Raw genomic sequence first — 144,179 nt, 5'->3', positions numbered from 1 at the left:
CTCTGTCTTCACGAACAAGGTCAGCTCCCAGACTACTGCACTGGGCAGCACAGCATGGGGAGGAGGTGACCAGCCCTCTGTGGAGAAAGAAGTGGTTCGGGACTATTTAGAAAAGCTGGATGTGCACAAGTCCATGGGGCCGGATGCGTTGCATCCGAGAGTGCTAAAGGAGTTGGCTGATGTGATTGCAGAGCCATTGGCCATTATCTTTGAAAACTCATGGCGATTGGGGGAAGTCCCGGACGACTGGAAAAAGGCTAATGTCGTGCCCATCTTTAAAAAAGGGAAGAAGGAGGATCCTGGGAACTACAGGCCTCACCTCAGTCCCTGGAAAAATCATGGAGCAGGTCCCCAAGAAATCAATTCTGAAGCACTTAGAGGAGAAGAAAGTGATCAGGAACAGTCAGCATGGATTCACCAAGGGCAAGTCATGCCTGACTAATCTAATTGCCTTCTATGACGAGATAACTGGTTCTGTGGATGAAGGGAAAGCAGTGGACGTGTTGTTCCTTGACTTTAGCAAAGCTTTTGACACTGTCTGCTATAGTATTCTTGCCAGCAAGTTAAAGAAGTATGGGCTGGATGAATGGACTATAAGGTGGATAGAAAGCTGGCTAGATTGTCAGGCTCAACGGGTAGTGATCAATGGCTCCATGTCTAGTTGGCAGCCGATATGAAGTGGAGTGCCCCAAGGGTCGGTCCTGGGGCCGGTTTTGTTCAATATCTTCATAAATGATCTGGAGGATGGTGTGGATTTCACCCTCAGCAAGTTTGCAGATGACACTAAACTGGGAGGAGAGGCAGATACGCTGGAGGGTAGGGATAGGATACAGAGGGACCTAGACAAATTGGAGGATTGGGCCAAAAGAAATCTGATGAGGTTCAACAAGGACAAGTGCAGAGTCCTGCACTTAGGACGGAAGAATCCAATGCACCGCTACAGACTAGGAACCAAATGGCTCGGCAGTAGTTCTGCAGAAAAGGACCTAGGGGTTACAGTGGACGAGAAGCTGGATATGAGTCAACAGTGTGCCCTTGTTGCCAAGAAAGCCAATGGCATTTTGGGATGTATAAGTAGGGGCATTGCCAGCAGATCGAGGGACGTGACCTCTATTCGACACTGGTGAGGCCTCATCTGGAGTACTGTGTCCAGTTTTGGGCCCCACACTACAAGAAGGACGTGGAAAAATTGGAAAGAGTCAAACGGAGGGCAACAAAAATGATTAAGGGACTGGAACACATGACTTATGAGGAGAGGCTGAGGGAACTGGGGATGTTTAGTCTTCAGAAGAAAAGAATGAGGGGGGATTTGATAGCTGCTTTCAGCTACCTGAAAGGGGGTTCCAAAGAGGATGGCTCTAGACTGTTCTCAGTGGTAGCAGATGACAGAACAAGGAGTAATGGTCTCAAGTTGCAGTGGGGGAGATTTAGGTTGGATATTAGTGTTGCCGGCACTCAGTGCCAGAGGCAAGCAACAGCAGGGGTTCGTTGCCCAATGAGCGTCACCCAATAAACACAATGGGGTGGAGAAGCAGAGAGATTTATTTGGAGCTCCAAATAGGGTGCAGGGAGACTGAGCTGTCTCAAATCCTGCCCCAGTGCAGCAGATTCCAGTATACATTTTATACCTTTTCCTACTTCACTACACAAGCTTATGCAACCAATTACCTGTTGCCCCGTACAATACCATCAGCTAAAGCAGCCAGTTGTGTTTTTCCTCAGTAGCATTGCCCGAGCCTTGCCTTATTTGGTCCTATTTGTTACTAGTTTTTGCTAAACATTTCTGCCTTATCTATCTGTTTCCCAGGACGAAGCTGGCCTTGGCTGGCGAGCCGTGTGCAAACCTGTCTGTTTGTGTGCTAGCTTCCTCAGTGTTATGCAGGATCACAGAGGGTTCAAGAAGCAAAGGGACCTTGGTTTATCCGGGCCTAGAGCAGGAGGGCTTCATCGACACTTGTGGTCTTCCACCCTCCCGAGTTACCTAGTGTAGTGCCCAGTGTCCCCAACATTAGGAAAAACTTTTTCACAGAGAGGGTGGTGAAACACTGGAATGTGTTACCTAGGGAGGTGGTGGAATCTCCTTCCTTAGAAATTTTTAAGGTCAGGCTTGACAAAGCCCTGGCTGGGATGATTTAATTGGGGATCGGCCCTGCTTTGAGCAGGGGGTTGGACTAGATGATCTCCTGAGGTCCCTTCCAACCCTGATATTCTATGATTCTATGATTCCATGTAGCTTTATCAGATGCCTGTCTTATAAAACACCTACGGTTGAGTGGAGTGAGGCACTACCAGCAATAGGGCTGCTATGTGATCAGGACAGAATAGAGAATTTTGAACACAGAGTGGAACATCATAAGACAAACGAATGAAGATTTAACTTCAACTTCTTTATCCTCACTAGTGGTTCGACCCAATCTTTGTGCTATGTTTCCTGGGATGAAAGAAGTAGGAATTAATTTCTTGCTACTCCCAGTCACAACAGCTATAATTGACATTCTTTTTCCTCATTGAGTAGAATTTTGTTTTCTGAAAGAAGTCGCCTTCTCCTCATCATGAGCATATCATGAAGCACTGGAAGTAACGGACACACAAGAAGACGCCAAAGAGTGCAAAATTACAACAAGAAACCAAGAAGAGTGCTTCATAGTAAGCTTGAGTAGCCAACTTTAATTTTTGTGATGATTTTAAAACATGAGTTAAATCTAATAAAATGGTTGTGAAACATTTTTAAGTTTTTACTATGGTGCCATACAGCCCACCTTCACAATCATGGTCTCAACCCTCGTTGGCCCTCACCCCCCCTGTGAACATTCCAACACCCCCCCTAATTTCAATTCCTGAGGAAAACACTGGATGGCTGGCACTGCATGGGTGTACCACAGAAGGTGAGGAGTGAGTAAATAGAGCAATCACTATTGCATGCTTGGAACACTTGGCAGTGTGCCAGTTGAGAGTGGGGGCCCCAACTAAAATCAGGGCACCCGTGTGGACATAATAAGAGACAGCCTCACCCCAGAGAGGTTAGACAATAAATGTACATGTCAGGCAAAGGATGAGAGAAAGGTAGTATTGTTGAACACAATTTACAGCTGGGGAAATGAGGCACAGAGCTATTGAGTAACTTGCCAGATTGCACCAAGAAAATCTGTAGATGAGCCAGGAGTTGAGCTCAGGTCTTCTGCACCCCAGAGGAGTACCTAGCCCACATGACTATTCTTCCTCGCACCTGCTTTCCCTGCAAGGGGTTGAAGTAGTCTCTGCAGAACTAGAAGTACTGGGCTCCATGAAAGCAGTAGGCAGGGGCATGGCCCAGCTCTCCATTCCCTACCGGCTGTCCGACCTAAGTTGGGCAGGGGTGACTAAAGGTATTGCACACTTTCAAAAAGGTATAGCAGTTGCCACCATATGCCTCCCCACTGGTCCTACAGGCATCGTTGGTTGCCTCCACCCTGAGGAGTCCTGAAGCACTCCAGTACATGGGTTTGCTTCTACCCTGTACCACTGTGTCTGGTGCTTGAAAAGTCACCATACAATCTTATTATTAGTGTTTTCCTCAGGACTTGATCCACTACTAATATTGATTAAAGATAATGGGCCAGATTCTGTGGTTACTTAGGCCACTTTATGTCACACAAGGGGTCTTAAAGCAGCCAGAAATATCTATGGGTGCATTCCTCTGGGCATGGGACTTCTGCAGCAGCAGAAAGCCAATGATCTCACCCATAACCATAATAGAATGAAGGTATGGTGGAGAGAAGGAGGGTATGGTGGAGAGTGACCATTTGTGGGACGGGAGGGAAAAGAGGTACAGTGAGGCAAAGCCCCTTGTTTAGTCTTAACTTGCCCAGGGCACAGGTAATGCTGAATCACAGGCCTGCAACCAATCCCTGAATCCCCTCCACCATCCAAGGAGAATCAAAGCCTTTGACTTTGTGAAATAGTATTCTTAACGCTATCGGCACTCAGCATTAACCATATTGTTCCTATTTGGGACACTCCAGTATGTATCCTTTGTGTCACAGTGAGAGAGGGAGATGGGGTTTGCAGGCCTCCTCAGTATTTTTAAACTTTGCATTCAGTTCATGTGGAAAATAAAATCAGAAGATCAGACTTCAGAGTTTCACGCTTATTTAATGCCCGATTAAACATGGAACAAATGCATCTTCATTAAGGAGAAATGTTGCTATTGTTTGATTAAGCAGCACTCATTAACATACGCTGTTGCTATTTGTCAGAGGGGCAAATTTAGGCCAAACCAGCCCCACTATGCCAACCTTCCCACTGAAGCATGTGCTTCTAAACAAGCAGCATTAGTGATTATAATTATATATTTTGGCTGGCAATCCCAGAGCCAGAGAAGCCTAACAACTAGTAGCTATGCGCAGAATATGCCATATGTTTTATTTTGATTAATTAGTTAATGTTGTAAAGCACTTTTTGAAGAAGAAAAGTTCCAAGTATGATCCTTATCAGCACCAGCCCTGCCAGTCTCTGATTTTTTGCCAAAAATGCCTTTAGCTTTTTCAGTGCAAAATTAAGTATAATTGTCATTTTATTAGACTACATGGTTAGGACAGCCAAGTTGTCTTGTTTTTAAGCTCAGGGCTTCTCAGTTTTTTTTCCACAGCAGGCTCCATCATGATAAAGTAGCAGCTCAGTCCCCCCTCACTATAATTTCCTTGCCCCCATGCTCTGCCCCAGTTTTGCCACATTCGTCTTTAATACTATTTTCTGCTCTCTTCCACTTGGACACTGCTTTCACCATTTTAGGGCTGTCTTCACTGCAGTGTAAGCATGAGGTATAGCTCGAGTCTTGTCTCTAATTCAAGTCCTGTTCTCTCTCTCTCGCTCTCTCTCTCACACACACCCAAACTCAAGTTAAGTGGTGCTTTAATCTTGAGCTAGCTGGTCATCAGGGGTACATCTGTTAAAGCTTGTGTAACCCTTCTGCCCATCAGAGTTGGCAGCAACAAGGGCCGGGTTCAATATCTAGGGGATCCATTCCAATAACAAAATGCAAACCGGCTCGAGCCCCCACCCAGTGACCTGGGACAAATATATACCACCCCCGCTGGGCGCCTCCAAGAGGCAATACTTCCCCTCTCGCAAGCACATAGTCTGAGTGTAGCAAAAAGCCTTTTAATAACAGAGAGAAACAATGTGGCATTATGTTGGGGAAACACCACCAACAGGATTCATAACACAACCCATGAGCAAAAAAAACCACCCCAAGCAAATTGGGGCATGCCCCTTTCCCTCGGGTTCTTGAGTCCCAGCACCCAAACGTCTCTTGAGTCCAGCAATCCACAAATCACCCAAAGTCCAAAAAGTCCAGCCCCAGAGTTCAAAAGTTCATCTGCATAGTGTTACTCCCCAGTCTGGCTAAAATGTGCCTGTGTGTGGGGGAAAGGGGTAAGGGGCACCTTACGTGTCCTGAAGCTGACTGCCCCACAGGGCTCTGCTCTGCTACGCTGTCTCACGAACGGCTCTGCTCCACCACGATTGGCTCTGCTCGGCACAGCTCGCTGTCTCACAAACAGCTCTGCTCAGCTCGCTGTCTCACGAACGGCTCCGCTCTGCACAGCTCGCCGTCTCACGAACAGCTCTGCTCAGCTCGCCGTCTCACGAACACGCCGCTGTCTCACGAACGGCTCTGCTCCACCACGACCGGCTCTGCTCTGCACAGCTCGCTGTCTCACGAACGGCTCCGCTCTGCACAGCTTGCCGTCTCACGAACAGCTCTGCTCAGCTCGCCATCTCACGAACACACCGCTGTCTCACGGACTGCTCCGCTCTACCACGATCGGCTCTGCTCGGCACAGCTCGCTGTCTCACAAACAGCTCTGCTCAGCTCGCTGTCTCACGAACGGCTCCGCTCTGCACAGCTCGCCGTCTCACGAACCGCACCACTGCACGCTAGAGCTTCCGGCTCCCCACTACTTGACACAGTGCTCAGTGATTTCAGCTCTTAGTGATTTCAGCTCTCAGTGATTTCAGCTTATAGTAGTGGGGGCCCTAGTGCTGGTGCACCATAAGGCCAATGTGAATGCAGCACAGTACCTGTAGCAAGACTCTTAATAGACCCAAAATTAGCTCTGACATTCCACAGTGGAGAGAGACAGAGGTGCAATTGGTGCTTCAGGCCCTCACAAAGGGGCCCACACCACCAAGTACTAATACCTGTCTCAAGTCTCTCTCAATTCACACAGTTTTGGAACCCATGACCCTTGCCTAGCGAGTGCTACTTAGTTGATGGTGAGTCCCTCCATCATAGCAAAAGGCCAAGTACAGTTCCAAGCACAGTTCCCATAATCAGGGTAATAACAATTTATTCTTCCTGCCCCAATAACAGAGACACTGGGGATCCCACAGCAGCTGAAGTGACCATTTGGGCAGCTATGGCCTCAGTCTAGGCGGGGTGGGTGTGCCTATGCAAATGAGATCGGCCCCTGAAGTTTTTTTTCCACAACTTGCCACACCTCACCACCAGATGTCAGGGTGGAGCTCATCCTGACACTGCTTACACTTGAGTGCTGGATGCTCAAACAAGGACTGCAGTGGGAATGTAGCTATAGTGTGCTGCAAATCCAATCATGATGTTTTGCAATGACACTGCTCTCACTCGACTGAGGCCAACCATAAGAGGTGTTATAACTCAAGCTAATACTGCAGTGAAGACAAGCCCTTACCAAATGACAACAGTAGCAGTGCTAAGTCTCACCCTTTTATAAGGGGTCTCAATGTTTGGTGTTTTTCTTAATACTCCAGCTTCTGGAGTCATGGGATTACATAAAATCTCAGTTTTCATTAAAAAAGTAAGTTTCTAGCCCTCCTGGCTGCTGAGAAAAGCTTGAAAACATGAAAATCAAAGGCTCATGAACCAGGAGGTAAATTTAAAGAATGCAAAATGACATCTCATAATTTTTGAATCCTTGAGGTTAGCAATAGTCATACGGCCTATTGTAATCAACAAGATAGGGATTTAGGATAAATATATATTTAAAACACTAGAGGCTGGAGGAGGGAACTGACTAAGCCCTGGTCTACACTATGAGGTTAGGTCAAATTTAGCGGCGTTAGGTTGATTTTATAAGCAATGCAGCTACACAACCAACCCTGATCCATCAACCTAAAGGGCTCTTAAAATCAACTGCTGTACTCCGCCCCGGCGAGGGAAGTAGTGCTAAAATTGACCTTCTTGGGTCGAATTTGGGGTAGTGCAGACGCAGTATTGTGCAATTTGACGGTATTGGCCTCCGGGAACTATCCCAGAGTGCTCCAATGTGACCGCTCTGGACAGCATTTTCAACTCCGATGTACTAGCCAGGTACACAGGAAAAGCCCTGGGAACTTTTGAATTTCATTTCCTGTTTGGTCAGCGTGGTGAGCTCAGCAACACAGGTGACCATGCAGTCCCAGAATTGCAAATGAGCTCCAGCATGGAGTGAACGGGAGACACTGGATCTGTTTGCTGTATGGGGAGAAGAATCTGTGCAGGCAGAACTCCGATCAAAAAGAAGAAATGGTAATATATATGCCAAAATCACACAGGGCATGGTGGAGAGAGGCTACAACAGGGACACACAGCAGTGCCGTGTGAAAGTTAAGGAGCTTAGGCAAGCCTACTACAAGACAAAGGAAGAAAACGGTTGCTCCGGGGCAGGGCCCCATACATACTGCTTCTATGATCAGCTGCATGCCATTCTAGGGAGGGACCTTACCACTACCGCACCACTGACAGTGGACACCTGCAAGGGGGGAGTGTCACACAACATGGAGGAGGATTTTGTGGATGAGGAAGACGAGGAGGAGGAGAATGCGCAGCAGGCAAGTGGATAATCCGTTCTCCCCAGCAGCCAGGACCTTTTCATCACTCTGGAGCCAATACCCTCCCAAGGCAGGTTCCTGGACCCTGAAGGCGGAGAAGGCACCTCTGGTGAGTGCACATTTGTAACTACACTACAGGGGTTAAAAGCAATTTGTTTAATGTTTGATTTGCCCTGAAGAATTGGGATGCATTCGCAGCCAGTGCAGCTACTGGAAAAGTCTGTTAACGTGTCTGGGGATGGAGCGGGAATCCTCCAGGGACATCTCCATTAAGCTCTCCTGGAGGTACTCTGAAAGCCTTTGCAGAAGGCTTCTGGGGAGGGCTGCCTTATTTCGTCCTTCACGGTAGGACACTTTACCATGCCAAGCCAGTAGCAAGTAGTCTGGAATCATTGCAGCACAAAGCATGGCAGAGAATGGTCCTGGGTTTTCGTTGCATTCATGCAACATTCAGTCTTTATCTTTCTGTGTCAGCCTCATAGAGTCATAGAATCATAGAATATCAGGGTTGGAAGGGACCTCAGGAGGTCATCTAGTCCAACCCCCTGCTCAAAGCAGGACCAATCCCCAATTAAATCAGCCTCAGGAGAGTGATATCATTCATGGTCACCTGGTTGAAACACGGGAATTTTGTAAGGGAACAGTAAAAGGACCCCGTTCATGCTGGGCTGTTTGCGCTTGGCTAAAAGGAATCATCCCGGAGAACTTGCCAGCAAGTTAAAGAAGTATGGTCTGGATGAATTGACTATAAGGTGGATAGAAAGCTGGCTAGATTGTCGGGCTCAATGGGTAGCGATCAATGGCTCCTTGTCTAGTTGGCAGCTGGTATCAAGCCGAGTGCCCCATGGGTTGGTCCTGGGGCTGGTTTTGTTCAATATCTTTATTAATGATCTGGAGGATGGCATGGGTTGCACCCTTAGCAAGTTTGCAGATGACACTAAACTGGGAGGAGTGGTAGATACGCTGGAGGGTAGGGATAGGATGCAAAGGGACCTAGACAAATTAGAGGATTGGGCCAAAAGAAATCTGATGAGGTTCAACAAGGACAAGTGCAGAGTCCTACACTTAGGAAGGAAGAATCCTATGCACTCCTACAGGCTGGGGATTGAGTGGCTAGGTGGCAGTTCTGCAGAAAAGGACCTAGGGGTTACAGTGGACGAGAAGCTGGATATGAGTCAACAGTGTGTCCTTGTTCCCAGGAAGGCTAACAGCATTTTGGGCTGTATAAGTAGGAGCATTGCCAGCAGATCGAGGGACATGATCATTCCCCTCTATTCACCCGGGCTTCTTTGTCAGTGATCTTCCTTTTCTTTTAATAAATAACGAATGCATGGATTCAAAACAATAGGGATTTTATTTCCTTTGCCAGCTATGGTTGAAGGGGGCAGGGGGATTGGCTTACAGGGAAGTAAATTCAATAAAGGGGGTGGTTTTGCATCAAGGAGAAACACACACAACGGTCACACCATAGCTTGGCCAGTCATGAAACTGTTTTTCAAAGCCTGTCTCATGTGCAGCGCACCTAGCTGTGCTCTTCTAATCGCCCTGGTGTCTGGCTGTTCAAATTTGGCCACCAGGTGATTTGCCTCAACCTCCCACGCTGCCATAAACATCTCCCCATTTCTCTCACAGATATTATGGAGCACACAGCAAGCAGCAATAACAATGGGAATGTTGGTTGCGCTGAGGTCTAACCTAGTCAGAAAACAGCGCCAGCAAGCTTTTAAATGTCCAAAGGCACATTCTACCACCGTTCTGCACTTGCTCAGCCTATAGTTAAACTGTTTCTTACTACTGTCCAGTTTGCCTGTGTACAGCTTCATGAGCCATGGGAGCAAGGGGTAGGCTGGGTCCCCAAGGATAACTATTGGCATTTTAACATCCCCAATGGTAATTTTCTGGTCTGGGAAGTAAGTCCCTTCTTGCAGCTGTTCGAACAGCCTGGAATTCCTAAAGATGCGAGCGTCATGCACCTTTCCGGGCCATCCCACGTTGATATCGGTGAAACATCCCTTGTGATCCACCAGCGCTTGCAGCACTATTGAGAAGTACCCCTTGTGGTTTAAGTATTGGTTGGTAAGGTGGTCTGGTGCCAAGATAGGGATATGCGTTCCGTCTATCACCTCACCACAGTTAGGGAACCCCACTGCAGCAAAGCCATCCACTATGACCTGCACATTTCCCAGAGTCACTACCCTTGCTAGCAGAAGGTCACTGATTGCCTTGGCTACTTGGATCACAGCAGTCCCCACTGTAAATTTGCCCACTCCAAATTGATTCCTGACTGACCGGTAGCAGTCAGGCATTGCAAGCTTCCACAGGGCTACCGCCACTCGCTTCTCAGCTATCAGGGCAGCTCTCATCTTGGTATTTCTGTGCTTCAGGGCTGGGCAAAGCAACTCACAAAGTTCCATGAAAGTGGCTTTACGCATGCGAAAGTTTTGCAACCACTGTGAATCATCCCATACCTGCAACACTATGCGGTCCCACCAGTCTGTGCTTGTTTGCCGGGCCCAGAATAGGCGTTCCACTGTATCAACCAGCCCCACTGCCACCATGATGTCCCAGTTGCCACATCCTGTGCTTTCAGGAACGTCTGTGTCCATATCCTCCTCATAATTGTCCTTGTGTCGGCGTCTCTTAGCTAGGTTCTGCGCATACTGCAGGATAATGCGCGAGGTGTTTACAATGCTCACAACAGCAGCGCTGAGCTGAGCGGGCTCCATGCTTGCCGTGCTATGGCGTCTGCACGGGTAACCCAGGAAAAAAGGCGCAAAACGATTATCTGCCATTGCTTTCACGGAGGGAGGAAGGGGAGACTGACGACATGTACCCAAAACCACCCATGACAATGTTTTTGCCCCATCAGGCATCGGGAGCTTAACCCAGAATTCCAATGGGTAGCGGAGACTGTGGGATAGCTACCCACAGTGCACCACTCCGTGAGTCGATGATAGCCATGGTATTGAGGAAGCACTCCGCCAACCTACTGCGCTTAGTGGGGACATACACAATCTACTATACAAAATTGCTTTCTAAAGATCGACTTCTATAAAATTGACCTAATTTCGTAGTGTAGACATACCCTAATAAGAGGAATAGAGAAAAGGAGAAAGAAAAAGAGATAAGAAGGGTGGAAAGGGAATAGATAGAAAAGGGAAGAGCTGGCAGGTCAAGGGTCCCAATTTCACACGTGGTATGTGAATCATACAAGAAAGAGCCTGGCTTAAAGGGGTGGATGACAAAGCACTGTGATATTGCCATTCTAGGAGTTGAGAGTGTAATGGTTGCTTTGAGGTTTGAGGACAGAGGCTTCCTACGACTTCTGCTTACTGAAGGGAATTGAGTGAATTTATTCTCTCTCACTAGCTATCTTGTTCTGAATGTTGTAAACAGTACATTGTGTTCTGGTAACCAAATTGTACTAGTATTTATTTTAATAGCAGCCTTCACAAGCTAACTGTGTTGTCAAAGTTAAAATAAATAGAAAAAATAAAACTAAACTCAACAAAAAAGACCTAACATGGGACTGTAAGGCTTATGATCTGCTACCCCCATCCAGGTAGTTTGACTGTTTTCTTTCAGTTTAACAGCCATTTCTGAAACGTAGGCAGTATTCTTTTAATCAGGTACTCTCAATGACAGTGGAGCAGTAGTGACAGCAGCAGAGGTTGTAGGCAATGTATTCCCACAAAGTGTGCATTTGACCAGGGTCTTTTTTGTACATCAGATGATTCTGTTAATGTGTAACTCCGTGGTGGGTGAGCAGCTAGCATCAGCTAGATGTCCCTGTTTATTTTGTTTTGGATTGACGCTTTTTTTTAGAAGCCTCAAACACTGGTATTTTATGGCTGTAGGCTGGGGAAACCCTATTCAGTTGAGAAAAACTAAATAATATGGATAAGCTCTTGAAATGATGAGTCTGTGGCACCCAAGACTGGGAGGAAGTTCAATTTGCTTGACTGCAGTTCTAAATAAGAGAGCAGAATCCTGCTTCCACTAAAGTCAATGAAAAAGCTGCCATTTCTGTAACTGGCTTCTGTGTTCATACTACAGAAACAGTGATTGCTGTCTAATGAACAAGCACTGCCACAAGACTTTAAAGAATACTAGGAAATCCTATCAATGTGCATTCTAAGATCTGTTCAGAATCTGTTGGTGTGAGAGATTTCTCCAGATACCCATTATTTGTCAAACAACTTTAAATAGCAATTGATACGAGGGCAGAAACATATGTAATTTATGAACCCTTTATATTTGTATCATAACTATTTTTGGTAACAAAATTAGAGTTAAAAGAACAGGAGTACTTGTGGCACCTTGGAGACTAACAAATTTATTTGAGCTCACGAAAGCTTATGCTCAAATAAATGTGTTAGTCTCTAAGGTGCCACAAGTACTCCTGTTCTTTTTGCGGACACAGACTAATAAGGCTGCTACTCTAAAATTAGAGTTGTGTCAGCCTGATGACAGCACAATAAAAACAAGCAAATTACTCTTTCACTTCCGGATGAAAGCTTTATGACTCAGACCGCATTTCTAGTCCTTTATGGCCAGTTTCTATGATGCATTTCATGAATATTTCGCCCTTCCTATAATTCACTTGACAGCAAAATGTCATTTAACATTTCACCACCTTCCTTTCCTCCCCCTACTCCCCCCGGCATATTCCCATGGGCCTCCCACCACTGCTATTCAGCCACTTGTCTCCCTCTATGCCCTGGTCTACACTAGGACTTTAGGTCGAATTTAGCAGCGTTAAATCGATGTAAACCTGCACCTGTCCACACGATGAAGCCCTTTTTTTTGACTTAAAGGGCTCTTAAAATCGATTTCCTTACTCCACCCCTGACAAGTGGATTAGCACTTAAATCAGCCTTGCCGGGTCGAATTTGGGGTACTGTGGACACAATTCGACGGTATTGGCATCCGGGAGCTATCCCAGAGTGCTCCATTGTGACTGCTCTGGACAGCACTCTCAACTCAGATGCACTGGCCAGGTAGACAGGAAAAGAACTGCGAACTTTTGAATTTCATTTCCTGTTTGGCCAGCGTGACCATGCAGAGCTCATCAGCAGAGATGACCATGATGGAGTCCCAGAATCACAAAAGAGCTCCAGCATGGACTGAACGGGAGGTATGGGATCTGATCGCTGTATGGGGAGAGGAATCCGTGCTATCAGAACTCCAATTTACTTCGCTGCACCTTCTCTGTGAGTGACTGCAGTGTGACCTAGAGGAATGAGTCCCCTAGACCCTATGAAACACTCTTGCTGGCAGCTCTGTCCCTATTGACAGGATGTGCTGTTGCCAGAAATGCCAGCTGGTGATAGAGATTAAGATGCCACTCATGGTACCTTAATAGCTGTTGGGGGGGAAATTTTCACGATGCTTTGGTTACCCCAATGGGATCCTATCATCAGGACACTTAGCAGAACTGCTTCCCATTGCACATTGGAAAAAAATAAAATAAAATATAGAAAAATGCACTAAACACCTGAGAATAAAGGAGCAGTGATCTAAAGCAGCCTTAGGGGAAGTTTCAAAAGATCAAAATCTTGCCAGACAACGTTGATTAGAAAGTGTATCATAGAAAACAAAGTAAGAGATAAAGGGAAGCTGGAAAATGTTATATTTTCAAGGGCCAGAAACTCAGCTGATGTAAATTGATATAGATTTGTAATGAATCATTTCATAAAATCATAGAACCATAGGACTGGAAGGCACCTTAGGGAGTCATCTAGTCCAGTCCCCTGCACTCGTGGCCGGACAAAGCATTATCTAGACTATCCCTGATAGGTGTTTGTCTAACCTGCTCTGAAAAATCTCCAGTGATGGAGATTCCACAACCTCCTTACGCAATTTATTCCAGTGCCTAACCACCAATTAGGACGTTTTTCCTAATGTTCAACCTAAACCTCCCTTGCTGCAATTTAAGCCCATTGCTTCTTCTCCTATCCTCAGAGATTAAGAAGAACAATTTTTCTCCCTCCTCCTTTTACTTGAAAACTGTTATGTCCCCTCTCAGTCTTCTCTTTTCCAGACTGAAAAAATTGGGTTTATTTAATCTTCCCTCAGGTCAAGTTTTCTTTAATCATTTTTGTTCCTCTTCTCTGGATTTTCTCCAATTTGTCCACATCTTTCCTGAAATGTGGCACCCAGAACTGGACACAATAATCCAGTTGAGGCCTAATCAGCGTGGAGTAGAGCGTCTTGCTTACAGTACTCCTGCTAATACATCCCAACAATACTCCTGCTAATACATCCCAGAATGATGTTCGCTTTTCTTGCAACAGTGTTACACTGTTGACTCATATTTAGCTTGTGATCCACTATGACCCCCAGATCCCTTTCTGCAATATTCCTATTTACTTCAGACCATGTCTGCAGTTTGTCCAGATCATCCTATCCTCCAAAGCACCTGCAAACTGTCCAAGCTTAGTACTGTCCGCAAACTTTAAAAGTGTGCTGTAGTAGACTCCTACCTGGACATCACCCTTGTTTTTTACCCCTTTTATCCTTACCTAGAGACTTTCAACAAGTCTGTCTCCTATTTCCATCTCAATCTCAGTCCAAGTGTATACATTTTTAACATACAAGGCAGCACCTCCTCCTTTTTTTCCCTGCCTGTCCTTCCTGAGCAAGCTGTTCCCTTCTATACCAATATTCCAGTCATGTATATTATCCCACCAAATCTGTGATGCCAGCTATGTCATAGTTGTGTTTATTTACTAGCATTTTGAGTTCTTCCTGCTTATTCCCCATACTTCTTGCATTAGTATACAGATAACTGAGATACTGATTTGATTTCCCCCTCTCCCCCAGTTCTGTCTTGTCTCTCCCTTATCCCTGCTATAACAGCCCATGCTCCCCCCAAATTCTGACCCTTCTCCCAGGTCTCCATATTTTTCACTTAGCTATGGGCTTTAGTCACCTTCACCCTTCGACCCTACTTTAAAGCCCTTCTCACTAGGTTAGCGAGTCTGTATCCAAATATGCTCTTCCCCTTCCTCGATAGATGGACCCCATCTCTGCTTAGCAGTCCTTTTTCCAGGAACAGCATCCCGTGGCTAAGGAAGCCAAAGCCCTCCTGGCGACACCATCCTTGCAGCCAGGCATTCACCTCCAGGATGCATCTGTCTCTGCCTGGGCCCCTACCCTTGACCAGAAGGATCGAAGAGAACAGCACCTGCACTCCCAATTCCTTCACCCTTACTCCCAGAGCCCTGTAGTCACTTCTGATCTGTGCGGGTCATACCTTGCAGTATCATTAGTGGCCACAAGGATGAGTAGCATGGGATAGTAGTCAGAGGGCCAGATGATCCTCAACCATCCATCCGTAATGTCTTAGATACGGGCCCCTGGCAGGCAGCATACCTCCTGGGATGCCATGTCAGGGCGACTAGATGGGTGCCTCGGTCCCCATCAGAAGAAAGTCACCGATCACCACTACCCTAAATTTCCTCCTGGGAGTGGTTGCTGCCATCCTCCCCAGCCTATGATCTTCCCCAGCTTCTCGTCCTCCATCTTTGGGGGTGATTCCTCATTGCTCATTGCCAGGGCAGCATAATGGTTTTCCACCACCATGGTGGGTGGGTTGGGAGTAGGGCTAGAGCACTGCCTGCTGCCAGAAGTAACCAGCGGCCAGTGTCCTCCCTGTGACAGCATCATATCCTCTTCCCCCAGTGGTGTGACAGCAGTCCTCTGTAACTGGATAGCCTCCTCAGCCTTGGATGTCTCCATATGATTACTCTCAAGGAACTCCTCATGGGCGCATGGATGCTCCTCAGCCTAGACACTTTCTCCTGTAGCTCTCCCACCTGCTTCCACCAGCAGGAGAGATTCCACCAGCAGGTGTGACGTTGCACTCCATATGCTTTACGAAAATCTGCTTATGAATGTGAATATGATGTAACTGCAATATGCTTTATGCAAAAGGTCTCGTTAGGTGTGATTACAAAGTTTATAATCTACTGAGTGTGTTCATCCTATTTGTTTGCATGTATTATTTCTATATCTGAAGTTAGGAGGATAAGACATAAACTTGTATTACTGATGTAGACATATTAAGTGGAAGCGATTAAGGGTGCTTCAGAATCAATGAACTGTAAATGGCTCTGTTTCCTTGCAAATGTTCCTGTGTACATGTGGGCCAGCCCAGGAAGAATGGAGGCTGGGGTTTAACAGGACATGTGGCCATGTCACCTAATAATGAAATCCATCTTAAATCTGGTTCTTTTCCATTTAGAAGGAGGGGTGGGGACCCAGAGAGACAAAAGATTGCCGCCGTGTGCCAAAGCTATACAAGAGGGTGCAGCAGGACAAAGGGAGACCAGTCATGAGAAACCCCCTAGTTACCACCTGAGATGTCTGCTGAAACTAACAAGGACTCTACCAGGGGAAATGATTAGGCCCAGACTTGGAAATAGTCTACCCTGTGAAAGAAGCTTATTGGAACATCTCTGAGGGTAAGATATTACCTGTAATCAGTTTTTTAATGTATTAGGCTTAGACTTGCGTGTTTTTGCTTTATTTTGCTTGGTGACTTACTTTGTTCTGTCTGTTATTACTTGAAACCACTTAAATACTACTTCTTATACTTAATAAAATCACTTTTGTTTATTAGTAAACCCAGAATAAGTGATTAATACCTGGGGGAGCAAACAGCAGTGCATATCTCTCTATCAGTGTTATAGAGGGTGGACAATTTTAGAGTTTACTTTGTATAAGCTTTATATAGAGTAAAACAGATTTATTAGGGGTTTGGATCCCATTGGGAGTTGCGTGTCTGGGTGCTGGAGTCAGGTAACCTGCAGAGCTGTTTTCAGTTAAAGCCTGCAGCTTTGGGGGCATGGCCCGGACCCTGGGTCTGTGTTGCAGCAGGCTAGCGTGTCTGGCTCAACAAGGCAGGGTTCTGGAGTCCCAAGCTGGCAGGGAAAACGGGGTTGGCGGTAATTTCAGCACATCAGGTGACAGTCCCAAGGGGATCTCTGTGACCAAACCCATCCCCCAAGCCTGGCTTTCTGTGAGTGGGAAATGCAGGCCACAGTCTCTGCAAATCCACACCAGGATCTGGGTAGAGGCACCCATGGTCAGGCTGTCTGTCTGGATACAGGCGCAGGTGGAGGAGACAGGAGCAGCATTAGCACCATAGCAATTATATTATGAATCCCTCTTACAAACTCCCCTGTTTGCGATCCCCTGTAAACTCCCCTGTTCGCTAGCTCCCCTTGGTTGCTTTGCCTCTGGCTTTTAAGGCCTTTTCTCCTAGGTCAGTCCTACCCCCTCATTAATCACCTGGCGAGGGTGAGCACAAGGCTGATTGACGCTGATCAAAGATGATCAAGGATGATCCAGGGAACAAAGGCTCAGACAGTCCCCACACACACAGTCCCAACTGACCCTGTAACTGAAATAACCTGAAAGAGAAAGAAAAACACAAACAGCCAAACAAACTCACTCACCCCAAGATTAGTACTCGCACCTTGTTTGTTCAGCAGGCTTTTAGCAGCTGAGCTAAAATAAAAAACCCTTTAATTGGCAATAGTAAGAGAAGCCTTTTCCTCTCTGTGGGCCTACGAGAGGGCAACATTACTCACTCTTTCACACACACACAAAGCCTCTACCTTACGATGTGAGTAGCACATTTATGTGTGTGTAACATTTATATGGGTATCTAATATTTCAGCACATGGATTTGTAACAGCAGAAAGTAAGAGGTTTGTGGGGTTGAGAACTTTGCATCTTTGCTAGTGAACCAAGAGAGAGTTAAAAAAAAAAAGTTATTGAAATGCGTAGCTGACTCTAAAGTGGATGCAAGTCCCAAACACCAGCAAAGACTGAAAAATATATAAAAAGTAGGGACGTTAATTAATCAGTTAACTCATGCAATTAACTAAAGAAAATTAATCATGATTAAAAAAATTAACTGTGATTAATCACAGTTTTAATTGCACTATTACACAACAGAATACCAATTGAAATTTATTATATATTTTGGATGTTTTTACATCTTCATATAGTATTCTGTGTTGTAATTGAAATCAAAGTGTAAATTATTTTTTATTACAAATATTTGAACTGTAAAAATTATAAAAGAAATAGTATTTTTCAATTCACCTCATGCAATGCCGGCTACAAAAGTGCCAATGCCTGTTCTCACTTTCTGGTGACATTGTAAATAAGACTTGGGCATCATTATCTCCCATAAATGTAAACAAACTTGTTTGTCTTAGTGACTGGCTGAACAAGAAGTAAGACTGAGTGGACTTGTCGGCTTTGAAGTTTTACATTGTTTTGTTTTTGAGTGCAATTATGTAACAAAAAAAATACATTTGAAAGTTGCATTGTCACAACAAAGAGATTGCTCTACAGTACCTGTATGAGGTGAACAGAAAAATATTATTTCTTTTGTTTTTATACAGTGCAAATACTTGTAATCTAAAATAAATATAAAGTGACCACTGTACACATTGTATTCTGTGTTGTAATTGAAATCAATATATTTCAAACTGTAGAAAACATCAAAAATATATAAATAAATGGTATTCTTTATTAACAGTACAATTAATTGCAAAATTAATCACAAATAATTTTTTAATTGTGCGATTACTCACGATTAATTTTTTTAATTGCTTGACAGCCCTAATAAAAAGAGACGTTACAAATATGGATGGAAATAACAAAAGGTTATATATCCGGGGGAAAGTAGTATCACAGCACTACGGAGAGAAACTTGGGCAACACTTCTGCTGAGTGAGAGTGGACAAGAAGTTAGACATGAATTTGTAATTCAGTAAGACAGTTTGAGGCTGCATAGAGTAATGCAAAAGCTTTGTGTCATGGAACAAGGAGAAAATAGTACAAATGCCTTGGAATAGTACATTTGATTTGAGGCTTTTTATTATCACCAGAAGATATTGGAATTCAGAAGCAAAAGCAAAAGAAAAAACATGATTAAGGTTGACCAGGATTGATTTACAGGGACAAATTAAAAGAAGTAGATATATGTTGGCTCACTGAAGACTAATAGTAGACGGAGAGCATAATAACTCCACAACTTGGAGGTACCATCAAGGATGCAGAGGAATTATTTAGCATGATACTGTGGTGGAAAATTAACTATGCGTTGTGTTTGGATCAGAACAAGCCTGAGGCTCCTTTATTGATTACAAGCATAACAGCTCTAAGTAGCTGCCCCCCGATGCAAAGCACACACAGCTTTTTAAAGCTTAAAACCACAGACAAATTACACATACTTCCGTATTAATTACCTTATTTGGAATACATTGCAAAATTAACACTAGTCAAAAGCAAAAACGAGCGTCTCCCCCACTAGGCCCTTCACTGTCTGTTCTTTTGCGGTCAGCGACCTTTCTAACATAACTGTTGCGGTTATATATTTCATAAGCTTGACTATTGCAAATTTTTTCTGTCTGGGGACTTGTCCATCCTGCCCCTTCATGCCCCTTCTGTACAGAAAACCATTGTTCCATTTTGGGGACTTTCCACTGTGCCTTCTCCTACCCCTTGACACACATAAGCAAGCAGGATCTCAGTTTACGGCAAGCAGGCAAGCTTGACCAAAGTCAGGGCCTTGACCTGAGTTTTATGTCCTGTGAATTTTCCCTCACAATACCAATGGGGAACAGTTAGAGATAATGGAAGAAAATTAAGAAAGGAAAATCTTCAGGTTATCAAGAAAACTTCCTTATGGTGGGATCCATGTGGATGAGTCTCTGTGGCACTCTGTACCTCAAAGTAGCACCCTAGAACTCCCATATTCACCATTGTGATAGTTATGTTTTGTACAAAATATGCCTTGCGAGGTATCATTTTAAAAGACTTGTTCTGGTGAACATTAATATCCTGTTGGATTGTATGTCCTTTCATTATATGTGATGTTATGAAGCATTGCTGGATGTGTTACTGAACTATGTTGTGAGATGCCCACAGCCAACCTTTCAATTGCAACAAATGACCAGCTGGACATGGTGGGCAGCTGATCTGAGAAAAGGGGAACATGGACTACAGCATTTGTCACAGTTGGGAAAGGTTCAGTGTTGCCAGCGTTTTTATTTTTTATCAGGAGCCTAGCACTATTTGATGTTTCTCCTGTGCTGTGTTTACAGGAGAATCCAGCATTCATCTTTTACAAGCATTTTCTGTGCAACCAGGAGGGTAGGTTTCTTGTTTTATTTTTTTAAAATGAAGCTCAGTGCTCATAAGCCTGGTAGCAAATAAAAAGATCAGGTTTTTTGCATAGTTGGGATGATTGATTTGTTTTTGCCCTTATTCTTGATAACCCTTTTATTTTATAAGTGAATGATGCAGTTTTGAACTTTTCCGTACTTCATTTCAGCAACAAGATTAATTACCAGCTTTCTGTATAAGACTGTCCCCTTTGAAGCAATGTATACCAGCAATGTATAGGAGGGAAGGGAAGGCTGAGAGAATCTGAAAAGAATCTAAGTTCCAAGTGACCTTTTAACCTTTACAAAAACTTTTTCCTCTTCTCTTCCTTTGTCCCACAGTTCTGCTTGCCTGCTGCATTTTGAGGAGCAACTACCATCTAAATGCTTTTCTTGCATGTGCCACAATTCCGTATCTGAAGGACAGTTCAGAAAATGAATCTTGAGGGATGATACAGGATTGTTGACAATCAGAGCAGTTTTTCCACTCATCCATAAGCAAAGACCTACAATGGCACACAGGCATGTGCAGTTAACATTTCTCCATTCCATGAGCTGAGACACTGCTAGCAGCAGGCTTGTCTACATGAACATTTAATTGTGGCAAGCTGGGCTGTAAATTTACCTCACATTAGCCTATTGTGCCCCAAGCATTCATGTAGACCCTGCCACCGTGCGCTAAAGGCTCCCTAGTGCACTTTAATTTTCTCCCAAGCGCACTAGGGAACATTTAGTGCTCAGCAAGAGGGTCTGCACAGACACTTCGTGCACAGTAGGCTAATGTGGGGTAGATTTACACCCCATTTTACCACAAACTAAATGTATGTGTAAATGCCATACATTTTTCTGTCCCATTTCATGAGATGTTTTTTCTGCTACCACAACAAGGATGCCAGGAAAGCAAGAGTCACAACATCACCATGACGTACCCTTAGCAAAGAGGAGATCCCCATAAATCGGTCTTTAAAGCCTTAACACCAATAGGTGACTTGGTGTCTATGTTTTCTTTGTACACAAGAATCAGGTCTGAATTCTGCTCTCATGTACGGATACCACCCCATTAAAGCTAATGATGTTGCAGTAATGTAACCGAGACCAGAGTCTGGCCCTGAAGTCTTTGTATGCAGGAGTGGGGGTGAAGCTTCTATTTCATCATTGGCTGGGATTGATTTAACAACCATAACAATAGCATCTTCCCATTTTATCTGTAATGCTCTTTCTCTTTGCATAGATACTTTTGTTATTGGGAGCATGGTGTAAAAGTAATGTTGCAGTATTAATACATACATCATTGCAATGTACCCTAGCTGACTACATCAAAAGCAATATTATATCTAGGTAATTAATCCCTTTAATTCTTACCAACAACCTTACAATAGGTCATAACTAAGGCTAAGATTTTGTCATGGTTATTTTTAGTAAAAGTCATGGACAGGTCATGGGCAATAAACAAAAATTCACGGAAACGTGTTCGTGACTTTTGCTGCTGCAGCTCCATGGTTTCTCCCACCATAGTTCCCAAAGAGAAAATGGGACACCCCAGCCGCTTGCCTGAGGCATCCTCCTTCCCCCCATGTGAGGCTGTCACCTGTCACTGGAATTTTGCAGGGGGCCCCCGGTTGCTGCTGTCACCTGTTGCTGGAACCTACCTGGGCCCCACTGACTGTCAGCTCCAGATTCCGTGACTTCCATGACCTCTGTGGGATAAATGTAGCCTTAGTCATAGCTATGAAAACACAGGTTGCTTTGATGCACACCATCTGTTACACTAAATAATTATAATCAAATCTGGGTTAAGTTACTGGATCCAGACCATTAAGCATAGCCGCTAGCTTTGAAATAACATGACATGGCTGAACCATTCTTATAACATGGAGCTTTTGAATTTGAATGTCTTTCTCTGATTCAGTATTACCTGTGGTTTGAATTTTTAAGTACATATGTTTGGTGGGTTGTAAAATTTTTTAAAAACATTTAAAAACAACAACAACAAAAAAACCCCATTGTAGTTGAGAGCTTCCTCTCCGCCTCGGTGGGTCCTGCACTTCCGGTTAGCAGCAAGCTGGGGTATTCCTCTATTCCCTAAGGATTTTCCCCAAGTCCCTGGGTTTACTGTCCACACCCTGTTGGAGCAGGATTCCTCTCGGCCTCCCTGATGGTAGGAGAGGGCGGGGAGCCTCTCAGTCTCTGGTAGCCCTCCAGGTGTGGTGACAACAGACCAGACACCCAGTTCAGTCTCACCCCTCTGGCAGGGTCTCTTCCCTCAGACCTCCGTGGCTCGGAAGGGCCATCTGCCCTAGTGTGCATGGATTCACCTGCCCTTTGCCTCTGTACCTACGTGGCTTCTCTCCTAATGCTTGTCAGCGACTACACTGCCCAGCTCTCCAGTAGCTCACCTTCCTCCCTCAGCTCCTATTGCACGCCTATCTGGCTGGAGGGGAGGCTTTTAACAGGTTCTGACAGGCCTTTGATTGGCCCCAGGTGTCCTAATTAACCTACAGTAACCCCTGTTCAACTACCAAGGGAAAAGGGACCTACTTATCCTGGGGCTAATATATATGCCTTTCAGCACTCTCCTGTAGCCGTCTGGCCTGACCCTGTCACATATCCCTCCCCGGTGCTCAACACCATGGGGTTGGGCAACTTGGGTTGTCAGACAGTGTACCCATGACAGGCCATCCGCATCACTGTGATGGCTTCCAGCCTTGTGATGAATGCTGAAGGGGAACGGTTGGAGGGACAAGAACCACCTGGTCACCCTTGCATTCTTCTTTGTTCCGTTGCATTCATTAGAAGGGAGCATGGTCTGTCACAAGGACAAATCGCTGGCCTAGCAGGTAATATCATAGAGTTTCCACTTGGCAGCGAGGCACTCCTTCTCTACTACTATGTATTTCCGTTTCCTCAGAAGGAGTTTTCTGCTAAGGTAAAGGATTGGATGTTCATCCTCTCTGACCATCTGTGAAAGGAGAGCCCTCAACCCCACTTTGGATGCATCCATCTGCAAAATGAATTCTTTATTAAAGTCCAGGGCTATGAGCACGGGGTTACTGCAGAGGGCTGTCTGCAAGTCTGTAAATGCCCCCTCCACTGCGTTGGTGCATCTCACCATGTCAGGGTCCTGGGCCTTTACCAGGTCCACCTTGCCCTGGTGGTAAAGTGGGAGATAAATCGCCGGTAGTACTCCACTATGCCTATGAATGCTCAGACTTGTTTTTTCCGGTTTGGCCAAGGCCAATTTTGAATTGCCTCCAGCTTATTTAATTGGGGTTTTACTCCGCCTCTTCCTAAGATGGATCCAAGGTATTTAGCCTCTGCTAGCCCTATGGCATACTTGGCCGGATTGGCTGTGAGGCCAGCCTGCCTTTGGGTGTTCAGCACTGCTTCCACCTTTCCCAGGCAGGTCTCCCAGTCTGGGGTATGGATAATCACATTGTCCAGGTATGCAATGGCATAACTGGCATGTGGGTGCAACAGCTTGTCCATGAGGCACTGGAAGGTGGCTGAGGCCCCATGCAGTCCCAAGGAGAGAACAGTATACTGAAATAGCCCCTCTGGTGTGGAGAAAGCAGTCTTTTCTTTTGCTGCTTTGGCTAGGGGGATCTGCCAATACCCCTTTGTCAAATCCAGGGTGGTCAGGAACCGGGCATTGCCCAGTCCATTAACTAACTCATCTATGCAGGGTACAGGGTATGCATCAAACTGAGATACCTTGTTCAGTCGGCAAAAGTCATTGCAGAACCTTGTGGTGTCATTGGGTTTGGGCACCAGCATGATCGGGCTGGACCACTGGCTGTGGGATTCCTCAATGACCCCTAATTCCAACATTCTCTTTACTTCGGCCTTGATTTCCTCCCTTTTGGCCACTGGGACCCAGTAGGGCCTTAGCTTCACCGTGGCTCTGGGATTCATGACAATGTGGTGATATGAGGCATATGAGGTCGCCTGGCTCGGTCTCGTTGAGAACACATCCTGGTTCTGGTTGACCATCTCGGACGCTCAGTCTTTTGATCTAACGTCAAGTTGGGGGATATCCTCACCTGCTTGGGCTGATTGCTTTCCCGGGGCAGGGTCTCTTGGGTGACTACGCATGCTTCTCGAGCATGCCAAAACTTCAGGAGCTTGACATGGTAGGTCTGCTCTTGTTTCCAGCATCCCAGGTGTTGCACCTTGAAGTTCACCTCTCCCATGGGTTTGACCACTTCATAGGGTCCTTGTCACTGGGCCAAGAGCTTACTCTCTGCTGTGGGTACCAATACCATCACCCGGTCTCCAGGTTGGAACCGCTGAACCTTTGCTTGGCAGTTGTAGTGAGCTTGTTGCGCCTCCTGTGCTTTCTCCAAGTGCTCCCAGATGATGGGGGGTGACCTGGGCTATCTGATCTCTCATCTGTAGCATTGTCAAGGTTCCTCCCCCACTCTGAACTCTAGGGTACAGATGTGGGGACCTGCATGAAAACCCCCTAAGCTTACTTTTACCAGCTTAGGTTAAAACTTCCCCAAGGTACAAATTAATTTTATCCTTTGTCCTTGGAATATCCACTGCCACCACCAAACTCTAACTGGGTTTACTGGGAAACGTAGTTTGGACACGTCTTTCCCCCCAAAATCCTCCCAACCCTTCCACCCCACTTCCTGGGAAAGGTTTGGTAAAAATCCTCACCAATTTGCATAGGTGACTACAGACCCAAACCCTTGGATCTGAGAACAATGAAAAAGCATTCAGTTTTCTTACAAGAAGACTTTTAATAGAAATTAGAAGTAAATAGAAGTAAAGGAATCACCTCTATAAAATCAGGATGGTAGATACCTTACAGGGTAATTAGATTCAAAACACAGAGAATCCCTCTAGGCAAAATCTTAAGTTACAAAAAAGACACACAGACAGAAATAGTCATTCTATTCAGCACAGTTCTTTTCTCAGCCATTTAAAGAAATCATAATCTAACACACACCTAGCTAGATTACTTACTAAACGTTCTAAGACTCCATTCCTGTTCTATCCCCAGCAAAAGCAGCATACCGACAGACTCAGACCCCTTGTTTCTCTGCCTCCTCCCAGCTTTTTAAAGTATCTTGTCTCCTCATTGGTCATATTGGTCAGGTGCCAGCGAGGTTACCTTTAGCTTCTTAACCCTTTACAGGTGAGAGGATTTTTCCTCTGGCCAGGAGGGATTTTAAAGGGGTTTACCCTTCCTTTTATATTTATGACAAGCATGTGCTCAATTACGTTTCTCCCTGCATTGGGTTCTTCCTCCCAGATTTCCCTGACTACATCTAATATGTCACAGGGGTGGCACCTGTATAATAGCTCGAAGGGAGAAAACCCGGTGGAGGCCTGAGGAACCTCCTGGATGATGAATGTGAAGTAAGGCAGGAGTGTGTCTCAGTCTTTCCCTTCCCAACTTACCACTTTCCTTATCATGGCCTTGAGGGTCCTGTTGAGTGAACCGGCATGCTGAAAGCTGTGTGAGCAGGCCAGGTGTAGTGTAGCTGTTCTTACAGCAGATAGTGTTAAGGAGCACTGCTGTTCAACAGTCCAGAGTGTACCCTAGGGCACATCACACAGTCCTGGTCCCAGGGGTGAAAGTAAGTCTAGGGACTTACCGGTATGGGGCTGGGCTGGGGCTGGCTCTGGCCCCCAGAAGGGGTGGGGCCTCAGGAGGAAGGGGCGGGGCTGGGGGAGATCAGAGCCAGCCCCGGCCCACCCTGTACCGGCAAGTGCCTCCTTCCCCCTCCCCGGGGTAACAGTGGCAGCCGGGGACTCTGGCAGAGGTTTAAAGGCCCCTGGGTGGTAGCGGCGGCCGGAGGCCTGGGCCCTTTAAATCGTTCCCAGAGCCTCGCTGCCGCTTCCCAAGGGCTCTGGCAGCAGGGCTCCAGGGACGGGGCTCCGGCCGCCACTACCACCCTGGGCTCTTTAAATCGTCCCCGGAGCCTGCTGGAGCCTTAGGGGAAGTGGCGGTGGGGCTCCAGGGATGATTTAAAGGGCCCAGGGCTCGGCTGCCGCTACCACCCCGAGCCCTTTAAATTGCTGCCCCAGCCCCGCCGCCACTACCCCAGGGCTCCGACAGCAGTGCTCTGGCAGCAATTTAAAAGGCTGGGGGCTCCAGCTGCTGCTGGGAGCCACAGGCCCTTTAAATTGCACCTGGGGAAGCCGATACACCCCGGTATGGCACACAGGCTTACTTTCACCACTGCCTGGTCCATGACTAAAGCACCGAGGTGCTGTGGTAATACAAATAATAAATTCAGAGCCTGCTATGCTTGCATAGGTCTGGGTGGCAGAATTTGCCCAAGCATATACTTAGAATACTGTACTTTGTATTATGAATCTTTACAGTAATTTCCTCACAATGAACAGAAATTCAAGGAATTGTTCCAGGGTGTGCTGTCAATACATATTAAGACTTTATTATGGAACCAATCCATTATTATTCTAAGTGCGTTTTTGAAAAAGGGATTTTGTATCAGAATGACTATGCTAACTAATGACAGGTTTCAGAGTAACAGCCGTGTTAGTCTGTATTCGTAAAAAGAAAAGGAGTACTTGTGGCACCTTAGAGACTAACCAGTTTATTTGAGCATGAGCTTTCGTGAGCTACAGCTCACTTCATCGGATGCATAGCTATGCTGCATCCGATGAAGTGAGCTGTAGCTCACGAAAGCTCATGCTCAAATAAACTGGTTAGTCTCTAAGGTGCCACAAGTACTCCTTTTCTATTTATGCTAACTAATGTACACTTAAAACATTAAGAATATTAGCACCTGTGCATATATATTATGCCTCTTTTAGAGTTTCAACACCTTAAGTGTTTACTGTGTTTTATAATGCCTGAAGGACAAAGTCCTCCCTAATAAAGGTCCTGTAGAAAATGTCACTTCCAAAACCAAAGCTTTTAAAGAGAGAAATGGAAACAAATAAAAGCCACTGAATTGGTCAATAATATTGACCACTGTGGGGGAAATATAGTATTTCAGGACTGGTAATTTAACACCAGGGCCAAGATTTTCAAGAGCAGGTTCCTAAAGTTAGGTGTCTAGGTCCAAACTTGAACACCTGTGGAGTCTGATGCACCAGCTTCCATTTAAATCAATAAGATTTTTTTTTTTTGCTAATAGGAGAGGATTTGGTCCCAGAGGACACAATCCTATGAGATGCTGAATGCTTAGAACACTCATTCGTAGGAGGTAATCAATCTTATAGTATCAGTCTATGGTGGAAGTCAACATAAAATATTTCAGTGAAAGTCTATAGAAACCAGCTGATTTTTGGAGTGTTTCATACTAAACAGTCACGATACACAATACTTAGCCAACAAAATAACTCAAAATACTTGGAGCCATAGACTTCCCTGCCCCACAATGTGTTTTAAGGATTAATGTATCATTTTTTAAAGTGCTTTGAATTGGATGGAAACTGTTATAGAAGGGCAAAAGTATTATCTTGGCACCAAGATACTATTTTATTGGGCAATTTAGAATTCCATGTAATCACTAATTGGTAATTACTCAGTTAATCCTTTTAAGAAGGCTCTTTAGACTCTTATACTTAATAGCTTAATGGGATTTCTAATAGCTTAATGGGATTTGCTGTGAAATAGATAAACTGATATATGAACTGGACTCAAGACTTCTTGTTTTCTAGGAGGACTGGACTTTGCCTGAAAAATGTAATTATTTCTAACATAGAACTTGAAAGTAGGGTTGTTAAAGGTGCAGTCCCACAAACATCCCACCAAGCGTAGTGCTTACTGTTTTGAGTATGTTTTACTTACTACCCTGAGTACTATGTTCACTTGTAAGGGCCCAGCTCACTGTTGCTTAGAATCACATGTTGGCATTTGCACCAGCACAAAGTGAGACCAAAATGAGTATAAAGCACTACCATTCTGATTCTTTCTGGGAAATTCTACACCACTTGATCAGGTTAATAAAAATCACAAGTTATAAGATTAGAATATTATGCAAATATTAATGTGAATTTTCTTCCTTAGTTTTAATGACTTCCCATTTCCACTGCTCAAGTGTAGGCTCTTAATCTTTACTGTGTATTTTTCATTAAATTTATGTCTACATAAAAGCTCTGAAGGTGCCAAATAAGGAGTTATATGTGCTTATAGCTCTGGGGATAGAGCAATTAGATCACTCAAATCCTCCTGAAGCACATACAAGAGCTACTAAAATATCTTCTGTCTGATGCTGCTGGGACCTCATTTATTTCTGGGACGATAGATTAGAAGAGACCACCTTTGACTAATGCTCTGTTTATGTGAATGTTTCTTCTACAGCTGTTTTTCAGCCATGAAGACAATCAATTATTGTCTTCACCCCCATCTGTGGTTCCAGGATATTTGAGAGACAAGGTGGGTGAGATAATATCTCTTATTGCACAAATTTCTGTTGGTGAGAGAGAAACTTTTGAGCTTACAGAGAGCTCTTCTTCAGGTGTGGGTAGGGGTAGCCAGTTTTCATTTAGCAAGGAAAGGTTGCTTTAGCAAAAATGCTCTTATTCAGAATGTTTTGTATATTTGAAGGGAAAGATTAAAACTGGTTAATTAAATTCAGAAATGTCAACATAACCTTATGCAATTCCTCACCCTGAAATACTTCAGAAATACCAGACACACAAAAATGTTGCTGATCCCAGTTTGATTCTCTACCAATTTCACAACACGTTGGCCAGATTCTCCTCCCCTATCCCCGGTGCAACTTAGGAGAAACTCCAGTGAAAGCAGCACATTACAAAGCTGTAAGACTAGTGAGAAAAGGATGATCGGGCCCATTTTCTTTATTTAAGACACCTCCAAGTGTCCTGAGCACATTTGTGGTCAGTATGAACAGCTGTGGAAAACTAATTTCTCTTCAGTATGAACTCTGAAATTCCATTCATTCCCCCAGATCAGATTTAAAAATTTTATTAAGATGACGTTTAAAAGAAAAGTGAACAGTACAGAGTTTAAGCATAGAAGTTTCTGGTTATCAGGGAAGAACGTGCAGATTATCAAGGGGTGCGAAGTTTGGTTTAAGATCGGATTGCGTAAGGAATACATAATCTGCAATATCCCCGACTGGGGGGAAAAGGTTAACGGGTCAAAGTACAGACATTGAGATATGTGGATATGTTGTTCATATAATGGCTATGTGGTGTGGTGTGGAGTGTAATGAGTGGATATCATAATGAGGATGAACGGACTCTTATTTTGTGATATTTAATGTTCAGTGACTTTATGGTTCCAGTTCATATGGTCCAATGGACAAAGTCTCTCGGTCACTTTCTCATAGTCGATGCGCGATGTCGCTCTGGCTCACTCCTCCTGGTACCGTCGGTGGCTGACGATGTGTTCTGTGTAGATGTCCCTGGACCATTGGATGGTGTCTGAGACCATGAGGCATCGCATGAGCCGTGCGTAGCATTGACTGATCCCGCAGGCCCACAGCACATGCTCGTTGCAGGGATCCCAGGTGCCCAGGGCTCCTACCACTACAGTTACCAGGCCAGATCCTCAGCTGGTATAAGGTGGCATAGCTGCCAATATCATTTATCTTCAAAATAATCAAAATGGGTTTTTAAAAACTTTAATATTTTTTCTATGATACGTAAATCTCATTTGATAATCCAGTGTGGAGAAAATCTTATTGGTAATTTTTCTGAGAATTGAACAGCCCCTGACCCTATGGTAGATTAAAGAGAACATCATGGGGATTGGAAGATGAGATTTCTCCTCTCCCTTCACAACCTTGCTCTCAGAGTAGCTATTTTGGACACATTTTTAAAATCCACATTTATAAAAAAAAAGATTTTTCTGTATTAGGAGACAAACTACAAAAGAATGAAAATTGTATCTCCTCAAATTAAAAAGCAATATTAAAGATATTTAGCAAAGAACAGCAACACTTTACAAGCTTAGACCCCATTCTTCCAAACTGCTTCAAGTGGATGCACTTCTGTAACCCAGGCAGCATGGCAGGATCAAGGTCAGCGTTAAAAAAAAAAAAACACAGAAAGAAAAAAGAAATGGTGCAAATATATTCCATTCTTTCTGAGTGTCGTTCTCAAGTGTTCATAACAGTGAATCCCAAACCAGCTTTCTCTGGAAAATTCAAAGGTGGTTGTTCTCACTGAGGACTGTTTCCTCGCTAAATGAAAATTGGATACCTACACCCAGACCTGAAGAGCTCTCTGTAAACTCAAAAGTTTCTCTTTCATCAACAGAAATATGTCAAATAAGAGATATTATCTCACCCATCTTGTCTCTCAAATATCCTGGAACCAAAATTGTTACAATACGACATACCCACACACATATCAGCATTCCCACTGACTGCAGTGGACTTTACCTCAAGCCCTGAAGCTGCTAAAAAAGTTCATGCTTTTTTTGAAAATATGCTTCATCCTTGCCCTTCTCTTTCTAAACACTGGCTGAGTTGTTTTTACTCAAATGTGGAAAGAGAATACAGCCTGGAAGATTTCAGCCTGAAAGGTGAATATTTGGAAAGTTAAGGGCAACTGATTCTAGGGGATTAGAGGGGAAACTTGTATGCAATCTCAATAATAACCAGTCTCTCCTGCTGTAACAGAGCCTTTGGGTACATCTACACTGCAACCCCTCCCTCCTAGCAACAAGTCTCAGAGGCCAGGTCAACAGACTCAGGCGTGTTCTACGTGGCAAGAACAAAAAGGGTGAGTATCAACAGAGGGGAAATTATTTTTTGTAGTGACAACTTCTTGTCAACTATTGGGAATGGACCACATCCACCCTATTTGAATTGGCCTCGTTAGCACTGACCCCCCACTTGGTAAGGCAACTCCCATTTTTTCATGTGCTGTATATTTATACCTGCTTACTGTATTTTTCACTCCATGCATCTGATGAAGTGGGTTTTAGCCCACGAAAGCTTATGGCCAAATAAATTTGTTAGTCTAAGGAACCACAAGGGCTCCCGGTTGTTTTTGCTGATACAGACTAACACGACTACCCCTCTGAAATTTGTTTGGTAGGTGTTTTTTGTGTAGTGTGCACACATGCTTAATATTTCCACATTCCTTGCATACTGTATTTGGTAAAATGATTTCTTTATATACACACGATCAGCTCTTTGGCAATGAAAATGTTTTATGTCTGTAATAGGGTATACTCAAATCAACACTAGAGCACCTCCTCCTGGATGCTCTGGGGATTAGCTCCTTCCAGGTCCAACACCCCCTTATATCACTTGTTTGTGTGCCCTGCTGCTTGGTCTACACTGGGGGGGGGGGGGGGGGGGGGGGAAATCGATCTAAGATACGCAACTTCAGCTACGAGAATAGCGTAGCTGAAGTAGACGTATTTTAGATTGACTTAGAATCACTTACTTCGCATCCTCGCGGTGCGGGATCAATGACCGCCGCTCCCCCATGGACTCTGCTTCCGCCTCTCGCCCTGGTGGAGTTCCAGAGTCGACAGCAGAGGGATCGGGGATCGATTTATCGCGTCTACACTAGACACTAGGAACGCAGGCCCACCCAGGTTCCAGTTCAGGGACCCCTATGTCTAGTAACTGGTCTGCTTTCTCCCAGACCCTGTTGCTATTTCTCTGGACTCCTTTCTACTTCTTCTGGCTCCCTGCTCTCAGGTTTACCAACCTTAACACCTTCCTCCCATGGACTAACTGCAGATTACCTAGCTCCGTAGTCCCATAACAAGCCTCTCTTCACCCAGGAAGTAACTGCAGACTACTTCCCCTTCAGCCCCTTTCTGCTACCAACTTTCTGGCTTTATATCAGTCCTGCCTGTTTCTTCCCAGCTGGGCTCCATCCTCAATTAGCCTTCCAATCCCAGCCTGCACCAGGAGGACAGCCAACCAAGTTAATTAACCTAATTTAACCCGCTCTGTCTTGTTTTGGATGGACACTCCATCACAGTATATAACAATTACAAAGACATGTCTAGAAGCAGAAATCTAAAGTATTCCTGGGGCACAAGTGAAAGCCTGAACCACATTCCTCAGCTGACTGCAAGAGTTGTTTCAATTAAATATTTGTAATTTTAACAATGAAAACTTTGGGCCCAATCCTGATGGACACAGAGCTCTTATGTCAATGGGAGCAGAGGGAGCACAGTACCTTGTACCAAGTCCTCAGCACCTTTCAAGATGAGCTCTAAAACAACAGAATAAACACCCTCTCTGTACAGTATTAAATGAATTCCACCCAAGTTTCCCAGAGGACTGTACACATTTGGATTAACACATCACAATTTTCTTTAGCATGTTGCCCGCCAGCTCCCTGATCCTGTTGAGTGCATCTTCCTACCCAGCAAAGGCTCTTATCTCACACTGGGGGGTTTGAGGTACTCTGCACTGCACCTTGCAGGGTCATGTCTTATATCACCCACCGCAGGCTTACTCCCTCATGGCTAGGTGTGTTTTCTCCTCTCTAGCAGCCTCTGACAACTGTCACTCCAGCCCCACAATAGTATGCCTCTTCTTGTGACTCAACCCTCTGGACAGGTCACATTTTGTTTCCAGTCCTTCCAGGGTAACAGAGGACAATAAAAGTCCTTCTACACCCTCTTGGGCTAACTCTCAGTTCATCCTTGAAGCTTAGTCTTCAGCTATATCCCGAGCTCAATAGTCCTTATATCAGGTTTACACATTGCTTCTTCAGGGCTAGCAGACCCATTCTCTGCTCCAGGTTCCAGACCACAGACACTGTATTAAGCAACTAGGTCTACTCCTCCAAATGCGCTGCTGTTTTCCCTGGCTACTAACTACCTCTGAGCTTTGTATGCTGTTTCACTGCAGCGGATGCCTATCACAACTTTACCTCTGATTCCCAGGCCTCTGACTTCTCCCTAGGTCCTTCCAACTCCTTCTTTCTCTGTAGAACACCACCCCCTCAGGACTGCCTCTGTGTGCCTTGTCCCCTTTCTGGGGCACGCCTCAGGGATTAATTACTTCTTCAGCCAGGCAATCTGCTCACGAAGCAGGAACTCCCTAGATTGTCTCTCTCCTGAGTCTTTCAGCAGCTCCCACTTCCTTCTTTTATGAAGACCCAGTTTCCCTCCAGCTGGGTCTAATAACAAACCTAGCCTGATACACCATCCAGGTGCAGCAAGGTGGGCTAACTGAGCTCTCAGAATCCTATTAACACTTTGTTTACCTGTGTGGCATAGACACCACATCACAACTTCATGGAGCCCTTCAAATAATGCCAGGAGGATCTGAGTCTGAAAGGTGCAGAGCACTCTCAGCATCCATAGAAATCAGTGGGAGTGGGAGCACTCAGCTCCTTGCTGTATCAGGCCCCAGGTGAAGCCAAGTGTGCAATTTCCTTCCCTAATAATATTTCAGAAAGAAAAAAGTGCCTCTAATTTAGCACAAAGTAAAGTCTCTAAAGCATAATCTCCAAAAGGAAGCACATTGGAATTGTGTCAGATAAAAAATACTGTGTGTTTTCTTGCCTGAAATCATTCTATTTCCCTCTCCACCCAACCCACAAGGAAGCAGTTATTTGATTTCAATGTAGTGCAATGTCACTAATTTGTTAGCAGGAAATTTCAGTATGCTCAAAATACTTTATTGTTTTGAGAGTAATAATGAAATGTGTAACTTGCCTGGATATTAGCTATCCATTTTCTTTCCTGTGAGATTTGTGAGAATTACATAGGGATGCAATTCAACATTATTATATTGTGGGGTACATTTTCAAAGCAGTGCACAGAGAAGTAACTTGATCGGAGTCATGCAGCTAACTCCCTGCTCACCACTTTGAAAATTTAGGGATACAAGAGTTGGAACCTTGAGCATAAAAAACACAAATGACAGCCACACATTGTTCTTTAGATAGCAGGAATATATTTTCCCTTGTTAGAAAACAATCTGTCATGCTGGCATTCTGGAAGAAATGAGACCAGTCTACTGGAGCACATATTTTTGCTCATAGTTTAAGTTAGAGCCAGATCAGGCAAAATGTTGGGTCAAATATTAATTTGGCTAATTCATCATGAATCTTACCATACTAGCAATTTTTAGTCATAGTGTTTTAGATTTTAATTAGTATAAGAGTATGCTGACTGACTGGGCATGAGTTTTCCATTGTATTTTAATATAATTTTAGCATTTCTCGTTGGTTTGGAAAAGTCATGTTAAACTGGAAAAAGAGCAGCTAAGATTTACCTTTGACTTGGAGAGGGCAGGGATAATTTAAAAAACTGCATGAGCCATTTTAGTTCAAGTAGGTCATGCAAAGGATTATTAATTGTAACAAGACCAAAACAATTATATTTACTTCTGAGAAGGCCCACTCTTCTGAGTCCCAGTCAAGTGACCTATTGTTTAATTTCAAACAAAGCAATCAGAAGAGCCCAACAGAGATACCATGGGTAGGATCCACAAAGGTACTTAGGTTCCTAAGGGCATGCCTACACTTGCATTTAAAGCAGAAAAAGTCTCATTTTTGCACAAAAACCATGGGAGCTTCTACACTTGCCAATGACTCAGAAGTTTCACTGCAAGAAGAAAACCACCTCCATGAGAGGCATACAGCTCTTACCAGTGGTGTTTTTGTGGTGATGTACAACTGAAGACACGTTCTTCCTATTTACACAGCTTTTAGCCTCTAGAGGATATTCGAGTGTCTGTCTGCTGTGACTATTTGTTTGACCATGTGCTTGTTTGTTCAAATAGTGTGACTGGTTGACCATTTGGGTGTCTGATTGAAAAGTGTGAATTGGGAGTGCTTTGTTCCAGGTGGGCCTTGAGTAGTTGATTGGAGGGAAGGCTTTCAGCTGGGCCACCTGCTTTGAGCCAGCAGCCTTATAAAAAGGCAGCGAGTTGCAAACAGAGGACATGCAAACAGAGGGAGTTTGCACAGAGTGTTTCTGCCTTTCAGGCTCCTGTGAGCAGTACACAACATCTGAGGAGCCTCTTAGAAGGAAAACATGGATAGTGAGCGATCAGCTGTTGTGACCTGCTCAAAATGTACTGTGTTTGTCCTCCTCTCAGAGGACAAGAAGCAACTTTGTCTGTACGAAGTGAAAACTGGTCTGCATATTGGAAGAGAAGGTTAGAGGACTAGAGAACCAAGTATCAACCCTGTGTTCATAGAATCATAGAATATCAGGGTTGGAAGGGACCTCAGGAGGTCACCCCGCCCAAAGCAGGACCAATCCCCAATCAAATCATCCCAGCCAGGGCTTTGTCAAGCCTGACCTTAAAAACTTCCAAGGAAGGAGATTCTACCACCTCCCTAGGTAACGCATTCCAGTGTTTCACCACCCTCCTAGTGAAAAAGTTTTTCCTAATATCCAACCTAAACCTCCCCCACTGCAACTTGAGACCATTACTCCTTGTCCTGTCCTCTTCTACCACTGAGAATAGTCTAGAACCATCCTCTCTGGAACCACCTCTCAGGTAGTTGAAAGCAGCTATCAATTCCCCCCTCATTCTTCTCTTCTGCAGACTAAACAATCCCAGTTCCCTCAGCCTCTCCTCATAAGTCATGTGTTCCAGACCCCTAATCATTTTTGTTGCCCTTCGCTGGACTCTCTCCAATTTATCCACGTCCTTCTTGTAGTGTGGGGCCCAAAACTGGACACAGTACTCCAGATGAGGCCTCACCAATGTCGAATAGAGGGGAACGATCACGTCCCTCGATCTGCTCTGATGTGTTGCATCAGAGAAAATGAAGATTTTCTGGATAGAAGTCAGTGTTTGGTTCTGGAAGCAAAACATGCTGAGGAATCAGAGTGCGCTACAGAACGGGTAAGAGTATTGGCAGCAGGTGACCTCCAGAAGAAGAAAGAGGAGTACCTATGTACCCCCAATGCAGATAGAGGTGCAAAACTGTTTTGAGGCTCTTTCCACAGGTACTACTGCAGAGAAGGATTTGGAAGAGCCCTCTGAGGGAAGGTATCAGAAGGAGACCCAATCAGTCAGAAGGCATGGGATGCATTGTCCTAGAGATGCGGGTTCCATGACCACCACTCCCAAGAGGAGAAGACGGGTGGTGGTGGTTGTGGACTCCCTCCTAAGGGCGACGGAGTCATCCATATGCCAACCAGACCAGGAGACTTGAGAAGTGTGCTGCTTGCCTGGAGCTAGAATCCAGGATGTGATGGAGTGTTTGCAGAGACTGATCAAGACCTTGGACCACTACCCCTTCCTACTTCTCCCTGTGAGCACCAAAGATACTACCAAAAATGACCTTGAGAGGATCACTGCTGACTACATGGCTCTGAGAAGAAGGATAAAGGAGTTTGAGGCGCAAGTCATGTTCTTGTCCATCCTCCCTGTTGAAGGAAAAGGCCCAGATAGGGACCATCGAATTGTGGAGGTGAATGCATGGTTACGCAGGTGGTGTCGGAGAGAAGGCTTTGGATTTTTCAACCACGGGATGTTGCTCCAGGAAGAGGGATTGCTAGGAAGAGATGAGATCCACCTAGTGAAGAGAGGGAAGAGCAACTTTGCAGGCAGGCTTCCTAACATAGTGAGGAGGGCTTTAAACTAGGTTCGTGGGGGGATGGTGACCTAAGCCCAGAGGTAAATGGGGGAGTGGGATACCAGGAGGAAACACAAGGAGGAGGGTACAACACGGGAATCTTCCTGATTCATTCTGAGAAAATAGGGCAATTGGCTACTTTTCTTAAGTGCATGTACACGAACGTAAGAAGCCTGGGAAACAAGCAGGAAGAATTGGAAGTCCTGGCACAATCAAGGAACTATGATGTGATTGGAATAACAAAAACTTGGTAGGGCAGTTCACACGACTGGAGCACTGTCATGTATGGGTATAAACTGTTCAGGAAGGGCAGGTACGGGAGGAAAGGTTGAGGAGTTACATACTATGTAAGAGAGCGATATGATTGCTCAGTGCTCCAGTTTGAAACTGGAGAAAAGCCTGTTGCGAGTCTTTAGGTTAAGTTTAGTGGTGAGAACAAAAAGGGTGATGTTGTGGTAGGCATGTGCTATAGACCACCAGATCAGAAGGATGAGGTGGACGAGGCTTTCTTCGGACAATTAACTGAAGTCTCCAGATCACAGGCCCTGGTTCTCATGGGGGACTTCAATCACCCTGACATCGGCTGGGAGAGCAATACAGCAGTGCACAGACAATCCAGGAAGTTTTTGGAGAGGGTTGGGGACAGTTTCCTGATACAAGTGCTGGAGGAACTGTCTAGGGGCTGTGCTCTTCTTGACCTGCTGCTTACAAATGGGGAAGAATTGGTAGGGGAAGTAGAAGTGGGTGGCAACCTAGGCAGCAGTGACCATGAGATGGTTGAGTTCAGGATCCTGAAAAAAGGAAGAAAGGAGAGTAGCAAAATATGGACCCTGGACTTTGGAAAAGCAGACTTTGACTCCCTCAGGGAACTGGTGGGCAGGATCCCCAGGGAGGCTAATATGAGGGGGCAAGGAGTCTAGGATTGCTGGCTGTATTTTAAAGAAGCCTTATGGAGGGCACAGGGACAAACCATCCCGTTGTGCAGAAAGAATAGCAAATATGGCAGGCGACCAGCCTGGCTTAACAATGAAATCTTCAGTGAGCTTAAACTCAAAAAGGAAGCTTACAAGAAGTGGAAATTTGGACAGATGACTAGGGAGGAGTATAAAAATATTGCTAGAGCATGTAGGGGTGTAATCAGGAAGGCCAAGGCACAACTGGAGTTTCAGCTAGCAAGGGATGTGAAGGGTAACAAGAAGGGTTTCTACAGGTATGTTAGCAACAAGAAGAAGGTCAGGGAATGTGTGGGACCCTTACTGAATTGGGGAGGCAACCTAGTGACAGATGATGTGGAAAAAGCTGAAGTTCTCAATGATTTTTTTTGCCTCGGTCTTCACAGACAAGGGCAGCTCCCAGACTGCTGCACTGGGCAACACAGCATGGGGAGTAGGTGAGCAGCCCTCAGTGGTAATAGAACAGGTTAAAGACTATTTAGAAAATCGGGACATGCACAAGTCCATGGGTCCAGATCTAATGCATCCAAGGGTGCTGAGGGAGTTGGCTCATGTGATTGCAGAGCCATTATCTTTGAAAATATTTGGTGATTGGGGTAGGTCCCAGACAATTGGAAAAAGGCAAATATAGTGCCCATATTTAAAAAGAGAACCCAGGGAACTACAGAACAGTCAGCCTCAGTTCAGTCCCAGACAAAATCATGGAGCAGGTCCTCAAGGAAACCATTTTGAAGAGGAGGTGATCAGGAATAGTCAACATGGATTCACCAAGGGCAAGTCATGACCCACCTGATTGCCTTCTGTGATGAGATAACGGGCACTGTGATATGGGGAAAGCGGTAGATGTGATATAGCTTGACTTTAGCAAAGCTTTTGATACGGTCTCCCACAGTATTCTTGCCAGCAAGTTAAAAAAAGTATGGATTGAATGAATGGACTATAAGGTGGCTAGAAAGCTGGCTATATTGTCGTGCTCAACGGGTAGTGATCAATGGCTCCATGTCTAGTTGGCAGCCGGTATCAAGCGGAGTGCCCCAGGAGTTGGTCCTGGGGCTGGTTTTGTTCAACATCTTTATTAATTATCTGGATGATGGGATGAATTGCACCCACAGCAATTTTGCGGATGACACTAAACTGGGGGGAGAGGTAGATATGCTGGAGGGCAGGGATAGGGTCCAGAGTGACCTAGACAAATTGGAGGATTGGGCCAAAAGAAATCTGAGGTTCAACAAGGACAAGTGCAGAGTTCTGCACTTAGGAAGGAAGAATCCCATGCACCACTACGGGCTGGGGACCGACTGGCTAAGCAGCAGTTCTGCAGAAAAGGACCTGGGGATTACAGTGGATGAGAAGCTGGATATGAGTCAGCAGTGTGCCCTTGTTGCCAAGAAGGCCAATGGCATATTGGGCTGTATTAGTAGGAGCATTGCCAGCAGATTGAGGGAAGAGATTATTCCTCTCTATTCAGCACTGGTGAGGCCACACCTGGAGTATTGCGTCCAGTTTTGGTCCCCCCACTACAGAAGGGATGTGGACAAATTGGAGAGAGTCCAGCAGAGGGCAACGAAAATGATCGAGGGCTGGGGCACATGACTTAGAGGAGAGGCTGAGGGAACTGGGCTTATTTAGTCTGCAGAAGAGAAGATTGAGGGGGGATTTGATAGCAGCCTTCAATTACCTGAATGGGGGTTCCAAAGAGGATGGAGCTAGGCTGTTCTCAGTGGTGGCAGATGACAGAACAAGGAGCAGTGGTTTCAAGCTGCAGTGGGGGAGGTTTAGGTTGGATATTAGGAAACACTATTTCACCAGGAGGGTGGTGAAGCACTGGAACGGTTTACCTAGGGAGGTGGTGGAATCTCCATCGTTAAAGGTTTTTAAGGCCCAGCTTGACAAAGCCTTGGCTGGGATGATTTAGTTGGGGATTGGTCCTGCTTTGATCAGGGGGTTGGTCTAGATGACCTCCTGAGGTCTCTTCCAACCCTAAGATTCTATGATTCTAAGCTGTTCCCAAAAGAACAGTGCACACACCAGCTTGTTTGTTTGGCTCAGCTGAGAATCAGCTCCAATATAAGATCACAGCCCTGAGATACAGAGTGAAAACAATCATAAGTTTATTATCAAAAGCTAAGATTTAAGAGATGGTTATATGTGTGCACATATATATAACCATTTCCATTATAATCATTCCATATATAGCCATTCCGTTATATATAACCATTTCCATGTTGGTTGGAGATGCTGGGAGATTGTTTTAGGTGTGATAAACTACTTCAGACAAGGCTTTTAGCCTGTTAAAGTTCAGTTTAGATTCTAAGCAACATGTTATTTTATTTATATATAAAATTATAACATGTTTCCTAGAATCTAAACTGAATTTACTGAACTGACAGCGGATAGGGGACTTAATTAGCCTGTGCCTCAGTTTCTCCAGCCAAAAACACTGATAATAATAATACTTGCCAGCCTCACAGGAGTTGTGTAAATTCATTGGTTTTGGTTAGGTGCTTTGAGGTCATCAGATGGAAAGTACTTCGAAGTGCAATTTTGCCAAGTAGTTTTTACAATTCCAAAACTTTTATGCTTCATTCATGCAGTAGGCACTGCTAGTGGATCACAGGAGAATTTAAATTTGGGAGAAGGAGGGGAACAGGGACCCACCAGGCCCGCCCCGATCATCACTTTTCAAAGTAGGAGGTGGGAGGGTTAGACAAAGCCGCAGGTAGGCCAGCCAGCCTTATGCTATGTGTGCAGTCAGTCAATGTGCTGCAGGGAGGGCTGGATCACTGTAGCAGCAGGCACCCTATGCTGTCCTGTCCTCAAGGCCAGTACCAGCCATAGATGCCGACTCCATGGGTGCTCCGGGGCTGGAGCACCCACAGAGAAAAATTGGTGGGTGCTCTGCACTCTCCAGCAGCTCCCTGCCCCGCCCCAGCTCACCTCTGCTCCACCTCCTCCCCTGCGCGTGCCACGGCTCCACTTCTCCCCCTACCTTCCAGTGCTTGCGCCGCAAAACAGCTGTTTCATGGTGGCAAGTGCTGGGAGGGAGGGGGGAGAAGGGGGAATGCAGCATGCTCGGGGAAGAGGCGGGACCGGGGCAGGGATTTGGGGAAGGTGTCCAATAGGGGCAGGGAGGGGGTGGAGTTGGGGCGGGGACTTTGGGGAAGGGGTTGGAATGGGGCGGGGGTGGAGGGGAGTTGAGCACCCACCGGCACCAGGAAAAGGTGGGTGGCTGAGGCTGAGCAATAAATGGCTGGGAGGAATGGATGCCCCTCTACCTGGGCCAGAGCCCTTCAGAGCATTCTGACAGGTAAGCAATGGGCTGGGGACAATTATGTTTTTTACTTGTTCAAATTCTGCAGTGGTCAGGGGGAGCACTCTACTGGGGCCGGGGGGACAAAGAACTTGAGAGGCGGGAGCCTGGTGGGAGAAGAATATGGAGGGAAGGAAGCAGGGGCAGAGGGAGGAGGGATGTGGTGGCAGGGAGGAGAGGAGGCATTGCGGACCTACGCAAACGAATTTGCAAGAATGTTTTCATTAATCAAGAACGAAAGTCAGAGGTTCGAAGACAATCAGATACTGTCATAATTCCGACCATAAACGATGCCGGCTAGCGATTTGGCGGCATCATTCCCATGACCCGCCAGGCAGCTTATTTTCATGGTGGAAAGCAACGAAAATTATTAGGGGGCTGGGGCACATGACTTATGAAGAGAGGCTGAGGGAACTGGGGTTATTTAGTCTGCAGAAGAGAAGAGTGAGGGGGGATTTGATAGCAGCCTTCAACTACCTGAAGGGGGGTTCCAAAGAGGATGGAGTTAGGCTGTTCTCAGTGGTGGCAGATAACAGAACAAGAAGCAATGGTCTCAAGTTGCAGTGGGGGAGGTCTAGGTTGGATATTAGGAAAAGGCTATTTCACTAGGAGGGTAGTAAAGCACTGGAATGGGTTACCTAGGGAGGTGGTGGAATCTCCATCCTTAGAGGATTTTAAGGCCCAGCTTGACAAAGCCCTGGCTGGCATGATTTGTTGGAGATTAGGTCCTGCTTTGAGCAGGGGGTTGGACTAGATGACCTCCTGAGGTCTCTTCCAACCCTAATATTCTATGATTCTATATCTCACAGTGCCTAGGTGATCACTCTAGCCAGCAGCTCTGCTGCCAGGTAAACAGACATCCACTCCTCTCGCCATAAAGCCCTGGGAACTTTGAAACTCCCCTCCCTGTTTTCTTAGCAAGTGCTCACTTATCTGGCCAGGTGACAACACCAGCTCCACCAAGCATAGGATCCCCTGCTTGGAGCAATGCTGAGCTACTGGAGCTTATCAGTGTTTGGAGAGAGGAGGCTGTGCAGGGACCCAGGATGCCCCTCAATCACCCCCAACCCCTTCCCACAAGACCCATCGTCAAACTGGAGAGAGCTGCACTGTGGGATAGCTGCCATAGAGCGCTGCTCCCATCGGTGATGGAAGTGATGCTAATGTAAACACTCTCTGATGCCTGAGGAATTACGTGAGTACACAAGCCAGTGCTTTACTTTCACCCGTTCCTTATCACCGGTGAAACTTACAGCGCAAAAACTCTGTAAGTGTAGACATAGCCTCTCAGGTTGGAGTGCCTACGTCCCAGTTTTGGCTCCACTCTGATCCACAAAACTCCTGACAAACCCTGTAGGTGCCTAAACTCACTCAGTGCCTAAGTTTTTCAGAGTAAAAGTTCCTTGGGCATCTATGTTCCTGCCTCTGGGCACACACACTGCTGCCTCCTTCTGGGCACCCAGATGTCTCTCTCCCACCTAAGCCCCAGTGTGATAGGTGTTTGACCACCTAAATCACCTGAAGGTCCTGATCTGGTAAGAAGCCTCTAAGCATGCCTACCGGATTGGGTCCCATTCAAAATCTGGCTGAAGAAGGAGGTGGCAGTGCCCACCTTATAACTTTTAGCCCAGAAGTTAGCACATGGGCCTGGGATTTGGGAGACCTAGGTTTAATTCCCCCCTCTCTGCCAGAAAGGGGAAATGGATTTTAACAGCGGTCTGCCACCTCTCAGAAGAGTGCACTAGGCTAGCCATTTAGCTGTGTTATATTCTGTTGTAGGGCTCCCTTGATCTTTCCTGTTGCATCTGTTGCACTCTGGATAAATAAGAGTGACTGGAACAGAGTTACTGGACCCAGATGGGTGGCCTAACCACTGAACTACAGAGTCATTCCCATTTTCTCTCTCTGGCCCAGTGACAGTTTAAGTATCTACCCACAGTGGAATACTCTTGCAGGGGTGGGAGTGGGGGAGGAGAAGAGAGAGATGTTTCTATTATTGCATTTTCACCTTGTAAATGCACCTTAGGGGCAAAATCCTACTCTCACTGGTATAGATCTAAAGTAACTCCAGTGTAGGCAATGGAGCTACAGTGGAGTAAACCTGACGTAAGATGTGCAATCACTTCACCTCTCTACAGCTCAGCTTACTGATTTGTAAAATGAGTAGAAATAAGTTCCCCAAAACTTCATTAATGAAGAGTTAAGCTTACTCCATGGTGCCTCATGACTAACCAGAATGTGGACAGTGGTTAAATCTAAGCCTCTGGAAAACAGAAAATGAAGACGTAAGGTACATGCCAGGCCTACCACACAACCTTAACTTAGACCCCCTTTTTCCCAGCTGACAATAGCCACTGGGAATGATTCTGTAAGGGTGGTGGCAGAACAAAGAGAGATGAGGAAAAACTAAAAGAATGGGCAGGTGAGGCAGGTGTCCTGTGAATTGTATGTGATCATGTAATTAAGACTGTATCACAATGCATATGCAAAAGGGAGCTGAATGGAGGTTTCATGAGCAACCTGGCATTTCCTAACTTGTGAGTGCTTGACTTGGCAACCGTAACAACCTTTTAATGTAGTTTTTTGTATGTAATTCTAGATATGATGAGTGACTATAGATATATAGACCCACATCCTGGCTCTTGCACTGGCCCCTTTGTCACTCTCCACAAGTGCAAAATGGGTGGAAAACTGGTTTCAAGAGCCAACTGGGGATTTGACCTGTGTAGGAGAATGGCAGTAGCACGAATTTGGTGTTGCTGACTTACACTGGGGGGCAGGACTGGGTGATGTAAGGGCTGTGCTTGGGGTGTGAGGGAATGTGGCCAGAGCACTCCATTCACCTATGGGAGGCATACTGACCATTCCAGCAAGTCATAGTTTAGAGTAACCTGCCCCAAGAATAAGGGGATGGAAAGGTTGCATAAAGTCATCTTTACTCCATATCTTCTCAGTGCGCCAAGAAGAGCTCTGGTGCACCACAGAATCCAGCCCATAAAGCCAATTCTGATTTCATTCACACCATTTACACCAGTGTAAAACTGATCAGAATCAGGCCCGTGAATTCAGTCTATCTATATCGCTATTTCCCTCTCTCTTTAAAACTTTATCTGTCTTTGGTGTCTTTTCATATAGTTAATGATTTGGCAATTCTATAACGTTTGTTGCTGCACTTCATGTCTAAAACATCCTTTGCAGACATACAAAGCTTGGAAAATCTCATCTGGGGGAAGCTGTTCTTTTTTAAAAGAAAATCACATTTTTTTCTTGCCAAGCTGGAGCTTTATTGAAACTTAATGTTACTTGAAAATATGCCCTCTCCTGCTTTGGTGTGACATCAAAGAAAGAATGGGCATCATTAAAAGTGGTGAATCTTAAGGATACTCTTCTTTGTTTGCCACCCCACCCCCGCCCGCCGTTGCTCAGCAGGTATTGACAAACTCATTTCTTTAAATTACAACATTCTGCTCTTCCCTCACATTCCCAGTTACAGAATCACACACCACTGTCTCCCTAGCTCACAAATATTCCATGCAAAATAATACCAAAAATTAATCATTGCAGTAAAATGACAAATTTCTCTCAGCATTTCCTGTTTTTCATAGAATCATAGGAAGGGAACTTGAGAGGTCATCTAGTCCAGTCCCCTGCACTCATGGTCGAACTAAGTATTATCTAGACCATCCCTGACAGGTGTTTGTCTGACCTGCTCTTAAAAATCTCCAAGGATGGCGAGTCCAAAACCTCCCTAGGCAATTTATTCAAGTGCTTAACCACCCTGACAGTTAGGAAGTTTTTCCTAATGTCCAGCCTAAACCTCCCTTGCTGCAATTTCAGCCCATTCCTTCTTGTCCTATCCTCAGAGGTTAAGAAAAACATTTTTTCTCCCTCCTCCTTGTAACAACCTTTTATGTGCTTGAAAACTGTTATCATGTCCCCCTCAGTCTTCCCTTTTCCAGACTAAACAAAGCCATTTTTTTTTCAATCTTCCCTCATAGCTCATGTTTTCTATACCTTTAATCATTTTTGTTGCTCTTCTCTGGACTCTCTCCAATTTGTCCACATCCTTCCTGAAATGTGGTGCCCAGAACTGGACACAATACTCCAGCTGAGGCCTAATCAGCACGGAGTAGACCAGAAAAATTACTTCTCGTGTCTTGCTTACAACACTCCTGCTAATACATCCCAGAAGGATGTTCACCTTTTTTTGCAACAGCGTTACACAGTTGACTCATATTTAGTTTGTGGTCCACTGTGACCCCCAGATCCCTTTCTGCAATTCTCCTTCCTAGGCAGTCATTTCCCATTTTGTATGTGTGCAAATGATTGTTCCTTCCTAAGTGGAGTACTTTGCATTTGTCCTTAATTGAATTTCATCCTATTTACTTCAGACCATTTCTCCAGTTTGTCCAGATCATTTTGAATTTTAATCCTATCCTCCAAAGCACTTGAAACCCCTCCCAGCTTGGTATCATCCACAAATTTTATAAGTGTACTCTCTGTGCCATTATCTAAATAGTTGATGAAGATATTGAACAGAACCAGACCCAGAACTGATCCCTGCGGCACCCCACTGATTATGTCCTTCCAGCATGACTGTGAACCACTGATATCTACTCTCTGGGAACGGTTTTCTAAACAGTTTTGAACCCACCTTATAGTAGCTCCATCTAGGTTGCACTTTCCTAGTTTGTTTATGAGAAGGTCAAGCGAGACAGTATCAAAAGCTTTACTAAAGTCAAGATATACCACATCTACCGCTTCCCCCCATCCACAAAGCTTTTTAGCCTGTCAAAGAAAGCTGTCAGGTTGGTTTGACATGATATGTTCTTGACAAATCCATGCTGACTGTTACTTATCACTTTATTATCTTCTAAGTGTTTGCAAATTGATTGCTTAATTATTTGCTCCATTATCTTTCTGGGTACAGAAGTCAAGCTGACTGGTCTGTAATTCCCAGGTTGTCCTTATTTCCCTTTTTATAGATGGGCATTATATTGCCCTTTTCCAGTCTTCTGGAATCTCTCCCATCTTCCATGACTTTTCAGATATAATTGCAAATGGCTCAGATATCTCCTCAGTCAGCTCCTTGAGTATTCTATGAGACATTTCATCAGGCCCTGGTGACTTGAAGACATCTTATTTGTCTAAGTAATTTTTAACTTGTTCTTTCCCTATTTTAGCTTCTTCTGATCCTACCTCATTTTCACTGGTATTCTCTATGTTAGACGTCCAATGACCACCAACCTTATTGGTGAAAACCGAAACAAATAAATGATTAAGCACCTCTGCCATTTCCACATTTTCTGTAATTGTTCCCCCCCCCCCCATTGAGTAATTGGCCTCCCCATCCTTGGCCTTCCTCTTGCTTATAATGTATTTGTAGAATGTTTTCTTGTTACCCTGTATGTCTCTAGCTAGTTTGATCTTGTTTTGTGCCTTCTGCCACTCCTTCACATTGATTTTAGATTTCTTATACACTGTAGGGCTCCACTAGGCTAGTGGAAGTAGCAGCAGCCCCTCTGCTGAATGGGAAGATAGTGGGTGAGTGGCAGTGCTATTTTCATTACCGTAGGGATTTGCTTGCTAAATTTCAAAGCTTTGTCAAACAGCCTACTGCTGCTGGGCTACTTTTGTACTGTATGACAGACAAGTGAAAATGAATAAGGAAATGACTCAGAAAATGATCACACATCCAGTACTAGCAATACTAGAAGAAAGCAAGAGAGAGAGGCATGAATGAGATGTCTGAATTAAAGCTGGTCACACAATGGAAAAATACAAATATATAAATACATGTTTGCCTGTGCTATGCAGGAGATCAGGCCAGTTAGGTCCAGTCTAGTGCTTAGGGCAACATGGACTCAGTCAGCCCTGGGGATCTCCGGAAGGAATCCCTTCTGTGGGTCTTGGGTGCATAGGGGAACAAGTTCTCTGCTGCACAGCTTTTGGGGGTGCAAAACTTGTCCCACAGGTTCCTGTGGTGGACTTCAAAGAGAAACTGCAGAGCTACAATTCATTTGCAAACTTAATACCATTACTTTGGGCTTGAATAGGGACTGGAAGTGGCTGGCTCACTACAAAAGCAATTTTCCCTCTCTTGGTATTGACATCTCCTCATCAATTATTGGGAGTGGACCACATCCACCCTGACTGAATTGGCCTTATCAACACTGGTTCTCCACTTGTAAGGTAACTCCCTTCTCTTCATGTGCCTATATTTATGCCTGTATCTGTAATTTTCACTCTATGCATCTGAAGAAGTGGGTTTTTTACCCACGAAAGCTTATGCCCAAATAGTCTTTAAGGTGCCACCGGACTCCTCGTTGTTGTTTTTTTTTTTCGGGGCGGAAGGTTGTGTGTATGTGCTCTACAGCTCCAGTGGGGGGTGGGGAGGGGGTTGTGTGTATGTGTGGGAAGCCATAGTCCTCCCTGTTCCCTTTGGGGCATTATAAACCCTGTGTTTCTCTGCGTACAGGGGCCTGATATTCAGAAGAGCTCAGTACTTAACAGCCCCCAGTTAGGCACCTAAGCAGAGTGGTCAGATTTTCAGAAATGCTCAGCACTCACAATTATTCTCAGTGGGAATGGAAGGCTGCTGAGCATTTCTGGTGCCTAAATGGGGGCTCAGTTCTTCTGAAAGTCCAGACACTCATACAGAGAACTGCGGGGTGCCAAGCTCTTTTGAAAATCTCGCCTTTGGTTGTGCTGTTCAGAGGGAGACTCCTAAGAAGCTGAAACTGTCACTGTCGTCTAATAATCTAAATGAATTACTCACATTGTGGATTGTGCATACAGAATTTACCCTTGTTGACTTCTCAGTATATTACATGGCTTGTTGTGGATCTACCGCTCAGTGAATAGTCAGACTACAATTGTACCTATTAAAATACCCTTGCATGTCTTGACACTGGGAGCAGAGGTCTCCCTCTGCAATACAATCCTACAAAATGCATTAGCAAACAGATGAAGGAAGAACCTAAGCCACCAGTGTGGAAGGGTTAAGACATGAAATGTAGAGTTTCACACTTCATATGAAAAAGGTCAGTGCCTGTATAAAGCATTAGGTTGCAGGTACAATTCTATAAGGTGCTGAGTGCCCTAAGCTACCATTGTCTTCAGTGGCAGTTGAGGGCACTCAGCACTTCACAGGACCAGGCCTTTGGAAAGTAATTACGCATCACAGTAAAACTGAATTGAATTGTGGCACTAATGAGATTATTCTCTCCGAGTGAGTCTGAGAGAACACAATTAAATTGTTACATGGCTTTGAGAAAGAAACCCTTAGGTTGCTGTTTATAAAATAGAAGATAATAAGGTGATAAACTAACAGTCAGCATGGATTTGTGAAGAACAAATCATGTCAAACCAACCTGATAGCTTTCTTTGACAGGCTAAAAAGCTTTGTGGATGGGGGGAAGCGGTAGATGTGGTATATCTTGACTTTAGTAAAGCTTTTGATACTGTCTCGCTCAAATAATAATAGTGACATTTCAGCAAACACTTAGAAGATAATAAGGTTTATAAAATAGGAAAGAATGCAGGATTATTTTACATTAGGTAGTTTAAGTGTTAAAACATCATACAAAACTTTAATCCTTAATGCAGAACATCATGTCCCATTTTTATGACTTGTTTTCAGAATGGCAGTTTAATTAACAACTAATGAATGTATCTCCTGTCTTTGCATGTGTTTCCCTCTAAACAACCAAGCTAATAATGTAAACACTGCTGTTTGATTATAGAAATAATTGCTTTTACAAACCCTGGCCTCCAGTTAGTTAAACACAATGGCTGATATCACACACATAAACACAGGAAATCTGGCCTCACTGTGCTTATAGTGAGGTGTTCCAGTTTTGGCATAACAGGCTTGGGGTTTAATAATCAGATAATTATTTAAAGAGGCCAGAATAGCTCCACTGTATTGCTAAATTATGGCATGAGTAGCAATGCATAAGCCTTTGCTAATCCTGAATTATCTTTGGACTATATTATTGTCAGCATATTGATGTGCAATTGTGAAGACATTAATGAGAATTGCCTATGGTATAAATCTATCGTACCATTGTAATTCACTAAACTGATACACATTACGCTTCTGTTGAGGTAAACATCAACATGTATTGGTCTGTGAGGCAAGCATTGAATTTACTAGTGAAGCCCTGCTTTATAAAAACATCTGTTCTGATGTAAATGGTTTAGAATCCTAATAATGCTTTGGCCAAATGCCAGGGAGTTTTAATAACCTAATCAAATGGCCAAGTATCATAGTCCTTTGACCAGCTGATTAAAAGTGTCAGTCATTTGGCCAAATGGCTAGTTTGAGAGATTGGCTTTAGTGGGAGTTTTGTGTAAGTAAAGACTCAGCAAGGACTTCAGGATTTGCCCCCATGAAGCTTTGATTGCTGTCCTGAGCAAGATGGAGCTGTGGTATTCCTTTCAACCAAAATCCTTTGCCTGATGTTAATCCTCCACTGATAATGTTCATTCTTCATGGAGATGGCTATAAAAGGGACATAATTTCTGCAGATATTTTAATGAAAAATTAATCTTGCTTTTTCATTGACATTTTGATTAACAAATTCAACATTTTTCTACCAGCTCTATCACAGATTGAAAAATGGGATATATATTTGTTTTGCAAAATTTTGTAAAAATTTCCAAGGCTTTTTTATTAAGTTAGAAAGTTAATTAACGTTAAGAATGCAACGTATTATTAAAATTGAAAATTTTGAATTTCATGACCCCACATACCCTACCCCCCAAGTGTTGCCTCCAGCTTCTGCCCAGCGGGTGGGAGGTCCGGGGCATGAGCCCAACAGGGCATACCTGCCTGGGATCAGGGCTTCAGCAGGAGCAGGTCTGGAGCCCCACAGGGCTGAAGCCCGAGCCCCGGCAGGTGCAGCTCTCAAACTGTTGAAGATTAGCCTATGTGGCTCAGATGGTCAATAAGTTTGGCCACCCCTGCTCTGTGTGGCCTAGCTGCCACTTGAGCAGACAGAGTACTACACTGCATGGGTGCAGGTTACACAAACACTTAGTCAAGTGAGTAGTCCATAAAAAGTCAAAGAGATCATTCACATAAGTATGTTATTAAAAGTTTGCAAGATTGGCTCCATTGTCTCTCATAGGCTAAAGCTGCTGAACACCTTGCAGGATTGGGCCCTTAGATTATAAGTATTTAATATTTCATTTTTTTAACAAAAGCACTAGACCTGAATTCTCTCACTCACTCAGTTTAACATGCATGGTCCAGAATCTGATCTCTGCTACACAAATGTAAATCCAGTGAATTCAATGGAAATCACAATCTGGTTCAGTTTGATGCCACTGATACCAAGGTATTTACTTCTGATTCACAACTGTGCAGGTGAGAGAAAAAGCAGGCCCTTTGTCCTAGATGAAACATTTTCTCCTATTCTGATCATCGGTGGTGCTATCATGTAAAACAACTGGTTCCTTAGCTATATTTTTAGCTATATTTATTGATTCTATTTGGCTGCAGCTCCATTGACTCCGCTTTGCCATATAGTCAGCTGCTTGCCTGCTCTTTTGTTGTTTCTAGCTACAGCTCTATCGACACTCAGCTGCCAAGATCTCAGCTATTATATAGGGCTCCTCATTAGGGGTCTGATTTTAAGCCTATGGAAGCCAATTGAAAGATTCTTATTGATTTCAATGGGCTTTAGGTCAGGTCCAAGGTGCTTTTCTCTATTATTTTACTGTCCCTTTGGCCTTCCTTGCTTTTCCTTCTCCCCTGCTGAGTTTTATTGAAACCAGACCAACTTTAGGGATATTCCACCTCTAGATCCAGTGTGTGTTCTGATACAGCCCAAACTTCCCAGTTAATGTGTCTCCAACTATGATAGAAGATGCCTTGTTCTCTCAGTTTTATCTGATGTATCATTTCTCAGGTTGCCCCTTCATTGCTTATCCTGGAGTCACTCTAATATAATGTGTTTTCTGCCAGAAAGTGTCCTTTTCTTTATCTGTTTTGCATTCACTCTCTTCTGCCCCTATGTACAATCAACAAGTCTGACTAACCACACTTGCAGCATCTTGGCTGTGCATGGCCTCACACATGGAGTGCCTGGTAACCGGTACCACATCATTCAGTCAAGATGATGTTAGCTCCAAGTTCAGAGAAAAAGCCAAGATCTAAAACAATGTGGTATTGGGAACAGTACCTTTAGGGGCTGAGTTTCTTTGACAGAGTGATGTGAAGCTTTTGTTATGCACAGAACAGCTGGAACTGGACACAGAATAAAGAAGAGCTCTTGAAAGTACCTTCTGCACTAAGTGAGCACTGAACACCACATGGTTATCAGGAGTAAAAAGTAATTAAGAAAATACCCCAAGTGGAGGAATGGAACAGTTAACAGCCTCACCAGAACTGAAACTCTAGAAATGGGGGAAACATTGTCAAAATAATAAAGGCTACGGTATCAGACTCTGATTTACATTTAGCACTGTAAAAGTACAGAGCACCACCAGTAACGCCTGTGTTGTCACATGCTGACATTTTATGCAATAGACAGCAAGAATATCTGCACTGTCAGACACTGATGTCAGAGTCAGTGGGGACTTGCAGCTGTATAAAGGGATAGATATACAAAAACAAAAAAAGAACTCAGTATGATTTGGGATCCCAGGAGCTGCCACAACTTCATGAAAATTATGTTGCGCATCTTTACGATAGGAAACAATGCTTGCAAAAAGCAGTGGTGTCAAAAGAGGCTGCATGAGGTTGTCATCCCAGATGGACATTTGCTATGGAGGAATAGGTGACAGCTTCTCCAAATCCCAGAAGGGAGGGAGATAAAGGGCACTGAGCCTGCCAGTTTGCCCAAAAGGGTCTCAGGCGGTTAAGTGCTATTAAAGTTTGGCTTAGAAGGGAAGAGGTGGTATAGGGGACTGTGCCTTTAAGAGCTGAGCTTCCCAGACAGAGAGTCTGGCCTGTGTGCTGTGAAGAAATTTAAATATATTTCTTACCATTGTGAAGACATCAAAATATATTATACCTCCCTTGAGAATGAATGTCTCTACTGTGGAGTAAGCAAAGTCCCAAATTTTGTTTGTGTTCCAGATCTGCGTAAAGAGAGGATAATTGCACAAGTGATATGGAACCTTAGTGCAAAGCAAAAACACTCAGATCTCAGATAAGAACTTATAGCAGTTACCTATGCACAAATAACGTGTAAGCATCCTGGTAAAGGACAAGAGACCATAATCACTCATCTGCAAAGCCATGAAGTTACTTTATGTTTACTATCTCGTAAAGAGTACACTCCCCCAAATGAAAAGAGCAAAATAGAACAAAAAACAGAAAGCAAAAACGCTCCCAGAAAAGTTTGGTGCTGCTGTGAATTGGTCCCTATACTTCCACATTTAGGCCCAGCTCCTGCAAACATTTATGCATATGAATAATCCCAGGATAAATAAATACATGTGATTTATCTGTATAGTTATTCCCATGCATGTGTGTTTGCAGGACTGGGACTAAATGGGATATATTGCTCTGTGCCTTTTGCAACACACTCATTACAATTTCCTATCCACTTCTCACCACTGCAAATGATTCACCAAGCGATTGTAGCATCTAGTGCAGAGGTGGGCAAACTGTGGCCTGCAGGACCACCCTGCCTGGACCTTGAGCTCCCGGCCGGGGAGGCTAGCCCCAGGTGCCTCCCTCACTGTCCCCCCTCCCCCACAGCCTCAGCTCGCCCTGCTGCCAGTGCTCTGGGTGGTGGGGCTGCAAGCTCTTGCCGGGCGGTGTGGCTGCGAGAGCCGCCAGCCTGCCCTGCGCTCTAAACTGCGTGGCAGCGTGGCTGGCTCCAACCAGGCCACGCAGCTGCCAGTTCTGGTGCTCTGAGCAGCATGGTAAGGGGGCAGGGAGCAGGGGGTGGTTGGATAGGCATGGGAGTCCCCGGGGGGCCTGTCAGGGGGTGGGGGTGTGGATAGGGGTTGAGGCAGTCAGGGAGTAGGGTGGGTTGGATAGGGGGTGGAGTCCTGGGGGTGGTGGTTGGGGTGGAGGGTCTCAGGAGGGGGTGGTCAGGGGACAAAGAGCAGGGGGGTTGGATGGGTCGGAGGTTTTGACGGGGGCAGTCAGGGGGCAGGAAGTGGGAGGGGGCGGAGAGGAGGCAGGGGCCAGGCTGTTTGGGGAGGCACAGCCTTCCCTACCCGGCCCTCCATAGAGTTTCAGAACCCTGATGTGGCCCTCAGGCCAAAAAGTTTGCCCACCCCTGATCTAGTGGGACTTAATGGATAAGAGAGGATATAAATCTTGTTGTGAAGAAATTATCAGGGAAAGAATCCACCAGCTTTGGGAAAGTCTTGATCTTAAAGATGGTAGCCACAAACTAAACTAAGTGATGTGCCATTTTCTTGGGTTTAACCTAGAGTACTCCAGGAAATGTAGATTGATCACAAACATTAACGTGCATTGAAGGGAATAAAATGTTCATCTAATTAATTAACCATTAAGCTATTAGCAGACTCTTCAAAAAGAACCTTTCTTGTGATAAATTAAAACATTTCCTCAAATAAATCTAAGAACTCGTTTTACTTTACATTTTTAATCATTTACATAGCTGTATAAACAAAATCACATCATTTAAATTATTTTCTTTATACGTTCAACTAAACGGGCCCCGGACTTACTGTTCTGCTTGGTAGGCAGCTCACTCCAGTGGCTGGGGGCACTGGGTATCAGGAAGAGAAATGGAAGAAGAAGCCTGCACGTTTCGCCTGACTGAGAGCACTCCCCCTTCCTCCGCGAGGTGTTTTGCGTCTCCTCCTTTCGGTGGCTACTTGAGACTAGGCCCAGGGCGGCTCGGAGGCCGCTGGCTGGGGCAATCCCCCAAACACCTGCAGCGTTGGCAGAGCCGCCTCTCGGAGCCCGTAGAACAAACAGCGCAGGCCCCTCGGCTGGCGGGCGGGCGGGCAGAGCCACCATTTTCCACCCTCCTCCGATCAGGCGTTTTGCATTTTGTTGGGTGTCAGCGGACCTGCCTCAGAATATCCCGTCCATGAGCGAGGAGAACACGGGGGGCATTAGCCCCACGCTGAAGCGCGCGTGTCTGAGCCGCCGCGGCCCCGCTAGAGGTGGCGGCGGCGGCGGCGGCGGCGGCACTGCGCTCCCCAGGGTGCGGGTGCAGGGCAGCGCGCCAGCTCCCTTTGCCTGCTCCCAAGGGTCGCCTCTCCCCCCCCCCCCCCCGGCTGTCTGTGAAATATGCCGCCCCACGGCTCTTGGAGACGCTGTAAATAGCCCTTTGGACTAACCCCGCGGCTTCCGAGGCTCAGTGCACGGAGCCAGAGCGAAAAGTGCCATTAGATGCGGTTAGTTCAGGGACTTTGGGGGGATGAGGGGCCGGGAACTGTCTGGCTGAATACTGTGATTTACAATGAATTTTCACACCAAGGCTTTTACGCTGACTTCAGGTGGAGACAGAAATCGAGTCCAACAGGGGACTCCTAGAATGAGTCAGGCAAAAAAGTAGAAGTCACGCATATCCAGATTGAAATTTGCCTCCCCGGTGAATTGCATGGCTGTCTACGGAGGCATTTTTGCAACGAACCATCCAGTTTGAAGTATACACCAGTGCGCGCAGAGGAAGTAACTTGGGTATACATCCAGTGCTTTGTTACAAAATAAGCCTTAAACCGTTTGGGATTCTATACGAAAAAACTTGTCGAGCCCTTTTCGCGAGCAGAGAGGCACGTTTGAATGTAGATATGTTATAACACAGAGCAGTTACGGTCTGCAGAAAGGTGTGACTGCATTTTCACCCAACGAAATGAAAGCAAAAAAATCTGAGCAAATGCAGAGGACCAGTGCGCATGATGGAACAACGAAGCTGAAAGCCAGACTCATGGTGTTTTGCCAAATCTTGGGCTCCGACAGAATCAAGATGGCTTTAAACGCAGCTGATCCCTAACTACCGACACTGGTCTCAGGGGATACTTATGGATGCCTGTAAGCATGATGCAGCGACTTGTATATGGAAATATGGACTCACAGTGGATGCAGAGAATACTTTTTAAGATGCGGAATTTAAGGGATCTGTTACCCGGGCAAATTCCCCAGAACTTTGCAAATAAAACCTTAAGATATTAGCGTGATGTAAGTAGTATTATTTGGCGAACCCCAGCTATTCCACTGAATACATCATGACCAAACAGTTGTTAATTGGAATGAGAGAACATTGGACCCCATTCACCCTGGCTACCAAAAATCAGCGCTCCTGAAATCAATAACTTTCCCCTAAAGAGGACGCCAGACAGACGGTGTCTGTCAGCGGGTGGCAGGCTGGATACAAAGAATATGGTCACAGGGGGGATGGGGATGCGGAGTAAAGCCGTTTCCCAGAAACCAATGGCCACTGCAGTTCAGAGCTCAGTGGAGAGCTCAAAGGAAAAAGGAACTCCAGACGTGGCTCCAAGGAAAGCTAAAGCCAAGGTGGGGATTGTCCACAGGACCCTCTGGGCTTCAGGCTAGTTGTATTCTCCTGCAGCTTCAGCCACTGAAATCAGCATGGCAGTTCAGGGCTCCCCGCTGGCTCTTGCTAAGTATGACTGAGAAAAGAAGCACCTGCAATGAACCAGCTACGATTTTAACTCGGGATTCCATGAATTTAACAGTAGCCCAATGCCAGTGTCTTCGAGGAGGTGTTGGTCACTGTCCGCCGGCTCGGGGGTGCTGAAATTTGGATGATGTCTAGCCGGAGATCGCAGGGCTGCTGCTGCTTGTCCCATTTCAACAAGGACAATGGCAGATTCCTCCTCTTAGCGACCCTGATCGCAGTTTATCTGGCAGCTGGAGCTACAGTGTTCTCAGCCCTCGAGAGGCCGTCCGAAGTCGAGGCTCAGCATCGCTGGAACAGGACCCTCCAAAACTTCAGCCAAATATTCAACATCAGTATGCCTGAGCTAAGGGACTTCCTGCGGAGTTATGAAGCAGCCATGGCCGCGGGCATCCGGGCAGATGCCGTAAGACCAAGATGGGACTTCACTGGGGCTTTCTATTTTGTGGGGACAGTAGTGTCAACTATAGGTAAGTCTCTCTCTCTCACTCACTCACACACACACACAAACACACACGATCTGCAATACACTGACTTCCTAAAAATAACGAGTCAGCATTCTTCATCTCATCAGTCTATGTATCCATCGTGAATTTTGAAACCTTTCTTTCTAGTGGAAACCTCTTTGCTTCAAAGGGGCCCAACTTGTGGAACTGAGTAGCAGGAATGAATGAATGCTAATGCATTGTGTGTTAAAATAGTACAGTTCCCATTATAAAAAATAGGTTGTAAAAGTTACTTTGAAACGTTTTAAACTTGTCCACACACCCCCACACACCCACCCTTCTGCTTTTGTTGTATTTTGAATAATGGTGAAGTAGTGACGCAAGGATAGTTACGTTCCATCTTTCCTTTGTAATGAGATGCTTTTTGTCTTTTCCAGAGGGAAAGAAATACAAGTGGAGTAAGATACACATTAAAAATTCGTAAAAAAAATACGATTATGCTTCAAAGAGCTAAATTGTGTTGCTATGGTGATTAAAGTTTTGAAATGACATTAAAATCTCCCCTTACAAAGCTGTATCAAGTTGCTATAGCAACTGGAGTTAGCCAGTGGTTTAAAAGTGAGGATGCCACCTATAGGATTGCATTCATGTTTCCATTCCAGGTTACTGATCACAACCCAAATCTTGTACAGCACCAGTGAAGAAATTAAGCACCAATTTCATGCTTCACACCGTTTTACTTTGTACTTGGCTAAATTTTTTGTAAATAGAAGGTTATTCACGATAGCTTCTTTCAGTCTTCATTACCACTTGTAATTTACGACTAGTTTCTGCCACACCCACTTACTCTGAATAATACTTTACTTTGGTAGTAGGTCCATTGCAATCAATAGGACTAACTGCATAGTAACAAGCTATTCCAGTGGTTTTCAACCTTTTTTCATTTGCACACCTCTAAAAAAAATTCAAATGGCAATGTCTGGAAATCTTAGACAGTCTGCAGACCCCCAGAGGTCCATGGACAACAGGTTGCAGAATCTGTCCCTTAGCACATTTGCACTTGTTGAATATTTCCTTCATCACCCTCCCCACCAGAAATCAACATGTATAATATTATAATCTAATATACTTTCTCTTTAGTTTCCTCTCTGTGCGAAGTCAACAGTAGAGATCAAGAATTTTGTTTTAAATTGTAAAGCAAATACTACCAATTTGAAGCTTTTTGGAGATTTCTCAATTTCAAGCATTTTTGCTTTTTCAAGCTTTTTCAAGCTTTTGGAGATTTACCAGTCCCTTCATTTTATTTATAAATGGATGGGATTTTTACTCACTGTGCACCTAAAGTCTCCACTGCAATGCTTCTTCATAGCAAAATAATGTAGGGTGAATACATGGAAAGGTTTTTATGTTCATTTGTGGCGAAGTTCACAAGGGGGACTTAGGCATTGGAATGCACAGTATTTCAACACCTAACATTTATGTGCCTTGCTGCCTAGTGGAATTCACAACCCCAAGTTACGGATCCAGGCTCCCTATACAATGCATATGACAGTTAGGCACTGTCGTGGGGTGCTCTACTCACACCTGGGTGGAACCTACTCTGGTGATTCTGGGGATTAGCTCTACCCAGTTCAGTGTCCCCTTTCTTCTCATTCCCCATTGAAGGTCTCCTCCTGCTCATAGGATCATGATACAGCTGCTTCATGACTTGGCCCTCCAGCCAGGTCACACTGCAGTTTCTCCTTCCAAGGGAGTCTTTCAAAGTCCTTCTGCACCAGCAGTGTCGAGCAGTCCTCATGCCTACCACCCTGACTACATCATTCCTGCAATGACTCAGGCAGTCTTTCCCTTCATTGCCCCTAGCAATACCACTTAGTGGATAGCAGGGGAACCCAGGCCTACCCTCTACTCTGGGTTCCAGTCCAGGGCCCTACCGCAAGCTAAGTTCTGCAGCTACATCTACTTTACTGCTATCACCCTGGACTACTTCCTAACATGTGTCTCTAAGCTTTTCATTCTCCAGTCTTCCTAGTCAGACCCCTCACTGTTACGCCTATTAGATAAACCCTTCCTCCTAGGTTCCTCTACCTTTTCTCAGGGGTTCCTATCTTCCCTTCCTTCTACCTTAACTCAGGGATTGCAGGACCTCCTTGTCAACCTGCTCCTAGCCCTGGCCAAAGTAGCCATCTATAAGACCAGGGAGAGGAAGTTGGCTAAGTGGGTTTCCTGCAACTGTGGGGCCTATTTCTGATCCTGCCTTCGCTCACATATCTGGCCAGAGTTCCTCTGGGCAGCATCCACTGGCTCCCTTGACACCTTCGAGGAGCAGTGAGCACTGTTTGGGGTTCTCTGCTCGGTGTCCCCCTCAGGTTCCCTTTGTTTGACCCTTTAACCTTCACACCTGCCTCTGTTACATTTTTGGTTGCCCCTGTAATTATTTCATAGAATCATAGAATATCAGGGTTGGAAGGGACCTCAGGAAGTCATCTAGTCCAACCCCCTGCTCAAAGCAGGACCAATCCCCAACTAAATCATCCCAGCCAGAGCTCTGTCAAGCCTGACCTTAAAAACCTCTAAGGAAGGAGATTCTACCACCTCCCTAAGTAACGCATTCCAGTGTTTCAGCACCCTCCTAGTGAAAAAGATTTTCCTAACATCCAACCTAAACCTCCCCCACTGCAACTTGAGACCATTACTCCTTGTCCTGTCCTCTTCTACCACTGAGAATAGTCTAGAACCATCCTCTTTGGAACCACCTCTCAGGTAGTTGAAAGCAGCTATCAAATCCCCCCTCATTCTTCTCTTCTGCAGACTAAACAATCCCAGTTCCCTCAGCCTCTCCTCATAAGTCATGTGTTCCAGACCCCTAATCATTTTTGTTGCCCTTCGCTGGACTCTCTCCAATTTATCCACATCCTTCTTGTAGTGCGGGGCCCAAAACTGGACACAGTACTCCAGATGAGGCTTCACCAATGTCGAATAGAGGGGAACGATCACGTCCCTCGATCTGCTGGCTATGCCCCTACTTATACAGCCCAAAATGCCATTGGTCTTCTTGGCAACAAGGGCACACTGTTGACTCATATCCAGCTTCTTGTCCACTGTCACCCCTAGGTCCTTTTCCGCAGAACTGCTACCTAGCCATTCGGTCCTTAGTCTGTAGCGGTGCATTGGATTCTTCCGTCCTAAGTGCAGGACCCTGCACTTATCCTTGTTGAACCTCATCAGATTTCTTTTGGCCCAATCCTCCAATTTGTCTAGGTCCCTCTGTATCCTATCCCTGCCCTCCAGCGTATCTACCACTCCTCCTAGTTTAGTATCATCCGCAAATTTGCTGAGAGTGCAATCCATACCATCCTCCAGATCATTTATGAAGATATTGAACAAAACCGGCCCCAGGACCGACCCTTGGGGCACTCCACTTGATACCAGCTGCCAACTAGACATGGAGCCATTGATCACTACCCGTTGAGCCCGACAATCTAGCCAACTTTCTACCCACCTTATAGTGCATTCATCCAGCCCATACTTCTTTAACTTGCTGCCAAGAATACTGTGGGAGACCGTGTCAAAAGCTTTGCTAAAGTCAAGAAACAGTACATCCACTGCTTTCCCTTCATCCACAGAACCAGTAATCTCATCATAGAAGGTGATTAGATAGTCAGGCATGACCTTCCCTTGGTGAATCCATGCTGACTGTTCCTGATCACTTTCCTCTCGTGTAAGTGCTTCAGGATTGATTCCTTGAGGACCTGCTCCATGATTTTTCCAGGGACTGAGGTGAGACTGACTGGCCTGTAGTTCTCAGGATCCTCCTTCTTCCCTTTTTTAAAGATTGGCACTACATTAGCCTTTTTCCAGTCATCCGGGACTTCCCCCGTTCGCCATGAGTTTTCAAAGATAATGGCCAATGGCTCTGCAATCACAGCCGCCAATTCCTTTAGCACTGTCGGATGCAATGCGTTCGGCCCCATGGACTTGTGCACGTCTAGCTTTTCTAAATAGTCCCTAACCACTTCTTTCTCCACAGAGGGCTGGCCATCTACTCCCCATGCTGTGATGCCCAGCGCAGCAGTTTGGGAGCTGACCTTGTTTGTGAAGACAGAGGCAAAAAAAGCATTGAGTACATTAGCTTTTTCCACATCCTCTGTCACTAGGTTGCCTCCTTCATTCAGTAAGGGGCCCACACTTTCCTTGGCTTTCTTCTTGTTGCCAACATACCTGAAGAAACCCTTCTTGTTACTCTTAACATCTCTTGCTAGCTGCAGCTCCAGGTGTGATTTGGCCCTCCTGATTTCATTCCTACATGCCCGAGCAATATTTTTGTACTCTTCCCTGGTCATTTGTCCAATCTTCCACTTCTTGTAAGCTTCTTTTTTATGTTTAAGATCCGCAAGGATTTCACCGTTAAGCCAAGCTGGTCGCCTGCCATATTTACTATTCTTTCGACACATCGGGATGGTTTGTCCCTGTAACCTCAATAGGGATTCCTTGAAATACAGCCAGCTCTCCTGGACTCCTTTCCCCTTCATGTTATTCCCCCAGGGGATCCTACCCATCAGTTCCCTGAGGGAGTCGAAGTCTGCTTTCCTGAAGTCCGGGGTCCGTATTCTGCTGCTTACCTTTCTTCCCTGTGTCAGGATCCTGAACTCAACCAACTCATGGTCACTGCCTCCCAGATTCCCATCCACTTTTGCTTCCCCCACTAATTCTTCCCGGTTTGTGAGCAGCAGGTCAAGAAAAGCTCCCCCCCCCTAGTTGGCTCCTCTAGCACTTGCACCAGGAAATTGTCCCCTACATTTTCCAAAAACTTCCTGGATTGTCTGTGCACCGCTGTAGTGCTCTCCCAGCAGATATCAGGAAGATTAAAGTCGCCCATGAGAACCATGAGATCTAGTAGCTTCTGCGAGTTACTGGAAGAAAGGCTCATCCACCTCATCCCCCTGGTCCGGTGGTCTATAGCAGACTCCCACCACTACATCACCCTTGTTGCTCACGCTTCTAAACTTAATCCAGAGACACTCAAGTTTTTCTGCAGTTTCATACCGGAGCTCTGAGCAGTCATACTGCTCCCTTACATACAGTTCCTGGACCTTATTGATCCTTCCCTAAGGCTGGGAGAGGGTCCTTTAGCAATGGGCAGGTTTGTACCTGCCCACTTCCTAGAACCCAATAGGACCTTAGCTCAGGGAGAGAGATTGCAAGCTTCCTCCTGCTGCTACCAGCCTCCTGGCTTTATAGAAGCCCTGCCAGTTCTCTCACAGGTGAGCTGCCTCCTAATTAGTGCCCTCCACATGGCCTAATTCAACTCTCTCAGGGCCAGTGTGGAGAGCACACCCCATCATAGGCACCTAAGAAAGGGATTCACAAAAGCCAGCATGCTGAGCACAGAACTGCCTACATTAGATAGTAGGAAATGCCAAGGAGACCTAAGCCCACCCTCTCCCAGAGTTAAACTCCTAACTCCAGGTCCAAGAGAGATGCCTATTACTGTTTGGGATTCATAGCTGTGAATCTTCTGGAGTTAAGTGCTTAAGCCAGGTCAGCCCTATTCTCACAAGGGAATGAAGACAAGCCACCTTTTATACGCAAAAGCCCAGAGGTTGCAGTGCTTACCCAAGAGGTAAGAAACATAGGTTCAAGTTCCTGCTCTAAATAAGGTAGATCAGCCATTTGAACCCAGGTTTCCTATCTCATAGTGGAGTGCCCTAACCTCAGGGCTATTGGGTACAAGCATACAATCAGCTCCTCCTCTTGTCTTTTGTCCTGGTTAGGCAAGCTCTGAGCGTGTGTGCCAGATAAGGCCCTGCAGGTAAGACAAGTAGGAAAATGTCCAGTTTGTGAATCCTTCTAGAGCTTAGGCATGAGTCAGGCACCAAGCAACTTAGTGGTGTCAGGACTTTAATAGCTGTGCACATGCCCACAAATGGAAATGTAGGCACATTGGGACTTTAGGTGCCTACAAGGTTAGGTGGCAGCTGAATGGTGGTTTTGTGAATTCCAGTGGTGCCTACATGTCGGACTTAGACTTAAGTCCCCTTTGTGAATCTAGTCCTTGATGTTTTAACACATACTTCTAAAGATCAGATGACATGAGAATCTATTTTAAACATTTTAACTGATAGTTTGATATGTTCTTCACCATATGTGACTTTGTGTTAAATATAGCACATTTACTATGTGTATAATTACATTATAGAATTATTTTTGAAATTGGCCAATAAATTAGCACCCTGGAACCACTGTTGAAAAATACATTATTCAGATACACTATTCTTCTTTAATGTAAATAGGCTAATAGTACTAATTGTATACATGGAGATATTTGTTGTCTGCTTTGCTGTAGGGAGATTCAGATTGGTAAATATTTGATACATTTCTTTAGAAGCCCAATAAAAAGATTAAACAATAAACAGACTGTCAGTCAAGCAACTTAAAATGTTCACCTAAACTTCATCAGCAGTTAAAAATAGAATGTGAAGCTCAGTGTGTGCAAATAAAGTTAAAAGATGTATTTAAGGCTACATGCCTGCAAATTTCATAGTGGTATACATTTTCAGTATGTCCATGACCACATTTAATTGCTATTAGCTATATCTAATAGCAATTTAGGCAGAGCAATGATTTGATGGAAGATTTTTTATCCTAAAATAGCACCATCAAAATTGTTATGTAGACAATTCAAATTAAATATGTCCATGTCATGACTATCTAAAATAGATTATACTGATCATTTTACTATAGAAAATGATTCCTCAATGATTTTGTTTGAAGGGAGCCTGTGAAGTTTTTAGTTTGATAACAATAGCCAAATTGTAATAGTACTGTTGAATTTAAATAAACTATTTCAAATTCTTTTTAAAATTGTAGGTCTTTATTGCAATTACATTGTATAAACCTTTTCATTACATTCTGGAAGTGTTTTATCAACTAATCACTGTGATATAGACACGATGATATAGAAAGCAACCAATCACTATGATATAGACATGATGACGTTTATAACTACGTTGACTAGTATTGTAACTGTATTGCATTAAATAACTTAGTGTTTTCAAATTAAGTACATTTAATTATCCAGATATTAAAATACCAGTAAGCATTAGATCTTTTCTCATTACAAGACCATAACTTTTTTAAATGACTGTTACTTCTATAGACGGGATGAAAATGTCAATACAGTATTGTAACACACTCTTTCTTTCCCTACATTTTATGGTAGCAAACAAACACAAAAAACCCTTAGCAGAAGTGTGAAAATATATATTCTGGTTTCAAATATGTAACATCTAAGTGAATTCTTTCCGCTATTCTATTCTCTTAAAGTTTATTAAAGTGTTTCCTTTTCATTTGTGCATTCTTTTTATAATACATCAATGTATAGAGACAAAGGGTTTGAGTCCCCTCTTCATTACACTCATGCAGAGTGAGTGTAAAACGCATTGGTAGTGTTTTGCACAGGTGGTAAATGACTGCACAAGGGAGTAAGCAGTCCAGCTCCATCTTTCTCTAGTTTATCCTATCTGACTTCTTTTTTATATCTAGTAGTGTCCAGTTCTCTGTTACACAGCTTTCCAACAGAGACTTAAGTCATTTTTTTTCCTGAATGATAATAAATTGGCAATCCTTTTATTGAGTAGTCCCTTAATTGCTGGGTGGTGCCAGTGATTTCAGTGGGATTACTTGTGGAGTAAGGTGCTATTCAGTGTGAGAAAGCGTGGCAGAATCAGGTTCAGAATGAGGGCTCATTTGTGCCTTGTAGGCCCAGCACATAGCAAGGGTCAGGGTAGAGTCACACTGTTCTGGAGGGAGCACTGAGAGGCATTCTGCATCAGGTCAGCACAAAGCCTCCTCGAGATGCCTGGCGCACACATGGAGCCATGCTGTTACACCTTTATGGGATGCGTATTACCTCCTGCATACCCATCTAGCAATGCATGCTGAGGTGGAGCCATGGCCCCACCTCCTCCCTGCCCATCTCTGCTCTCTTTATGGTGTCATTAGCCTCCAGAGGAATAGGGAGGGGTCTTCCTGAGCACAGCTGTTCCTGGCCTTTACGCAAGCTATGCAGGTATGGAGAGACTCCTTTCACCCTCTTGCCTTCACTGAAAACAAGGGTCAGTCACAGTCTGACCCTGGTAACTAACGGGAGAGCGAAGCCTTAGAGCTCACATATACAACATCCTTTATGTTCCAGTTGACTTATTCTGGGCCAACCGTATATTCCTTAATGAGGGCCAGATTCTGCCTGGCCTTTATCCAGGTGTGAAATGTGTGCAGGGAACTTCCCCCCCTTCCCACCTCTTTGCCTGGCCTGCATAAACGCCCGGCAGAATTACAGACCCTGCGCTGAGGGAAATACAGGGACTGCTCCTTACACACTCGCCAAGGGAGACACACTGTCATTGTTCTCCTCCCTCTTATGCATCTGCCAGCAGAGCTCACTGGCCATGTGAGTGAAAGTAAGCTGTGCACTTGGGAGCTCCAGCAGGTTCTGCTTGCCTGAGGCAGAATGCCTCCCAATACTCCCCTTAGAGTTCTGTAGCTCTGCACAGCCCCTTGCTAAGCACTGTGCCTACAAGGCAAAAATCAAATCTTGGGTAAAAGGTACATGATTGGCCCTGTAGATTTCCTTTTACGTCTTTTACTCTTTTTAAAAACCTAATCTTACTGCACTGTCCTGAATGGCCCACAAGTGACCTACTCTGAATGCCCAGATTGCTGTCAGTAGAATACTTATTGCTTATGGTTGAATAACCAAATATTAGCAAAAAGAAAAGGAGTACTTGTGGCACCTTAGAGACTAACACATTTATCTGAGCATAAGCTTTTGTGAGCTACAGCTCACTTCATTGGATGCATGCTGTGGAAAATACAGTGGGGAGATTTATATACACAGAGAACATGAAACAATGGGTGTTACCATAAACACTGTAACAAGAGTGATCAGGTAAGGTGAGCTATTATCAGCAGGAGAGCATGGGGGGCGGTTCTTGTCAACTGCTGGAAATGGCCCACCTTGATTATCACGACAAAAGGTCCGCCCCGGCTGTCCTGCTGGTAATAGCTCACCTTACCTGATCACTCTTGTTACAGTGTGTATGGTAACACTCATTGTTTCATGTTCTCTGTGTATATAAATCTCCCCACTGTATTTTCCATAGCATGCATCCGATGAAGTGAGCTGTAGATCACGAAAGCTTATGTTCAAATAAATTTGTTAGTCTCTAAGGTGCCACAAGTACTCCTTTCCTTTTTGCGGATATAGACTAACACGGCTGCTACTCTGAAACCTAATCAAATATTGAATCTATTTTTCCTAATAGTCATTTAAATTTTTGGTAGCTTTATAAGAAAACTCTCCATTCTAATTTCTGATTGTCTGCTGCCTATTTGTAAGTAAGGTTTCTTCAATCATTAGACTATTAGACTTTCAGAGAGATTTTCTTTTCAGCAAATAAAAAAAATCCTTCAAACAAATGGTCAGGTGATGTGTTCTTAGCTTACTGGCAAGTGTCAGCAGAATTTATTTCTCAGTTGATTTTGGTCCTTTCCAACTTGTGAACACATATTTCTCCTATGTTTCATTCTGGAGCAAAGCCAGCATGGCTCTGATTAATTTACTTTCGATGCTCTGATCACAGGTCTGTAAGCCAGGAGTTCTGACCCCAGCTCCAATGCTAAATTACGTTGTGGACTTAAATTTTCAGTACTTTAGTTTTGCCATTTGAAAAATGAGCAGAACAAATGATACTTACCTATTTTATAAAACATGAAGGGATGAAGGGAAAGCAGTGGATGTATTGTTTCTTGACTTTAGCAAAGCTTTTGACACGGTCTCCCACAGTATTCTTGTCAGCAAGTTAAGGAAGTATGGGCTGGATGAATGCACTATAAGGTGGGTAGAAAGCTGGCTAGATTGTCGGGCTCAACGGGTAGTGATCAATGGCTCCATGTCTAGTTGGCAGCCGGTGTCAAGTGGAGTGCCCCAGGGGTCGGTCCTGGGGCGGGTTTTGTTCAATATCTTCATAAATGATCTGGAGGATGGTGTGGATTGCACTCTCAGCAAATTTGCGGATGATACTAAACTGGGAGGAGTGGTAGATACGCTGGAGGGGAGGGATAGGATACAGAAGGACCTAGACAAATTGGAGGATTGGGCCAAAAGAAATCTGATGAGGTTCAATAAGGATAAGTGCAGGGTCCTGCACTTAGGATGGAAGAATCCAATGCACCGCTACAGACTAGGGACCGAATGGCTAGGCAGCAGTTCTGCGGAAAAGGACCTAGGGGTGACAGTGGACGAGAAGCTGGATATGAGTCAGCAGTGTGCCCTTGTTGCCAAGAAGGCCAATGGCATTTTGGGATGTATAAGTAGGGGCATAGCGAGCAGATCGAGGGACGTGATCGTTCCCCTCTATTAGACACTGGTGAGGCCTCATCTGGAGTACTGTGTCCAGTTTTGGGCCCCACACTACAAGAAGGATGTGGATAAATTGGAGAGAGTCCAGCGAAGGGCAACAAAAATGATTAGGGGTCTAGAGCACATGACTTATGAGGAGAGGCTGAGGGAGCTGGGATTGTTTAGTCTGCAGAAGAGAAGAATGAGGGGGGATTTGATAGCTGCTTTCAACTACCTGAAAGGGGGTTCCAAAGAGGATGGCTCTAGACTGTTCTCAATGGTAGCAGATGACAGAACGAGGAGTAATGGTCTCAAGTTGCAATGGGGGAGGTTTAGATTGGATATTAGGAAAAACTTTTTCACTAAGAGGGTGGTGAAACACTGGAATGCGTTACCTAGGGAGGTGGTAGAATCTCCTTCCTTAGAGGTTTTTAAGGTCAGGCTTGACAAAGCCCTGGCTGGGATGATTTAACTGGGAATTGGTCCTGCTTCGAGCAGGGGGTTGGACTAGATGACCTTCTGGGGTCCCTTCCAACCCTGATATTCTATGATTCTATGATTCTATGTTGAGACATTGGAGCTGCTATTACATTTTAGGTAGCCACTTGACAGTAGCCATGCCAGGGAGAGTATGGGTCCCTCTTCTATTGTATTAAGGGGGTGGAGAGGCCCTGCTGTGTGGCCAGGACATCTGAGCTCTCCATCTCCTGTGCAGGCATAAGTGATGCAGAGGGCTTTGTGCCAGCCCTCTGCACCATGCTTGAATTTGATTCACAAGTTTTGTCCAATCCTGAAGTTTTGCATGGATTCCTCTCACAGCAAGGTGTTGTGCTTGTGCATGCATATATTGCAGCCAATTTTACATGGCATACTACACTGTCATGCACACTCCCATAGCTGAAAATAGGCAGGTGGAAGGAGATCTTACTGTCCTAACATAATTTTTTATCACCATTGGCAGCACCACTGAGTGTAAATAACCTCAGCTTGTAAGGCAAGCTTATATTCCTTACTGCTTAAGCCAAAAGCCTACCTTCCTCTCTGAACCTTCTGTGAAGACATGAACAGCCGCACTTTTACCACCCTGCAGAAGCTTCAGCATGACTGAATTCTCAAAACATTATCCATACACAGTGCCTGGTTCTCATTTATGCTACGTCCCCTTTACACTGATTTGGAAATGTAAAAAGGCATTAAAGTGCATACATCTATACTCTATTTATTATTTATACTATAGCCCTCTTTACCCTGCCAGAGACATATAAAGGGGTGCTAGCATAAATAAGAATCAGGCACACAGGGATGTCAAGTTAAATTGCATTAGAAAATCAATTTTGAAGAAATCCAGAATTAGGGCTCAAAGTGTTGAAAGTGCTGGATCAAAGCAAACAACATTCAAGAGGCAATCTGGTGGCTCAGTGAGCACATTTTCAAACATTGCACTGCACCATACAGAAGCCAATGAGTTGGCCTCCACAGGAGTGAGCTATGAGTATAATAACTTGGCAAGTAATTCTACAGATAACCTAGACTGTCTGAAGGTTAGGGAGGAAAAAGTAATCAGATTTATCCTATCTAACATAATCTAATTGCACTCTACTTGACTGGCATGTCCTTGAGAACATCGGACCATATTCTCAAGGGTCACAATTCATCCCTGTTCATAAGGCCGGTTCACAAGACCTATGCATGCATCACTTAAATACCACTTTGCCCTATTTTGAGGGCTTAAGTGGGACTTGGGGACAGTCCTTATGCTGGCCCTTTGCACAGCAGTGTCCTACACTCTGTGGCCTGGTCTACACTGGGGGGCGGGGGGGAATCGATCTAAGATACGCAACTTCAGCTACGAGAATAGTGTAGCTGAAGTCGATGTATCTTAGATCGACTTAGAATCACTTACTTCACGTCCTCGCGGCGTGGGATCGACGGCCGCTGCTCCCCCGTCGACTCTGCTTCTGCCTCTTGCCCTGGTGGAGTTCCAGAGTCGACAGCAGAGCGATCGGGGATCGATTTATCACGTCTACAGTAGCCGTGATAAATTGATCCCCGATAGATCGATCACTACCCGCCGATCCGGCGGGTAGTGTAGACGTGGCCTTAATGCCCATGCAGACTTATTGCAGCATAAGCTGCAGTTGGATATAAGCAGTCCCAAAGGGCAGTTGTTCTAAATGGACTTGTATCCTGTCCTCAAATATCCCCACACAACAATATTATGTATAGGTTTCCTGGAGTGGTTATTGTGAAACATTTGTTTGAAGTATTTAATTAGGTAAGAGGAAATCAATTTTCTGCACAATATCTTTGAATGATAGCACACATCCAGCAATAATTCCATTAAATGTTTTCTAAATTCATGTTAGCGCCAGTGAATTACAACAATAAACAATGTATCTACTTTAGTGTGATGAGACCAGGAACGTTCACATAGTTCCACAGACACCAGACAAGGTGAAAAGCAACAGTCAAACCAAAATGTAGTTTTGATGAAAATCACCAATATCATGTTTTCCCAAAACTCTGCAATTACACACTTGAGCTTTGTACTGACATCTTTTTGCAAAAGGATCAAATTTTCAGGTAAATACTCCCAGGCCTGGAGTAGAGTAAAAACAAAACTAAAGTATGTATGTATACATTTCAAAATGCATGTAATGAGGCAGAAGAAACAGCAAGCATTATAAAGCTTTTCTCACTGAGCTGACATGTCAGACTGCTTGCCTTCACTGCTATCTGACTGACTGCGGTTTGAAGCTGGCATGAAAGTGCAGTGCTTAGTTTTGTTTCTTCAGGATGGTCTGTTGTAGCAGGATTTGGTGCATCTGATAATGTGATGATTTTATCAATGTGCTAAGTGGACATATGCAAGCTGTTTTATCAATCTGTTGCTCCCAATAAAGATTAAAGGGCTAGATCCTCAGTTGATGTGACTCAGTATAACTCCATGGACTTAAATGGGGCTACAATGATTTATACCACCTGAGTATCTGGTCCATTTAGTTTTACAATTCCAAGCAATGTTTTCTGCTTCCTGTGTCTAGTTATGTACAGGGGTTTGCTCATCTGGATGGGAATTTTGCCAGCATATGGTCACAGCTTGCATTCATCTGGGGTAAAGAACACTAGAGACTCCACTTGGAGCCCATCAATATAATCTAACAGGTGACTAGAAAGGTCTTTTCTAAATGGTCATTGTGAAATAATTTTGACCCTAAATTTAGTATTTTAGTTTAGAGAAAAAAAGCCAGCATGTTTTAAACAAAACTTAGTTTTAACAGTAATGCTTTCAAAAAATTTTTAAAAAATCAATGAGAGTATTGCTTAGAGTATCTTTGCAACCCAAATTTTGCATGATTGTGCTAATGCATGACAACCAGAAATTGAAACTGACTATCCTGATTCCATTGTCCAAGACAAATGGAGTGCACAAAATAAGCAGCACAAATAATTTCATCTGAGAAATTATGAATCATATTATATATATTAACCATGTCTTTTCATTATGCAAAACTATGCCTCTTCCTATCCACTGTTGGCACTAGGCTAGATCCTGAGCCCCTGCTCTGGCTGATTTGTATTGGTCTGAAAAGCCAATTTACGCAATTAGCTGGGGAGTCCCTTGACACAGGGGCATCCCTGGGTTGTGTAGAACTGACACAAATAGCTCCTACACCACCTCCCACCCAGCCCATTGCATGGGAGCATGTTAGAGGTGTGATGATAAGAGTGTGTGGCTGAATGCTGCTGTGCTCCAGGGATCCCCGCTGGTGCAACATTACTCAGGGACCATAGCCAGCCTGAGGCTGCTCTGGATTATTCTAAGGTCTGGAACAGTGTAGACCCAGACATGAGACCAGACAGCTGCAAGCAGCTCCTTTGAGGTCTCTGCCTCAGGTGTGCCGAGCCCCAGGGCATACTGGAATCTGGACAGCTGAGAATCTGGGCTGCTGTGTATACAGCCTGTCTGGAAATTGAGACTAGGACAAGAAATTGAACTTCGGTCTCCCACATGGTAGTGCACAATGTTACTAAAAGGCCACTGGGCCAGCCAAATACATGGTTTAAAGAGTATTAATGTAGAATGTGCAATATTTAATATGTTAACTTAATAGTTAAGTACATTTACATAGGCTAAAAGGACAAGACATGGTTTAAAAGGGAATTTTTATCTAAGAAATGTTTTAAAAAGGAAATTTAAATACCAGAGCCATCATATATGAATACTTAACTCAGCTAGAATATTTTATTTTCAAAGTACTATACCAACATTAAATTATTCTTCACAACTCCCTGCAAAGTAGGTGTTATTTTTATTTTACAGATGGAGAAACTGAGACAGAGAGAAGATAGATCAACATTTTCAAAGTATCCTGAACTTTTGGGCACCCAACTTGAGAGTTGGAGTTCTGGAAGCTCAGCACTTCTGAAAACCAGGCCCCAAGCTGTCTCGAATTGGACATCTAAAACTCAGAGTCCACTTTTGAAAATCAACGTAAAGGCCTACAGTCATGCAAGGGCTGGTCCTGTGCCACTGAAATCAATGGATGCAGGCTCAGGCTCAAAGTGAATAGTGCCAGTGCTGGGATCAGATTTTAGAATAGCAGCCGTGTTAGTCTGTATTCGCAAAAAGAAAAGGAGTACTAGTGGCACCTTAGAGACTAACAAATTTATTTGAGCATAAGCTTTCACGAGCTACAGCTCACTTCATCGGATGCATTTGTTGGTCTCTAAGGTGCCACTAGTACTCCTTTTCTTAGTGCTGGGATCAGAACTCAAGAGTTCCTGATTGCTATCCCTTGCTCCCTTCTAGATCATGATGCCTTTCTAAGGAGGGTGTGCCAGCTTACTAACTGGTCACATGTTTAACAGTATATCTAACAACCGTTTTAACAATATCAATGATATTGTTTAAAAACAGCAGTCTCTTTGATCCTGAAGAAAATTCAAAGGATTTTAAGAGTTTATTGGCATGATATTTGATTATTCCCTTTTGACTTTGCTACTGATTTCTCTGATCTAATGCATGTTGGAACATTTGGATTTCAAGGTGAAGCTCTGAGTTCACTGTGTGTGTTAAGTGATGTTACCATTTTTACTTGTCACAAATCTACAAAGGTTGGAACTTGTCTGGTATTTGATCAAAATGGAAAAATTACTCAGAAAACTCCTTACCCACGACAACAGGGAACAACTGTTAGCATGCAGCAATTGTTTTATACCCTGCCAGTGCGGCACAAGGAATTTCAACGAAATATTAAAAAGGAATATGCAAAAATGGTCCAAATATTACAAGCATACTATATCATTTCAATGGGAGTTTGAATTAACTGCACCAATCAGGTTGGCCAAGGAAGAAAACACTCAGTGGTGTGTACTACTGGAAGCTGTAGTCTAAAGGAAAACATTGGAGCAATATTTGGGCAAAAACAGTTGCAAAGCCTCATTCCCTTTGTTCAGCTACGGCCTAGTGAAGCTGTTTGTGAAGAATTTTTTAAATTTTTTTGGTGGGGTGGGGGAGAGATAGCTCAGTGGTTTGAGCATTGGCCTGCTAAACCCAGGGTTATGAGTTCAATCCTTGAGGGGGCCATTTAGGGATCTGGGGCAAAAATTGGGGATTGGTCCTGCTTTGAGCAAAGGGTTGGACTAGATGACCTCCTGAGGTCCCTTTGAACCCTGATATCCTATGATTCTATACTCTGAATTTATCCTTGATATTACTCCACTGAAATCAATGGAGTTTCACCAGGGATGAGTTTGGAACACTGATTTCCAAATGCTGGTCTCCCCTCATAGTTCAACTAGTTCAAAATATTAGGTGCCAACGTTCTTTTCCTCCTTTTCTGCATTTTCTTTGGTGAGCACCCCCAGAAATGAATGAGCTCTTGTGCTCATTATGCACTTTAATAGCTCTCCGGCTGTTGAACTCACATTAGGTGGCTCCAGCCAATTAATTTTCTATTACTAGGCAACCTTACTGTATATTAGTTACTGCGTGTATATCAGCAATGAAGGGATCATAATTACTATGCTTATCACCTTGTCTAGTTACTGCTGGATCATAAACCCAAACCCCGAGTAGAACTCTGTATACTTTGTTCCTATGGAGTTCAGATCAATCTCCATTCTCTATCTTCTATATTTGCTTTGCTGTTTCATTCTCCTGAAATTTTCTCCCTTGTCTGCTTCTGTTACAGTTTCTCTCATACTCCCCAATTATTTGCCTCTCATAGGCACAATAATTCCTCTAGCTTCTGCTGTCTCCCCAATTTGCCAGGCTGCTCTCTACTGCTGATTTGTTTGCTTGATTAAATTTTTAATATTTGTTTGAGGACACACGTAATCTTTCAAGTTGACAACCACCAAACAAATAGGGAGGGGGAAAATAGTCTTGCATTTTCTTTCTATAACTAATTACCCCTTTGTCTCTCTTCAGCCTCCTTCCTGATACTTAGCCTTGTTTCTTTGTCCAACTTGAGAACTTCTCCCTTCTTTTACCTCCCCCACCATCTGTCACAGATCATTTGGATGTCAGTATTTTTTCTCTCTTTTATTGGAGGGACCTCTTTGCAAACATGTTTTCTTGCTTTTCTGGAATCTTCAATTGCTTTTCAACATTCAAGAAAGAGGCAGAGAACTGTGCAAAAGATCTATCACCAACTAATATCATGTAGCAGTTTGTTGTTATGACATTCTAGAGTGACATAGGGTGGCATTAGCAAAGGCAGTCAGCATTGGCCTCACTCTGCTGCTATCGTACTTACTGGGAGTTTTACCATTGACCTCGATGGTAACAGATGTATCCCATGCCTGTGCCTATGCAGAAGCCTGAATCTCCAGTGTTTCATACAATACTTTGAAAATTTCCATTCTCACAACAGGTATCAGTAACAAGTGCAGCTGAACCAGTGCTGAACACACATCTAGACACGGACAAACTAAGTCCAGCATTATTACTGTTTCTGTACCACTGTAGATTCATTGTCAGCAAAAGGTAATATTCAAGGCTTAGGCCCGGTCTATACTTGGGATTCAACCATTGGAAGCCAACAACTAGTGAGGCTGCATCATTGCAAACCCAAGCCATAGACACGGAGACATGTGATTTGTATAAATTGAGGTTAACCCTGCTTGAAACTGTAGTTTTCCTTGCCTACATTTGGGCTTTGCACCAGAACTGCAATGCTGGTTGCTGGCCACTAATGGCTGATTCAGAGTGTAGTGAGGCCTTATTGGAAATCCTCCAACCAGAGTGGGAGGTAACACCCCTTGTGACCAGGTAGGCAGAGCCAGACCAGACTTGCCCCTCCTGCCAGAATTGGGAAGGTGGAACAGGAAGTATAAAAGGCGTAGCTTCCACCTCCATGGGGGCTGAGACAGTGAGGGACACAGATGCATCCTGCTTGCTGCTGAACCAAGGGGTGCCCTCCTCCTGGAGGAGCCTATGTCTGCAGGGGAGCTGCCAGGACTGCCATTGCCTACCTACCCTGAGGAGGCTGAGGACACCCACAGAGCCGAGGTACCAAATGCAGGGATAGTAGGAAGTAGCCCAGAAACAGCCAACTCCAGTCTGACTGTGTTGCTGCCTGAATTTAGGTCAGCGTGCTGTGCCTGGATTCCCCACTGACCCAGTGGCAGAGTCTGCCACTGTTATGGTCCTGGGCTGGGATCCAGTGGAGTAGGGTGGGCCCAGATCCTGCTGTCCCCTGCTGCTGCAAACCCCACCCACAGGGTACCAGCTTCCCCACCATAGGCCAAAGGCCTGCATTTGTCTGTCATCTGCCAGATCTAGGATGACAGATTGTGTGGTGCTCTTCCCTGTCTGAAGGCCTGAGCTTATAGAGTACTTAGCAGCTCTGCCCTGGCTGCGGGCTAGAGCACTACAGACTGCCCATTAGCTCTGCCCTGCCTGAGGGCCAGAGCCTATAGACTGGTGGCCAAACCATAGCTTATGAGCCACATTTGGCTCTTTTACAGTTAAAGTGAGGGTCCCAGAGGCCACCCCCACACATCTCCATTCTTTGCCTACCAGACTTGGGGGTAGGGGAGAGCTTGGGGGGTCTGTCCTGTGGTGGGGTAGTGGGGCTAGGGACTTCTGCCAGATACAGCTGGTGCCTGCTGAGCATGGGGGTGCAGAATTTAAAGGTTTTGCCCCCCCCTCCCCCCAACCCAAAAACTTGAGTCACACGCTCCCAGGCATACCCCCTCCCTCTTTCCCTCAACAGCCCCTCCCTTCAGCTCCCAGGTATTAGCTCTGCATGGAGAGGCAGAGGCAAACAGCTGGAAGCTGCAGGGAGGGGCTTCTGCTTTAGTTCCTTGGGGAGAGGCAGCTGCAAAAGCAGTGGCTCTTCTTACAGCAATCAGCTGTTTGCCACAGCCTCTACCCAAGGTGAAGATCCCAGCTTGCTGTGCAGGGAGGGGGGCCTGGTGGCAATACATGATCGAGTGGTTTCCTTGAGGACCTGCTCCATGATTTTTCCACGGTCTGAGGTGAGACTGACTGGTCTGTAGTTCCCTGGATTCTCCTTCTTCCCTTTTTTAAAGATGGGACTCTATTTGCCTTTTTCCAATTATCTTGGACCTCCCCCGATCTCCACGAGTTTTCAAAGATAACGGCTCTGCCATCACATCAGCCAACTCCATCAGCACCCTCAGATGCATTGTATCCAGCCCCATAGACTTGTGCATGCCCAGCTTTTCTAAATAGTCCTTAACCTGTTCTTTCACCATGGAGGGCTGCTCACCTCCTCCCCGTACTGTGCTGCCTAGTGCAGCAGTCTGGGAGCTGCCCTTGTCTATGATGACTGAGGCAAAAATAGCATTGAGTACTTCAGCTTTTTCCACATCATCTGTCACTAGGTTCCCTCACCCATTCAATAAGGGTCCCACACTTTCCCTGACAACCTTCTTGTTGCTAACATACCTGTAGAAACCCTTCTTGTTACTCTTCACATCCCTTGCTGGCTGCAACTCCAATTGTGCTTTGGCCTTCCTGCATTCTCGAGCAGTATTTTTATACTCCTCCCTAGGCATCTGTTGAAGTTTCCACTTCTTGTAAGCTTCCTTTTTGTGTTTAAGCTCACTGAAGATTTCTCTGTTAAGCCAGACTGGTCGCCTGCCATATTTGCTATTCTTTCTGCACATCGGGATGTATTGTTCCTGTGCCCTCTGTAAGGCTTCTTTAAAATACAGCCAGCTCTCTTAGACCCCTTTCCCCCTCATATTAGCCTCCCAGGGTATCCTGCCCATCAGTTTCCTGAGGGAGTCAAAGTCTGCTTTTCTGAAGTCCAGGGTCTGTATTCTGCAGCTCTCCTTTCTTCCTTTTGTCAGGATCCTGAACTCTACCATCTCATGGTCACTGCTACCCAGGTTGCTACCAACTTCTACCCTGTTTGTGAGCAGCAGGTCAAGAGAAACATGGTCCCTGGTTGGTTCCTTCCGCACTTGCACCAGGAAGTTGTCCCTAACACTCTCCAAAACTTCCTGGATTGTCTGTGCACTACTGTATTGCTCTCCCAGCCGATGTTAGGGTGATTGAAGTCCCCCATGAGAACCAGGGCCTGTGACCTGGAGACTTCAGTTAGTTGTCCGAAGAAAGCCTCGTTTACCTCATCCTCCTGGTCTGGTGGGCTATAGCAGATGCCCACCGCGACATCACCCTTGTTGCACTTGCCTCTACATTTAACTCAAAGACTCTCAATGGAGTTTTCTCCAGTTTCATACTGGAGCTCTGAGTAATCATACCACTTTCTTACATCCAGTGCAACTCCTCCACCTTTTCTCCCCACCTGTCCTTCCTGAACAGTTTATATCCATCCATGACCGTGCTCCAGTCATGTGAGTTACCCCACCAAGTCTCTGTTATTCAAATCACATCATAGTTCCTTGACTGTGCCAGGACTTCCAATTCTTCCTGATTGTTTCCCAGGCTTCTTGTGTTCATGTACAGGCACCTAAGATATCTAACTGATTGCCCTACTTTCTCAGTATGAATCAGGAGGCCTCCCCCATTGCACCCTCCTCCTTGGGTTTCCTCCTGGTATCTTCAGCCCCATGGGGTGTGCATGCCAGAGCTTGGGGCTTCAGCAGGAGCGGGGCAGGTGCCTCCCATGGGGCTGAAGCCCCTAGACCCCCTTCCCCACAGGGCTGAAACTCTGAGCCCGGGCAGGCACCTCCCATGTGGCTGAAGCCTTGAGGCCCCCCTCCCTGCAGGGCTGAAGCCCTAAACCCCAGCAGGAGCCTCCCATGGGCCTGAAGTCCTGGGACCCTCCACCCTGCAGAGCTGAAGCCCTGAATCCCAGCAGCGGTCCTCGGGCTCTCGAACTTCTGAAGATTGTCGCATGTGGCTTGGAGGGTCAGAAGTTTGGCCACTTAGTGTTTGGGGTTCCACCTCATTAAGACAGTCGGGATGCTAACACCTGGTTTGCTAAATCCCCTGATACTAGGCAGTGATCCTGGCAACATAGAGAGGTGGTGTGGCCTCCCTCCAATCCAGAGAGGGAGGGATCACTGCAACACCATTACACAGGGCTCATCCAAAGTATAGACAAGGCCTTATCCACAGCTCCAGACTCCAGTAGATCTTAGATATAAAAAGTTGTGTTCAATGTTCATAGTCAGAAAAGGTTTTAAACAATAGGAAGTGTTGTAAACTAAAGGACGAGTGCATAACAACTCCCCTGCACACTTATGAAAAATACAAACAAACGTATTAATCCTTTAATTTTATATTTTGCCTTGATATAACTAATCCCATAATGAAAAGCTATTACTCACTGGTTTTCATATTGTTTCAATTAATCAGAATGTAGAATCATCCAGAGAATTGATTTTACTGAACCCATTACAAATAGTCGGAAGAGGAATGCATCACCAAATTGTTTTTAAGTTCAGGGGTGAAATGTCTGAAAGTGTTCATCATTGATCTACTTCTGCTCCCACTGAAGTCAATAGATAAGCTAATTTTAAGCGCTTTAGAAAATTCCACCTGTCATAAATATAAAGGGAAGGGTAAACCCCTTTAAAATCCCTCCTGGCCAGAGGAAAAATCCTCTCACCTGTAAAGGGTTAAGAAGCTAAAGGTAACCTCGCTGGCACCTGACCAAAATGACCAATGAGGAGACAAGATACTTTCAAAAGCTGGGAGGAGGGAGAAAAACAAAGGGTCTGTGTCTGTCTGTATGCTGCTTTTGCCGGGGATAGAACAGGAATGGAGTCTTAGAACTTTTAGTAAGTAATCTAGCTAGGTATGTGTTAGATTATGATTTCTTTAAATGGCTGAGAAAAGAGTTGTGCTGAATAGAATGACTATTCCTGTCTGTGTGTCTTTTTTGTAACTTAAGGTTTTGCCTAGAGGGATTCTCTGTTTTGAATCTAATTACCCTGTAAGGTATCTACCATCCTGATTTTACAGAGGTGATCCCTTTGCTTCTATTAAAAGTCTTCTTGTAAGAAAACTGAATGCTTTTTCATTGTTCTAAGATCCAAGGGTTTGGGTCTGTGCTCACCTATGCAAATTGGGGAGGATTTTTACCAAACCTTCCCCAGGAAGTGGGGTGCAAGGGTTGGGAGGATTTTGGGGAGGAAAGACGTGTCCAAACTACGTTTCCCAGTAAACCCAGTTAGAGTTTGGTGGTGGCAGTGGAAATCCAGGGGCAAAGGATAAAATTAATTTGTACGTTGGGGAAGTTTTAACCTAAGCTGGTAAAAGTAAGCTTAGGGGGTTTTCATGCAGGTCCCCACATCTGTACCCTAGAGTTCAGAGTGGGGAAGGAACCTTGACACCACCCTACATATTTTACTGGTATATTAGGCGCATAACACAACTAACTGCAATTAATTATGGATCTGATTTTGCAAACACTTACTAATGCACATAGCACTTATTGCCATTTGTTGTCTCATTGACTTCAGTGGGACAGCATTACATCCAGTCGCAATGCTTGCAGGTTAAGCCTGATTTGTAATATCAGGAAAAATAGAACAAAATAAAATCTATCTGCACTAAAATATACATGAAGGGCAGGAATAGCACCATCAGCACTGTCCAACAAATAAAAGATGTGGAGTAGACTAACAGACAAGAAAATGCAGTATGTCAACCTGGGTATCTATAAAGGTCATGTACTGCCATTACTCATGTTTAAAGGGCCACAGTCAGTTCTCCTTACTCATAGATCAAATGAACAGTAGTAATCTAGCTTTGAAGTGATTCTTCTAGTGAACATCAAACCTTCCTAAACTTGCAGCGTGTTGCATTATTCATCACAGCACCTTTTTTACATATACAAAATCCTGAGGGAATTTGTCTGAGTAAAAACGGAGCTAAGAATTTCCAGGTTCATCCAAGTACAATATGACAACTGAATGGAATCCTTCCAATTATTAAGTTGAAACAGCCATGAAATATTCGATCATCTCTCTACTTGGGCTGAGAGCATTATAAGAGCAAAGTGCTCAGCACTTAAGGGGGAAGAAGAAAGGAAGAGCGCCTTCGGCTAAGTCAACAGCAACCACTCTGGCTGTTTAAGGAGCAGTGAAGGAGTTTTAAAATGGAGAAAAATGAGTTCATCAGGCTTTGTTTGTGAACCAGAGGGTAACCCCAAGGAAAAATTATCTAGAAACTTATTTCTTTCTGATTTCAGCAATATCTTCTGGAAATAGAGAGCTCCATAAAACAGGATCATCTGTGCTGAAGCAGGGAAATAAAAATCCTGCCGGGGAGATATTTCCAACTCCATTTCCAAACTGAGAACTAGTCATTTTAATTAGGGTGACCGTATATTCCGTTTTGGCTCAGACAGTCCCTTTTTTTAAGCCCAGTCCTGGCCATCCTGACTTCTGTGGAAGGAGTGGCCATTTGTCCTGTTTGCTCTTGGCACTTCAGTTCGTCAAAAGTGGGGTGTAGAGGAACGTGGGCTCTGTGTGTGTAGGGGGGCAAGCAACAATGCCAGCCTCACTCTGAGTGGAGGCAGGGCTCGAATGAGCAGCAACACCAGCCCCAGCCCACACAGGGGCAAGCAGGGTTCGGGCAAGCAGCGATGCCAGCCTCAGCCCCAGCCCTGCATGGGGGGCAGGCAGGGCTCAGGTGAGCAGCTCAGGCCAGCCCTGAATGGGGGACGGGGTGGGGACTCTGTCCAGCCTGGCACAGGAGGTGGGGAGGGGCACTTGGGCTAGCCCCACATGGTGTCCCATTTTCCCTCTGGGAAATATGGTCATTCTAATTTATAACACTGTCATTCCTGCAACTCCTAATCTGTCCTGTTCACCCAGCTGGAATTCCTCCCTTTAGATATCTGACACCTTCCCTTTCATTGCTTACACTATGTAACAAGACAATTGCTGACAATACAAATTCTTTATCTTTAAAAAGAAACAAAAACAAAAGATTAAAGGCCAACTTGTGGCCTGCCTAGTCAGGCATGAGGGAGCAGCACTGTGGGATGGGAAATAGATTCCTCAGAGCAGCTATGCTCCCCCACTTTGTGTTCATAGGCAGGAGGAGGTTGAACTGGGTAGAGACTAGGTGGAGCCTTGGCTCTGCCCCCGAGCTTACCAGATAGAGAACACCTCCTGGTCTAGACCCAGTAGAGTTTACTTCTGCTTTGAAACAGCAGGGAACAGGAGGGTAATTGGGGATCAGTCTCCCTTCTGAGCTGTTCCTGGGGCAGCATAACCACATGCTTCCCATTACTCTGAGCAGAAAGCAAAGTCACAATCTAGCCCTTATTAATTATGTCACTAACCACTTTTCAAAAGAGAAAGTGGAGTCAAAACCAATTGAGTTTCATTTGCTCTCACATAAAAATTGTGAACACCCACAAACGTCATATGTTTTCTGTGCATGACCCTGAATTGGCCCAGGTTCACTTGAAAGGTTCCTGAATTATGGCAGACCTTTCACCAAGCACAGTCTGAGGTCAAGGGCCTTGATCCAGCTCCCATTCTGTTGGCTTTAAGGGGCGCTAAAGCAGGCATTTCACTTGAGCTAATAAAAAATAAAACTTACTATGCTCAAATAAATGTTAGTCTCTAAGGTGCCACAAGTACTCCTTTTCTTTTTACTAAAACTTTGAAATTTTCAAAATCTGTTTCACTCCGTGGGATTTAAAAATGGAATTAGTTTTCTTTGAAAATTTGATGGTTTTTGTTTGTTTGTTCCCATCAAAATTGTTTTTTATTTAATTTCCAAATCTAACATTTTGATTTTTGAGGATTAATGTGATTAAGCTGGTCCATCCAAATTGGCATTGAAAAGGCCTAGAACTGAAAATAGTAAATTTCACAGAAAATCAGTGTTTTTGCAAAAGTAGAAGCTTTTTGCAAAACATGGCCAAATTTTGTGGGGGAAAAACATTGTCAAAGATGTTTAACAAGCTCTGTATTTCACACAGCTCTGATAACATGATATACTAAGTCTGCAGATCTCTAATAACAGTCTTCATATTTTCATGATTTTTAGTATTTGATAGCATTTCATTTTCTTTGGGGTTCTGATTCCCGATCCTGCTTCTTTGTAAACATTCTTAAATTTAAATTGCTTTTGCGGAAGGTTCCTGATACTTGTAGCTGATTTACAAGAATGTTCAGTCTCTTAAGGGATTCTTTCAATCAAGAACAGATTAAAAACTTACTTTAATAAAAATAACAGCAATGGGATAAAGGTACATGTAGAAAACATTGCATTTTGATCCTCCAACCAGTATGTTAAAGTAGTGGCATGGTATAAAAGTAGCCATCTTTAATAGTGCTGAAAAATCGATAAATTCACCAGCATCAGCCCACAAATATTCAACTCTATGAACAACAGTAAGCCTAGAATTATTGGTCAAGCAATATATTTCTTATTTATTTTGAACAGAACATTTGTCAGTGTTTTTGCCAGGGGAATTTGTACAGATATTTACAACAGAAAAATAAGAAGGATGATCTTGTGATTAAGGCATTGGTTAACACTCAGGAAATCTGGGTTTCCTATGCTGCTTTATCGTAGACTTCCTGAATGATCTTGGGCAAGACAGTGAGTGCCTCAGTTTTCCACCTATTAAATGGAGATAATAGTACTTCTCTACCTCACTGGAGTGTTGTGAGATTCCCAGACACTATGGTGTAGGGAAATTTGTAAGTACCTTGATAGATTTAGTCTTATATAGCATTTGAAAGCAGATGGTCATAGAAGGAAGGAAAGTAACTCTAGTCATTTCCCCTCTATATTTCCTCTGGTAAATATGGTCACTTTCCCTTTGTATCTGAGAGCCACAGAAAGGATAGGGTTAGCAATTTTTCTGGTGGCATCAAGAGGTGCTGCAGCAACAGGGATTTTGTAAAGTTGTAATATTAAAAAAAAAAAAAATCTCAATTTCCCTGCCATCGAGCTGCTGGGTTTAAAGAAAGGGAATGTGAGCTAGTTCTTGGTGGTGGTCTCACACACAGACAGCTGCTACCTGTGTCACTGAAACAATAGTACAGTGCATCTCCAAGAGCTCTCTTATGGAGGGACAGAGACAATATGCCTGGCAGGACCACAATGCTAACACAGAGCTAGAAAGACAGGCTTTCCTTGGTAATATATATAACATTTCTTCAATGCCTAGGGACCAAGCATAAAGCAGAATTTCCAGAAGCGATGGCAACAAGCATTTGATTGCAAAATTCTAGCACTTCCCTTGGCAGCAAATGAAATCGGTTTTAGGCTGACTGGCATTCAAAAGAATAGGCTTACACAATTGATGATGTCTGTGTTAAAAGTGTAATATAGTAAATATTACCCAATACTGACTATACCCTTCTTTTGTTCAAACCCTTGGAAATACACAAAATGACATAAAATAAATATTCCTAGCAATGTACAGTTGTTTGACAGGTTTCTAGCATGTTGCTTCCATCTAAATACTTTTAATTTGGATGGTGTTCAATAAACCAAAGAGATCTCAAAGCCATGAGAATATACCAAAATATGGATGATACCCTGTCATAAATATAAAGGGAAGGGTAAACACCTTTAAATCCCTCGTGGCCAGAGGAAAAACCCTTTCACCTGTAAAGGGTTAAGAAGCTAAGATAACCTCGCTGGCACCTGTCCAAAATGACCAATGAGGAGATAAGATACTTTCAAAGCTGGAGGGAGGGGGGGAAACAAAGGGTTCTTTCTGTCTGTGTGTTGCTTTTGCCAGGACCAGAGCAGGAATGCAGGTCAGAACTCCTGTAAAAAATCAGTAAGCAATCTAGTTAGAGAGGCGTTAGATTCTGTTTTGTTTAAATGGCTGATAAAATAAGTTGTGCTGAATGGAATGTATATTCCTGTTTTTGTGTCTTAAGGTTTAACCTAGAGGGATTCGCTATGTTTTGAAAATGATTACCCTGTGAGCTATTTACCATCCTGATTTTACAGAGGTGATTCTTTTACTTTAATTAAAATTCTTCTTTTAAGAACCTGATTGTTTTTTCATTGTTCTTAAGATCCAAGGGTTTGGGTCTGTGTTCACCTATGCAAATTGGTGAGGATTTTTGTCAAACCTTCCCCAGGAAAGGGGGTGTAGGACTTGGGGGGGATTTTGCGGGGAAAGACGTTTCCAAGTGGGCTCTTTCCCTGTTAGATGCTTGGTGGTGGCAGCAATAAGGTCCAGGGACAAAAGGTAAAATACAGTTTGTACCTTGGGGAAGTTTTAACCTAAGCTGGTAAAAATAAGCTTAGGGGGTTTTCATGCAGGTCCCCACATCTGTACCCTAGAGTTCAGAGTGGGGAAGGAAGCTTGACATACCCACCTGTCACTTTGTTCCTTTTCTCTGCCATTTCAAATGCATCCCTTCTTTGCAAAGTTTTGATCCACTCTGGCACCTGAAATATAATCAAGAATTTCATTAGACAAAGAAAATGTGAAAGCGAATGTTTGAAGCACCCAATCTGAGATGACAGGGCACAAGTTATATCTTGAAAGGTGTTACTTAAAACACAATTTTCCTCATATGGAAAATGTCATTCTCCAAAGTGTTTGGAGAAAGGCAAGTAGTAGAAATAGCTACAATAGCAACAATAACACTCAGAGAAATCAAGATCCCCAGGGAAAGAAGCTCAAATACATCAACTACATCAAGGGTTTAGGAAACTCAGAGAAGGTGGTAGTCTGGTTTTACTCGTATACAGTATCCCTCTCTCAGGCTAAAGGGAAATGGCCAGGCTTTGGCGGTCCAAAGAATAACCTTAGATGTATGCTGGTGTAAATGAAAATAGAATCCAATCCTGATTTGCTGTGTGTATATATATTTTGCTGTTTTAGTTATTTGGGATTCAGTAAATATTCAGCTATTATCATTTCAAGACTACATGCGCATTGGTTCTGTATGATCTGTTGAACTTAGCCATGATTCTTTTGGAAGAAGATCATAGAAGATTAGGGTTGGAAGAGACCTCAGAAGGTCATCTAGTGCAACTCCCTGCTCAATGCAGGACCAACCCCAACTAAATCATCCCAGCCAGGGCTCTGTCGTTCCAAGATATTCTAAATGTGTAAAGTTACAGGCTGCCAAGTCTTAAAGCTGAAACTTTGCACTCTCTGACAGCAAGAAGTGGTGATTTAAAATTCAAAGTGTAACAAGCCAAGTGAGATGGACTGCTTCTGCACAGAATATAGAATGTGAATTAGTAGTCTTGTGACAGCACTGATTGCTTTTAAAGTAGAATTTTTAAGACCATCACCTTTTAAAGCGTATTAAAGTTTGACTGAATTACGTCATTGGGAGTGGACTACATCCACCCTGATCAAATTGGCCCTGTCAACACTGGTTCTCCACTTGTGAGGTAACTCCCTTCCCTTCTTGTGTCATTATATAATGCCTGCATCTGTAATTTTCACTCCATGCTTCTGAAGAAGTGGTGTTTTACCCACGAAAGCTTATGCCCAAATAAATCTGTTAGTCTTTAAGGTGCCACCAGACTCCTTGTTGTTTTTGTCATTGAGAAAAACAGCTATTGAGTTTGTGGGGTATCTTTTTTTCAGTACTGATGTCATAGGGACTTAGGGACAGATTGTTAGAACCAGATGTTTGGCACCCAGCACAGCTCAGAAGGTGAGGAAGGATCATATTCTAAGCTATTTTTGTGTCTCTCTGATCCTCAGACTGGTAGGCTAGTTCAGACCTAAGAAGCAACTTTTAGCAGACTTAAGGCTGCTCTAAATTGTACTGGCTGGAACAGCCTCCACATGGCTGGCCTGCTGGAAGAGCACTCTGGCCATGCCATCTTTTCTTTGTTTAGTCAGGGATGTCAGGCAAGATGGTATAGAATTAGCTATGATGGCTCTGCACCACCCGGGGATTCCTCCACAGTGAGGGAATCCCCACCTGTCAGAGTGCCTTTATGGCTTCTTTGTGCCACCAGAGCACTGCAAAGCAGACTCAGAGGAAGATCCTGGTCCTTAGTGGCCAGTGCATTCACATAACAGATGTATATTCATTGTGAACTCATCATTTATCAGTATATTAAGGACTTCATAGTAGTCCTATCCAGCCTAAAAACTACATATACAGGAAAGATTGTACAATGATGAGTGCATTTACTCCTGATTGATACTGGTGTAACTGAGGTTAGGGACTGGCCCTCCGAGTTAACAGAAACAGGATTACATTGCTACTAAAAGCAATAAAACTTGACATTGCAGAAGCAGCTTTAATTATAACCTCTATGTCAGTAAAGACATTCAGAGCAGCTTCTGTCACTCTCTCTGGAACTTCCCCTTCCTTTTCCATTTTACAATTATACTCTACGGACTTTAAAACTTGTGGGTTGTAGCTTTCCCTTTGTTTATGCAATTTGAAGCTAATCTCTTTTACTGACAAGGCAATAGCCTGATTCTCCACCAATTCTCATGGTCTCATCATTGGAAACTGTGCCCTGGTCTAGTGGTGCAAAGCTGCCAGAAAACCAGTCAACCAACCCACTAAGGGTTCTTCCTGCATGGGAGAATTTTCAGATGGGATAGCAACTTCTATGCATCTCCATACCTGCTCTCAGTGCCAGGGGCATAGCAGAGGGAAAGGAGCATCGCTTGACAATGCCTACCAGCTAGAACAGCTCCTCCCTTGGAGATCTAGGCAGCTGGGGGCAAGTTACAATACTCCTAACTTAAGCAGAGGACTAGCCCAGTGGGAAGCATAATCAGGGGAGCGTAAAGGTGACAGCTTTTCAATTGCTTATAACTTTGGCAAATGTTAATCTTTGGGGCTGAAATTTTCCATGCCAGATGTCTGCTGCAGGCTGACATTTTCCAGGAAAATTGCAGCCAAAACAATTCAGCTATTTCTTCAAAGAAGGCTAGTGAAAAATACATTATTTTGCCGCTGTTAAATTCTGCAGACCTTTTTTTTGAACAGATCCCGCACCCCAATCCTTTGGAGCAGTGACTTGAAATTTGGCAGGGGTTGGCCCTTGTGCCAAAAATGTGCCTTGGCCAAATTTAGGTAGATTTTCATGAGGATGACAAGTTATAAGCTATAGAAAAATCTCAGTTGAACCATGCTCTTGAGTTTAACAGCTAAAATCTCCATAGATTCGGACCTCACTGAGCATCCCCTCAAAGTTGCTATGTATGACTGAACCGTGTGCGCACCATCCCCTCTGCGTGACTGAACATGATCCACCCACCTCAGGGTGGCTGCTCTGGACTGTGGTGAGCTGTGCTGCGCGCAGGCACAGTAACTGAGGGCAGAGACCCTGTTTCTCCTGTCCTCTCGGTGACCCGTTTGCAGGCTCCCAAGCAGAAAAAATAGTACGTGTTCATGTAAAGACTGTAGGATAAGACCGTGGGGGAAACTGCTGTTAACCTTGCTGTTGAACCTGACCCCATCCCACTCTGTGACAAGATCTGTGCACTATATGCAGCATAGGCAAGAGTGGTAACGCAAGAGGCCTACAGGCCTGCATCTTGTAAGACTTAGCTTAAGCTAAGAGCATTTGCATATGCTGGGCCGTGGTATTTTGACCCAGATAACAGACTAAGCCAACTTCTAGCCTAGCTCAAGTCCCTAGCTGTCCATTATATGCAACCCCCCGCCCCCCCCCCGGAACCTGCAAAAGCCCCTAGACAAAATGCTGCCACAAGCAAACCGCAGATCTTGATAATAACGAAGCACGTCAGCACAGTGCTAATTATGAAACTGTTTACTTTGGCTCCTTATAAGGCTTTATTAACAATGCTTGAGTGATAAAAAAAAATTAAGGAAATGTGTCATTTGACTTGAATGCAAAAAACTATATAAGACTGGTATTATAAGGGCAGGACAGAGAGAGACCAGGGTGGCACCTGCTTGTGACCATCTCTGTCTCCTTCTCCCTGCATGCTTGTCGTCAATAAAAGGACCTCAGACTGTTTGAACCAAACAGATGGTGTGACTCATTTTCCACAACAAGACATAAGCACAGGTAGGCTGAATTAATGTTGCACAGCAATCTTAATTCTGGCATTTCCTAACTTTCAGTGCTTCACTTTGGAACCTTAATAATCTTTTAATGTAGTTTTGTTTGTAATTTACTCTGTAGACACCTCTGGGAATTTTTAGCTAGAAGATGTTTAAATACAAGATACCATCACCAAGGCCCTCATCCTACAATGTGGTCTGTGCAGGTGTAGTCCACTAGTGAGTGTGTGTTATAGATCTCCCTCTGTGCTTGATTCACAGAGGATGCATGTCTGTTACAGCCCTAGGTATACAATCTGGCTCTTTAGTTCAAACTGTAAGAGGTCTTGCTTTTAGCGCTGGAGATCGTTTGTTAACTCCTTGGTGTTGGCCCCTCACACAGTCATGGCTTGTCCAGGATTTTGAACTGTTGTGGGCCATCAATGCTCAGGAAATGCTTCTTCTATCCAGAGGAAGGTGGTAACTTCAGGGCTGTATTTAGGGGCAGGTGGTCTAGGAGACTGCCTGGGCTGCTGGGCTCGGGGTGCTGATTTTTGTTGTTAGCAACAAAAAGAATGGAATGTTTGAAGTAAAATGTTTCAGGTGTTCCATACGTGGATTCATTTTTCACTAACCTCCTAGATCCTAGCATGCAAACGTATTGTCTTACATGACAGGGATAAATAATGCATGCAAATTGTGTATCAATCATGAAATGGGCTACACATGTAATAAAAAATAAAGGTATTTAAAAAGATTAACAAATGGAGGGGGGGGCACCAAAGATGCTCCTTGCCTGGGGCACCATTTAGTCTAGGGCTGGTCCTGGGTAACCTAGTTGTCAGTGTGTGTTCTCCTCTGTACCAGATCCAGAGGGATATAAGTCTATAACAACTATCTATTCAGCTCAAGCTGTAGAGAACTGTGCTTTTAGCTCTAGAGGTGCCTGGATCAATCCGGGTGTCAGCCAAGTGTCAGCCTACAACCAGGCTGAGCCCCATTAGCTCCTTGGAGGATCTGGGCCAATTTGTAAGTATGTGTGTATTGGCATAAAACTGATAAGGTACCACATTGCTCATGAGGTACAGGGTTTGATGAATGTCAAGTAAATGCTTTGCTTATATGTTTCTGGAGTAAAAGTGAGCATACTGTAAATACACAAAGCAATTCTTGTTTTATTTTATCCTTTAATAAATTTTCAAAATGTTTTATTCACTGGATGGATTAGAACTACTCAAAACTCCAGCTATAATGGATTAGTTTTAATTCGTCAAATATATCACTTGGTATTATATCCCGATTACATGGTTTTGCAAATACTTCGTGAGAAGATACTTCTGCGTGAAAAGTTAATATGTGTTTTTCATGTTTAGTTGGGCTAATAAAGCCTGACTGCACAAGTATCACAGGACAGTGTGAAAAGCAAAATCTTAACCCTCCTTAAGGGGTGGTTTCTATGAGTAGCTTTTAAAATTGACTATAATCCTAGGAAACTGAAGGAATGACTTAAATCCTGGTTACAGGGAGGTCTCAAGAAGACCAGTGCCCAAACAGTTAAAATGAAACAGACTTGATCCCTGGATACAAAAAGATTACCTTTTCCTTTCTAAAGTTCTACCCTTTAAGCCAGGGGGAAAATGTTACAAATATTAGAACATCTGGAAATGAATAGGTCAGGAAGGAATCCTGCTGAGTCATTTCTGGACATACATTCCTACCCCCCAAAAAACAACCCAAAAACTTTGTGCTCTCTAACCTTTGCAAAAAAGACACACTCTAGTTTTTGCACAATAGTGTTCATATTGTTAGTTGTACCAATGTGCAAGGCCTGCATACCATGACATGTATCTATACCACCTGTATAATCAACACATTTTGTAAAGGAGAGCCATATCCGTTATTTCAACATAATCCTACAGTCGCAGGTCATATACACCCTGTCCCCTTTTGGGATGGGGTATGGGTCGTTATAGGCCCACAGGCAAATCTGCGCAACCCCTCTGGGTCTTGGAGTAGTGTGGCCTAACAGTCAGTCAATCTACCTGCCCTTTCTATGAGGGCTGCGCGGCCTAGTGGCCGGGATCACTAGAACAGCCCTCGCAATCAGGGCTGTACGGCTTAGCGGCCAGAGTCAGTAGGCCTGGTGGAGTGGGCTGCCACGTCAGGGTGGGCGGCGGTCAGGATAGGGGGCCCTGGGACCTACCTCTCCACCAGGTCCCAACCCAGGACTCTGTCGGTGGTGGGGTTGCCCGCTACCAGCTCGGCGGGGATCCGGCCAAAACACACCAAGCTAGTCTCCATGTCTCCAAACACCACCCCGCAAAGCCTCTCTGGGTTACTTCCTACCCGCTTCTCTGCAGCTTGTGGTCTCACATTTCCCCCCGTCTCTCCTCTCTCTGTGGCATCTGGAGCCTGGGGTTCGTGGGTTGCTGCCATCTGGCTGACCTCCGCATCGTGGAGCATCGGCGGTCCTTCAGCAGGAGTCTGCAGCACAGCTCCTTCCTCTCTAGTAGTCAGGCCCAAATGAACTGGGCTTCTCCCTTTTATACCTGGCCTCCAGCTGGATCATGTCCAGCAGGGTTGAAGGGGGTGGCCTTCTCGGCCCAATGAGAGGAATTAACCACTGCAATCCCAGTGTGGGGCATGCATGCCCGGTCACACCTACAACTATCCTCTCTCTGCTACTGCTGAGACAAAAGCTACAGAATTCTGACACCACTTAAAATGCACCCTGGGAATATAACAGAGTGCATATATCCTGCACTCGGACTGAAGGGGTTAAAGAGCAACTCTGGGCCCAGAAGACCCCACCTCACTGCACTTACAGAGCATGCTCCAAAAGGAAGCCAGACAGCTCAAAAGGGGGCTGACAAGGCATGGAGAAGGACCTGTCCTGGGAACTCCTGAGAACGGATGGAGCAGCAGCTTCTCTGGGAAAAGAGGAACCTACCTGCAGGGCCCAGACAAACTAAACATAAGAATGGCCCTACTGGATCAGACTGAGGGTCCATCTAGCCCAGTATCCTGTCTTCCAACAGTGGCCAGTGCAAGGTGCCCCAGAGGGAATGAACAAAACAGGTAATCATCAAGTGACCTATCCCCTGTCGCCCATTCCCAGCTTCTGGCAAACAGGCAAGGGATACCAGCCCTGCCCATCCTGCCTAATAGCCATTGACTTATCTAGTTCTTTTTTTGAATCCTGTTATAGTCTTGGCCTTCACAACATCCTCAGGCAAAGAGTTCCACAGATTGACTGTGCGTCGTGTGAAGAAATACTTCCTTTTGTTTGTTTTAAACCTCCTCCCTGTTAATTTCATTTGGTGACTCCTAGATCTTGTGTTACGAGAAGGAGTAAATAACATTTTCTTCTTTACTTTCTCCACACCAGTCATGCTTTTATAGACCTCTATCATATCCCCACTTAGTTGTCTCTTCTCCAAGCAGAAAAGTCCCAGTCTTTTTCATCTCTCCTCATATGGAAGCTGTCCCATACCCCTAATGATTTTTGTTGCCCTTTACTGTACCTTTCCCAATTCCAATATATCTTTTTTGAGATGGGGCAACCAGATCTGCACGCAGTATTCAAGACGTAAGTGTACCATGGATTTACATAGACGCAATATGATATTTTCTGTCTTAATCTATATTCCTTATTCTCTATAGCCTCAGAACTCACCCCCATTACCTCATCATATGTTGTATGGAAGCTCCAAGTCAAATCTAACGCTTATAAAAACCAATGTAGCTGACCTCTGCTGTAGTGAAAATTTTAACATGCACTTTTAGCCAGAATTTAAATAACAGTTAGCGTTTACAGTGCTGAACATGATTGATCCAAGTATACCCTTGTGGCACCTTAGAGACTAACCAATTTATTTGAGCATAAGCTTTCGTGAGCTACAGCTCACTTCATCCGATGAAGTGAGCTGTAGCTCACGAAAGCTTATGCTCAAATAAATTGGTTAGTCTCTAAGGTGCCACAAGTACTCCTTTTCTTTTTGCGAATACAGACTAACACGGCTGTTACTCTGAAACCAAGTATACACTGACTGCTAAATTAGGATTAGCATCATGGCAGATAGATTCATAGTTTCCAAGGCCAGAAGGGACCATTGTGATCATCTAGGCTGACCTCTTATATAACACAGACCACAGAACTTTGCCAAAATAATTCCTAGAGCACATCTTTTAGAAAAACATCCAGTTTTGATTAAAAACTGTCACTGATGAAGAATCCACCAAAACCCTTTGTAAATAGTACCAAGGGTTAATTGCCCTCACTGTAAAACACTTGAACCTTATTTCCAGTCTGAATTTGTCTAGCTTCAGCTTCTAGCCATTGAATCATGTTATGACTTTCTCTGCTAGATTGAAGAGTCCATTATTAAATATTTGTTCCCCGTGTAGATCCTTATAGACTGTGATCAAATCAGCCCTTAACCTTCTCTTTGTTAGCCTCAAAGATTTTTCTAGGCACTAAATATGAAGTGCCGCCATCTGAGCTCCTATAGTTAAAGTTCTTAGAGCTTTTACTTTGAAAATGCCTGTACTTTAGATGCTTAGGGCCAGACACATGAAGGACATTAGTAGGGTGACCATATGTCCTGTTTTGGCCGGGACAGTCCCCTCTCTTGGAGTTCAGTGCCTAAGTGCTGGCTGCAGGGAGGCACCTGTCTCTAGAACTGGGAAATAGTCTCCTGGAGTCAGGTCCCTAAGTAAAAGGACTGTAACTTTTTAACTGGGAGTTGTAAAATTACAAAGCCCGATGTTAGAAGTGCCTCATACTATTTTCACACCTTAAAATAAGCAGAATTTTCCACCTGCAGTAGTTTTGTCATTAATAACTATGAGTGATGGCCCTGTATCCAAACAATCAGTTTAGTATATTAGGTGTTAAGGATACATAGAATCAATGACAGGAAGTTGTGAATTATGGGGCTGTAATTCTATCATGGAATTTTGAGTAAAAGGGGCTCAGGTAGACACCAGAACCCCCAAATGGAATTATAACCTCAGAGTTTGAAATTGTTCTTTAACAGGTACAGGGATCAAACAATAAAACCCAGCTGAGAAAAAAATGGGAAGACCACTGAGGAAAATTAGTGTGGGAAAATGTAAATCAAAGTCAATTTGTTTGCTGTGTCTCTGTTCTTTTGGGGCCCAGTGCTGTCTGGGACCGGTCCTTGATGTCTCAAGAAATAGCATGTTCCCTGTACCATCTCATGCCTCAGGTCAGATTGGGACAAAGCCTATTAAGAAGTAACAAATGAATGCATATGCTGAAACTAAAGAAGAAAAGGCATTTATTTCTTTCCAGTTGCATGTCCATCACTGTCAATTCCTATATTTGCTATAAAACAATTAAGGCTATTTAATGTGTAGACTTCAAGCTTCAACAAACTAGGATTTGCCATGGAATGAATGTCTACTGTACTGGGTTCCTATAATTGGGTTCACATTTGAGACACAATTGGGTACAAACTCTTGAATGCTTTGCTCTTTTCAATCCAAAACAGACACAAATACAGAGATCCATTCTATAACCCATGAAGAAATGAAATTCATTAACCTTCACATTACAAAAATAAATCTTGTTAAAAAAGTTCAGTAAAACTCTGTCTAATCACACAGTAGAGAAGCTTCCTATGGTACTTGAGACATGTATATGTTTATATTTAAAATCCCAGACAGATAAGGGATGTCAGCCTATAAGACAAAACATCAGTCAGCTAAAAAATTACTGAAATCAAAATGGTCAGTGTGCGGTATCTGCAATGAATTTTTTTATTTAATTTCAGTACACAGGGAAGGAATATGAAAGAATTAAAGACTATCAAAAATTGCCTTCTTTATCAGACTCTTCATTGTTGTAAAAATCAAATTAAAGAAATACAATATAACTATATGGTACAATGCAAACATTAGGACCTTGAAAAGAAAATACACAAGGGAGGGAAAACCTAGTGAAGGTTAAACCTATTAAAAATAAAAAGTATCACCAGCTAGAAACAATTACTGAAAAAAATGAAAGCACTGTAAACAGAACTTGCAAGAAAAAGCAGCCTACCATCAGACACTATAATAGTTTCATAATAGGTACTCAACAGCTGCAGATGAAAAAGATACATCATAACTCCATTCACATACAAACACACAGACATCAGTTGTCAAGGTTGGTTTGGCACATGCATTTTACACTGTAGGTCTAATTCACCTCTGAGTTACACAAGTGCAAACATTTAAATCAGTGAAGTTACCCCTATGTAGGAGAGGAGAATTTGGCTTGAGTTTTTAAAATGTAGCATCAAATATATATAATGCCTTACATTTAGGTGCACTCAGGGAGTTGGTTCTGCTCCCATTGAATTCAATGACAAAACTTCCACTACTGTCTAGTGACACACATGGGCTCTGATCCCACAGATGATTACATGTATGCCCTAGAAGAAGTCCCATTGGCTTAATAGTGTGTCAAGTTAAGCACATGTGTAAATCTTTCCAGAACTGGGGTCATGGTCTGTATTACAGACCAGTAAAATTTTTACAGGACAGCAGACCTAAAATTATAGCAGGTTAATTCAAAATTAACATATTTCTGTAGTAAACTGCATTTTGCAAACAGATAGAATTAAATTGTTCTTGTTTTTTCAATATATTGAATTTGTCCGAGTGAAAAATGCAACACAAGTATATTTCTCTCTCTCCACCTTCTAAAATTGTAGTTCAACTGTCATATAAAGAAAACAGTAGTAATCATGTTCTTATTCTGACACTCCTCTCAGCAACTGATCGCATGTTCTCATATCTAAAGAGGGAGAAGCAATCCTAAATAATTAGTAAGTTAGGAACATGTTCCACGGAATGCAAACAATAAAAAAATAAAGCTATTAAGAGGTGCCAGGGATCCAATCCTGCTGCCATGGAGTTTTGATATTTATTTCAATGCGAGCAGGATCTCTTTGTTGTTCATTCCCCCTCTCCCCCTGCCCATGTCTGCTCCTTGAGGCCTGTCCCTGAGTACTGCTGAATGCTGACTGACTCCTGTTCTCTTTGAAAGAGTTACAAGCCCTCATGTTTCAGGACATAAGACATAACATAACAGGTGTAAGAAGAAACAGGTAAGAAGAAACATACATAACAGGTGTAAGAAGAAATTTATTTGTGGACAGGTTACTTCATAACTGCCTAATGCCGGATCTCTAACAACTTCCCCCAAAGTAGCTGGCACCAGCCACTGCTGGAGAGAAAAAATATTGAACAAGATGGACCAACGGGCAGTTCTTATGATCTTCTGATGTTTGACTTTCAGTACCAGATAACTAAGTCCTGCTCCTTAAGCATAGGTATATAAAGGTCTTTGCTTATAGTCATCAGCACTTTTATTCTTGTGAGCACTACATTTGACTTCTTTTCTTGGGAGGAGTAATCTGAAAAGATTACTGAGATCCGTTTTGAGGAGCACTATTACCTGGTCCTATTCCTAATACAGACACTGGTCACAGGTTATATAGCCTGTGATTGCCTGTGATAACACGTATCGAAACCATTCAGATGTTTTTCTTTTCCATATTTGCTATCTTTTGAAGCAGCAATTGCCAAGTATCTCTTTCTGGTCCAGTGGAGCAGTGCAGAATGTTGTTCTGCACACTTTGTATTGCCTCAGATACTTAAAAGAAACCATTACTTCCAGTAAAATCAATGCCAATTGGAAGCATAAAGTCCCACAATATTATAACACAGCCATTTAGTTTTATAATATCATGGCTCTTTATGCAAACCATTTTGATTAGCATATAAAAATAAACACATGGAGCAATTGTTTCTGCTCAATATAAATTCAGATCTTGAGGTCCTGGAAGCTTTGCACCAATTCAAACAAATACTGGATTCATGAGGTCTTGTCTGAGATTTGTGCCCACCCATCCAACGAATATCAATGGCCAAACTGCAGTTGAAAGTGCCTTATTCTCATCTATCAAGCCTCTCTGTCCCCACTGAGAAGGCACCTTGCCCTGGGCGGGGTACCTGAGAGCAGCCCCTGGCCCATGTCTCTGTCCACAGGGCCCCCCACCCAGGGCAGATAGAGGGTCTGTGTTGTAGCTCCCCACAGTTGCCCGTTCAGCTCTTACCATGGCCGGGCTGTGGCTCCAAGGCCAGACCCCCTGGCCAGAGCCTGGTTAGGGTAAGAACCATGCAGGCAGCTGTGTGGAGCCTGGGCCCTTCTATCTACCCTGAGCAGGAGGCTCGGGGGCGGGGACATGGGCAGGGGGCTGCTTTTGGGCTCCTTCCACCCCGGGCAGGAGGGGGACAGGCTCCCTGACCCCGCTCTGGCTTGGCCAGGGGCGGGGCCTCTGGGAAAGGGGTGGGGCCTTGGAGGTAGAGGAGGAATGGGGACAGGGCCACTTTTGGGTAGGCTCTGCTGGCAATGTTCCCTCTAATTTTTGACAGGCTGTTTGCGCAAAAAATTTCTTCTGGGCAAATTTTTGTGCTTCTGTGCAAATTATTGTGTGCGCGGTGCTTCGCCGTGTGCGCAGGGTTTAGGATCTGTGTGCGCGCACACACGCGCACAGCTTAGAGGGAACAGTGTCTGCCAGGCCCCTGCCGCCGTCCACGAGCTCCCTAACACCATCCCAAAATACACGCCACCCTTAGATACCAGTTGCTCCACTCTCCCCTCACAAGCCCCCAGCTGGCACAGCAAACAGCTTGGCACAAGGGAGTGAAAGGGGAAAGAAAGCATAATCTGTGTCTTGGACTTTGCATTTGAAAAGTGGGGGGCAATCAAACTGGTTTGCAGGGGCATCTATATTTGCTTAAGCTGGCTCTGGCCAATTTAGAAGGGTTGGATCTAATATCAGAGAGGTGAGCTCAGTACAAAACTCTAGCAAGACAAACAGAATCAGCCCTAGAAGGGACAGAACGCACAGCAAGAACCATTGAAAGTGTGTGACAGGGACACAAAAGCCTATCGTTATAATTTATTCACTTAGGTTAGCTCATCCCTCAAAACCCAGCTTTATCTGTCATTAGTTTAAATAAACAAAGCAAGATACTGATAAATTGGGTAATACTTACAAGACCAGCAATGAAAATCTGTCTGAGCAATTCATTAGTGTTAGCACTTGTCCTTAAAATGCTTCTGAAGGATTGTAGTTAATGGGTTTGTAACAACTCATCTCTATTAATTGTTTCTGTGTGGAAAAAGGAAGTGTTGAACACTTGAGATTAAGGAGGCTGCTGGTCTTAAGTGGTTAGACAGGGAGCTGGAATTAGAGAGCAGTCAATTGATGTATTGAATGCTAATGGCTGTGCAACACAAAACCAGCTCTAATGTACTAATCACATAGCTCAGTGACATAACATATGCTGAACACCTGCATGCTCTTTGTTTGTTTGCACTAAATCAAAAGCAGAGGCAGTTCTGAGTAGATTTATTAGAGCTAAAGGATTTTGATTTTTTTTATCTTTGAGAATGGAGTCAGCTTTAAGATTTATTACTCAGTACATGCCAAGACTAAATCCCTATGAGCATGGTGGTGCCAAAGAGACAAGTACATAGAATTCAGGGGGAACATGCCCTCTCATATACCCTTCATTCGGTGTAGCCAGCTGCATGCCTGTCTCACTTTGCTGGCTGGTGCAAAGGGGTGGGAGTACCCGAGGACTTTTCCTTGGTCTTACTTTATCTGTTTGGTAAGTCCTGACTTCTTGGTTTCAGTGACTTGTAGTGTCTTTTCACACTGTACTACTGGCATCCTAGCTGAACTTTGGTAAAACATGTTTCAAAACCTTTGCTTTGATTTTTTGCAAATGCAAGTAATGGCCACCTGCTATAGGTCATAGCAGGGATTGACCCTTAGATCTCTCAGTCTAAAAGGTGAGAGTTTCGACTGCTTGAACTAAAGAAACACCGCCCTAAATCAACAAAGTACTTAAATACATGCTTAACTGCAAGTATGTGAGTAGGCCCATTGACTTAAATGGGACTGCTTACATGCTCACAGTTAAGAATATGTTTTAAGGGCTCTGCTGCACAGGAATGGATTAACACAGGGGTTCTCAACCTTTTTCTTTCTGAGGCCCCCCTCCAACATGCTATAAAACTCCACCGCTCACCTGTGCCACAATAACACTTCGGCTTTCTGCCCTGGGCCCCAGCGAGTCTAATGCTGGCCCTGCTTGGAGGTCCCCCTGAAACCTGCTCAAGGACCCCTGGTTGAGAACCACTGGTAACAAACATTAGTGCTTTAATTGAATTGGGGCCAATGCCCCCTAGCTGGCAGCTGTAATTCATTCATTCACGTCTTCTGTGAACCATCCATTAGTGGGAGACAAAGACCTGCCCTGCTTCCCCGCTGACCCGGAGAGAACACAAAGAAAAACAAAACAAAAACCTTCCCCCACAGATTTGAAAGTATCTTCTCCCCTTATTGGTCCTTTTGGTCAGGTGCCAAGCAGGTTATGTGAGCTTCTTCACCCTTTACAGGTAAAGGAGGGATTTTATACTACCCTTACCTGCATGTTTATGACAAACTCGAAATGCTAGTAAATAAACACAACTATGACAGAGTTGGCATCACACAGACCTGGCGGGATAATACGCATGACTAGAATATTGGTATAGAAGGATACAGCTTGCTCAGGAAGGTCAGGCGGGGAAAAAATGGAGGTGTTGCCTTACATATTAAAAATGTATACACTTGGACTGAGGTTGAGATGGAAATAGGAGACAGACGTGCTGGAAATCTCTGGGGAAGGATAAAAGGGGTAAAGAACAAGGGTGATGTCAGGTTAGGGGTCTACTGCAGACCACCTAAGCAGGAAGAAGAGGTGGATGAGGCTTTTTTTAAACAACTACCAAAATCATCCAAAGCCCAGGACTTGGTGGTGATGGAGGACTTCAACTACTCAGACATCCGTTGGGAAAACAACACAGCAGGGCACAGATTATCCAACAAATTCTTGGAATGTATTGGAGACAATTTTTTATTTCAGAAGGTGGAGAAAGCTACTAGGGGAGAGGCTGTCCTAGATTTGATTTTGACAAATAGGGAGGAACTGGTTGAGAATCTGAAAGTGGAAGGTAGCTTGGGTGAAAGTGATCATGAAATGGTAGCGTTCATGATTCTAATGAATGGTAGGAGTGAGAACACCAAAATAAAGACAAAGGATTTCAAGAAGGCAGACTTTAGCAAACTCAGGGAGTTGATAGGCAAGATACCATGGGAAGCAAGTCTAAGGGGGAAAACAATTGAAGACAGTTGGCAGTTTTTCCAAGAGACATTAATAAGGGCACAAGAGCAAACTATGCTACTGCGGAGAAAGATTGGAAGTATGCCAAGAGACCATGCTGGCTTAACCAGGAGATCTTTAATGATCTAAAAAATCAAAAAAGAGTCCTACAAAAAGTGGAAACTAGGTCAAATTATGAAGAATGAATATAAACAAATAACACAAGTGTGTAGGGACAAAGTTAGAAAGGCCAAGGCACAAAATGAGATCAAACTAGCTAGAGACATAAAGAGTAACAAGAAAACATTCTACAAATACATTGGAAGCAAGAAGAAGACCAAGGACAGGGTAGGCCTTGCTCAATGAGGGGGAAAAATAATAACAGAAAATGTTTTCACCAAGAAGGTTGGTGGTGATTGGACATCTAACATAGTGAATGCCAGTGAAAATGAGGTAGGATCAGAAAAGGCTAAAATACGGAAAGAACAAAGTTAAAAATTACTTGGACAAATTAGATTTCTTCAAGTCACCAGGGCCTGATGAAATGCATCCTAGAATACTCAAGGATCTGACTGAGGAGATATCTGAGCTATTAGCGATTATTTTTGAGAAGTCATGGAAGACAGGAGAGATTCCAGAAGACTGGAAAAGGGTGAATATAGTGCCAGTCTATAAAAAGGGAAATAAGGAAAACCAGAATTACAGACCAGCCAGCTTAACTTCTGTACCCAGAAAGATAATGGAGCAAGTAATTAAGCAATCAATTTGCAAACATCTAGAAGATAATAAGGTGATAAGTAACAGTCAGCATGGATTTGTCAAAAACAAATCATGTCAAACCAACCTGATAGCTTTCTTTGACAGGGTAAAAAGCCTTGTGGATAAGGGGGAAGCGGTAGATGTGGTATATCTTGACTTTAGTAAAGCTTTTGATGCTGTCTTGCATTACCTTGTCATAAACAAACTAGGGACATACTACCTAGATGGAGCTACTGTAAGATGGGGGCAATACTGATTGGAAAACCATTCCCAGAGAGTAGTTGTCAGTGGTTCACAGTCATGCTGGAAGGGCATAACGAGTGTGGTCCTGCAGGGATCAGTTCTGGGTCCAGTTCTGTTCAATATATTCAATGATTTAGATCAGGGGTCTCAAACACGCGGCCTGTGGGCCACATGCAACCCACAGAGTTATTTCCTGCGGTCCATCATAAGCGCCAACTCCACCAGCAGCCAAGCTCCCCTCCCTCTCGCCCCCCTCTCCTCTGCCCTCCTAGCGCACCACATCCCCGCTCCTCCACCTACTTCCTGGCGCTTAGGACTTTCCAGGAGGGAGGGGGGAGAAGCAGGGATGTGGCTCGCTCAGGGGAGGAGGCGGAGAAGAGGTGAGGCTGGGGCGGGGATTTGGGGAAGGGGTTGGAATAGGGGTAGGGAGGGGGCGGAGTTGGGGTGGGGACTTTGGGGAAGGGGTTGGAATGGGGGCGGGGAAGGGGTGGGAAGAGGTGGATCAGGGGTGAGGCCTCATGGACTAGATGAGCAGTCTGAGGTATGAAGTTCAGCATGTATGATTCTTTGCTGTGAGTAGTTGGGAAGAATGTTTGTTAAAAGTGGCAACATATTTTGTCTGAATGGTTACTTTAAAAAGTTCCTGTCATTATAGCTAGGTTGATTGACTGCTAACGCAGATCACCATCAGTGTTACTGACCACATAATAGTTACAGATGTTTATATTTTATTAAAACCCCTCTTTGAATTACAGTTTTTAAAAAGTTAATACATTCACTTTTAATAGCATACTATATTACTCTTCATTTTTTTCATTTTTGACTATACTTTTGTATGGTTTTATGAAAAGGTTTCAGTGATGCAGCCCTTGGGCCAATGTACTAGTCCTCATGTGGCCCGCTTGGTGATTTTGTTTGAGGTCCCTGATTTAGATAATGGCATAGAGAGTACACTTATAAAGTTTGCGGATAATATCAAGCTGGGAGAGGTTGCAAGTGGTTTGGTGGATAGGATTAAAATTCAAAATGATCTGGACAAACTGGAGAAATGGTCTGAAGCAAATAGGATGAAATTCAATAAGGACAAATGCAAAGTATTCCGTTTAGGAAGGAGCAATGGCTGCCTAGGAAGGAGTATTGCGGAAAGGGATCTGGAGGTCATAGTGGACCAGAAGCTAAATATGAGTCAACAGTGTAATGCTGTTGCAAAAAAAGCGAACGTCCTTGTGGGATGTATTAGCAGGAGTGTTGTAAGTGCTGATTAGACCTCAACTGGAGTATTGAGTCAAGTTCTGGGAGCCACATTTCAGGAAGGATGTGGACAAATTGGAGCGAGTCCAGGGAAAAGTGACAAAAATTATTAAAGGTCTGGAAAGCATGACCTATGTGGGAAGATTGAAAAAATTGGGTTTGTTTAGTCTGGAAAAGAGAAGACTAAAAGGGGACATGATAACAACTTTCAAGTATGTAAAAGGTTGTTACAAGGAAGAGGAAGAAAAATTGTTTTTCTTAACCTCTGAGGATAAGACAAAAAACAATGGTCTTAAATTGCAGCAAGGAAGGTTTAGGTTGGACATTAAGAAAAACTTCCTGTCAGGGTGGTTAAGCACTAGAATAAATTGCCTAGGGAGGTTTTGGAATCTCCATTATTGGAGATTTTTAAGAGCAGGTTAGACAAACACCTGTCAGGAATGGCCTAGCTAATACTTAGTCCTGCCATGATTGCAGGGGACTGGACTAGATGACCTCTCAAGATCCCTTCCAGTTCTGTGAATCTATGAAATCAATGTTTGTGTTATTCGACCAGCTCTGTTGCATAATACTGTTTTCTCATAAATCATATTGTTTAAATCTAAAAGAAATATATAAGGAGTCCTGTCAAAATATACAGGATGTGAAAAAGGGCTGAGAATGTTACTGCTGGATCCTTAACTCTTGCATATTCTGACTTTGAAATTTAAATTTTGCAGTAATAATGTTGCATTAACACAGTCTTTTTAATTTAATTAATTAGTTAAGCAACCACTGTATACCTGAACTGGGCTGAAAACATAAATCAGGAATTATTTTGGAGCTGGAAAATAGTGTTTCTTTGTAAATCATAAACCACTGTCTGGGTGAAATCTATACTTGGGAGCAGGTGGCAATTATGATCCATTCATTAACTGAGGATACATTGGGATATAGCTGTGGGAGGAGAAGTGGGAAAAGGGAGGACATCTTTTTGTAATTTTTTTTAATTCCCCACTCCTTTTTTAGCTGACTTGTTATACTTCTTCAATCCAAAACTACTGAAAAATCAACTGGGCAAATATAAGATTCTTGCACTACTGGGCAGCAGAGAGAAGCAGTTTTCCACAGAATCCCAAGGGAGGGGGAAAAATCCTACAGCAGTGGCAAATTTCACATCTATGTTGGAATCATATTGTGCATGAGACCTTGTTAATCTAATTGGAAGTCTGTCAGTGACTGGCACATTAGAAATGCTAAATATCCCTGTGGATTAGTTTGGAAATGAGCACCACATATGTAGGATGTGAAACCATTTTTTTCTCTGGATTTGAGGTGGTAAGTATGGAAAGCAGAAAACAAGTCCTGGCAAAAGGTTCATTGATTGTCTCTATCTTTCCAGCCAAGGTTAACGGAAACACACTCTCTAATGGTTTTCAAGAGATTGCCATAGTACTCATATATACTGTAATTGATCTGGATAACATATAGCTGTACTCCTTACGTGCTTAAATTAGAACTTTAATGTAGCTAAAATAAATCTAATGTCCATTAGCAGTTAGCCCTGAAATAAATTGGCTTCTGTTTGGACTCAATAGGGCTAATTTACCCATCAGTTAATCCACTTTATGTAACTTTCCTCACACCAGTGAATTTATAGCAGGGATGAATTTGGCCACTTAACTTTTACAGCCTGAGAATAATCCAAATTATTAATTAGAGTAAATAGTCTAGACATAAAAGGTTTTGTGTTTGAGACATAAAGGATGTAGCATATGGATAAGTAGATCAAATTGAGAGTAGGATGACACTGTGGCCTACAGAAATGCGGGTAGGAGCAGGAGAGAAGCAACTCTGAGACCTCAAGTCAGCAAAGCACTTAGTCACCTTGTGACCATGGTCGCTGGAGGGGCTATATTGAGAATACTCAATCAGGAAAACTGCAAAGAAGGAGCAGACAATCCCCAAAACTGGTGGTTTATTCTATAATCAGACTCACCAAGCCAATAATAAAACAGCTTCTGGATGACTGGATGTAGAAGCTGTGGCATGTACATGATCCTGGAGGGGGTACCTGAAAAGAATTTCATCTGCATGAAGTGCTGCCTGATGGAAGGGAAGATCCTATGACTGGAGATGCAGGTGGAGACTCTGGTTGAGTTTAGCAGGGGGTTCAAGTGTATGATGGAGCAAAGACATGAGGAGGCTGAAGGGAAAAGCTCAGACTTGCAGATGGAAGCAGGACTGAAGAACTCTGAGAGGATACTGCTGGGTGAGGAAAGTGGACAGTGGAAGCATGTGACTAGGAGAACCAGGCAGAGGAAAAGACGGGGCAGTGAAGAAGAAATAGCTCAGGAACAGGTTGCAGAGTTGGAAAATGAAGAAGGGGCACAGCAGATGGTCACTGAAGGTGAGAGGGCAAGGAAAAAGAGAAGATCAGATAGTCCTATTGGAAGAGGGCAAGAGTCAATGGAGATATCAACACCAAATATGAGCCCCAGGAGGATATGGGATGGGTTGCAGAGGATTGCAAGGGACAATAGGAATCGAGAGGACCTGCGGCCAGATGGAACCGGGGATAGACTGGAAAATCGCACCATCACCAGGAAAGGCAGGTCCACGTGATTGGGGACTCATTACTGGGTAGAATAGACAGGCCTGTAACAATAGCTGATCCAGAGAACAGAAGAGTGTGCTGTCTGCCAGGTGCTAAGATACGGGATATGGACCTGAGGCTGAAGAGGATCCTAACGGGACCGGGAAAGAATCCATTGATTATCCTTCATGTGGGAACAAATCATACGGCTAGATTCTTGCTGGAATGTATCAAGGGAGACTATGCCAGGCTGGGGAAGATGCTAAAGGAAATGGAGGCTCAGGTGATCTTCAGTTGGATTCTGCCTGTTCCTAGAGAATGGCAACAAAGGTGTGACGAGATTATGATGCTTAACAGATGGCTCAGGTAGTGGTGCTACAAGGAGGGCTTCGGGATGTATGGCCACTGGGAAGCATTTATGGACAGAGGACTGTTCTCTCGGGGTGGACTTCACCTGAGTAAGGAGGGAAATAGACTTCTAGGATGGAGGATGGCACAACTGATCAAGAGAGCTTTAAACTAGAAATTCGGGGGAGATGGTTGGGAGATGTCCAGGTAATCTCCACGCCTGTTATTCCCTTTGAGAGGAAAGAAAATGAAGTAAGAAAGGATACAGCCATGGGTAGGACAATAGACATAAGGCGGAAGAGCAGTGTACATACCAATCTAATAGGTAATATTGGCGGTAGAATGTCTGTGCCCAATTGGGTAAAGAATGTGAGCGAAGCCAAACGGCAAAAATTAAGATGTTTGTACACTAATGCGAGGAGCCTAGGTAATAAAATGGAGGAACTAGAGCTACTGGTGCAGGAAATGAAACCAGATATTATAGGGATAACAGAAACATGGTGGAATAGTAGTCATGACTGGAGTACGGATATTGAAGGGTATGTGCTGTTTAGGAAAGACAGAAATAAAGGCAAATGTGGTGGAGTAGCATTGTATATCAATGATGAGGTAGACTGTAAAGAAATAAGAAGTGATGGAATGGATAAGACAGAGTCTGTCTGGGCAAAAATCACATTGGGGAAGAAAGCTACTAGAGCTTGCTCTGGGATAGTGCGTGGGGTGTGCTACAGACCGCCTGGATCCGATTTGGATATGGATAGAGATCTCTTTAATGTTTTTAAAGAAGTAAATACTAATGGGAATTGTGTGATCATGGGAGACTTTAACTTCCCAGATATAGACTGGAGGTCAAGTGCCAGTACTAATAATAGGGCTCAGATTTTCCTGGGTATGATAGCTGGTGGATTCCTTCACCAAGTAGTTGCTGAACCAACAAGAGAGGATGCCATTTTAGATTTGGTTTTGGTGAGCAGTGAGGATTTCATAGAAGAAATGATTATAGGGGACAACCTTGGTTCGAGAGATCATGAGCTAATTCAGTTCAAACTAAATGGAAGGATAAACAAAAATAGATCTGTGACTAGGGTTTTTGATTTCAAAAAGGCTAACTTTAAAAAATTAAGGAAATTCATTAGGGAAGTGGATTGGATTGAAAAACTTGTGGATCTAAAGGCGGAGGAGGCCTGGAATTACTTCAAGTCAAAGTTGCAGAAACTCTCAGAAGCCTGCATCCCAAGAAAGGGGAAAAAAATTCATAGGCAGGAGTTGTAGACCAAGCTGGATGAGCAAGCATCTCAGAGAGGTGATTAAGAAAAAGCAGAAAGCCTACAAGCAGTGGAAGATGGGAGGGATTAGCAAGGAAAGCTACCTTACTGAGGTCAGAACATGTAGGGATAAAGTGAGAAAGGCCAAAAGCCATGTAGAGTTGGACCTTGCAAAGGGAATTAAAAGCAATAGTAAAAGGTTCTATAGCCATATAAATAAGAAGAAAACAAAGAAAGAAGAAGTGGGACTGCTTAACACTAAGGATGGAGTGGAGGTGAAAGATAATCTAGGAATGGCCCAATATCGAAACAAATACTTTGCTTCAGTCTTTAACAAGGCGAATGAGGATCTTAGGACGACAAATGGGAATGAGGATATGGAGGTAGATATTACCACATCCGAGGTAGAAGCCAAACTCGAACAGCTTAATGGGACTAAATTGGGGGGCCCAGATAATCTTCATCCAAGAATCTTAAAGGAACTGGCACATGAACTTGCAAGCCCGTTAGCAAGAATTTTTAATGAATCTGTAAACTCAGGGGTCGTACTGTATGACTGGAGAATTGCTAACATAGTTCCTATTTTTAAGAAAGGTAAAAAAAGCGATCCAGGTAACTACAGGCCTGTTAGTTTGATATCTGTAGTACGCAAGGTCTTGGAAAAACTTTTGAAGGAGAAAGTAGTTAAGGACGTTGAGGTCAATGGTAATTGGGACAAAATACAACATGGCTTTACAAAGGTAGATCATGTCAAACCAACCTGATCTCCTTCTTTGAGAAGGTAACAGATTTTTTAGACAAAGGAAATGCAGTAGATCTAATTTACCTCGATTTCAGTAAGGCATTTGCTACAGTTTCACATGGAGAATTATTAGCTAAATTGGAAAAGATGGGGGTCAATATGAAAATTGAAAGGTGGATAAGGAACTGGTTAAAGGGGAGACTACAGAGGGTCACATTGAAAGGTGAACTGTCAGACTGGAAGGAGGTTACTGGAGTTCCTCAGGGATCGGTTTTGGGACCAATCTTATTTAATCTTTTTATTATTGACCTTGGCACAAAAAGTGGGAATGTGCTAATAAAGTTTGCGGATGACACAAAGCTGGGAGGTATTGCCAATACAGAGAAGGATCAGAATATCATACAGGAAGATCTGGATAATCTTGTAAACTGGAGTAATAGTAATAGGATGAAATTTAATGGTGAAAAGTGCAAGGTCATGCATTTAGGGATTAATAACAAGAATTTCTGTTATAAACTGGGAACACATTACTTGGAAGTAACAGAGGAGGAGAAGGACCTCGGAGTACTGGTCAGTCACAGGATGACTATGAGCCGCCAATGTGTTATGACCATGAAAAAAGCTAATGTGGTCTTGAGATGCATCAGTCGAGGTATTTCCAGCAGAGATAAGGAGGTGTTAGTACTGTTATGCAAGGCACTGGTGAGACCTCATCTGGAATATTGTGTGCAGTTCAGGTCTCCCATGTTTAAGAAGGATGAATTCAAACTGGAACAGGTACAGAGAAGGGCTACTAGGATGATCCGAGGAATGGAAAACCTGTCTTATGAAGGGAGACTCAATGAGCTTGGCTTGTTTAGCCTAACTAAAAGAAGGCTGAGAGGAGATATGATTGCTATCTATAAATATATCAGAGGGATAAATACCATGGAGGGAGAAGAATTATTTAAGCTCAGTACCAATATGGACACAAGAACAAATGGATCTAAACTGGCCATCGGAAAGTTTAGACTTGAAATTAGATGAAGGTTTCTAACCATCAGAGGAGTGAAGTTCTGGAACAGCCTCCCAAGGGAAGCAGTGAGGGCAAACGACATATCTGGCTTCAAGACAAAGCTTGATAAGTTTAAGGAGGAGATGATACGATGGGATAGCCTAATTATGGCAATTAATTGATCTTTGACTACTAGCGGTAGATATGTCCAATGGCCTGTGATTGGATGTTAGAAGGGGTGGGATCTGAATTACTACAGAGAATTCTTTCCTGGGTGTCTGGCTGGTCAGTCTTGTCCACATGCTCAGGGTTTAGCTGATCGCCATATTTGGGGTCGGGAAGGAATTTTCCCCCAGGGCAGATTGGCAGAGGCCCTGGGGTTTTTCGCGTTCCTCTGCAGCATGGGGCACGGGTCACTTGCTGGAGGATTCTCTGCACCTTGAAGTCTTTAAACCATGATTTGAGGACTTTAATAGCTCAGACATAAGTTAGGGGTTTGTTACAGGAGTGGGTGGGTGAGATTCCGTGGCCTGCGTTGTGCAGGAGGTCAGACTAGATGGTCATAACGGTCCCTTCTGACCTTAAAGTCTATGATTCTATGAATACCTTACTGGTTATCAAGAAACTAAATTACAGGTTCCCTTTAAACAATCCAGCCTTTGGCTCCCACCCAGACAGCCAAGTCTATAAAGTGATGGTTATTTAAAACCTTATTCACCATATATAAACTTCTACCAATCCCAAGGGATAAGACATATTACCCACCAGGTCAATGAATTTCAGATCTCACCCAAATACACACTTACAGCCAATTCTTATTTCCTAAATATAAGATTCATTGAAAAAGAAAAGAGTTACTATGGTTAAAAGATCATTATATATACAGATATGAGCAAAGTTCTTAGGTCAGTTTCATTACTGAGATGGTGAAGTTGCTGATTTGTAAAAGTCCTTTCAGAATCGGTTCAATAGGTTATAGTCCAATAGGCAGTCCATGTGCACAGTTTGTTCAAATTCTTCCATGAAAAATTGCAGGGCTAATCCAGAGAAGACTTCAGTCTTGTGGCTTGAACTTCCCCTGACAAAGTTTAAGCTGATCTGAGATAAAACAGGACCAGGCCTGAAACTTCCTTTATAGTTCTCTAGCAGGCTGATAGTCTCTTAACAGCAGACATCACAGCAGGGGCCTTCCTGGGTGAAGAATAGGCAGCGTATATTGTTGTTTTGAAGCTAAACTTCTATTTCCTATGTATACACCTGCAAACTAGTAGTATTCATTAACATAAGGCAATTAGCCATTCAGACTATCAAGGCATACCATTATGGCATAGTCAATTTAAACTGAAGACAATGTAAGTAATATTATTTCCTGCAATTTCTTACATCTTTGATCTTAAGGTTAACTGAATCATCCATATGCATAATATAATATAATTAAGACATGAACGGGAATTAGCATCCACAAGCTAATCTGGTTACACTGGTAATTTCTAACAAGATATAGGTAAACACAGAGAAATAAAATTAGTATCTATTCTTAATCCTCTAACAATAAAGCCCATATTTTAAGATCTCTAGTCTATTTAACATGGCTTTCCTAACTATCTACGAGGAATGGCCCTGTTTACCATTTCAATACTTTTAAAATATGTCCTTACAGGTTGTTTTCAGGTCACACAGCCTGGTGGTTGTTTAACCCCTGCTGGCTCAGCACCACACACCTGCTGAACTTTAAGCACATGTGTAGTCTTACTGATAGTCAATTGGAGTATGCACAAGCTTAAAGTTAAGCATGGTCTTCGTTAATAGACGCTTAAATTGGTTGCTCCCTTCTATACTTCAGCAAGGCTAAAGAAAGTTTGGAGGGATTAAGTTGTCTGAGGCAGCCTTAGTTTTTGCTGTGTACTCTGAAAGTCTGATTCACTATTGCTCTGCACTTTGCATAGACATGCACACAAGTGCAAAAGTGGGAGAAAAATGCTACTAGTCTGATCTGGTAGAGTTTTACACTCATTTTGGACAGGACAAGAAGCAAGGCATTGCAAAATCAGACTGCATGGTTCCACTATTGCCAGCCTCAAAGGTTCAAAAATCATGGACCAGAACCCCCCAAATCATGAGATTAGCACAAAAATCATGAGATAAATAGAGTTTTGGTCTCTCTTTCAATTTTTTTTTTAAACTCTCCCAGTGCCAGGGTTGCAATTTTGTTTGGATGTATTCCTGGAGGTTTCATCACATGACAATCTTTTATTGAAGATTAATCTTTAATTTCTGGATACTCCAGGACAATTCTGGAGGGTTGGCAACCCTACCCAATGCACATGTGGGACCATTACTGTTGCCCACTCCCAAACGTATTGGAAAGGTGATTTTTGGCCCCTGCTGCAGGACCTCTCACCCTCACATCTGCCTGTCCCCCTGCCTGGCAATTGATTAATTCTGTCATACCCCAGCCCTGCTCCTGCTGCAGCTCCCAGGGGTTCTTCCTTCCCCTTTCCCAGGCTTAGGGCATATGTCCTCCGTAGTCCCCTTCTCAGGTCTGATGTTTCAAGGAGGGAGAGGGGAGTGGGGAGGAGCAGAAAGGAGCTGTCTGGTTCACAGGAGAGGAGGGTGAATGAGGAAGTGGAGCTGCTGTGCTCTTTCTGCTCCCTTTTCCCCCTTCCCATCCTCTGAGAATGGTGTTGGGTCCTGATGGGAGGGGAAGAGAGCAGAGCCTGCTTCTGCAGCAGCCCTGATTGGCTGCTCTTCCCAGGAGGTGAGTGGGGAACGCAGCCACTCAGAGAGGGCCCCCCCACCCACAAGCAGGACTGAAATTTGCAAGGGGGCTGGAGGTTCTCACATCATTGTCCACCCCTGGCTGAGATTCTATGATGTGCAAAAGAATCACAAGAGCTGCCAACATACTGGGCTTCCTATGGCCTCTCAGGGAACAGCTGGGGGCTGATCGCCAATAATAAAACTAATGGTCCTGTATCTAGGGGATCAAAGAGCAGTCATTCAGTATAGTGACCAGGACCTGCATGTCCCTGGCCTAACTATGCCTTTTCAAGCTCCACATCCTGCCCCCCTGACTCCTGCCCGTCTTGTGGAACACGGGGGGAGTCTGCTCAGAGTCTATGGCTCCAACTATGTAACTTCTGTAGAGTTACTTTTGATTTACATTGATGTAAAACTGAGATCAGAAGCAAGTTCTTGATTTGTAGTATTGTTTGTAAAATGGGCCAGATCATTAGCTTGTATATAAATTACTCCTGCAGGAATTCTGCACCACTGTGCAATGCAGAATTTTGCAGAAATTAACGTGCGTGCAGAATTTCCTTTCCCCACAGAAATGGGCTGCAGTGCTGCCGGCTGCCATTAGGGGCCACTGGACCCGGCAGATCCCAGCTCGCACATGGAAGACAATGCTGGGAGGTAGGAGAGGGAGCTAGAGGGTTCCTGGCAGTTGCAGTTCCCAGCATGCCCTGAGGGAAGGAGACGGCAGTGTGCAGGAAACTCCATGCAAACCTGGGACCGAGCATCAGGCTGTTTCTCCCTCTGGATCCCTGAGCTCTGTGTTTGTGTGTGTGTGTGTGTGTGTGTGTGTGTGTGTGTGTGTGTGTGAGTGTGGGCTAAGGGGGCTATGACTGGGCTCTGGGTGGGTGGCAGTGTGGGTATCTGGGTAAGGGGGGTCTCCACAGCTGGTCTCAGGGGGGAGAGGGTGCAAGTATCTGGGCTGGGTGGGCCCCATGGCTGGGCTCGGGGGGGAGGAGGTTCTGGTGTAGTGGCTGGGCTCTGTTGGGGGAGAGGTTGTGGGGGTATGGCCCCCTGGCTTGGCTTGTGGGAGGGAAGAAGGGGGCAGAGAAATAGGAACAGGGTTGTCATAGGGGTTTTTTTAACTCTACTTCTGGGGAGATTTTTGTGTGTGTCTGTATTGTTACAGACATACTTGCTGACAGGTATTTTGAAATAAATCACCAAAATAATTGAAACTGGCCTGATTATGTAGTGTTATTTTTGACAAATAAAATTTGCAGAATTTTGCAGAATTTTAAAATATTGTGCGCAGAATTTTAATTTTTTTGGCACGGAATGCCCCCCGGAGTAATAAATATATGATTCAATGGAACTATGCTGAAAGATCTGGACCAGATTCAACCTATTCTGTTGATTGCTTATTCTGTATCCATTAACAGTACTATACAGGATTGCAGAAAGGTATTTGCATGATAAATGTTATTCAGTCTCCTGGGTATGCTGTATAGTTTGTATAACAGCATTAAGCAATCACCTACAATGTTGCCTGGCCATATTTCCTTATTACTATTTAATGATTTGATGGCATCCATTATTCTTTCCTCTTTTTAAAGCCTGTATTATATTTTCTTTTAGCTCCTCTGTTCGTTTTTGCAGGAGAGGATCCATTCAAAATACAGAGCTATACTTTTTATTTAGGATCATGGTTATTTTATAAGTGCAATGTACAATTTTTCATAGTAGTCTCCAAATTATCTCATTATTTCTTCTGTTCCTGTAGGACCGCGTAAGCTGTCAAGGTTTATTTCATTTTCATTGAGTTCTTCTAGCTCTCTCCCTGCTTCTCTTGGCCCTTATAAAATGTTTGTCTGTTGCAGTATCATGGCTGGTCCTCTTTTTGTTGTTGAAAAGATTGGTAAGCTTTTGCTTGATGTGTTCTACCTAACTCCCAGAACTCACTCAGACTTGTTTTTTGTTTAAATGTGAATTTAGGGTCTGATCCAAAGCTTTTCCCATTGGATCAAGCCCTTGGTTCTTATCAGGGGTTGGATTGACTGAGACACTCAATATCCACTCCGTAGGTATTGCACAATTTCCTTATTCTGCCCCACTGACATACCTCTGATAGAGCAGAGTAAGAAATTTAGGATGAGATCCTTATCCCCCCTCCAGTTGGTTTACATAATGTAGAGGGGCAGTAGCACTGAAAAGGGGCCTAAAAGCCCTGTGTCTGACTAGGGGAGGATTCCCTCCATGTGGGTGCTGTGAAAAACTGGCATAAGGCTGCCTCCCAAGGACCCCCTCAGAAGTTCAAGTATTAGGTGTTCCAGGGTGGGGCCAGAGATAGAAGGGGTATGTCAGAGGCAGGGTCACAGCACTCAGCCCTGTGGAGATTTCAGGCAATGCTGAAGCATGTAGGGCAGCCTGGAGAGGCTGCTGTAGTTTAAATACCACTAAGTTAAGGGGAGGCCTCTCCAGCCCCTGGAACAGCCCACACTCAGGAGGGTACAAAGATGGCTTAAATTCCCTTAGTTTCACTGACCCTGGGCTCCAGAGGCACAACACCTCACCCTTAATTTCTGCCCCCCCAACCCCCCCCCCTTAACTCCTAGGCCTCTGTGCTGAAGCCTCCAGCAGGCCTGCCATTTTGATGTTGACCACACTAGGAACTGGACTGATCCTTTCTCAGAGGTTAACAAACAGCCACCAGAAGATAGTGACTCTTGCTCACTACCAAGGTAGACCAAATTTAGACCAGTGATCTAGAAATGAAAGGCTCTGTTTTACCGTTCCTCTGAGCATTTCATTGCACAGTCTGGCACACAAGCTATTTATTATTCTACATCTCTGTACAACTTTGTAGAACCTCCCAGACAGGTTTTCACCTGGTGAAATTGTAGTCATTGTCACACTGAGACAATGAAACAAATAATGATTTCGAATGTTTTGAATTCCCCAGAAAGCTTGAGCATGGATGCCAGCTCTTGGTTAGTCTCTAAGGTGCCACAAGTCCTCCTTTTCTTTTTGCGAATACAGACGAACACGGCTGCTACTCTGAAAACAGCTCTTAGAGAATGTCCGCTTTTGAAGATCTACAGCATAACTTTCTGGGGAAAGATCTGAATGTTTAATTGACAACTTATGTTTTCTAAATGTCCTTGAGTCCTTCAGAAGCCATGGGGGGGTGGGGGCGGGGTGGGGAGAATCAATTCTCTAGCGTGATTTGTGTGGAGGTGAAAAAAGAGGGTGTAATCTCTTTTCTTTAGAAGTTCTGTAAATCTCTCCAGCTGGTAGATGCCACACTTTAGCATTTTAAAGTTGCTATGATATGTGGGCTCTCTGTAAAGCTAAGTTTCTCTCTTACTAGTTTGAACTCTGACTATAACAGGGTTCAAAAAAGAACTAGATAAGTTCATGGAGGATTGATCCATCAATGGCTATTAGGCAGGATGGGCAGGGATGGTGTCCCTAGCCTCTGTTTGCCAGAAGCTGGGAATGGGCGACAAGGAATGGGATCACTTGATAATTATCTTATCACTTGATAATTGCCTGTTCTGTTCCTTCCCTCTGGGGCACCTGGCACTGGCCACTGTCAGAAGAGAGGGTACTGGGCTAGATGGACCTTTGCTCTGACCCAGTATCGCCGTTCTTATGTTCTTAGTTCCCTCCCTGTGATGGGATTTAAAGACCCCTCAGTAAGATTAAAGGAGTAATGGAGCAGTTCTGGGCCCAGAAGGCCCTGACCTTCAGCAACTGCACAGCATGCTCCAAATGGAGGATCTGCTTCAAAGGAGAGTCTGACAGTCAAGCTGGGGAGAGCGAAGGAGAGACTGGCTGCAGGCAGGCAGCCAGGCTGTAGCTTCTGGGACAGAGTGATCATGGGGAAGAGTCTGGACTATGCGTAAGACCAAACAAAGAGGCCAAGGGCCTGATGCCCTTTTTTCTCGCCTCTCTCCCCTGACAAGGGGAAGCAAGTGGGCACTGAAAAGTGGACTGGGAAGACCCAACAAACTGTTTGAGCTAGTGAGATTGTGGAAGCAACCCTCTGCTAAGAGGGAAGCTGAGTGCCATGACCACATCCTAAACTGGAGAGAGAACAGGAGGAGGTAGGAAGAGCCCCAGGGAAGGCTCATCTGTTGTACCAGCTAGAGGGGACCACGGCTATGTTGGTGGGAGAGCTTCTCCCGCTGATATAGGTACAGCCCCTTGTGGAAGTGGAGTTACTAAACCAATGGGAGAGCTCTCTCCCAATGGCTTAGAGCATCTTCACTCAACACACTGCAGCGGCATGCTGCCCCGATGTAAATTTGTAGTGTAGACTTGCCCTGAGGCTCTCCTCATCCCTTCTTCCTGGTATTCTGGGCTGGACCCAGTGGAAAGGGAGGCCCCAGGTTCTCCTACCCTTTCTTCCCTCCTCTGCCTGACCTGGGGAGCACTGGGGAAGGTGGACTGTAACATGGCCAGTTGGTAACTTGTAGGTTGCCTGGCAAGGCCATCCCAAGACTGTTGAGCCACAGTCTGCCTACTAGACATGCAAGCCCCAAGTGATCTCTGCTACCCTGAATAAATAGTATTAAGCAAGTCAATTGTATTTCGCAACCAAAGCCTTGGATTATCACTGAGTACATATATATTAGCTATGCCAAACTTCAGATCCTAAAACGGACCATTTATTGATAAAGCAGCCATCATGTTATGTTTGGATGTTAAATAACAATAAAAGTAAAGTCGCACGTGACAGCTCAGATAGACCCAGATACTCTGAAACAAAATACAAACCAAAACATCATGCAAGCAACCAAAGAAAAATACTGTCATCATAATAATGCTTAATTATTTCTGTGTAAGTTCTTTCCTAAGGAGAAAGGGTGGTCTAATGGTTTATGCACAGAACTGGGAGTCAAGTGACAAGGGACCTGACTCTGTATTGCCCTGCACCTTGTATAATTTGTAATAGGCTTGGGGAAAGCAGTATGCTAATGTTAGGTATATTTCCTATACCTCAGCTTACCTTTTGGCTGGGGTACAGACAAGAATGTAGAATTTTCAGGATGTATATAAAATACAGAGTTAAAACTCTGAAATAATGAAAGTGACAATCTCTAAAGGACAAAACGTTTACTAAATCTGTCTATCTAGATGTAGAACAGTTGACTTATAACCCATGAAACAATTGTGAACATTGGCAATAACAATTTTTAAGGCTAACATTTTCAGAGATTTTTCCTCAGGTTATAGCACTTGTTACTACCACAAGGTTCAACACTGTATTACTTTTTACTGCTCCCAAGCTATAGAAGGCCTCCAGTCATATGGAGTCCTGGGTAGTCCCTGTGTCTACATTATCAGATAGTTAACACTTTAGTTACTGAATTAACACCTTATGCTAGCATAGATAGATAGATAATCTCCTTCAATAAATAAATACCTGGATATTTCCCTAGGTGTAAATAATCAAATAAAGTGATGCCCAATGGATAAAGAGTCTGCTTTATAGTTAAAAAAAATGGAATGGAATGGTGGCTTTTAAAAACTTTCCAGTTCCTTTAGATAATTAAATATGCACTTGCCATCAGATCGCTTCCATATTTGCAATATCCCTGTCTTTCCTATAATAAGTATAATCTAAAATTGCTGACGATGACATTATCTTCTTATCTTATCTTAGAAAAAACTGACCAACCCCGTATAAATCACTTTTTTAATCTAAAAAATCTTCATATCTTTCTTTCCTCTGTGACAAAGTATCCCTTCATTTTAATTACAGGATAGGTAGTGGTGAAGTATCTAATTAAAATATTTAAACAATTCTCTTTAAAAAAAATCTATAGTATATAGCATTATTAAACATGTTTTACATGACATTTGCAAAGGGAAAGTTTGTGTCTAAAAAGCTCATGGCCCAGATTTTGATATCATGTGCTCACAATACAATAACTGCTTATTTGAACTCAGAAGCAGTATTTTATTTTTTCTTGGTTTTCATTCCATTCACGAAGCTTATACTAGTATAGTAGCTTGCTTAAGTCTACAGGATTCCATAATTCTTACTGCTGGTGGGGTTTAATAAAAGTTTCTATTAATTTTTCTATCAAAAATTGAAAAAAATCTGACGACTGGATACAATTTTTATCACATTCCAAAAGCAAATGAAACAAATGTAATTTATTCAAAATATTTCACATGCAAATCAACAAAAATATATTATCCGGTAGACAGACAGTTCAGTCTTCTAAAAAGTTGCAAGACCTGGGTTTAGAGCTACAAAACCAAGATGTTAGGCTATTCACTAACTCTTGATCTGTGGCTGTAGGGAATATCATGACACCACTGATGTCGGGGGTGTTTTGCAAGTGATTGCAATGGAACCACGATTTCACGTATACTCCTTTGTGTGATGATACTTTCAGGAAAGTCAGTCTGGTTCTGTATTTGAATGGAAGACTTTGGAGGAAGCGCTGATACATTTAAAAGATAATCAAGGTTCAAATTCCTTGACTATTGGACACATTGAAATCTGTCATCTGTTAGCAGGAGTTGGTGTAATCATAGTGAGACCTTAACTTGGGTGGGGCTACAATGATTGACAGCAGTTGGGGAACGGGTGCCTTGGATGTAGAGAACTAAACTTTCCAGAGGTTCATGCTGGCTTGAATGAACAGAAGCAAAAATGTGGTGTGTTCATTTAACATTGTCACCAAGTGATTTGAGCTTATGAATTCCAATTTTGCAGAGCAACTAATACAGCTCCTCCAAACACAATAGCCCTTCTCTGTTAATAACCTACACTTCATTTCCTAGAGACATTTTTGCTCCCTCTTGAATCCTGTTCACCTTGTCCAGCATTCTGGAATCTTCCTCACCTCCTGAGAAATAATTCACTTTACTTCCGGCTGGTCCAAATTGAGTTATACACAGCATGATTTCACTACCTGGTTAAACATATTCAAACCTAATTGTCAAAGTGAAAGGGGATGTGGTCGGATAAGATATACTAGGAGTATATGCAGGAAGAGCTATGTTGTGATTATAATTACATTATCTGTGCCTCTGCAGGTTTTGGAATGACCACTCCCGCAACAGTGGCTGGAAAAGTGTTCCTCATAATTTATGGTCTATGCGGGTGTGCTGGGACTATCCTTTTCTTCAACCTGTTCCTGGAGCGTATTATCTCTCTCCTGGCTTTTATCATGAAGGCGTGTCATGAGCGGCAACTGCGAAGAAGTGGTCTTCTACCCGCTAACTTTCGAAGGGGATCAGCTGTCTCTGAAGTGGACAGCCTTGCTGGATGGAAACCATCAGTTTATCATGTGATGCTGATTCTGGGAATTTTTGCCATTACACTGGCTTGCTGTGCGTCAGCAATGTACACAGCAGTGGAAGGATGGAACTACATTGACTCCTTATACTATTGTTTTGTCACCTTCAGCACCATTGGCTTTGGAGATTTGGTAAGCGGTCAAAATGCCGTGTACCAAAATCAGGGATTATATAGATTTGGAAACTTCATGTTTATATTAATGGGTGTATCGTGCATATACTCCCTTTTTAATGTCATATCAATTGTAATCAAGCAAGTTTTAAACTGGCTGTTGAAAAAGTTTGGATGCAGGTGTTGCTCAAAGTGCCATAAATCAAGTGCCCGCCTTGGTCGTCGCAATGCCATCACCCCAGGAAGCCGCTTCCATAGGCATGACATCTCTGTGGAAACTGATGGACAATATGACAGTGACACAGAGGGGAGGAGGCTTTCTGGTGAAATGATTTCAATGAAGGAGCTCACAGAATCAAACAAAGTCTCCCTGGCCATTTTGCAAAAGCAGCTGTCCGAGATGGCCAATGGGTACCCTAGAAACGTCAGTATGAACAGCAGACAAAATGGCTTCTCTGCAGGCATCGGTGCACTAGCTATCATGAACAATAGGTTGGTAGAAACAAGTGATTCTAGGTAGAGTTTTTGAAAGTCTCTTCTATACGATAATGACATTTTCCTATTCTTTATTTAATAAAAGATTAAGTTATTAATCTGATGTTATCATGGGCTTATGGAAACTCCAAAGTGAAGAGATAAACAGGGAAAGAGGGGGTGTCATGGGGCAGAGGAGATACGTGGGACAGTCATGTGTCTTCCCCTTTAGATTGTGCCCCCCAGTATGGGGATGCACGAATCTATGATTTAGAAGAATGGTATATGTGGCTATGTGTGAAGACAGTACCCTAATCAAGATGCTTTTCTTCATTGTAGCGAATGGCCTGAACCAAAATCCTGAATCTAAATGCCACTGAACTCTGGGGTAGTTCAGATCTGGATTCAAAGTTCACAGCTAGACACTGCCTCTGTGATGAGGTAAACCAAAACTCCAGAGTTGAATATCCCCAACACCCAAACTTTGGTGAAGTTTGGATCTGGACCTGAACTTTGCACCTTATGCTCCTCACTGATCCATTAGAAGCCAGTTTTGTGCATAACACACTTAGCACAACAAATATACTAACTTTAGGCATCTATCATGCTCCCATTGAAGTAAATGGGGTGGGAGGGGAAATTCCATTGATTTCAATGGTGCAGGGAAAAGCCCAGTGAATTCCCATGGCCATGAATTATTTTTCCCACACACACCAAATTTTCATGTAAGATGGTCTGTAACATTAGCTACTATCTGACTTCAAGAAGTTACATGGTTATCAGTTAAAATTACTCTGGTTATACATGTGAAACTATTTCTAGCTACTGAGTGGCTGAAGTCAGCCAAAGGGCAACTGCATCACTGTTGACCTCATTTGGTGTAAGAGGAACCAATATTCACCTCTGATGTCAAGTATTTCCCTCTCTATCACCCAGGAAATACATAATCACAACGTGGTTTATTTAATTGTTGATAGTATAATTTTCTGCTTTCACATGGAAATAAATTGTCAATTTAGGCTTTTTCCATATCTATATAAATTCATGGTACACCTACATCTTGAATACTGCGTGCAGATCTGGTTGCCCCATCTCAAAAAAGATACATTGGAATTGGGAAAGGTACAGAAAAGGGCAATAAAAATCATTAGGTGTATGGGACAGCTTCCATATGAGGAGAGATTAATAAGACTGGGACTTTTCAGCTTGGAAAAGAGATGACTAAGGGGGGGATATGATAAAGGTCTATAAAATCATGACTGGTGTGGAGAAAGTAAATAAGGAAGTGTTATTTACTCCTTCTTATAACACAAGAACCAGGGGTCACCAAATGAAATTAACAGACAGCAGGTTTGAAACCAACAAAAGGAAGTATTTCTTCACAGAACGCAATGTCAATGTGTGGAACTCTTTGCCAGAGGATGTTGTAAAGGCCAAGAATATAACAGCGTTCAAAAATAGAACTAGATAAATGCATGGAGGATAGGTCCATCAATGGCTATTAGCCAGGATGGGCAGGGATGATGTCCCTAGCCTCTGTTTGTACCATGAGCAGTTTCCTCTTTCCTACCACTGTACCCAAAAGAGTGCTGAATCTTATGATCTGCTGCACGCTATGTTTACAAGGATAAGAAAATAAAAACGCAAGTAAATCTCAGCATTAACATCACTACTGCGTGTAGTTTGGCTTACTCCAAACGAGTTTCTACATAGCTAAACTATATGTAAAGGAACACTACAAACCAGCCGTTACATAACCAAATTATAGGTAAAAGGAAACTCAGCATAGCCAAATTCCATATAAATCTAGTGACGGGGGAAATGAGGAAAAGCTATGGGTCTGATGCTTAGTCAAGTTAGCCAAACCTTTGGAGGACCCCAACAGCCCACACGTCCTTACACAATCATCTATCAACCTTGCCTAGTGTTATCTCCTTAGGAGAAAAGCCTGGTTGTTTGTTACCCCCACTTCCCCTGGCTTCTTTGGTGAATGGACTGCCCTCCCAGATGGTGTCTTCAGAAGCTAGGGGACAGGGCCACTGCCCCTTAAACTCCTGTTTTCACAGGAGGGAGTGCAATAAATGATTCTCCTTCCCACTTTACATGGACTAGCACACAGAGCCAAATATTTTTTGACTTAGTCAGAGACAGCACACAAAATACAACCATTCTCATTCCCAAAAACTGATGGTCACTGTGTGAAGGGTTGATGCTAGTGTGTCATGTAAGAAGCAGCACAACACTCTAGGGATGTTCCTCTGGCAGCTGAGTGATGTGAGTGGAGGCGGAGTGTTGCATTTCTGCTGCCTGAATCGCTTACACACAAGAAAGAACTTGCAGAATGGATAAGGGTGGTATGGCACCCTTATTTCTGTGCTGCTGCTGGCGGCCGTGCTGCCTTCAGAGCTTGGTGGCTGGAGAGCGGTGCCTGCTGGCCAGGAGCAGGTGCCAGGGCTATGAACTGCCAAGCCTAGAGCCCAGCACAAATTAAGTGTCTAGAACACTCTGACATTAGCATCAACAATGGAATCCTACAGACAATTATATACAAAAAACCCACAGATCCCCACACCTACCTTCATAGATCTAGCAACCACCCCAAGCACACCAAGAAATTTGCTGCCTACAGCCAGGCACTCAGATACCACAGAATATACTCCAGGGAGAAAGTCTGGATATAAACCTTAACACACCTAAAACCACCTTCACCAAAGAAGGACACTCCACCAGAGAAGTAGATCACATCATGAAATGTGCCACCCAAATACCCTGAGAGAACCTGCTTCAATATAGAAATAACCACACACCACTCTTTGACCACACACCACTAGTTGCCATCTACCACCCCAACACTGGAACCCACACAGTCCATCATTAAACAGTTATAACCCATACTCAGTGGGGATCACATCCTGAAACAAATCTTTCCTGAACCCCCTTTTCTGACCTTTAAACAACAACGCAACCTCTTCAAGCTCACCATGTAAGAAGTTCCTCCCAGACCAGGACACATCAACTCAAAGTGGCCCCAGACCCTGCCAGAACAACAGATGCAAAACCTGTAGACATATCTCCATTACTGCAATGATCAACACCCCCAATAACACACCTTTCAAGATCCATAGGTTCTACACATGCCTATCACAACACGTACCGTACTTCAACCAGCACACTAAATGCCACCATAGCAACTATATGGGTAAAACCAGACAATCACTACGCTTTTGAATGTACTCACACAGGAAAATGACAATAGACAAAAACACAGTATCACTTGTGAGTGAACACTTTTCACAAAGCGATCACTCTATATCTGACCTCATTCTCAAAGGAAACCTGCACAACACCTTCAAAAGATGAGCCCAGGCGCTTACATTCATAACTTTGTGCATAAAAATCATGGACTGAGTAGAGACACTAGATTTATGGCTTATTACAAAAGTTTGTAACCCACTAACCCCCCTCAGCTTTTTTATCCCCCTTTCCAGTGGTGAGCTGGAGCCGGTTTGCGTGAACTGGTTGTTAAATTTTGAAGCCGGTTTAGAACCGGTTGTTAAAGGGGTGAGCAAACTCCGTCCTGTCCGTCCCGCCTGAGATCTCGTCTGGGGAAGCTCCCCTGAGAATCTTTACTCACCCAGCGGCACTCCGGGCCTTCGGCGGCACTTCGGCGGCAGGTCCTTCAGTGCCACCAAAGACTTGGAGCGACTGAAGGAACCAGTTCTTCAGCTTCTGCCAGCTCATCACTGCCCCTTTCTTTCCCCACATGACTGAAGCGGGGTTAACAGGCCACTTCATCTTGAATAGTCCCTTGAAATATGTATTAACTACTTATGCTAAAACAGTCTGTTCCACTTTGTATTTAGCTGTGACACTCTAAGTACATTTCTCACTCCTGAAGAAGAGCTGTGTATGGTTGGAAAGTTGGTCCAATAAAAGATATTCTTACCCACCTTGTCTCTCTATAACAAAGTTACAATTTTTAAAAATAATTTAATTCTGGGTTGATGGAAAGTTGGTCTCTAGAATGTACAATGCGATGTAAATGCTTTAAACAACACAATATTTTTGATGCAAACTCAGGATTTTTTCCACTGTAAAATCTTTGAATGAAGAGGATTGAAAGCCATATACTAAGATACTGAAATGGGGATCACATTTCTATGTTACATACAGTTTGCAAGCAAAATCAGTGGATATTTTGAGTTACCCACCTCTATGGACTCAGGAATACTTTTACTGATATAGGAAGTAGTAACAGATAATCAACAACTGCATTATTCAGTTAACATTGTATGTATTTTATTGACATGATGTACTACCAATAATGATTTCTATACATCTGAAAGGATATCAAACTCCCAGAAAAAAATTTGGATGGCTGCGATAAAGATATTTCAAAGACTTTTTTAAAAAATAGCAAAAAATGTTGCCTGGAATATGTGTGAAGTCCACCTCCGCCCTCAGTCACAACGGGAAAAACCATAGATGAACTAGTATAATCCCTCAGTGATTGTGAACAAGATTTTTAAGATGGATATTATATAATTGCTATAAGGATAACCCTGAGTAAGTGTAGAAAGCACACAACAAAAAGAAATTAATAACCCCAGTGAGCATTAGTAAAAACTAACTACTGTCATTGTTAGTTGTAAGAGATCAATACTGTGTATGAAATGAGTTCCTAAGAAACAGCTGCCATAGGAAATTATTCTCATTAGAGGCTTTAGTAGACTATCAATTAGATCTGGTATTTTTGAGCTGGGAAATAGGTCAGGCATTTCAGAAAAGGTGGATAATCTCTGCCATGATGTAATTTTATGGGATCATCCGATGAGCCACTTGAAATGGTGTTCTTACTTCTAAATACAGTACAACTGTAATTGAAATGAACAACATGAAACTGGTGTTCAGGAAACTCCCTGGGACTAATGCATCGATGAATTCCGAAAAGGGTACATTTGGTAGGGATGAGTCAGGAGTGGACAGTCTCTTTTTGAACCATGGTAGGAATAAAAACTTAGATGTGCCACATCTTTGACTCCAAGGAAGATTTTAATGGGCTAAAATAAAGGACCTCATGGTACCTGAAAGAACATGTCATTAAGGCAGCTGCAGGCCAAATCCGCTGCCGGTGAAAATTGGCACCACTGCATTCACTTTAATGGAGCAGGGCCAATTTACAGCCAAGTATTTAGCCCAGTATGAGAAGTCAATGGGAGTAGTAGGTGCACAGCACCTTTGCAAATCAGCCCAGTTCTTTAGGTACCCAAGTTTAAAATGCTGGCCTTAATATATTGTGTTGCATAATTAATTTGCTGCATGTGAATGATTTTGACTTGCAAGATGTATATTTATATCACTGGATGTACTTTTATATTTTAATTAATTAACTTTTTGAAAAATAAAAATACAGGATGGAGAAGCCTGAAAAGTTTCTTTTCAACTTCCATTTACCTCACCCCTTTCACAGTCACTGTTAATTAGTGATGGATCCAGATCCTTTTATCTTAATTCCTCAAAAATATTGGTGAATCAGACAAAATGGAACGTCAGTTCAAATCATCCCTACTTTTTGTTTGCATGTTACAGAGATGGGACTAAGTCAGCACTTTTAGCCAATCCCCCTGCCCCACTTCAGAGATCTGGATAAAATTAATTGGTCCTTTAGTTCAACCCGTAGAGGTCTGGGCTAAAGATCCTGCAGTTAAACACCGTTGATGACTTATGTGGGGAGTTGCTACAGATGTACATGATAGACCATGTTAGAGAGGAAGGATGGTCTTGTGGTGGATGAACTAGATGGAGACTCAGACTGCGGTTCAATTGCCAGCTCTGCCCAAGGCTTCCAGTGTGACCTTGGAAAAATCACTTAGAACACTATCCACACAAGACTTAGGTCCTGGATGCACAAAAGGAGTTAGTGCCTAAAGTCCCAGTTTCAGGACCACTGCAATACTCAGAACTTCTTAATAATCCTGCAGGCACCTAAACTCACTTGAGGCCATATCTACACTACAAATTTTAGTCGATGCAAGTTACATCAGCATGAAGTTGCTGCAGTTAGCATGTTGCTCATGTGTGTGCATGTTTGGCCGCCTGGGCCAGCCCAGCGCAAAATCACCAGGAGTGCTTGTGTCAAGGTGCAGTGCAGTACACCGTGGCTAGGTATTCCAGTGTTCACTCCTCACCATCCAGTGCACTGTCTTTGGGGAAATGTTTGCAATATGTTGTAGGACAGAAACCAGTCATGCTGGAGTTATGGAGCAAGAGGTCAAGTTCCCATCGTACAACTTTCTTCATGTCATAATGCCATCTGTAGCCCATTATCATCTCCTTTAAAAAAAAAATCCCACAAGCTCACGTGCCACTTTTCACTGTCCACCATCTTTGACAGAAGCACGGAGCCATTATAGCTCTGTGGTAGCGTCATCAGTGTTACAGACGCAGGATGAACAATCCTCCAATATTTGCAGAGCTGCAACAAGAACCATAACAACAGAAGGCATAACAATTGTGTGGAGGGCAGCTTGCTGCAGGACATAACGAAAGCCAATTCAAGGTCATTGGCGGCAGCTGCAAACAGTGGAGCACCACTTCTGAGCCTGAGAAACAAGTATTGACTGGTGGGATCACATCATAATGCAGATTTGGGACGACAAGCAGCAGGGCCGGCTCTCGGTTTTTTGCCTCCCCAAGCAAAGAATTTGCTGCCCAAGCTCAGGGGCTCGCAGGCGGCACTGGAAACGGAGGGAGTGATGTCACCTTCTCCCAGCTCCTGCAGGGGCTTTCCCCCCTACCCCACCCGGCCGTGCAGAGAAGCCCCGATATAAGGGGTGGCACAAGGCAGCAAAGCAGCCAGTGTGCAGATGGGGCGGCTCAGCCATGGCTCCCCGGCAGGACTCGCCCTCTCCTCCCCAGGTAGCGGCTGGGCCCTGGCAGCTCAGCATCCGGGGGTTGGGGCTTCCCCTTCCCGCTATGGCCGGGGGCGCAGCGCCCTTGCCCTGTCTAAGTAGCGCAGCTCTGAGAGTGCAACTGCCCCGAAAAAAAAGGATGGCTGGAATGCTGCCCCTGGAAATGGGCTGCCCCCAAGCACGTGCTTGCTTTGCTGGTGCCTAGAGCCAGTCCCGACAAGCAGGGGCTGCTGAACTTTTGGATGCGAAAGACCACATTCCTGGATCTGTGTACCGAGCTCGCCCCAGCCCTCCTGTGCAGGGACACCAGAATGAGAGCATCACTGACAGCAGAGAAGCAAGTGGTCATCGCACTGTGGAAACTTGTAATGCCAGCTTGCTACCGGTCAGTGAGAAGTCATTTTGGAGTTGGAAAATCTGCTGTAGGGGCCATTGTTATGCAAGTGTGCTCAATCCTGCTATGCAGAACTATGACTTTCAGCAATGTGCAGGACATAATGGATGGATCTGCAACACTGGGGTTCGCAAACTGCAGTGTAGTGATAGATGGCATGCACACCCCTATTTTGGCAGCAGCTCATTTTGCCACAGAGTACATCAACAGAAAGGGCTGCTTGTCTATGGTTATGCAGGCATTGGTGGATCACCAGGGTTGCTGCACTGTTGTCAGTGTGGGCTGGTTGGGGAGGGAGCATGATGCTTGCACCTTTAAGAACACAGGACTGTTCAGAAAGTTGCAAGCATGGACATTTTTCTCCGAGTGGTGGATTACCATTAGAAATATTGAAATGCCAGTTGTGAGCCTGGGTGACCTAGCCTACCCCTTACTCACAAATCAGCACAATGGCCATCTTGACAGCACCAAACAAATATTCAACTACCATATCAGCAAGTGCAGAATGACAGCTGAATGTGCTTTTGGTAAACTGAAGGGACACTGGTGGTATTTACTATGAGCTTGAATTTCAGAGGGAAAAATATCCCAATAGTTATAGCTGTCTGCTGCGTCCTACATAATATCTCTGAGGCAAAGGGGGAAAAAAGCTGCCACCAGGCTGGAGGGCACAGATGGAGGGCTGGAGGGCACTGTCTTCTGAGTCTGAACAGCTAGACACAAGGGCCATTAGAAGAGCTCAGTGTGGAGCTATGAGGCCGTGGGAGGCCTTGAAAGAGCACTTTAACAGTCAGCCACAGTAATACATTGTCAAGTGGCAGGTCTAACTCAGCGCCAGACTAACTGTTGGCTTCTGCTGCGGCTCCTTCGCTTTCACACAGCACTGCGGCTGATCACTGTTGTATCCCCCGTGCAATCTTTTTGTAGATGTCCCCACATTTGTGTGACTGGTCTGTAGCTGTGCCTGAACAGCTTGTTCTCGCTCCCTGCCCCTCCCCCCAACAGGTCCAGCTCCAATACCTCTAGTCTACTCCAGGCACAAGTGTGTCTGTAGTGTGTAGCTGGCATGGTTAGTTGGGCAGTTATATGCAACAATTGAGAGCTGGTAGGCGTGCTCGCCAAGGTGGGCAATCAGGAAAAAGTATTAAGAAACATATGCAGGTTTTTTTAAAGGTGGGGGTGGCTTCCAGTCTCCATGACCCTGGGCAGTGGCGTTCACAATTATGACCAGAACTTTCATTGTCAGGCATTATGGGATAGCTGCTGAAGGACTGTCAACATAGGTCATGCTGGGTCTACAATCGCACTGTCCCAACCTCTGTAGGTAGACCATGGCTGAATGCCACTTGAGAAGATGGTGTTGCTGTGTTGCCATAATGGGGCACTTATACTGGCCAGAGAAGAATCTGAACATAAACGCATGCACAACTAGTTGACACAAGGGAACTTATGTTGACCTAACTTTGTAGTGTAGACCAAGTTTAGCAATAAAAAGTCTAGCAATAAGTCTAGCAATAAAAAGTTCCCTAGGCCTTTATGTTTCTGCCTCTGAGCACACCCACTGCGACTTCCCTCTAAGGCATCCAGAGGCCTATCACTCACCTAAGTTCCAGAGCTGTTCACCAACCAGGAGAAGATAAGCGTTTGGCCACTTAACTCACTTGCAGACCTAATCCAATAGGTTCCCTCTGAGCGTACTTACTGGACCAGGCCCCTCAGGTAAGTTCACACAAAAAAGTTGAGATGCTCCCTCATAACTTTTAGCCTAGTGGTTAGGGTACTCACCCAGGAAATGGGAGATCCCCAAGTTCAAGTCCCCCTCTCTGTCTGAAGAGGAGAAGAGATTTGAATGGGGATCTGCCATTTCTTAGGTGAGTGGCCTACCCATTGGGCTATGGGATATTCTGAAATGGGGCTCTCTCTCTCCTGTTGGAGCTGTCGTACTCTGGATAAATACGTGAAGAAAATCATTTTTGAGTGAGAGAGAATGCAAGAGCACAAGCCTGGTGATTAGAGCACTTATCCAGGATGTGAAAGATATAGGATCCAATCCTCTGTTCCATTGACTAATTATTTATCCACAGTGAAACAGTTTCAATGGGAGAGACTAAGAAAGCTCCCCCCGACCCCTCCACACAGTCCTATCAGAATATCCCATATCCCAGGGTCTAGGGCACGCATATAAAAGATGGCAAATCCCTTCTCCCCCTAAAATGAGAGGGGAGGAATTGAACCAAGAGTCTCCCACAACCCTAATCACTGGGCTAAAAGTTCTGAGGGTGGTGGTCATCCTTCACCCCCCACCAGCTTTTGCTAAAATGACATGGGGCCTAACACCAGGAGACTGTTCATAGGTGAGAATCTCTAGGAGAGATAGTTGCCTAAATCCAGGTTGCAGGGACGTGCCTATCTCTCTGGGAGAAGTGGGGCTTAGTACAACATTTAGGCAGCACTGAGATTCTCAAAACTTTCCTGGTTCGCAAAATAGTGCAGTTTCTGCAGCAACCTTTTTAGTGAAATCTACCAAAAATTATGGAACCAAACTGCATGAAGAGATATTCAATGAGACTGCAACTCAGTTAAGATTACAGGAACCCTTTTCCTTGTTCCCAACTATTATAACTTGACTAGCTGATCTGGAATCTTCTGGCTAGTTTACAAGGAGTACATATGCCCATACATTTTTTAGCTACCTAAACTTATTAGAAGGCATCAGTGTACTGTGTTGTAAATACAGTCTGATCTTGGACTTGCTATTAACATATGCAGGTTCTGTGAGGAAAACAAAATTCTTCTAGCTTTGTAGCATAGTTAGATCTGAGAACTGGTCCACAGATCATAAAGCCTCATTCTCTCTCTTATGTAGATTAGTCCTGCATAAGGGAGTGGAAAATGGAAAATCTCAGTTCATGTAGCACACTGCTAACAGGGAATGAGGTGAAAGAAGTACAGATGAAATGCTTAGAAACTGATCAAGCTATTTCTCCTACAGATTGGAAAGGAGAAAATAGTATATTTTTACTTTTAAATATATGGGAGTTGCTTAGCTACTATGCTAATGAGAGCAATAGAGGAACATATGTTTTCCTCCATTTAGGCTTTTGAAAGCCTGTGCATAACTCAGAAGTTTATGGTCCCAGCCCTACCTCCTCCTCTCACCTCCCTCCCCCAAGACCCCATCCCCTGGCTGGGGCTGCAGCTGCTCCTTAGCTCTCCACCACCCTGTGACTGCTCGCAGGTGATAACAGCTGCCAGCGTGGGAAGACCTGGCTCTGAGGCCAGCGGAGCAGATATCGTGGGAGGGTGCGGGGGGTAAGGACCCCGGGCGGGTCAGTTCAGGCCACTGTGGGGAGGGGGCAGGAAGGGACATGGGTTGCTCTTGGCCTTCCCCCCCAGTCCCCTGCCCGGGCTTACTCCTGCACTGCCACCTTCAGAGCTGGGTGCCCAGCCAGCACCTGACACTTGCTCCACTCTGCCTTCAGAGTGGACTTCTTTCCAAAAGTGTTTATATTCTAATTTAAGGCTTTTGGCCCAATATACTTCAAGGATTAGATTAAAGGATTGTCTTCAGAACAATTATTTATATTCAGTTACATCCTTCACCAACATTAGCTAAATGCTTGAAATTTTGTGCAGTCATGTGACTCCCACGGTGCACTACAAGGTTCAATCAGAGGGGAGGTTGCAGTGCATCATGGGAGTCCAACTTAATTACAGTTCCCATGAGGCACATCTCAGATAAACTAGAGTAATATTAACCTGATCTGAAACTAGGTATTTCATTGATTTTCCTGACCAAAAATCCAAAACTTTCTCCACAGAAAATTCAATTTTACAGAAATTGTTTTTTCCAAATTGAAAAAAACATTTTGATGGTCTCTTCATTATGGACTGAGTGATATTGCTCATTTGAAGGCAGGATTAGTTCTGCTTTTTCTAATACTTTTATGTCTAAACTTTTAAGTTTATTTACTTCTTAAATGCCTCTCTCTCTCTCCTATTTCCTGTGAACAATCTGGTTTATGATTTGTCATGATCCCATATTTCCTACACAGTAGGCTTGCTGCCATTACCAAGCTGCAGAGTTGGATATTTTATATTGTGTCACTCCTCACTCTGTTCCCTTTTTCAAAGGGCCCTGTCTCCAGGAAGTGGGGTGCTTGCCAATCAATATGGTTGGTGCTCTTTGAAGACCACTGCACGAATATCCAGACACTGCAGCTCTACTCCAGCCTTAGTTAAACTTATTTTTTTTATTTAAAACTGAACCCATGAATAAACTCAGTTACTGTCAACCTAGAAGTGTCTTCTTACCCCCATCCTGTGCTTGAGAAAGTATTTCCAGATCTCAGTTTAGACTTCATTCTTCAAAGCAGCTAGGTCCTACATTCTACAACCTTGGTCTCAGTGCCGCCTTCCTGGTAGCCTGGACTCCAACAGTATCCCTTATACTAGTCTCTGGTGTCTTTTGAGAGTCCATTCCTAGCATCTTCAGGCAGGTCCCAGAAACCACCCCTCCAGCCACAGCTCTCCCTTCTACCAGTCCTTGCCCCAGGGCTGGAAATAGAACAGACATTCCATAGCAGCTCCTTGCAAGCAAATGGGCTTTTAGAGTCCTCAGATGTGAAATCATTGTCTCACGTCCAAAGGTTTCACTTCCCACCACCCCATAAATGAAACATTAACTCACTACATTACCTAACATCCTCCACATGTTCGTTTTCAGTTTTAATTTGAGCTTTCATTGAGCATTTTTAAATTTTGGAAAACTGCCAAGTGAAATAATTAATTAATGATCTGCATCTTCTAACAAAGGTGCCTTAATTATACCACAGGAGATGTTTCTGCCAAGTAGTAGAAAACAGGATGCCTCCCATAGTAAACATTTTTATATACAAAATGATAGGACTTCAATGTTTAGCCCTTCTCAAAGCAAATCCCATTGAAATCAATAGGCCAGAGCCTGAGGTCCTTCCTAACACCATTTCCCACTGAAATCAAGGGCAGTTTGCCCAAGCAAAAACAGATAAAACCTGTGCAATAGTTCCATTACCAAGAATGGGTCCAATTTGGCATGCACAAGGGCTGAGTAAAAGAATAGGTAGGATATCAGGGAATGGCCCTTTATGCAATGTTATAGACTAGGCTGATGACTAGGATTATTCTGTGATAATTTCAAACAGCTACCTATTACTGTGGTGAAACACCAGTGGTCTGCTTTTCTGCTTGACTTCTAGGGAAACAGTTATAATTATATTGTGACAAAGTTCTGCCTCTGCCTTGGTGGGTCCTGCGCTTATTGGCGGATTTGCTCGCCTCAGAGATTCACAGCAGCCCTCAGTTTGGCCACTTTTGCTAGTGGCTCAAACCTGCCATTCACTCAGCTAACCTCATCACTGGCCAGCATGGGGAAAGGGAGGAGAACAATCCCTGCAGTCTCTGCTGGTCCACCTAGTGGTCAGGGGACAGGCCAGGGACCTTCCCCTCTTGTGGGACCCACAGTCCAGGTCAACATCTCCTGCATCCAACAAGGAGTTGGGGGGATGAGGGGAACCCAGGCCCACCCTCTACTCCAGGTTCCAGCCCAGGGCCCTGTGGATCACAGCTGTATACAGTGTTTCGTGTAACACCTTTATGACAGCTACAACTCCCTGGGCTACTTCCCCATGGCCTCCTCCCAACACCTTCTGTATCCTCACCACAGGACCTTCCTCCTGATGCCAGATAGCATTTGTACTCAGTCCTTCAACAGCACGCCCTCTCACTCTCAGCTCCTTGTGCGCCCCTCACTGACTGAAGTGAGGTCCATTTTAAACCAGGTGCCCTGATTAGCCTGCCTGTCTTAATTGATTCTAGCAGCTTCTTAATTGGCTCCAGGTGTCCTAATTAGCCTGTCTCCCTTAATTGGTTCCAGCAAGTTGCTGATTGTTCTGGAACTGCCCCTGTTATCTTACCCAGGGAAAAGGGACCTGCTTAACCTGGGGCTAATATATCTGTCTTCTGTGACTCTCCTGTAGCCATCTGGCCCGACCCTGTCACAATATATACAATTATAATTATAACATCAAACAGGGAAGAATTGGTAGGGGAAGTAGAAGTGAGTGGCAATCTGGGTAGCAGTGACCATGAAATGGTCAAGTTCAGGATCCTGACAAAAGGAAGAAAGGAGAGCAGAAGAATACAGACCCTGGACTTTGACTCCCTCAGGAAACTGATGGGCTGGATCCCCTGGGAGGCTAATATGAGGGGGAAAGGAGTTCAGGAGATCTGGCTGTATTTTAAAGAAGCCTTAGTGAAGGCACAGGAACAAACTATCCTGATGTGCAGAAAGAATAGCAAATATGGCAGGCGACCAGATTGGCTTAACAGTGAAATCTTCGGCGAGCTTAAGCATAAAAGGGAAGCTTACAAGAAGTAGAAACTTGGACAGATGACTAGGGAGGAGTGTAAAAATATTGCTCAAGCATCCAGGAAGGCCAAAGCACAATTGGAGTTGCAGCTAGCAAGGGATGTGAAGGGTAACAAGAAGGGTTTCTACAGGTATGTTAGCAACAAGAAGAAGGTCAGGGGAAGTGTGGGACCCTTACTGAATGGGGGAGGCAACCTAGTGACAGACAATGTGGAAAAAGCTGTAATACTCAATGCTTTTTTTGCCTCGGTCTTCACAGACAAGGGCAGCTCCCAGACTGCTGCACTGGGCAGCACAGTATGGGGAGGAGGTGAACAGCCCTCCATGGTGAAAGAACAGGTTAAGGACTATTTAGAAAAGCTGGACATGCACAAGTCCATGGGGCTGGATCTAATGCATCCAAGGGTGCTGAGGGAGTTGGCTGATGTGACTACAGAGCCATTGGCCATTATCTTTGAAAACGTGTGGTGATCGGGGGAAGCCCTGGACAATTGTAAAAAGGCAAATAGAGTGCCCATCTTTACAAAAAGGAAGGAGAATCTGGGGAACTACAGAATGGTCAGCCTCACCTCTGTCCCCAGAAAAATCATGGAGCAGGCCCTCAAGGAATCCATTCTGAAGCACTTGGAAGAGAGGAAGGTCATCAGGAACAGTCAACATGGATTCACCAAGGGCAAGTTATGCCTGACCTACCTGACTGCCTTCTATGATGAGGTAACTGGCCCTGTGGATATGGGGAAAGCTGTGGATATGATATACCTTGACTTTAACCAAGTTTTTGATACAGTCTCCCACAGTATCTATCCCACAGGATAGAAAGCTGGCTAGATCATCAGGCCCAACGGGTAGTGATCAGTGGCTTGATGTTTAGTTGGCAGCCGGTATCAAGCGGAGTACCCCAGGGGTTGGTCCTGGGGCTGGTTTTGTTCTACGTATTCATTAATGATCTGGATGATGGGATGGATTGCACCCTCAGCAAGTTCGCAGATGACACTAAGCTGAGGGGAGAGGTAGATATGCTGGAGGGTAGGAATAGGTCCAGAGTGACCAAGACAAATTGGAGAATTAGGCCAAAAGAAATCTGATGTTCAACAAGGTTCAACAAGGACAAGTGCAGAGTCCTGCACTTAGGATGGAAGAATCCCATGCACTGCTACAGGCTGGGGACCGACTGGCTGAGCGGCAGTTCTGCAGAAAAGGATCTGGGACGAGATGCTGGATATGAGTCAACAGCATGCCTTGTTGCTAATAGCATATTGTGCTGCATTAGAAGACACATTGCCAACAGATCGAGGGAAGTGATTATTCCCCTCTATTCGGCACTGGTGAGGCCACATATGAAGTACTGTGTCCAGTTTTAGGCCCCCCACTACAGAAAGGAGGATGTGGACAAATTGGAGAGAGTCCAGCGGAGGGCAACAAAAATGATTAGGGGGCTGGGGCACATGACTTATGAGGAGAGATTTAGGGAACTGGGGTTATTTAGTCTGCAGAAGAGATGAATGTGGGGGTGGGGGTTGATAGCAGCCTTCAACTACCTGAATGGGGGTTCCAAAAAGGATGGAGCTAGGCTGTTCTCAGTGGTGGCAGATGACAGAACAAGGAGCAATGGTCTCAAGCTGTGGTGGGGGAGGTCTAGGTGGGATATTAGGAAACACTATTTCACTAAGAGGGTGGTGAAGCACTGGAATGGGTTACCTAAGGAGGTGGTGTAATCTCCATCCTTAGAGGTTTTTAAGGCCCGACTTGACAAAGCCCTGGCTGGGATGATTTAGTTGGTGTTGGTCCTGCTTTGAGCAGGGGGTTGGACTAGATGATCTCCTGAGGTCTCTTCCAATCCTAATTTTCTATTATAATCATTGATTCATTATAGAGTTAATCTTAAAAGGTACCCAGTTTGTATCATGCTGCTTCAAACAATGTATCAGGAATTGCTTACAGTTACAGGCCAAAATGTTCAAAAGTAATTAATTATTCTGGGTGCTTCCATTTTTGGGTGCCCAACTGGAGACATCCGAAAGGGCCCTGATTTTATAGAAAGTGCTGAGCACTCATTTTCTGAGGCAAAAACAAAACACAAAAAAACCCTGCAAGCCTTTTTAGGGAGTCTCAAATTGGGCATCCAGAATCACTAGTTACTTCTGAAAATCTTGGCCTGACAATGTACATCAGATCAATCTCATTACCACCATTAATCACAGAGGGCAGGGCCAGATCAGCACTGGTGTAAGTGAATGTAACTCCTCTGAAATAAATGGAGCTTACATTGGGTCTGGTTTTGGCCTGTAATATTCACTTTCATATCCCTGCAGTTATATTCCAGCATCCTCCACTCATACTAGTCCTTCTGGATAGTACCATTCCTCTGCTTTGCCTTCCCTTCCTTCCCATTCCAATCTAGTAGCACATGCATGTACTTTTGACACTGTATCCTCCTTCCAAGTCACTGAAGCACAAAGAACAGTGGCCTTAATTCTAATCCTTTGAGACAACTCAGTGATTCTCTCTCTCTACCTGCAGTCTGTATAGATGAATGACGGAATAGGTGGATAAATTATTGAATAATTTCACTTATATTTAAGTGACTAGGAGAGAACAGATAATTGATTAGACTTTGTTCACTTAGTCTTTAATGATTAATTTTCTTTTTAAATGTCCCTGTAAGCAGATTGTACCTCACTACACAAAACTTGCTGTTCTCATTTTCTTTATCTCTACTTCCCTTTCCTCCTCCTATTGCCACTGCTGAACATTTTATCACATCTCTCTCCTCCCCCTTGGAAATTGCATATTCCTCTTGGAAACTGTGTATTCTTTTTGGAAGGTGCCTTCTCACCTGGATTCCCAAATATACTCTCCTCTTACCATACACCAGCTAGTTAATTACAAGTATCCACCACCAACAGAGATAGATAACTAATTAGTATATTATATGAAGAGTGAAATCCTGTTTATCTTATTGATGTAGACAGTTCCATTTCTGTCTGAATGAGTAAGTCAAGAAAGATTTGGCCTGTTATGTACTTCAAATGTGCAATATAAGTCATTAATCACTCAGAATGCTTTGTGCTTTTTTCCTTGCTGTTTCATTGATCATTTAAGGCATTTATTCTATCTAGACCCATTTTTACTACCTAAGTTTCCAGTTTCCTTCTACTGCTCCAGCCCAATAACCTGGCTCTTAAAATTACATACAATCCTAGCCCCACTGCAGTCAATGACAAACTCCCATTGATTTTAGCAGGACCAGGATTTCACCCACTGACCTCTGTGTCATGGTAACTCAGAAATTAAACAATGCCTCAGATATTTTTGAGTAAGCCACCATGTTTTTTTTCCATGGCATTTCCTTCAAGGCATTAGACAATATTGCTGAACTGAAAGCAAATGAAAAGAGAGGGTTGCAAATGGGATTAAGGTAACATATTTTAATCTTCATGTACCCTGCCTACTTGGCAACTTCATAGTATATGTAAAAATCTAGTAAAAAAGCTTTAGTATTCACAGAAGAATCTTGTTTCTCAAACATCACAAGCAACAGAACAGGAAAAATCAGTAGTTTGTTTAAAACTCCTGCTGAAGCAGCATTTCAAATGGTTTCATCTGGCACTACGGCAGTAAGAGTGGAATTGGACTTTCAGAATTTCTGAGGCAGTGCTTTTCAAGAGCAAGAAGTTCTCAGAAATCCATTGCCCTTTGCTCTTACCATCAGCTCCCCTGATTTGAGCTCTTATTGTAGTCTATCTTTAAAACGGCTGTGCCATCTATAAATGGGGTTTCCATTTTCAAAGCTTTTAGTTTATTACTGTATCAAATTTGAAGGACATTACTGGATTCCCAGCTTATTGGTTTCCTTACAGGTGCTTGGAAGCCTACCATTATTACAGCTGTTGTAAGTGGTTTGGGGTACAGCTTAGCAAAGTACATTCTGCCAGCCTAAAATTCCTCAGAAGTTGGAAATAGTAATATTTTCTTTTTCACTTCCCATCTTAAACTGTTTGGCAGTATGCCCAGGTGCTATTCAGTAATTAATCTCTCCCCCTACAAAGGTCTATGTTTCAATGTTAAGTAAAGTTATTCCTGTCTATAATACTAAAAAAAAAAAAAATTTACATTCATATGATGCAAAAATTACACTTTTGAATATTCAAGTGTTGGGAAATGCAAGGCTTACACAGTTTTCATAGGAAACTGAACTCTCCCACACTAAATATATGATTCAGTTTTGCTGTCAGATACAGCTGTACATTCCCATTGAAGCCAACTGAAGTTGCGAGGGCATATCTGAAGACAGGACTGCCCCATTTTATCTTCCTTACTTAACAGCATAAACATTAATCAAAGAATAGTCCACATAGGAAATTTGGTTCAATTAAAGTTACTATTAAGACCTTCACTTTTGCATCTACTGATTTATAAGTGTTTACAACTATAACCTTAATGTTCCATTAGTGCAAGTTCTTCTATTGAAATTTCTGTAGTATTTAAGAAAAGCGATTGTAGAAGTGTAGATTCACTGCTGAATGTGGCATAACAGGCTCTCCTCTCTGCACGTCCTACTAACGGTTGTTCCTGTCAAAGTAGTCCAGATTCCTAATTAAGCATTTTATCACCCAGGGAGGGCAATCGTATTTGCACCCCCTAGAGGCAATGCAAGGTCACATGCCCTGCCTCCCCCCCCCGCCCCCACTCCAGATTTCTGCCTCCCATTTAGCACAGAGGTTTTCAAACTGTGGGGCATGCCTTCCCAGGGGGATGTGCCCTGCAATTTGAAAAACATTGCCTCCTACTAGGAGGCAGCAAGTCGGAAGCTGCCCAGCCCACTTGGGCTCCTGCTGTCCGTACTGTGGGAGCCAGTGTACTGGCTGCCTACCTGGCAGAGGTACCCACTGGAGGTGGGCTGCCAGTGCTGGGTGTGGATGAGCTGACTTAATGGGAGAGCCCCAGATGCTGCTCCTGAGAGGACTCTGCATGTGGAGTTCCCACTCCCACCCACTTCCCCATTCCATCCCTCTTTCCATTTGTCCCCTACTCCTATCTCACTCCCCACCCTCTTCTATCCCCCTTCTTGCCACACTGCCTCATCCCCCGTCCCCACATTTCCCACCCCCCACAGGCACTCACCTTTGTACAGAAAACAGGATGCTGACCATGGACTCCAGCTGACACTGCTAGGCCCAACCCTGGGGGCAGTGGGGGTGGAGGGGAGGGCACTGATGCCACTGGGCCTGATCCTGCACAGCCCCATTTTTGTGCCCCCACCAGCTCTTCACCCTAGGCAGCTGCCCCTCTCACCCCACCCTAGTTACAGCCCTGCAGTACTCTCACAAATAAAAGAGCAGTTCCCCATGGTCTAAGTGCCCTTGCTCTCTCAGTTAAAACCATCACATAAATAGAAAAGGAGTACTAGTGGCACCTTAGAGACTAACCAATTTATTTGAGCATAAGCTTTCGTGAGCTACAACTCACTTCATCGGATGCATTCAGTGGAAAATACAGTGAGGAGATTTATATACACGCAGAACATGAAAAAATGGGTGTTATCATACACACTGTAAGGAGAGTGATCACTTAAGATGAGCTATTACCAGCAGGAGAGCCGGGGGGGAGAAAACCTTTTGTAGTGATAATCAAGGTGGGCCATTTCCAGCAGTTATTTCCCCAGGTTTATTTCCCCCACCCCCCACTGATCCTCGGATGTTCCTGTTAACTGCTGTGTATGATAACACCCATTTTTTCATGTTCTGTGTGTATATAAATTTCCTCACTGTATTTTCCACTGAATGCATCCGATGAAGTGAGCTGTAGCTCACGAAAGCTTATGCTCAAATAAATTGGTTAGTCTCTAAGGTGCCACTAGTACTCCTTTTCTTTTTGCGAATATAGACTAACACGGCTGCTACTCTGAAACCACCACATAAATATAATTCCAAACCTCAAACAGCAGCACCTGCCTTCCCCATCACATACAAAACATCAGGTAGCAAAACTGTATTCAAGCCAAAATCTCTTCACCCCTCAAATGAAACCCTGCCCCCAGCCAACAAGCCCTCTTCAAGAAGATGGAATTTTGAGCATGTTTGGAAGGCCAACAAATCTGGGCCATTTTGGATTCAGTGAGGCAAGCAAATTCCAAAGCAGAAAGGCCCTCACAGAAAATTCCCTGCACTAAACCAACTCCCATTTATACGAATGGGTCTTCAACTTAAAAGCCTTTGGTGATCTCAAGTGAACTAGTATAGTGTGAGGAGAGAGGTTGCCTCTAGGTGAGTCATGGCTGGAGCAATGGGGAAAGGTCCAAGCTGGTTCTTATTAGGGTACGTTTACATAAAACAAAGAGACAAAAAAATTATGATGTATGTAATTTTTACATACAGTTCTGCATGTGCATATATATACTGGTACAAAAATGCCATTCACTTAAAGGACTAAATGTTATCGGCATTACCTACACTACCAGTAAACAAGAGGCTAAGAACAGAAAGAGGTGGAAAATTAATGAATGAATATGTAAGCTCCGGGCTTTGGGTGACTTTAGTAATATGTGGAACTGTCTAATCTCTGCATGCCTTCTATTCTAGCCGATCTATTACAGTTTTGTTCTTTCATCATGTATTACATTTAAATTGTGTGTGTGGGATGGAGAGGTTAGTACAGAAAGCACAATCTAACAAATCAATAAAATTGGCTTTAACTCTGTGCTCCAAAATATGCTTTCTTCCCTTTTCTTGGTACATTCATTTGACTGGGTCACTCATGTTTCTTTACCAATTACAAGCCACAGTGTTAATTGTGAACCCCGTCTTTCTTCCAGATATTAGCCATTCTGCAAGCTACATTTGGCTAAAACACAATTAGAGATGATTGCCAGGGTTAATTCACTGATGGAGATTCAAGTGGAAAGACAAAGTATGCTGTCATCAACTCCTTATTTTACCAGAACCCAGGGTGAATATGAATCACAAAAAAAATTACACTGAACAATGTTTCTGTTGCAATCATGTGATGATTATTTGCCTGTACCATTTTAACATATTTGACTATTTTGGATATTTGCAGGGAATTTTGCACAGCCTATTATTTTGAATGCAAAAAACCATGTTAGAATAACACTGCCATAAATGCACAAAACAAGCACATTCCAAGTTTTTAAAAAAACTTTTTAAAAGTGATTTATTTTTTGATGCACTTCCAGGCTGCTTACACATACACATTGCAATGCATACAGTTCCTTTTCAGATCCCAAACATTTTTAAGTAACTCTTTACAAAAAAGATTAATATTTTAGACGGGCTTCAGTATTCCCCTCCATTCATTTTCTAAACCCATATTGGGAAAAGACATATTTTTTCCTAAGGTATTGTCTTCTAATAGTCCAGCGAATCTGCATGGTGTATTGTACTGCGGTGGAACAAAGAGGCTAAGTTTAAGTTACTCTGCAATCCTTAATAGAACATTATCTTAAAGTTCTGGAATTTCTCTCTCAACTTTCACAGTGTTTTAATATTGGCTAATTTTTCCCTGTCTAAGAGAAGTGGAACCTATATTGCATCTACTCACTTTGTAGTTATTGTGTTCCAGGATCTCCATGGGCATACATTCATGCAGTGTTACCATAATCTCACAGCATAAAAGGTATAATACAGTGACCCATCACAAACTGTGATTCTAGCCATGGCCACATAATTGCAAACACCGTGGTCACAATGAGAATTGAACCCAGCACTGTTAGCCCCCCAAAATGCAGGGTCTTACCTCATAATAAAGGAGGACTCCTATTACTGAAGTAAGTAGCTGGCAGTTTTTAGTCACTAAAGCCAATCAGTATAGAGAAACCAATTGCTTATTAAGCCAGTGTACTGTCTGCACAGTATTGCTTATACTGTGTTGCCCTAGCCTACCACTCACGTTGTTAGATAAGCTAATAGCTAGCTTTTGAAGTCTACAGGAATTCAAGTCCCATTCTCAGGTATCACTTTGCAATGAACCATGGTTGCATACATAAGGGCAAAATAGTGCCCCAGAGGATTAGAACCAGGATCAAGAGTCCAAACCCCTGCCATTTGAGCCAAAGGAGCAACGGTGAGTAAGTAACAGGTTGTTATGGTCAGTAGGACCAGATACAGGAGCACACCATGATCACACACATATCTGTGTAGTACAGTTCTGTTACAATCAGTTTAGCACTTTGACCTCATGTCAGCACGTCCTTACGGTGGGATCTCTCTACACTTGCAATGTGATTGTTTCAACAGTAACAAACTCAGAATGGGACCTGCACAGTGACTTCACCATCTCATGCAATAATGGCCTCATAAAGGGGTAAAAATCTAATTTGCACAGTGTCATTAGCATAGCACAATCATTTCAATTTCAGACACTAAGTTATTAAAATGTATGATACGATAAAATGACTTTGCATTCATCTTTGACTTTGAATTCCATTCACCATGGACCCAATACAATGAAAAGCAAAAATAATTCTGTAGCTAACATCTTACCATGTTGCAGTGGATTTTGTTCTCTCATCTCATGCTCCATCTGGCTCTCTTCTCCTCAGTTGTGTGTGGGAGCCAGTGTCTGACTTTTCTCTCACTAATTTTTCAATAATGTTTAAGGACCAAATTCTACTCCTATCTGGAGTCAATGGCAAAATTCTCATGAACTTCAATGGAAGAGGATTGGGCACAAGTAGTCTTTCAGTTATGCACTTCAGTTGAAGTGTGTGCTTAAGTCTTAAAGCCTCAGCCTTTTCCCTCCAAATTCATTTGCTTTCATCTCTAAGAGGCTTTTACTTCTCTAAATTTACATTTCTCTTCCATTTCCCATCTTCTTTGAGTGTCTATTGTTTCTATTCTAATTTTCTTCTCACTTTTTATAGTTAAACCTCTTCCATCTCTGTTCACCTAATTTCACTTTTACCTTCAGTCAATCATTCCCCTTTCTCCTTTTTCTCTTTCACTCTCGTCTTCTATTTCCCCATTCTCCTGTTACCCACATTCACCACCTCCTGCCCCTCCACATTCCCTTCGTTTCTTTTGAGCTCAATTCCCTTTCTTTCTCCCCACGACAGCCCTGAGCCTGCAAGAAGCTGCATGTAGGCAGACCCATGCAAAGCCCTTTGTAGTCATGTAGGCACATAATGAAGTGAGGGAACTCCACAAGGACACAGGATTTGCCTTAGCAGAGCTCCTTGCAAGCTCTGGGCCTTGGATTGCAATAGGTCTGCACAGAGCATAGGGACACAGTGTTAAATTCTTCATTCCTCCTTCATCCATTCTGAATTAGTACAAGATAAACTTCTCCTTCCTGAGAATGTCTGAATGGAATGAGGGACTGAGAGCTCCCATAGTAAAGAACTTTAGCTAGGGCACAGCCAACAATTTGGCAGATACTTTTGGGGTGAGGGACTTCAGCCAGCTCATGACAGAACCATAGAAATGAAGGGCTGTAAAGGACCTTGAAACATCATCAAGCCAGCTCCTTTCTCCCCACCCACCCCACCCGAGGTAGTACCAAGTATGTCTAGACCAGCCCGGACTGGTATTTATCTAATATGTTCTTAAAAACCTCCAGCAATGGGGATTCCAAAGCTTCCCTTAGAGTTGTCAAAAGTACTGACAGGCTGCTATGGAAACAGCATGCTCAGAGTCTAGTGGGGAAGGGTCCGGACTTCAGAAATAGCACTTTATATCACCTAGAGTTGACCACTGACTGGCACTGACAACCTTCTGAGAAATTTCTAACTACTGAAAAAAATATAGCAATAAGGATGGAGGCTGCAATGGTGGACCTTGAGAGTACAAGAGGTGTAAGTTGGAGAAAGAAAAAGGTATTCAGATATGGACACAAGGGCAACGGAAGAGGACAGACAACACTGGTGACTATAAAAATTGTGTTCCCTTGATAAATCAGGTCCAGTGACACACACACAAGAGAGTCTGAAGAGTAAGTTAGTTCAGGGACCATAAACTCAAAGTCATGCCTCCTTTATAATGTGCATTGAGATGCCCAAGAACAAGTTCTCAGGGGAAAAGGAATAAGCACAGGCCAAATAACCTTTATTGCCCAACTCAGCTTCCGTGAGATCAACTATGGCAGTGTCAGTAAATGAAGACAATTCCTGAGCTTCTCGTCTTTGATACACTTGCAATGGAGAACATTCAGGATCAGAACATGGTTCTATTGAAATCCTTAGCAGTAACTGCCATTGACTTTAAACAGAAACTGCAGTAGGCCCTGAGTGCAGAACAAGAGACTTTTTACCAATGTTGAAGAACATAATAAAAAAACATATACCCCTTGTGAAGAAGCAATTCTACTCTAGGTTAACTTTTCTTTATTTCTTTGGTTTGTATCCTTTGTTCTTCACTGCCAACAATATTTACATGAAAACAGGATCGTTCCTGTTTAGAAACCTGATCCTGCAAGATGCTGAATGCTCTTAACTCTCATTAAGTTCAGCACCGCACAGGCTCTGATCTTAAACTTGTCAGGATTCATTCCTTATCACACATCTGAAGTTATATATTTTCTGTAACTTCATACATTGCTATCAGGGGATTATTTCTTCAGGAAACAACTTTTAAGGGAAGTACCAACACGAAAGTGTTGCCTTTTTAATGTTCATCCTATTTTTAGGTTTCTACTTCAAAGATGAGAAGTAATGCAATGTTCAAAGGAACATTTAAAAGAATGCATTTTGAACAAACTGGAGTATATGTAAGTGTGGGGGTTGCAAGTGGCAGAGGCAGTGCTAGCCTATTGAGGGCTTTAAGCAGGAATATTTTTGGGGCCTCCAACACATCATATAATAAAAGGCATATGGGGGGGTGGGGGCGCGCCATGAGCTGCTCCGGAGCCTAAGCAATTGCTTAGTCGGCTTATGCCTAGCACTGGCTCTGGCTAGTGGAATGACACTGTGGTCCTTCAAGCAAAGAGATTGCTGAAACTACATTAAGTGTTAGTGTCAGAGGGCTTTCCCTTCACCCTCTCCCCTAGTTTTTGTCATGCAGACAGAAAGCAGAAGACCAGCAGTCCGAAGTGAAGCAATGCGATGTTTATTGGGGTTAGTTCCAAGCAAACATATCCATAGCTCTACACGCCAGCAGAGTCGGTTTGCCAGTGTTCTATTCCCAGCTCTGACACAGCAGAGCATTTACTCCATGTCCTCCTTCCCAGCTCTGACACCACAGAGCCTTGCCTGTGTCCCCGTTCCCCCTTCCCTATTCCCCATTTCACACCTCCTCTTTCTTAGCAGGCCCAAATATACCTGCAATGCACACCCTCAGTCCCACCCCTTATAATTTATGGTCATGTTGTTTTTGGGGGTCATGGGTCTGGGTCTTCATCCCACCTCTTTTGTACCCCATGGGAGAGGTAAGGAGTGAGGTTGTGTTCTGGCCAAGGCCAGGCCTTTCTTTGGCTTTTAGAGTTTTTTATGTCCCCCCCCGCCTCCACCATCCCCTTTGCTCCTCCTAACTGGTTGCTTTACCTTGGCTTGGGAAAGGAGACAGGCAGCCTTTCAGTGTATGCTCATATATTACACTCCCACCATACCCTCTAACGCTTTAGCTCTATCCCTTATCTTTTCTCATTGTACTAAAAGCCCCATCTGGTTGTGGGAAATGCAACACACAGTGTCTTTGTTCATTGTTCTTCACACGTTAGTATAAGATATAAGAATATCAAAAAGTCAAACCCAAAATTCTATCTCAGGGTGACAAACAAGCCAATATACTAATAGTTAGCATTAGTTTTCAGAGAATGGTCAGGATGTTGTGTTATCACCATATGAAATGCACCACATCTACAGTTCCTGCACTGGGGAAGTCTGGAGGGTCTCACCATCAAATTCTGTATCAATGTGATTATCTCCATTTTACTACAGCCAGCTCAGATCGTCATTCCAGTAGTTTGTTTGGTTTCCCCCTCCCCACAATAAATATCATCTTCCTTTTCATCCTTTTTCCTTTGGTTACTTTACTGTTGTCCTTCCTGGCTCGTCACTGCTTACTTGATACTTCTTTGTAAAACTAAAAGTCCGCTCAAGATCTGACTACATCTTGGACTACACTGCTTAGTCTCAAAAATTCAATTTAAAAGCTAAACAGGAAAAGTTGTTGTTTGGGGTTTGTTCTTTTTCCATTTGGTTTCTTCTTCAGAGAGCTTGCAAAATAGCAAAGACAACAGAACATTAGTGTTGCAGGTGGTCCATGGAAATATCTGCATCTAGTCACTGGTAATATAATTTAAAATGCACTAATTTACTAAGTAAGATGGGACCATCTAGGGAATTCATGAATACAAAATTATATTTTATGGCTTGAGTGTTTTTCTGTCTGTCCCCAAACACTCAGTCAATATTGACTGAACGTCAAGATGTTATTTTGATTATAGAGGTTTGTACTGCTTGGCCCAGATCCACAAAGGTACTTAGGTACCTAAACTCCAGACTTAGGAGCCTAAGTCATAGGTGTGGTTCCACTGTGATCCAGAAGAGTCCCACTGTGACGTTCCCCTCTGGTGTTATCCGGACCAGCGATCTGTTAGGTCACTCCAATCCTTGACTCTGGGAGCCAGCCTTACCCTGTTCTGCTGTGAGAACCTCTACTCCTGGGCTGTTCACGCACAGCCTCTGGCATGTAAGCTGCTCCTTGGATTGTGCAACCAAATGACACTAGCCAGTATCTCCGGTCCCAGACACAACCCTAGGAACCTTTGTCTTGCAGTGCCCAGTTATGCCCGTTGTACACAGCAAGCTTATATGAGTTTGTCAATTTAACAAAGAAATTGATATGTACCAGGCTTGTTATCCCAAGGGGAGTCTTAGTCATGCTTCAAACCAAATGCACTGCTTCAGGTAGAATAAACAAACAGATTCTACTTCTGCAGAAAAGGACCTGGGGATTACAGTGGACGAGAAGCTGGATATGAGTCAGCAGTGTGCCCTTGTTGCCAAGAAGGCCAATGGCATATTGGGCTGTATTAGTAGGAGCATTGCCGGCAGATTGAGGGAAGTGATTATTCCCCTCTATTCGGCACTGGTGAGGCCACACCTGGAGTATTGCATCCAGTTTTGTTCCCCCCACTACAGAAGGGATGTGGACAAATTGGAGAGAGTCCAGCGGAGGGCAACAAAAATTATTAGGGGGCTGGGGCACATGACTTATGAGGAGAGGCTAAGGGAACTGGGGTTATTTAGTCTGCAGAAGAGAAGAGTGAGGTGGCATTTGATAGCAGCCTTCAATTACCCGAAGTGGAGGTTTCAAAGAGGATGGAGCTAAGCTGGTCTCCGCGGAGGCAGATGACAGAACAAGAAGCAGTGGTATCAAGTCGCAGTGGGGGAGGTCTAGGTTGGATATTAGGAAACACTATTTTACTAGGATAGTGATGAAGCACTGGAATGGGTTACCTAGGGAGGTGGTGTAATCTCCATCCTTAGAGGTTTTTAAGGCCCGGCTTGACAAAGCCCTGGCTGGGATGATTTAGTTGGTGTTGGTCCTGCTTTGAGCACGGGATTGGACTAGATGACCTCCTGAGGTCTCTTCCAACCCTAATCGTCTATGATTTTAAGGTTATTATAAGATAAAACATAACAAGTCAGATTTGGTCAAATGAAATAAAAGCAAAACGCATTCTAAGCTGATCTTAACACGTTCAGTGCCCTTACAAACTTAGATGCTTCTCACCACAGGCTGGCTGGTTGCTCGTCAGCTAGGCTTTCCCATTTGATCAGCACTTCAGTCATTCGTCTGGCGTCTGTAGCTGTAGGTGGAAGAGAAAGAGAGCATGGCAAATGTCTCTCCCTTTTATCATGTCCTTTCT

At 43.9% G+C, this 144,179-nt stretch overlaps 1 protein-coding gene across 1 annotated transcript; it reads left to right on the top strand.

The window, feature by feature from the left end:
* The first annotated feature begins 53,922 nt into the window (after positions 1 to 53,922).
* KCNK12 (potassium two pore domain channel subfamily K member 12) lies at positions 53,923 to 122,065 on the top strand. The gene is made up of 2 exons (XM_007072400.3): positions 53,923 to 55,815; positions 115,789 to 122,065. The coding sequence occupies exons 1-2, from the start codon at positions 55,473 to 55,475 to the stop codon at positions 116,682 to 116,684; spliced, it is 1,239 nt and encodes a 412-aa protein (XP_007072462.1). The 5' UTR covers positions 53,923 to 55,472; the 3' UTR covers positions 116,685 to 122,065.
* The last annotated feature ends 22,114 nt before the right edge of the window (positions 122,066 to 144,179 follow it).

Source organism: Chelonia mydas, chromosome 3 (assembly GCF_015237465.2).
Source record: "Chelonia mydas isolate rCheMyd1 chromosome 3, rCheMyd1.pri.v2, whole genome shotgun sequence".
NCBI lineage: Eukaryota > Metazoa > Chordata > Testudines > Cheloniidae > Chelonia > Chelonia mydas.
This window is presented reverse-complemented; position numbering and strand designations above follow the sequence as displayed.

Excerpts from the sequence above, each read along its gene's own strand:
- KCNK12 (XM_007072400.3), top strand. The coding sequence starts at position 55,473 with ATGATGTCTAGCCGGAGATCGCAGGGCTGCTGCTGCTTGTCCCATTTC. Across the intron at positions 55,816-115,788 it reads GACAGTAGTGTCAACTATAG|GTTTTGGAATGACCACTCCC; the intron begins GTAAGTCTCTCT and ends GTGCCTCTGCAG.